Raw genomic sequence first — 144,179 nt, 5'->3', positions numbered from 1 at the left:
ACTTGGTATATCCTTTCATTATTTTGAGTTTACATCTATTTCCAATCCTGCCTCTGGTGTTTCCTAATTTGCAAATTGATGAGATTTATGGGGGGGGGGGCAAATTTTAAATTGATTCATAAAGTAATTTTTTTTAAATAGCTTGAAAACGTTTTGTTATTTCATTTACTGATGTGTTGTCCATCATTTTCAGACTTACTGATAATATTCTCTTGCTTTACTGCAAACTATTTACTACTAAAAGTGGCATAACCCATTGGGTAACAGTAACAGGGCTATCATTGGTCAGCATTGTTTTCACATCACTCACCAACAGACAAGTAAATGATATGGTTAGCCTGATGATTCCATAACTAACTTCGGCAACATAAATTTATGGGTATCTATGAACAAATACAGTAAGACAGTTCTCCACCTAATTTGGTTTAGGTCCCTCCTTTGAGCCATGATTCAGTCCCACACACAGCCAAATGCTATCATGTGAAGACTTTGATATTGATATTTCCGTTCCTACACAAAACAATTTCTCAGATAGGCAGGCTTGTAACAGCAGTGTTGGTTAACCATTAATTAACTGGAGAGCAAACCAGTAAGACAAAGTCCAGACTACAAACTGAAGAATGGGATTCAAACCTGTTAACATTTGAATGCCAGAATCTGTGTTTTTTTATGTATTGTACTGGATTATAATGCAATCATAACGGTTGATATTATCTGCAGAACAAATTCCTCTCTAGACTAATAAAGATTGTTTCTTTTACAAACATGCAACAGACATATTTCAATAAAGTTCAATGGGGACTTAGAGTTTCTCTGCTATTGTTAGAATTCAGTATTTCTATAATATTTATATTGGTACTTACAGGGTATCTGTGAATCTATAAGTGAACACTAACCTCATCATTATAACTAAATAACCTATAACATTTCGTCTTTTGTGATACCTGTAAATCCAGTCCAAAAGCTGTAACTCCTGAGTACTCTTTCAGTAAAAGCACATGTTGATCCCTGGAAAAAATAAAGTAGCATTTTATCAGTCATAGTGGTCTTTCATCGTTAAATTTGAGTACAACGAAATACTGTTTTTGCTGTTTCATACCTTTCCTTTGGACCCAGTAACATGGATGATGTTGAGTTTGTTCAGTTCACCCATCTGAAGAAAATTCCAAATGACATTTGGGGAAATTATCAAGGTAGTAGTAGATACAGTAGTGAACACAGGTCCTGACGGTTCAAATAATATGGCTTCTGTTATTTAGACATAAAACTGCATTACAAATGTGAGTTTTAATGTTGTTTTCTGTATGGGACCAGATATTATAGACTTGCTGATGGACACCTGGGGATAATAGATTACATTTCTTAAAGGCAGAGCTGCTCTGGAGAAATAATCTCATTTGCTAAGCCCAGTGAAAAATGCAAAAGAAAAATGTATATGAAATTATTATTAATATGAAATTAATATGAATATGAGTGGTGAAAAGTAACTCTGTACATTTACTCACTGTGCATGCTGTAAGTACAATTTTGAGGTGCTTCCTGTTATGTTACTTCACTACATTTCATCGGGTGATATTGTACTTTTTACTCCATTACATTACATTATTTGACAGCTACAGTTACTAGTTACTTTGCATAATACAATATGACACAAAAAACACAAGATTAACTGATAAAATATGATGCATTATTATAGATTAAACTACCAAGCAGTATAAAAAGTAGTTAAAATTAGCCTCACCTCAACCAGCTACGTTTAAATACAATTTACATGTTAATGAATTAATAATAATAATAATCAAGTAATATAGAATAGCACTTTAGAAGGTACCATTCTGTACGGTATAATGAGCACTTTTTATACTAAAAGTACATTTTGCTGTTAATACTTATTTATGCACTTTTACTTAAGTAAAAGTTTGAACACAGGACTTTTACTTGTAATGGAATATTTTTACATGTGGTATTAGTACTTTTGATTAAAGGATCCAAATACTATTTCCACCACTTTTATAAAGCATAGCACTTATGTGACTACTTGAAAAGATGCAATCTGGCCATACTACTTAGAAGGTCAGGCAAGATTCAAGCTATGGCCATTACCTGGCCATAGTGACATAGTGAATAAACAGCTTATCACTACTCCATGAAAACTACAGAAATGTGAATTTACAGGCAGTTGAAGCCAATAAAATGAACATTGTATCTTATATAACCAGTAATAAACTCTCTTGATGGCACTGAGATGGGCTGAACGTGAGAGATATCAACCTGGTGTGATCACATTCCTGTTTTGTTTTTTTCAGCACGAGGCGGCTGTTTGCACAAGATTTCTGCCAGTTTACAGCGTCATAAAAGCATGCTGCCAGAGGAAAGACACAGAGACAGTGGATCAGTACTGTCAAAACATTTATCTTAACAAGTTAATTAGTTTCAACATTCAGGCATGATTTTAATTAACTAGCGACTAAAAACTTAAGAAGATGATTACACTTTTCAGTACAGTTTTGTTATTAAACAAAGTACAATGAAGCAGTTTAAAGCAATGATACTGAATGCAAGATGGTTCCTGAAATGAGCTGAGTGGCTTCATAAACTGATGGTAAGTATTCTAACTTTCTCATAATCATAAAAAACAAAAACAAAGCAGCATTATCAAATCCTCAGTGGCCACCTCAGGATTTTCAAAAATTACATTGTCACATTTTTTTGAACAAACATTAGTTTGTGCAAAAAATGTATGCAATTACCTTATATCTCTGGATTCCATTTATTGCCTGCTCCTTGTCTTATTTGTGTGCCTGTCTTGGACTGCCTTCCAGATTTGGACCTCTGCCTGCCTGCCTATACTTGTAAGCCTTTCCCTGTAATAAATTAATAAACTGTATCTGCTCTGCCTCTAAGTCTGCATTTGGGTCCTACTCCTTGTGTTCCCTGCTCCCTCGCGTGACATCCATACGACAGACCCCGGCACCAAGATGTGTCAAACAGATCCTTAAAGCTCTCTACTTTACATTTGGCATTAAATTAGCCATTGTGGGTTCACATTCCATTTAACATTAATCAATTCACACATTTCTATCTGCCCACAGACATGTGAACCACAAAAATGAGACTTTCTGCTTGGCTGATTAACAGAATGTGTGTGTATTTTTGAAAATCTCAAATTTGAGTTTCAGACCTTTGTAGTGAAGAGTACACTTTGGACAGTCATGTGGCAGTAAAGGCTAAAGTTAAGGTTAGATGACAGATACAAACATTATGTTCTGTCAAATTACACACAGTCACAGCGGTATTGTGCAATGCCACTAACACAGCTATCATCACATCAGAGAAGTGACAACTCTCAGCTCCCTCAAGGCCTCTGAGTTTAGAGCTGCCTTCTGTCAAATGTCAGAGACAATACAGATTTGAGTACAGACTGTGAAGTATCCTTGTAATGTGTTTACACATGTAGACATACAGGTTTTCACCAATAGTGTTTTCTTGTAAGCATGTAAAGTGAAACGTGTTTGTTTGCTCATAATTTAAGTACTAAAGTGTGTATGTTTTGGGTTGTATGCCTTCGAATCTTTTGTAATTTTTTTAGAGAGTGAGTGTTTTTTTGTGAGTAATTTACTTGTTTTTATTTAAGACTGTTTGCACGTGTTCGTATTTAATGTGTATTTATTGTGTTTTTATTGTGATGTTTGGTTTCGATGCAGCAATTCCCTGAATCCAGGACAATTTTCTCCTTTTGGGAGACAAAGTATCCTTAACCTTAATCCTGGTTTCAGAAATTAAATGATTAAAGCATACTGATTATTCTACTGATGATTCTTAAACTGAATTTATAGTTGTGCATTAAGGAGTTATGATATAGCTCAGAACTTATGCACATTGACACCATAGCTGACGTGTGAGCTGGGACTGCTCGTGTTTTCTCTTACAAGTTTCTGATGCCAGTAGGGATTGTTGATAGTGAAGACAACAATATGGACATTGAACAAAGACTCAGTAATCTGCTGCTTTTCAGTAACACACATCTAGCAAAAGATTACAGGACAGGCTGGCTTTAAAAGTTCCAACAACTCTGAACTGGAACAGACTGGTTTCTGGCACTATGCACCTTATTACTGGAATAAACTGCAAAACTAAGACATTAATTCCTCTGAGGGCCGTTAAAGTTCTACTTGCTGATATTTTAATATTTGTCAATTTTAGTGTGTTTGTGTATGTGGTGACTGCTTTTTGTGGCTGAATTATCTTGTGATATATAAATGCAATGGTGGAAAGTAATTTATTACATATAGTCAAGTACTGTACCATTTTATGCTACTTATGCTATTCAAAATCTCTAAATTCTGTATTTTTTACTCCACTACATTTATTTAACAGCTATTGTTTCATCATTGTTTTGCAAAGATTTTATATGCGAAACAATTATTTTTAATATATGTACTTTACATATGTGTGTTATTGATTAGACTGTCCAATACATAAAAAGTAGTTAAAATTCACTCCACCATTAAAATGTTGCCCACATGTTAATGCATCAACAATCATAACAATCCAATAATATAATATATATATAAATATAACACTCTGAAAGAGGCAACTCTGTATAATGAGTACTTATACTTTGGATACTTTAAGTACATTTTGATAATAATACTTGTGTACTTTACTATCATTTTTAAAGTGGGACTTGTTATGGAGTATTTTTATACAGAGATATATTTTTACTTAAGTAAAGGATTTGAGGACCTCTTCCACCACTGTGTGTAATTTTTCATAATTTGTTCACCAGATCTTGATCTGAATGAGACTTCCTGAATAAATAAGGCTTAACTAACTAACCAAAACATTTTTTGGATACCTCTTCTTCAGGATGGCCACTGTGCCAGTCCAGTGGTCTCAATGAAAAGAAGATGTTAAGGTTTGTGATGCAGTTACCCCAAACACAGCCTTAGGTTCTTCTACGGAAGGGCAAACTTCCTCACTTGGTGTTCACCTGCAGCACAAAACCACAAGTACATAACATCTTTACTTCTTATGAGCTGAAGATGGTTGAGAAACACAGTCCACAGTAAAGCTTTAGGGCGAGCAACTCGTATCACTATGATTAGGACAACATTTGCTGGATTTGTGGTAAACATAAGGATGCAGTAAGGGCCTAGGAATATAGTGTTTTATAGTGAGCTAATGAGATCCATGTGCTTTTGAAGTCTTATGTTTGTCTGTTTAATTCAGGCTTCAACTCGTTAAAACCACTGGCAGCTGTAGACAGTCACTGTTGGATGGCAGGAAAGAATCTGTTCTTTACTGGAGCGACCTGTTCAACAGCACCTCAACATGCCTTCACTCATCTGCTCTCTGTTTACGTGTTTTCTTTGGCAAAAAGTATGGCTGCTGCTCTTTAATTGCTGTATAAATCGCTTGTAGTTAAAAGAGACTTACCTCCTACGTATGAATGAGGAGGGAGCGGTCCGGCTCATGTATATAAATACCGACTTCAAGACAGCAAAAGGAACTGTATCTTTACAGGACATTCCTCCAGACCTTAGGAAAGCACCCTGAACCAGGTAAGTGTTGGCGTTTACTGCAGTCACAGGAGGGTATTGGTGTTTACTGCTGCTAGATAAGCCCTCAACTGTATGAAATTACTCCTTTCATCAGTACCACACTATGCCTGAGCACTTGGCTAATGCTTTTTTAGAATATTTGTGAAATTGTAATCATTTATTAGATTTTTTCCAATTTGTTTGAGTATATTTTTGTTGATTATTTTCAATTCTGTTCTTATTTCTTTTCAGCCTTCATAACCACAGACACTATGGCAGGTTAGTGCATTGTTTGCTCAGGGATTATTTTCCACAACAAGTGTCCTCCCTCTGGGCCAGATGGAGTTAGGTCCCCCACCACAACGTTAAAGTTCTTCTTCAAGTTCTTCGAGTTCAATATGATATAGGTTTAATGTAACTTCAAACATGTTAAAACCAAGTTGGGTCCCGGGAGCAACTGAATGGGCTCCAAAATGCACCTTCCTTATATTATCCCTTTACTCCACCCTTGTCCCTCCTGTTGTGGGCCTTCAATTAGGCCCACCTCTCTTATGCTTCACCTGTCCACCTCAGACACCATTATTTCTTGTCTCCATAGCAGCTGGTTTTTTAAAAACAGTTGCAGATAGCTGTGATTTCCTTTAGATGAAATCCTATGCACATGAATTCTCTTTCAATTTTTTTCAGCTGTAGTTGCTTCACAAAATAGCTATTTCATTATTCCATTGTGTGGTTTTAATTACAGAGCACATTTCTTGCAGTCAGAAAAGTGGACCATTCAGTCAGAAAGTCGCATACTACAATTATAGCAAAAGGGGAAGCCATCTTGCCATTGTGTGCATCCATACGCATTGGTAACTCAGGCAACTGCCCAGGTCAGGAAGGGCAGAGTGCCCTCTGTACAATGGATACATCAATCACAGGTATGCAGGAGTAGCAGATGTCTTTACCCTGTACACAACATAATATATTGCTACACTTAATTGCTTAGCTGATCCAACAGTAGAATGTTTCAACAGTAGAGTATTTTCCTCCCACAGTGTCCCCTCTGTGGGACTGAAGAAGTCCCATCCTTTCATTGTTTAAAGTTCATGTATATAGTGTCTATGATTCAGAGTACATCGTATTAAAGAATCAAAATCAATAAATGTCATTGTCGGCAAATGCCATAATGATAAACATGTCTTCTCTAGCCTGTAATGACAGAGTCCGTCTATGGCCAAGTAACGTGACTCAGCAGTACCCTATGGATGACCATGAATCATGGCTTCTCATCCTAAAGGGGTCTGTGATCACCAGCGTACAATCTGATAAACCTCTCCTCCCTGTTTGGTGGGGAGCGAGTAAAAATCAAATTGTACCTAGCTCCCTAGGCCAATACTGTGGAAAAAAACCCTCCAATGGACATAAGAGGAAGAAATCCTCCATTATTCATTCACACTCTATTTTCTTCTTCACATATTACTAACACTTGTTGCCAACTGCTGTTTTTGGGCTAACATAGTTGTGAGCAAGCATATAAAACTATCTGGTGCACTCGTCAACACTCAGGTCCAATGCACGTGCAAACTCCCTGTTCTTCAGCTAATATTTGGTCTAAAACAAATCTCTTCTGCATGATCATGGTGGAGGTAGCATGTAATTGTGGCTTGATGCCATCTAAGGCTGATAGTGTACTATTCATACATTTTTGCTGGTTGTACCATAGGTAATTGATCCAATGAGAATTCTTATGTGTCTGGGTCCATGGAAAAATGGCACCATAATCTGTATCAGTTATAATCATGATCTGGTGTTCCTCTGATATTTCTACAGGCCAGCCAGTGGTCATGACCCAAACGTCAGGGTTGTCTATTACTGCTCTTTTAGACCTGGTTGATTGGTGATCGAGTCTAATTACTGCCTTACTGTCTTACGATGCACTAGTTAGCCAGTTCTGCTTCACTATCAAGGGCACAAAAGAGCTCTCATCCTCTGTTATCTGGAGAACTCCTTCGCAATTCTGGTAGGTCAGGCATTGTGCAACGTCTTTTGCCGTGGCCCACTGTGCACAAGCAATGTAGCTCACTTGAGGTGTTCTCCCCATATTATAACATATGTTATGTATGTTTCCTTAATTGTCTGTTTGGCAGAGAATTCCATCCACTCATAAAACAGATTATTTTTCCCTTGCACTATTAGTTGCTTACTTAGTGCCATCAGCATACTCAAACGGGCCTCACTCTGAGCTGAAATGATATCTTGTTTAACTCTTTCTGCACAGATTTTTGCTATTTTGGCCTTTAGGCTGCCATTGGCTCTCTCGACCATTCCTTGACTCTGCGGATGATACACACAACCTAGCCTGCGCTTAGTCCCTAGTGCTTTTGAAAATGTCGCCACTAAGCGGTGATGGAAAGCTGGACTATTATCGGAACTGATCTTATCTTGGATTCCGAATCTAGTAAACACTTCTCTGCACAAGAACTTGGCTGTTGAGGCAGCATCTGGACCTGCCACTTGTACTGCCTCCACCCATCTGCTATACGTGTCAATCACTACCAGCATATAGCGCTTACCTCGTACTCTTTCTAACATGTCTACGTGGTTCAAAAGCAGATGTTGGAACGGACCATCTGGTGCGGGAATGTGTCCAATTGGTGCTGAAAATGCCTTCCTGGTGTTGTAGGCTGCACATACTGTACAATCATGTAACGCACGATCTACCATTGTTGCCAAATATGGTGACCACCATGTGTTTTGAATCTTCTGAATCACCTCCCCCCTGGCACAATGGTCATGACCATGCGCATCTTTAATGTGTGTACATTCTTTCAGGGAGGGAGCAGGGAGAAAGGAGACCATTCTTTCTGTGTGTGGTTTCCCTTCTTTACTTTCACTTTCACTTTCATCCTCAGTGTACTTCCTCCTTTTCCTTAAAGTATGGTGTTGGGTGCTTTGAGGAGGTTGCTTTGTCTCCCCTTGATCAGGGGATTGCATCATGTTCTGCTCTTCCCTCCTCTCTGTTGCTCTCTCCATCAACTCCATCAGTTTTCTTACGTGCAGAGGCCGTTTCACGTTGTGCATACACAGGAATGAAGACAATGGTAGCGTGGATGAGCCCAGTAGATAAACTGGTGTAGTAGAGGATGATGGAAATCAGGTGTGCCGGTAATCAACCGCAGCCGGGAGATCGGGTAGCCAGCCAGAACACAGACACACACTTACACAGACAACAACAGACAGGGGACAACCAAGAAACACAAGGGAGGGCAGATACATAAGAGTACAAGAGGATCCGGGGGCATAGTGGCTAACTATGACAACTTCAGAATTTGTTTACAATTTACACCAGAATTATTATAGGGAAACATTTCAGACAGAAATAGATCATGTATTTGCATTTTCCAATGTCTGATGTTCATTTATATGAATGTGTGGTGTTATACAGTTGACAGGGCCTAGGGGCCCCATAGTTAGACTAGGCCCTTTTCCGATAGGCCGTGATCTTGCTGTGGTCTGAGAGGGGTGTGAGGGGGCTGACTGTGAAAGAGTGACATTGGGTATAGATCTGTAACGAAATAGTCTACCGTACTAATGCCAAGAGCTGAACTATAAGTGTAGCGACCCAGAGAGTCTCCTCTTAGCCTGCCGTTGACTATGTACAGCCCCAGTGCACGGTAGGTAGGTCCCTCCAAGTAAACTGTTTGTCTCCCTTGGTGTTTATAGTGTCAGCTCTTTCCCCTGTTCGAGCGTTCAAGTCCCCACAGATCAAAACAGTTCCAGGTATCCAGCTTGTAGTAGGGGGATTCTGATGGTGGTATGTAGATTGTTGATAAATTGACCACAAAACAAGTACTTAATATTTCTGGCATATAATGCTCATTAATGCTTCAGTTAGTCCTCAAAGCAAATTATCATTTTACTCTCAAATCAATTTATCATGTTAATGTTGCAGTTGTATGAAATTGGTCCAATGCGTCAAACTCACTTTAGTGCATAATCACCTCTTACAGAATGTCTCAGATGAAACAGCCTGACATGATCTGACATGCACATCTGGACTGGTGAGACCTCTGTTGGTCTTGCTTACCCTAACCCCAAGCATTTCCTCCAAATATAATGAGCCAAGAAATGCATCTTTAATAATAGCGGAACAAAAGTTATACCATGTTACTTTCATCCCTCCCCGGTCTCCGTCAACTTTACCCTGGCTGGCACCAAAGATAGATAAGCCTACGGATAGCTCTAACAGATCATATACATTCACAATCTTCAACAAATAAACATTACCATAAAAACAGAAACTTCCATTTTGTATTTTTTACTTTCCAAGTGAAAAATCAGTTTTTCTACTGTAACTCTGATAAAACTAATCAGTTCGGTCTGATTTTCGGCTTCAGACTCAATGACGGGGTGCACCTCCTGTGGACTTCACGGCATTTTCCTGACTTCTTTTACAAGAGAAAAGGTCCATGCTGCAACCATCCCTGTGTTACTTTCGTCCCGGCTCTCCCTTAATTGTTGAATTTGATGGCTCTTTTTTTCATTTTAATTTGGAGGTGGTATTGGGCCAATTCTGCTTGGCAGGCATTATATGTAGTTTTTCTGTGAAGGTGTAATATACTTTTATAGAAATCCACATGAAGTGTTTCCATTGGATGTTTGTCCCAATTTGTGAAAATTCTCTCTCTCTCCCCCTCTTTCTCTCTCAACCCAACTGGTCAAAGCAGATGGCCGCCCACCCAGAGCCTGGTTCTGCGCAAGGTTTTTGCCTGTTAAAAGATAGTTTTTCCTTGCCATTGACACCAAGTGCTTGCTCATGGTGGGATTTGTTGGGTCTCTGTAAATAATATTATAAAGAGTACGGTCTAGACCTGCTGTATATGAAAAGTGCCCTGAGATAACTTCGGTTAAGATTTGGTGCTATATAAATAAAACTGAATTGAAATGAATTGAAAGGGAGGGCGTTGTGGGTAGACATGATTGTAGTCCTTATTTTACAAAACTTCACTGCAGTCAGCACTGAAGAAATTACACTTTGCTAAAAGTTACTTTGAGCATCTTAATGCAAAATATCTAAGGCCTAGTTTTTACCAAGAATTTTTTTGACTCATAATTTAAGGTTTATGACCATTCTTAAGACCATTTCTTTTGTTCGTTTTATTCATACCAGCCAAAGGCCTGTTGTTTTCAAAATGCTGTAGTTTTTGTTTTGTTTTTTTGTCTTCAAGAAAGAGTAGTTATTTGGGCTCTTGGATGGCTGCAGTACAGAAAGAGAGGCGAGCACACACCTTAGAGACATTTTTTGGAATGGCTGTACAAAATATTACTCATGATGAACAATACGTAATCTGAAACAAAATGTGAAATTCAGATTAGAGCAGTTTTACAAAAAGTTAATGTTATTAAAATTATTTGATTATAGATTTAAAAAGTGTTTTCAACAAAGTGTAAAAAATTATGTCCATTTGAAAATAATTCCAAAAGGTACCACTATGTGGCAGTATAACACAACAAAACGTGCTTCCTTGCTCTGCATGTTTCACATTGAAAAGCAGGACCTGCACAAAAACCTAATCTAATGCTTTTGGAAAAACTCTGCAAATTACACAAAGGTTCACTGAAAAACCAACAACCTAAATAAAGCATGTGTGACACTCATAAAATAAGTTTTGTTGAGATTGTTATTTTTTTGTTTCCTTTCCTTTTATTGCAACAGTATTTTATTTTATTCGGATTTATATAATTGAATACTAATGAGAGATCACAGAGAAGCGCGTAATGACATGTATTTCATAAAATGGACACAGGGGGGCAGTAACCGCGAGCAGCGTCACACTGGAATATTTAGCGATACGCAGAGCAAGATTAGCTCATAATCCGAGTGAATGGAGAATGAGCAATTGTTGTCCTGCGTCACTGATTTCTCTGTAATATTTGTAATATTTCCAGGTTAGTTACACACCTTTTATGTGACTACAGATGTTTATAAGTTAATATGAATCCCCGGTGATGTGTGCTCTATAAGCTAAAAGTATGTCAAATGTGTAAACAGTTAGGGTTGACGATACGCAATTGAGAAAATGGCGGCCAACGTCCGCAGATTGTTTATTTTATTTGTTCCCTATGGCTCCGGGGCATTTGTGGATTATTTCAGTGTGTGAAAAACAGCTATTTGTGTAGTACAATGTTAAAAGGGTAAAAAGTTAATGTGAATGTACAGCGTAACCCCAGTTACGGCTGCGGCCTTGTTCAAGGGCGCGCGCACGTTAATACAATGATACAGATTCAGTTCATTGAACTGAGCGCCAAGTTATGAGGCAGATATGTTTATTATTGAAGTTTGTGTTCTTATAGTGTAAATGTAATACAGCTTAACTGCAAATGAGAATTATTCTGTTGTATAAAGTGAACACTTATAAAATGTACAGTGATTACAAAAATACTCTTTTGATAAGAGGACAAAGATGATAGATGTTTAAAGGAAGAAGTGCAGACATGATTGAGGATAGACCAAAATGGGATTTAAAGGAAACATGTTGTTTTTGGTTTCATACAAACTTTAATAAGTTAATGTTTGGAAATATGTGAGGATACATATATGTGAAAACAGACCTTTGAAGAATATATGGCTTCATGTGATCCAAATGTGGATATAACCTGTGCTTCAATGCAAAACAGACAAAAATAACAGAAAATAATTCATGATTGCAGATACAAAGTTAAAATGAAGTTAAAAATAAAATAATCCGAGTGAATGGAGAATGAGCAATTGTTGTCCTGCGTCACTGATTTCTCTGTAATATTTGTAATATTTCCAGAGCACTCCTATCAGAGGATTATCTATATATGTGTCAGCGGAGACCTAGCTGGGACCCGCTACACATGTTTTATTGTGTTTATTTACCTTTGTTATCTATGATTAAAAGAGATTTGAAACCATTTAATAAAGATAAAAATCCTTAATTGACTTTTATAGTACAGTGTATAACTAGTGACTTCATTTCCCATAAGTCATTTTTTCAAACAAGGTTACATGAAGATGATACTCAGAGGTGCACAATATGGAGTGACCTAGAATTCATTTCATTAGCATCAATTTAGCATTCAAAGCAAGGGAAAGGTAACCAGCCACACAATAAACTTTTCAGGATTAGTGTTTGATTTCTATTAGAATACAAATCAATTACGTGTTTCATGCTAGATATTAAATACTGTACTCATATCTAGAATGTTGTCACAACTCAAAATCTGAAACAGAGATCTGGTGTGCAAGCACTGACTTATTAACAACTTTCAGTAGTGCATACTGTGGAACTGCTACCCATCATCATCACTACCTCTCCGGTCTGTTTATTATAAGGAATGTTTGGAAAGCCGTTCTGCATTGTATGCTGGTAACCACACCAGGAAGTGTAGTGAAGTAGCAGTAATACAAAGATGCAGTGTATCAGGCGGAAGTTGTACAGATAAGAATGAATGCATTACGTGTCTGCCTTATTTTCCTAATGGCACTAGGTATGAGGAACAGGATGGTATGCAGGGAAAACCTGTCCATCATCAAAGGGTCACTGGTTTGATCACAGACATGTGTCCTGCTGGGATTAAACTCATGATCATATCCAGGTATGCATGTGTTGAGATGATTGCAGAATGACACTGAACATGCAACCTTGTTTAGTGCATGATCATATCTGGATGTGATCATCACCTTAATCCTAAATATTTAAAGGTGACCATGAAATATCCTATAAGAATTCATAAAATATTTGCCTGATCTCCCATCAACCATGTCTTTGACTGACATAAAGCGCCCCCCTGTGGCTTTATGTAAATATGGCTTTCATTTAGCAGTTAGCTCCACCTCACTGACAACATTGTTGTGACTGCAGACATGAAGAAAAACTGATTGATTAATTCTTTCTTTGAGATTTATCCAACCACACTGCAATTATTTGTTGCTGAATAGAGCACTAAGAGAGAATGAACACATTACATGCAATATACAGGTAGTTCCTCTGTGTTTTGGTTTTGACTTTTGTATCAGCACCTGCTCAGGATTTTGGAGGCATACATTCCTTCCTCCATGTGTTCAGTAAATCTTAATGATGTAGAGTTCATTTTATCTGCACACAGCAAAGAACATAACAAACTTAAAAGTTTAAATGTAACATTAATTACAAATATAAGTACCATAATAGTGATAATTTTCTGTAATTTCTGTAAACAAATTACAAACAGAATTTGCTTTACATTAAAATGCATACAGTAACAAGTAACATGTACATACGAATATAAGTTAAAGAAGAAAGAGACAAAATATTATAAAACGAGTGGGGAAAAAAAGAGCTAACTTCAGCCTGCTAACACTTCTTACAATGTTAATGCTAACATGCTGATATTCAGCAGGTATACTGTTAACCATGTTCACCATATTAGCTTAGCATGTTAGCATGATAATTAGCACTAAACACATAGCACAGTACAGCTGAGGGAATGTCATTAATTTTGCAAGTATTTGGTCTTCAACCAAAGTATTGGACAAATTGAAATTTTGACCAGATGAGGTGAACATGAATGTTTGAACCAAATTTCATGACACTGCCATCCTTGGAGCTATGCCACTAGCATGGCTAACTTCAACCAAAAGACATTGGCAAATGTGTCAGACTGGCTTGTTGTCTGTGAGTAGGTCTCAGATGTACTGGGGAGCCAAACCATTAAATGCTATATAAACTGTGAGTAGAATTTTGGATTTGATTCTGTTTTGCACTGGGAGCCAATTAAGTGATTTAAATACTGGAGTAGTATGTTCAGCGTTGCATGTGCGTGGGACGTTTTGAATGAACTGCAGTCTTTGTATGGTTTGTTTGGGTAAAAGCAAAGAGAGCAGTAAAATAGTTTAAGGTGGCTGAGATGAATGCGTGAATCGCTTTTTCATAATCAGCTTGAGATATGAAACTTCAAATTTTTTATATGTTTTCCAAGTGATAAAAAACTGCTCTAGTTATGTTGTAGATGTGACTTTAAAAGTTAAGTTCAAACTTCAAAGTAACTGAGTGTCCTAACACTGTATTGCAGAGACAGTGACTCAAAGTGTGACTACATTTCCTGTCTCTGAATTTTCTGTCTCTTATTAAAACCACATTTCCCATAAACCCTGTTGCTTCCTGATCCCTCTCCTTTGCTGGCACCGTAACATGATGGAAGTGATTTTCTGTCTGCCTCCAGCTGCCAGGAACTCTACAATTCAGTCCTAAGGCCATTAGAGGCAGCCAGTATTTTTGCTGATAACATTTTGGTGATGAATATAATATGAGTTATAAATGCTATCATGCTTATCAAATTTAAGCTTATCACTAAAACAGATGATGCCAATACACTCAGTGAGTACACTGAAGTACACAGAATCCTGAACACACACACACACAATCAAGTCCCAGAGATGTAGACACGACAGTAGATGGTACAGTAGAATTAGACCCTCCCCTCGGTGCAGCCAGCTGGGCCTGCAGCAACGTCTGACCCACCATTATGGCACTGTTGTATTTTTGTAACATGATATCCTTTGTTAGCAGGGTGGGCGGATGCATCTTGAACTTCCCCTGGACCGCGCTGGCCATCATGCTCAGTACACTGTGGGGCTGGGGCTGTGCATAGCCTGCTGGTGACTGTCTGGCTGAGTTAGCATCAAATGGACTTCCTGACTCAACTCTCTGGAGAGCAGCCAAACAGACACAGCACTCTTAAAGACACATAACGCATAATAAATTACAGAGAAAAACAATGGAGGGATGCATTTCTCCCTCCCTCTCCCTGTATTGTTCACAAGTAGCACCAATAGGCAGTTATTCAAATATGTATATGTCTGGCTAATGTGACCTTACTTATAGAAATATGGTATATGCCTACTGTTTTGCTCTACCTCTGTGATGCAGTTTGACTACAGGTTTATCATATTCATCTACTTATTTTAGGCTGATAATTTCACCCCCAAATCCCACATAATATTAATGCAGATACTCTGCCTTTGGATTATCTTTAGGGAATGCAGTATCTACAATCTGTTCTTTCTGCTTTCTTGCCCATTTTAATTAGTTTAAGAAAAGTACATTTTTATTGATTATTTTCAGTCCATAAGAATTAAGTAACCATTTTGCTGCCTGTCTGTTAGTATACTATTAATATTTATATAGAAATCAATATGATAGATGAAGCTACAATTTAATACATTTAAATGTGATTTAATCTTGGCTTAATCACCAAACTGCATGCTCTCCATCATGACTGAAATTAGCTACCACCTAATTTAGTTATATGAAATAACAAATGAATATATATATATATACATATATAGTATATAACATATCGATATCGATATTTTCAATTACAGATAATAACTAGGGGGAAAAATCTGTTTGTATATCATTATATATACAATTTAAAATTTTAAACTCCCCAGTTAGCTTATATAGCTGGTAGCCTCTGTACCAGAGAGTGCAGTAAGTGCAATATGGCAGCTTTTTTGTTATTGCAAATGCTGTGAAACATTTTTTATATATAATTTTTAAATTATACATTTCTATGGCATACACATTTTTTTGTGTGGTAAAACAGACGACGATTCCGGTCTTAACTCAAACTTGACCAAATATATTGATGTGTTTTGGCTTTGTAGGGCAGTATAATGGAATGCTTAAGTATTTCATGTATGTCTGTTTAACAAAATCATCTATCAGTGGCCTAAATCCAAATATCAGTATCAAGTCTCAATCATACATCTTTCTAAAAAGTCATTCATTCTGCTTCTTTTCCAGTTGAGCCATTGTATTTCGCTGCATCTTTTACAAAGCCAGCTCAGGGTGTAACCTGCAGTCAAACAAACCCAGTTTGTCCTGACACACTTTGATCTTGTCTAATGTGTGTCTATGGCCTGAAAGCGTTGTGGTTTGCAGCAGAATGTGCGACTGGCTGAATGCTGCTGCAGTGGGGAGTCAGTAACTTGATATGAGAGTGAATCAGTGGTTCTCTCAGCAGACATACTGTACATGAGCCCAGCTGCTCCTGTCTAACACCTGTCCAACCCAATAACCCATTCCCCACAATATCTATATAACAGGACCAGTTGCACACTGGAAGACCATTCTCCCAGCTGGTGCATTATTGCTCTCAAAATGCATTTAAGTGTTTGTCTGTGATTTTCTGTGCCTGCATAATTTTTCTATATTATTATGCAGTTTCTAGAGTACATACATAGTACTGTATATTGTTCATTATGTACATCTCATGATAACACTCATTCACCTCTGCTATTTCTAATTTCTTGCTGAATTGCATTTCATTGAGCTTGTACTTACTCTATGCAATGACAGAGTAAGAGGGTAATAATTGAATCTAATCTAATAATCTGAAGTGGTGTGCTGGTAGCTTTAGCTAAATAACCAGGAAATGTGAGCTTTTTTTTTTTTTACATTCAAAACAGTGCACATTAATGAAAATCCAACATTAGTGGAAATATGTCAACTGGGATTCAGCAACTATCAGATGTTTTATTTATTTTGTCCAGGTTTTAAAGTATATGTCTCTGATCATTTGTTGTGCTCACAGCATTGTAAAATTACATTAAAAAAATGTCTTTGCAGAAACAATGTCAAACGATGTACTGGAGAATCTACAAACACACTATCAACAGTTTCCTTTGGAACTACTTTGCATTTATGAAATAGTCCTTATGAAATTATGAAATATTAAATATTTTAGGATTGAAGGTAATGTTCAACATTATTACATTCAATTAATTCCAAAGACTATGTTCTCTCCCAGATTTCCTCCTTGTTAGACAGACAGTGTCTGTTATGGTTTTCCTAAGTGGACATATTCTATGATCAAATTACATCAATGACATCACAGGTAATCTTGTTAAAGCATTATAAACTCTGAGCAGGATTGATGTGGGTGTGTCTATGCCAGCAGCAACTGTTCCCTTTTTGTAATATTGATCTGGCTGCTAGAGGCTGAGTGCTGAATGCTGCAGTGTCCTGAGAGATGCTGAGTCATGGGAAGCAGCACTGGTTTAACAGGGCTTCACAGAGACACACTGTGTGGTACTGTACTGTAAGCACACTGTGGGAAGTGCTTCATCACAAAGAACTGTACTCATAAAAAGCATCAAACAGCAAAATCTCCACCCAGTGCACTGAAAGGTTTTTCATGCATTAAGCTCCAGCTGACCTACTCAAGCAGTCACCACAAACCACTCAATGAACATACTCCATCCTCCCATAGAAAGAGATCAATGAATAATTGATCAGTTCTAGCACAAAGGCAACGGATTAAAGAGGAACAAAACTGACTGAGATCAAATCCACAAATATCCACAAAGGCTGTATGTAACAAACACAGAATTATCACTGGACTATGCTTACATGTAACACAGTACAGTCAAGTTATCTAGTCGATCTTTGCAGTAACCAGGACTTTAAAAATACTGAATTAATGGGTCCATATTTCCCCAGAAGAACCCTACCCACCCAAAACAATTTTGCAACCAACAAAATTCTGTAAAATCAAACTAAATCACTACATTTTCCATTTTGTTTAGACATTTAACATTTAATTTGTATCTCTGATCTGGTGCCAGGTATGTATTTCTAAGAATGCCTTTCCTTGTATTTTAATGTATTTAGTTATTTACCTAAAACTGTCAAATTTAGTCTAAACAAAACTAAGAGTCTACAGCCATGCTAGCAGCTCTATGAGGCTGTATGGCACAGCAGTGCTTTGGGTTAAATGCTATCAACAGCATGCTAACATGCACACAATGACAATGCTAATGTTTAGCAGGTATAATGTTTACCATGTTCACCATCTTACTGTTGCTTTTTAGCATGCAAACATTTGCTTAAATTAGCAGTAAACACACAGTACAGCTGATACCATTAGTTTTGCAGGTATTTGGTCAAAAACCAAACTGGACAAATCATTTTTTGATTTGATTATGCAGCGCTAAGAGATCCCCAAAGTGATTACAATTCATCCTGAGGGGAACATGAATGTGCATACCAAATGCCTGAAAACAAGGCCCAATGTAGAGAACGGAATAGCGCCACAGTACAAGCTAGCTGATCATATTTGCTTGTATCCTGACTCATCCTCTCTGTGACATAGCTCTGTCATGGAGCAAACAGAGGAGGCCTTTATGTGTCAGATTACAATGCACACACAGTAGAGACTATGAGTGTGACCTACATACTGTATGATATGATAAGCATAGCACTGGTGTTCCTGTAAAAACACCCTGGCCTGGCCCCCACCCTGGAGTGAATATGAACTCATAATAACACTTTTTAGATTTAATGGGACACACTCAATGAATTACTATTCATACACCCTCAGAAAGCCTTTAGTAGTCTGCACAAGTACTAATCTACATAAAAAATGTATGGTATGCATAGATAATGTGCTAAAGGCTGGGTAGGTCCATGGAAAGCTTATATAAAGCCCTGTACTAATTCACAGACGTCCACAACGCCCAGTGAGATAGCCTAATCGTCATGGCGACAACCACCTGGGAGTGATTCCCCCCAGTCATTAGGGACATGGCGTAGCAACTGCAGGAGCAGCCACATTCTTGCCTGGCATTCAGATTAACTATTAATAAGCCCATCTGCATTAATTCCACAACTCTGCTTTACAGCATACAATACAGTAAAAATGTGTACAGACTTTTCTTTTCTCCAAACATCCTCTGTCTGAGCCAGCTTCTGTACATTATGTTTAAACCTTACGTTAAAGCTGAATATTTTTATTCATACATTATCTTCAGAATCAACCATGAATCTGCAAGTTGCTCTGTCTGAGATGGACTCAAAACCTAACACGGCAGTGGCAGATGGCCGCCCACCATTGAGTCTGGTTCTGTCCAAGGTTTCTGCCTCTTAAAGGAAGTTTTTTCTTGCCACTGTCGCCAAATGCTTGCTCATGGTGGGATTTGTTGGGTCTCTGTAAATAATATTATAAAGACTACGGTCTAGACCTACGCTATAGGAAAAGCGCAATGAGATAACTTCTGTTATGAATTGGCGCTATATAAATAAAATTGAATTGAATTGAAATAAAAGCTGAGTCCGAAAGGTTAAAAGCCTACATTCTGACTGGAGGAAAGCACTTTACAAGACATGGACTATGGAGGTTTTGTTTGGTGTAATGCACATCCTGTGTGAGAGAATTAGTTAATCAAATCTGTCTTTACTGCGTTGGCACTTCACCATCACACATGATCATTAACATTAGCTGTGTTACATCTATCAGGTCACTTCAGGGATCTTTTTGGTTCTCTGCCTTGTTGATAATCTTACAGGCCAGTATGACTATTATTTTCTTTATGTTGACATAACTACACACAGATTTTTATTCATTAGGACAGTTTCTGTAAATGTGATGTCATTGCCTAGTTGTTTCAATCATGCACAATCAAGGCCGCAAATGCAGCTTTTCATTATCAAAAAAACTGTAGCTCATTAGCACAATCTAAACCAAAGGGGAACTAATATGTGAAATTAGCTGCTGTTGTGCTTAACGTTAGCTGGAATGAAAAGCTGTAGACTCCTTGACCTGAGAGGCTCATGACTGAAAATCACTGTGAGTCTTGTCCAGTTCTGTTGCGACAGTTTCCGCTAGTGAAACTTCTGCTACACTGTACCTTTGTGTTAGTCAGCCACGTGGACTGTAGCTAACTAACAGCACTCAACTAGGATTGCTGGCTTCTAACTGATCAAATCCAAATATTTTACTTTGATCGGCGACATAAAACATTTTACTGTTTTTACAAGACGCTAACGTTCGGCTGTGAAATGCAGAACATAATCTGTTGTCAGTGTCGCATTTCTATTCCGCCATCATGAGGGAAGTAGGCCAACGTCTACAGATTACACGTTTGTCACACGTTTAAGATGAATGTGATTGGCAGACGGATTAGACCAATGGCGGATAAGCATTTGAACATTTGATTGGTCTAAATTTGTGCCTGTAAAGGATGCTTGCGTGAATCAGCCAATAGACATTCGAGCTGTGGCGTAGAGGGCGGTTCTAATTGTAGTATAAAGTAGAGCGCTGATCCTTTGAGCACGCACATAAAGAAAAGCGAAGTCATTCATCGTAAGGTCTAGGCCACATCCAGGAAAAAAATAAAAATGAGGGAAATTGTGCATCTTCAAGCCGGCCAGTGCGGAAACCAGATTGGTGCCAAGGTTAGTAAAACTATTTACCTTTTGAGTAATAAATTGAATCATTTCATTCAGAAACTCCGTGTTCTTTGCTCTAGGAGCCGGTGCTTTGTGTCTGTGTGAGTCCTAGAAACCACACCCTGGGAATAGCAATGTGTCTGGTCTATTAAAAATTGCCCTTTAACGTGTAATTAAACTTTTTAGGACGTCTTTTAGGGTCGTAATACGTCGAAGTTTAAGCGAAAAAACACTTTTTTTTTTTTTTGCATGTTGTAAAATCTGTCGAAATCATACAGTCCGTCTGTTGTAGCGAACATTTAAAAACCGTTAAATGTCAGTTTAAACGTTACTGACGGGATTTACGTTGACAAACTAGCTTAACATCCGCATTGTTTGTTCGGTAAACGTTACTGCAATGCGAAAAAAGGAGGTGAGGGATGTTAATAGAAAAAAGCACCATACTCCTAACGTCATATGACCAGTAAAATACTGGAAGTGTAGATTCAGCATAACTTTGTATTTTTTTCCTTCGCAACATTAATGTAAATTGGGTTTTTTTGTAACAGTTCCCGGCTCATAGAGGCCTACTTGGCAATGCTTTTTGAACTGCGCCCGGCTTTTGCCTGAAGTAGGCGGTGTTGGCGGTTAGTGACGTAACTAGGAATTTTCAAATTCATATGCATTGAGTCGCAGCCAATAGGGGGTTAGGCCGCGCGCGCGCCTAAGTCAGCACGGCGGGAAATGATGATGATGACGATGATAATAATGATGATCATCATCATCACCACAATAACTGACTCGGATGATTGATAAATACATGTTGCCTAATCATTTTTCAATCCAGTTTGTTTTATTTTTGTCACTTGTATTTCTTTTCTTAAGAGCTAACAAAAGGCTGCATGCTTATAATTTCTTTCAGTTTTGGGAGGTGATCAGTGACGAGCATGGTATTGACCCAACTGGTACATACCATGGTGACAGTGACCTGCAGCTGGACAGGATCAATGTCTACTATAATGAAGCTTCAGGTAAGTTGTTAAAGCAACCCTGATTTTATTTTTTATTTTTTTGCACAAACCACTGAGCCTGTTCCATTTTCCCTCACCTTATCTGCTTTTATTTTGTAGGTGGTAAATACGTGCCCCGTGCTGTGCTAGTTGATCTGGAGCCAGGCACCATGGACTCTGTGAGGTCCGGACCTTTCGGCCAGATCTTCAGACCAGACAACTTTGTTTTTGGTAACAAATGCTCCATTCTTCAGTAATTTTCAGCTGATACTCATTATGCACCTTGAGTGCTGTGACTCTTAATCTTGTTTCTTGTCTTACAGGCCAAAGTGGTGCTGGCAACAACTGGGCCAAGGGTCACTACACAGAGGGTGCAGAGCTGGTGGACTCTGTCCTGGATGTGGTGAGGAAGGAGGCAGAGAGCTGTGACTGCCTGCAGGGCTTCCAGCTCACACACTCTTTGGGTGGTGGTACAGGTTCTGGTATGGGCACCCTGCTCATCAGCAAGATCCGTGAAGAGTACCCCGACCGCATCATGAACACGTTCAGCGTGGTGCCTTCCCCAAAAGTATCTGACACAGTTGTTGAGCCCTACAACGCCACACTATCAGTCCACCAGCTTGTAGAAAACACAGACGAGACATACTGCATCGACAATGAAGCCCTGTATGACATCTGTTTCCGTACCCTCAAACTCACAACCCCCTCATATGGTGACCTCAACCACTTGGTCTCTGCCACCATGAGCGGTGTCACCACCTGCCTCAGGTTCCCCGGACAGCTCAACGCTGACCTGCGGAAGCTGGCTGTAAACATGGTGCCATTCCCCCGTCTGCACTTCTTCATGCCAGGCTTTGCTCCCCTGACAAGCAGAGGTAGCCAGCAGTACAGATCGCTCACTGTGCCAGAGCTCACCCAGCAGATGTTTGATGCCAAGAACATGATGGCTGCCTGTGACCCACGTCACGGCCGCTACCTGACAGTGGCTGCCATCTTCCGTGGCCGCATGTCCATGAAGGAGGTGGACGAGCAGATGCTGAACGTACAGAACAAGAACAGCAGCTACTTTGTTGAATGGATCCCCAACAACGTCAAGACCGCTGTCTGCGACATTCCTCCCCGTGGCCTCAAGATGGCTGCCACCTTCATTGGCAACAGCACAGCCATCCAGGAGCTGTTCAAACGCATCTCTGAGCAGTTCACAGCTATGTTCAGGCGCAAAGCTTTCCTCCACTGGTACACTGGCGAGGGTATGGATGAGATGGAGTTCACAGAGGCAGAGAGCAACATGAATGACCTGGTGTCTGAGTACCAGCAGTACCAGGACGCCACTGCTGAGGAGGAGGGAGAGTTTGAGGAAGAGGGTGAGGAGGAGCTGGCCTAATGTACCATTTTTACAAAGCTCTGCTGTCAAATCTTTGCCGTGAAATGTAACGTTCAAAGTCTTTCCCAGTTTTCAGTGTTCTGTCTGCTGTTCATGTTAATAAAAGTTCTTGTGCATATTTGAAATTTGCCTCACTGGTTTCAATGACTTAAGATAAAATTATTATAATGAACTTGCTTGAAAATGTATGTGGTGATTTTTATATATTGCAGATGCACTGTACAGAAAGTGTAACTATGACTGGTATTTTGCCAGAAATGAGACTGTACAATGAATATTACAAATACAGATTAGTTACCGCTTAAATTATCGCAAGTTAAGTTTTAAAGCTTGCTGTTTATTGTACTGTGAATGGTCTGACACAATTGCTCTCCAGGGCTTGTCATAAAAGCATAAATAAAGCAGATACAGACTCAACATATTTCAGCCTGGTCAATCTCTATAATCCCAAATGACCACATGCAGACTTAATGCACAGTTGACAGGATGTCACAGCAGAGTAGTTTACAATACCAGATCAAAGGCCATATACTTGTGCACAAACATTAGCTCAATTTTTGCCAGCATGTGATTAGAATGGCTTAAATGCTCCTTATACCAGAAGTTTGTACATCTCTTATCACCAGAACATAACATGCCGAGTTATTTACTGACTGACAAGTTCCTACAGAATAAAAGATACACCGTAAAATACCTCTGGCGACATATTAATATGGTAGCTCACTCTTGGCGACTTTCTGGTTGTGGGTCACCAGGTGGCAGTGTTGTCTAAACCATTCTTTTCCACAAGAAGTAAGTGAGGATGCTTATGGCCAATGCCAGCAGGGTCCAACAGCACACTTTCTTCACCTGGCCCTCCAAGCCCTGCTTCTCCCCAAAGCGTGACACAAAACCGTGCTGTCAGAAACAAATAAGTAGATCAAATTTCAAATGAAATTATACATTTCAGTACAATATACTGTGATAATAGGATATTCTGTACAAAAGGTACATTACACCATTAAACAGTATTTGGGGAGCATTTTCCTTCCTCAGTGCAATAAGAGCATTCACATATAATTTAGGAAAGAAAGGCAGTATTTGATGGAGCGGGTAGAGGGCAGGACTGCCCAAAAGTGACGTGTGTTTATTTGGTTTGAAATGTTTTTTTTATTTCTAAATTGTTTTTTCCAAACTAGGGTTTTTTAGTATCTTGTGAAAATATAGGTACATTTTGATAAAACTTGGGTTTCAAAAGTCACTAGAAACCAGCAGTTTTAATGGCATCTTGTTTGAAAAAGGATGTTGATGTAGTGATCTAATCACAGGAAGTACTACACAGCCTGTAATTGTAAGCAGTTGTATCATGTCCGCTGAGACTCTGGTTGAGCTTTGTCAATTCTGAGAAAATCACTAAAGTGACATTACTTTAGTATTCTCTGCTTGGGCATGCAGACAGCAATTCTTTAACAGTCTGTCTTAAAACTAGGGCCATGGAGTTTGAAAGAATTGGGCTTTTACCAGGCTCTGATGAAAGACGTTATCAAGTTGCATCATGGTAAGTGTAGGATCCATTTCTTGAACCATAAGGTCTAAAAGTCAGGGTATCTCGGCCTCTGCTGCTTCGATTTAAACTATTCTTTTTTAAATCGGTCTCTTACATGTCCCTAATGTTTATGGAAGAGCAATACTACATCACTGCAGTGCCCCCAGGGAATTGGGTTTTCACTGTTGTTTGACATGAACGAGCAGGGTTAGAGTTAGTTACTTAAAAATCTATAATGTATTGTTGTTTCATAGGTTTAAAGTAGGTGGATGCTTTATAAAGGAGAATCTGCTTGTTTTATCTTCTCTGTAGATGTAGATATTCACTTGTGAACACTTACCCATCCTCCCTTGTCTCGTATCTCAGGGCAGATGACCCTCTCCACGTAGGCCCCCACACACTCCTTCAGCTGTCGCAGGACCACCACCATACCCCTCTCATGGCAATGCAGAGCCATCTGGCCAGCCAGCACATACACTGACAGCACCGCACTCCAGGCTAGGTCCCTGCGCTGCCCCCCAGGGACAGGGGGAAAGAAGTGCTCATCCAGGATGCTCATGAGCATGGGGCAGGCTGTGTTCTCTGTCACATCCTGGAAGACGCGAGGCCAGCGCCTGAAGAAGATGGGGAAGCGGGTGAGGAGTTCGTCTCCGGCATGGCGCAGGGCTGCAGTGCAGGCTGTAGGGGCAGGACCCATGGTGCCATCTGCCCCCCCTGTGGTTACATAGTCTATGTAGTCATGGGCCATCAGAAAAGCCTCTCTCACCAGTGGGTCAGGACTGTTCAGGCCCAGTCTGGCCTCTGGCACCTCCAACTGGCACATGGTAGCCTCTAATTGCCACTTCACTAATCACCAAGTTGTATTGTCAGTTGGCCACAGATGACAGCTCCCTTGCGAAGCAGCATAGCCATTATCTAAGTCACATCAGTCTGTCATGGTGGTGTGGGGATGTTGTTAATGTGAAATTTGAAAAAATGACAGTATAAACATGCATATTGCAGGAAAAAAATATTTATAACTCACCTCTTCAATGAGAAACACAAGTGGTACCAAGACACACCATACACCGATAAAAAAGAAACAACCAGAAGGTGAAAGAGCGTTGGGGTCCAGAGGAGTGTGTACAGTATGTGTTGCAGTCAGACTGGGTCACCCAGTACCCTTGCCAGCTAAATATAGAGCCCTTGCTGGAAATTGACACTGATCTCCAACCTCACATGCACAATCATGGCCATCCTGACACATCCCCATTCCAACACAAGAGGCAGGGCTAGATAAATGGCACAGAGGACCTGCAGACTGAGGAGAAACAGGTTAGCTTACAAGAGCAAATACTCAAAGGCAATATATGATGTTGGATGGGTTATAGCTTTCAGTGAGGTATTAACATCATGCACATAATAAGAATTGTTTTGTTCATGAAGTACAAGAAATGCACAGGAATAGGAATTGGTGACTTTTCCCACATTAAAAGCTTCTTAAGTTTAATTGAATTCATTGTGTTTGTGTTTTGAGTATTTAGCTGATACCATATTTCTAATCTTATCTTGCATTTCTGAACTTTAAACAAAATGATAATTTTGCAGTCATAATTCTGAGATTATCATTAGCACTGGGAGTATTTCAAACAACATGGAATACAAATGAGGTTTTAAAGGATCAGTTCACCTAAATTAATTCTGAGATTTCCACCTCCACCACAATACAATGGAGGTGATTGGAATTTAATTTGTGGTGTTCGCAGTATAAATGTAAAAAATTCAACAACAACTTGTCTTTCCAAAACATGTTGCTCATTACTCTGCATAATTCACAGCCCTTGCTGAGAACAGTTTTTGTTAGAACTACTTTCTAACAAAGAAATAGTCTCTATGAAATCTGTTTACAATGTGTTAATTCAATTCAATTAAATTTTATTTATATAGCGCCAATTCATAACAGAAGTTATCTCATTGCACCTTTCCTAAAGAGCAGGTCTAGACCGTACTCTTTAAAATATTATTTACAGAGACCCAACAAATCCCACCATGAGCAAGCACTTCCTTTTAAGAGGCAGAAACCTCGGGCAGAACCAGACTCAGGGTGGGCGGCCATCTGCCGCTGTCGGTTGACTTGACAGAGAGAGGGGGAGAGAGAAGCACAATGCAAATTTCACATAGAATTTTAAAATAATAACAATGTAATGGTAGTGGTAATATTAATATTAATAATAATAGGAATGACAGTGATAGGAATAAAAATTATAATAATAGTAATAAGACTAATAACAATTCTAGCAGTAGTCGTCGAGCAGGGGCCAGCAGGTGGCCCTCAATCACAGATCCAGTCTCTGCAGCTCCGAAGGCAGAAATACCTGCTGAAAGCGACAGAAGGAGAGAGGAGAGAGACAAGAAAGTGCAAAACTACGGGAGAGAGATGTTGCATTAGTAACGTGTATTAATGGGATAAAAATGCATACAGATGGAGAGGGAGAGGAGGAGAGAGGAGCTTAGTGCATCATGGGAAGTCTCCAGGCAGTCTAGGCCTATAGCAGCATAACTAAGGGATGGTTCAGGACACAACTGAGCCAGCCCTAACTGTAAACTATATCAAAGAGGAATGTCTTAAGCCTACTCTTAAATGTGGAGATGGTGTCTGCTGCCCGAATCCAAAGTAGGACCTGATTCCACAGGAGAGGAGTTTGATAGCTGAAGGCTCTAGCTCCCATTCTACTTTTGGAGGGTATTATGAGCTCTTTAAGATATGATGGTGCCTGACCATTAAGAGCTTCATTGGTGAGTAGAAGGATTTTAAATTCTTTTCTGGATTTTACAGGGAGCCAGTGCAGAGAAGCTAATATTGGAGAAATATGATCTCTTTTCCTAGTTCTTGTCAGTACACATGCTGCAGGATTCTGGATCAACGATCTGATAATGTATCTCGGTTTTTGAGGTCAAGTACAATAACTTCAGTTCTTTCAGAGCTTAACATCAGAAAATTGAAGGTCATCCAGGTTTTTATGTCCTTAAGGCATGCCTGAAGTTTAGCTAACTGATTAGTTTCATCTGGCTTGATCGATAGATATAATTGGGTATCATCCGCATAACAATGAAAGTTTATGGAGTGTTTCCTAATAATATTGCCTAAAAGAAGCATATATAAGGTGACGATGGCTAGGTAATGTTATTTGAGTTAGTATGGTCGTTAGCTACATATAAAAGCAAAAGCATTTTTACCAAAATTGTGTAACATAACTTTTTTTCTCCCTTCCTCTCCTCAGCCCCTTATCTCTGTACTACCGATTAATTTGGAGCCAGAATTAATGTGCAAATCACAAAATGTGTACCAGTGTCCTCTTTGCTGGAAGCAGGGAGACTACTTCATCCTTGTTACTCATTTACACGGCTAAAAAAACAACGTAGTTAAACAAGCAGGTAATTGTGCTAATAAAACATATGACTGTGCTGCATGTAAAACCTACAATTTAATCTAAAAAATCGCGTTTTGGTCTCAAATAACCAATGGACTGAAAGAGTGTGAAACATGTATTTGATATGGCCTCATGACTTTGGTGTATTGTATCACAAAGCAAAACATTTCTATTCGCAAAACATGGTGACGATCAATTATAAATTATTTACGTAGGTTAGCTGTTGTATGTTGCACAAGGCCTTTTTAAAAAGTGTTAAAAGTATATTTAATTAAACAATTTCTATTGTTTTACATCATAAGTTTAGAAACAGTACTGGCTAATAATGTTGTGCATGTACAACTTTACATCTCTGTTTCTCAGAGTTTGGCTGAATAATTGTTCTAAATCAGCAAAATGAAACATTATCAAAAAAGTAAAAAACCAATAGTTTGTTTGTAAGTTTTACTTTTGAGATGACATTTTTTTATGCTTCAGTTCTCTCTCAAATTCTTATTGTTGTTTGATATTTAAGATGTTTTATTTGATTATATTGACATAAATCTGATTCCATACTATGGAATGTCACACTGTCATGGCTCACTGGGACACTTAATAGAACAGAGCCATCGTTAATGTTATTAGTAACACCTGTGCTTTTCCTTCTATGACAAGTCAAAATGTCTGCTGTAAGAAAGGCCTATTCTAGAATATAATCTTTCACCACATGGGAGCAGTAATGTATTACTACAGAAACACTATCTTTCATTTACCATTGTGTGTGCTTGATTATATATATACAAATATGTGTGTGTGTGTGTGTGTGTGTGTGTGTGTGTGTGTGTGTGTGTGTGTGTGTGTGTGTGAAGCTGTGGCAGGCTTACATGGAATTTGATAGCTCTCCCTTGGATTTGAACTCATAACCACTTGTTTACAATGAACTTCAAAATAAAAGCTGTTTCAGCATTGAGTCATACAGACAGGCCAATTAACTTATCCCACATGTTCATCAGTAATCTCACCTATGTACTAAAAATATATTTAAATGCAAACATGAAGAGCCATTCTAATTAGATTCAAGTAAATGTATTTAAATTGCGGATAATGCCTGTGAGATCGCTACCATGGACTAACACTTGCACGCATGGCTAAATCTACATCGTCCTTTCTCCTTTTGTGAAATGGCTTTATGCGTCACATGGGGATCAATCAAATGCTCTGTGTTTGGCATTTATGTATGTTGTTAATATACTGATTTATAGTGGAGCAAAGACATGATCAAGTGGTACCATTAGCAGCCCTGTGTTCTCTGGCCATCTGGCGCAGCATACATTGTGAATGTGCATGGGAGGGAAGATAAGGCTAACCATCCAGAAAGAACCCTAAACCATCCCCTGCACACACACACACCTTCAGATGTACTATGAGAGGGACTGTGTAAAATGGCTACCTAGTTGTTCCTCATTGCTGAAGCAGGGGAAAGGGGAAGTGATATGGTTGATAGAGGATCCTCTCAGGGCTCATATGTTCATGTTGCAACATCTGCAAACAGGGAAACTTCCTCTCTCCTGTAGAGAGATTTTTGATGTGTAGATGTTTGCACTGGAAAGGAAGGTGCAAGATTACCAGGAAACATGCTGTAACTCACTGTTGCCACTTGACTCCTTGGAGCATTTTTCCTACAAGACTAAGAGTCTACGGCTAAGTTAGCAGCTCTGGCTGTAGCTAAATGTTGTAATGTTTACCATGTTCACCATCTTAATTTAGTGTGTTAGCATGCTAACATTTGCTAATGAGTACTAAACACAAAGCTGAGGCTGATGGGAATGTTATTAGTTTTATATTGTGTTGAACCAATTAAAATTTTGAGCTGATGATTATATAAATGTTTAAATGTGTGTACCAAAGTTCGTGGGAACCCATCCAATAGTTGTTCAGACATTTCACTCAAAACCACAAATATCAACCTCATGGTGGCGCTAGAGGAACATTCAGGAGATCACCAAAGTAATTAAGATTAATCGTCTGGGAGCCATGAATAGAGAGCCACGCTACTAGCATGGCTAAAAACTTGCTTAGGAATCCCTGGCTTGACATCATGGCTGGATTAACCTGCTGGAGGACCCAGTTAACCCCCCTGTTAAGAAAATTACCGGCAGATCAATAATGAATATAATCATTACTTGCAGCCCTACAGTACTCCTGTGCTGGAATAATACTGGCTTGCCCCAGGAAATTCCTAAACTAATTTACAATGTATCATATTACAACTAGTCAATAACTCAATTGAGTGAACCTGGGGCTTTTGGGATCCCAGAGCAGTTGTCTGGTTGGTCATCCAGCCTTGCCTGACATGCGTTCTAAGTTGATTTATATATTTGCTTGCTTTGTTTTATTTTCAGCTTTTAATCCTCTCCTCTTGTTGAATTTTACTATTTTTTCTCCTTATGGTTAATTTAAATTTACCAGAGGGGGGTAAGGGGATAAGAGTTTCTCCAAACAAAGAATGAGTTCATAAGGGCCAAACAGGCCTGTATGGGTGGATGCTATTATCATGGTTTACACCCCCTCCTTCTAATGAACACAATGTTTCCATTTCTGTCATTTTCATCCCTGCTGAGGTGTTTTTGTCTGTACATATCTGCTCCAAGACACCACACACACAAAGTGTCTCCTATAATTTAATCCAAAGCATGACAAACCTATCCTCTCTGTTAATAGAGGAACACAATGCAAATGGCAGAGTTGCAGAGGAGTTTTTAACTGAAGGCGACAGTGATCAGTGAGGTTAGACGTGCATTGCCACAGAGCAAATTTAACCACTTTGCAAAGCAGAAACAGCGCTGTCTTGTTCTGCTGAATGGAACAATGCAGTGTGTGTGTGCGTTTGTGTTTGCCTGTTATGCATGAGAGTATCTTGCGCTCTCAGGAAGTGGCTTATCACCATCTACACAGAAGTTGAAATGCACTTTGAAGTTCCTACCCATTGCAAAAAAAAAAAGGTTCAAATAAAAGCTGCAAGGTGACAGAGAAAGGTTGAACAAGGCAGACGGATGAAAACTGACCTCCTCCTACTCCTCCCCACCAACCCACAGTCAAACAATTGCGATCTCCACGCCTCTTTGTTCAGGACTCCCATCAGCCTCGCAGTGGGAGGTGTGGTCAGAAAAAGGAGGAAATTGCTCTGGATCTGTGGGTAGTTGAAAAGACCTATATCCCACTGTGTCTCCAACTCTGCCTGCTTTAAAAACCTCCACATACCCCTTCTTCCTCCCCAGTGCCCACCTTCTATACCAATACACTACTAATGGCACCCCTTCCCCATCCTGTCCTCAATCTCCCACTGGACTGAATTGATGCAAATGATTGTGCACCTATTTGCTGTCTGGAGGAGAGGTGACCCACTTGTGTGGTTTGCTTTCTGTCTCCTGCCCCACCTTCTCCCAATTGCAGGTATTGATGCCACGCCATTGTTTCCCCCCTGCCCAGGGGGTGGAGTGGTTTGTGGGAAAATTGGGGGACCCCTCAGGTGTTTGATGGCTTTTATCGATTTGCACCAGACTCTCCAGCTTCCATTTACCCTCTGCTATGCTGTACAAGCTTTTTAGATAGTGGCTGTATCTGCTGCTATTATTAAGTGGTATTATTCTGTTCTACTAATAAATAAGCACACATTTTTTTCTCATGTATCGCTGATCAATGCAGACAGGAGGAAATGTTGTGGTGTTTCTGCATATCAAATTAAAGCTGCTCTACTTTGAAATTCTCTCATTAATTGCAATTGCAAATAAACAACTGCTATCTTTCTCTATAACACTTGTTTTTTTCCCCCATGATCTTCAAACTTACATAACCATCCAACCTTAAAGGACACCAAAACCTTTACATTTTACTTCCTTAATTTTGGTTGTGTGCAATGTAATCTAAAAAATAACACTGAAGCTGCAGTTACATGCATTGTAATTCTGTCTGGAAAAGTCAGCTACAAAATGTAAAATGAAGATTTTATTTTATTCATTTTTTTATTTTTGTAGATCAAAGCCACAGCATGCTACTAAATTGTGTAGTTTGAGTCTTTAAAAAAATAAATAAAAAAGCTTTCAATGATACTTAAATGCTAATTTCAGGGTACCCAAAGACAAGGTGGCCACTAAAAATTAAAGGTGCAATAAATAATATTTCACTTGTTTTTTACTCACATTGATCATAATATATATATCAGCAGGGTTGTATGACATAAAGTTTGAGGCATGTCAGATGGCTGGTGAATCGTAGTGCTCTGATGTAAATGCAAGCAGAGACACATCATCAACTTGCATCTTCCATCGCACCGTTGTTGTGGGTAATATTTTGAAAATGCAACACTTTTTTGCTTTTTTAAAATGGTGTTTACTGTGTCATGTCAGCCATCATTCTGTGCCATATTCTGATTAGTTGTTTTGTGGATGTGGGTGGTAGTCCTTGTCTGACACTGTCAGAAGTTTGATGCAGGTCATTGGTCTGTACAATACAGTAAAATGTAGAACCATTTTTTGGAATAACAACCAAAGATTTAACCGTGTTTCTCTCATGACTGTCCACTTATGTTTGGCCCAAAATCGTACAGTGTAGAAGGGTTTTACCAGCCAGACCCTAGCTCTGTTTTTGGAACACTCCCTGGTCTCTAGAACTAGCCATTGTGCACTATGTGCTTGGTTCAGTTGGAACTACAGCCAAGTTCTCATTGGTGGCCCTCTCAATGAAACTTCAATGAATAGGGGTTGATAAGAATGATAGAAATACTGCTGTGTAGCCTTTATAGTGTATTTTGTTATGTTAATGTTATATCAGAAATTCCTATTGAGTCGTCAATGAAAATGAGACTATTGGATTGGTTTATGGTGTCCAGTATGGTTCAAAGTCACATTTGCCGTGTTCACATTACAGAGGAAAAAACAAGGCCCTTGCACTGCACATTCCATGTTGCTCCGCCCAGGATTCTTTGGGGAAGTTGCGAAGTCTGTGCAGCTAGCTTACTGGCAAAAAGCAATTTGTAACTAATTTACATACTTTACTTTCTATTTTCTGTTCTGATTACCGGGCGAAATGACCTGCAATGTAATTTCTGCAGGTTTTTTCAGTCAAGACTGCAAAGACCTGCGGGCTACAATGTGAATGTTGTTTACAGTAGTTACATCATTGCTGAGACTCAAACAGCACTTTTGTAACAAACCTGGTAGTTGAATCTGAAGGTATTTTGCCTAGCAAATGTTTTCAGTTTGGCCTCATTATGATGATGATTTACTGCACAGTTTAATTCAACAAATTTGAACTTTCCCACAGCGCATCTGCGCAGTACTGTCACAACACACCACATCATACATTCAACCGTGCAAAACATCAAATTTTTTGTGTAACAAAATAATCTCAACAAGGTCCACTTACCAGTGAGAGTGTAGACCCCACGGTCTACATCACTGAATTGAACTGGCCATGTGCCATCACGTTACCTAAGATGTGGTTGAAAGCTCTGAAAAAGCTAGTAGGTGGACCTTTGAGTTGAGTTTATCATGCCACATAAACTGTTGCTAAGGTCTAGAATTAACCATGCTCCATCCCCAATCTCATTTTGTGGTATGTTTATTTCTTATTTCCGTAAAAGCCTGACAGACAACTCATACCTACAGGATCTTATCAACTTATCATCTTATCATCTTATCTTTACAATATCTATTAAATTACATTTTGCTGCGTTTATCTGTATTGAGGAAATATTGCCCATCCTCACTACTTGGATTTCTGACTTGCTGCTCCTTTACACTTTTCCTCACAGGAAGTCAGACGTTCCAACTTTCTGCCATGTCTGAAACACAAATTAGCATGAGCAGCAATAGCCACACAGCTGAAGACACAAAAGCATGCCACTAACAGAAACACAGACTTCAAAAATCCAAGGAAAAAGACGTCGGCGTACCAGACACGCTGATTGATCTCTGGGACGTGCAGAGCAAAACTGCAGTAATGAATGCTTAGCACAAACATGGAGACAAAGGAAAAAAGACAAATAACAAGGAACTTGCAGATTACCACTTTAAAAGCCCAGTGAGATAAAGAACAATCATCAGCAGCATGATCCAATTGGAGCGTACAGAAATAGAGCTTTAGATGCTTATGTGTTCATTGTTGTGAAGGAGAGGCGAGGTGAGAATTGACTCTCCAGTGCAGAGAGCAGGATCTCCATGCCAATAACCACCTCTTCATCGGCACCCCTTTGACACCAGTGTTCACCCACTGGAATATGTATCACTTTCAAAACCATGCCGCCTTCTCTCCAAATATTTAATTTTCAACTTGAGGAGTACCTCATGTTTATACAACAAAAGCCTCCTCTCAATTAGAGCACCTGGGGGTGGGAGGAAGTGAGGGTGCATATCTGTACACCCATACCCCCTCGCACTCTCTCTTCTCTCCTCTCAAACACACTCACTTCTGAATAGTCACACACACACACACACAGTGCACATGCACAGACACACTCTCATCAGCTCTGTTTCTCACACACACTTTCTTTCACTCTTGCTGCATAGCTGTTTTGGAGATAATGAGATTAAAAATCTATTTTTGTCAGTCAGTTACCTGCAAGTGATGCATTAGTGGAAACATTCTGCAAAACTTTGGCTATTACTAAAATGAATGGGAATGAAATTGCTTTCCCCATTTTCCCACTTTAACGCCTGTCACACTCACAGAGTTGTTAGCAGAGGCTTATCTCACTCACCTGGCCTTATTTGTTTTACATTATTCCTGCATGAGCCTCGACCTCTGGGACTCGGAGGGTAATGGTGTGTCACTCATGGTTGAGATTACATAAATTAGAAGCGTTGTAACACTACAATATTGCTACATTCATGTATTTAGACATAGAGTGGGTGGAGTGGGTGAGAAAAACACACTGGTGCTCATGGTGGGATTTGTTGGGTCTCTGTAAATAATATTATAAAGAGTACGGTTTAGACATGCTCTATTGGAAAAGTGCAATGAGATAACTTCTGTTATGAATTGGCGCTATATAAATAAATAAATAGAATAAATTACTGTGGTAAACTCTCATCCGATGCTTGTAGAAATGCATCCAAATTATTTACTAGATTGTTACTGAACCAAATCTGGCCATCTTTTTTGTTCAAACACAACATTAGCTGGACTGAAAAGCTGAAAATCTGTGTTTTAATAACAATAATAGTATGTTGCTGTTAAGAACAGAATATTATATATATATATATATATATATATATATATATATATATATATATATTACAAAAGCATCCAGCCCACATTGACTTGTAAGACACCAACAAAACTTTTTACATATAACATTACCGTACAAAGTATAGCTCTCAAATCATCATATGCTGAAATGATTAAACATAAAATGGTCTTCATCTTCAGTCTCAACAAAATCACTACAGTAAAAACAAAGCCTTTTGTCTTTAGGAAGATGATTAAACCTGCCTGTTTCTATGGCTGATGGCAGTGCACTTGAATGTAACTGCACACAAGTTATATTGCACTTCACATAAGGCTTTACACACTGTAGTTTTGTGTGTGTGTGTGTGTGTGTGTGTGTTTTGTTCATAATTTAGGTTTGTAACAAACATCAACTGACCAAGGAACAATTAGTGCTGAGCATAATGAATATTACACTGACATCTGGTCACAGTAGAGATAAGGACAAGAAAGGTTTAAATTTTGGTTTTGAGGATTTATTCATTTATATTTTGTTTCTCTGACGTTTTACTGAAGTTGTTGCCCCACCATCTGCCTTTTTTCACTTTTATCACTTTTATTTTTGTGATTTTATTGTGGGATAGCGTCCATCAGCACCAACCCTCTTCTGGCAGTGTACTGGTATACAAGCTTTCTTCATATTGTCACTTTTCAAATGTGAACATACTGCTCTCCCAATACATGGTGAGAGTTAGTGTATAGTATGTGAATGGGACACACATTATGTATTAGTAACCATGCTAAAATAAAAGTGATCCAGCAGACAGCTTTATAGAATCTTTTTAGCTCATCTTTTTGTCTTGGGACTGAACAACTAACAAAAAGACCTATTGTAGCTGCTGGTTGTTACTAAAATCAGGGATCAGTGATTCAGTGTAATCTACCTCTGATATGATGAAGATTAGCACAACTGCAACAATATGTTTTATTCACATTAAGCTCACATTTCATTCTAGTATGGTGTAGGAGGATTTACTTGAGAGTTTGAAAGTCTCTCATTTAATTGCTCATTAAGGGGGTTTATTATATATTATATTATAATTCATGTAGTTATTAATTTAAAGTATCCTGCAGTTCCATAACTGAACACCAGTGATGGTCAAGTTACTTGAAAAATGAGGGTGTAATGACCATCAACAGCTAGCTTAGCACTGGTGACTGCATGCAGCTCTCCAGAAGTCCCATCCTCACAGTAAAGCAGCAGGGTTCACACCCTCCAACTTTGAACAAAACAAAGCTGATTCCTGAATATACACTTACGTGTGGTTAGCTAGCCAGGTAAAAAGACACAACATGTAAATAAGACAACTTTGGAATTACCTGAAGGTGTATTTCTCGCCCCCTAAAAAAAGTCTAAGTTATGAAGTATTACTGGGATTAGTAACTGTACTTATTTTTGAATTTCAAATTGTAATCCCTTATACATCACTGAAAAAAAGCAACATTACTGTAATGCATAACTTTTTTAACGCCCCAAAACTATTAAACACACATTTTATACCTCCTCCTATTTATTGAAATATCTTGCTATGGACCATGGTTGGTTTATAACCAGGAAAGGCGGGCAACTGCCCTGGAGTCCAAAGGTGAATGGACCCTGAGAGCTCCGGGCTTACTGTGTCTGTGCGTTTATACTAATTTAATTGAAAATTTGTCTGGGAATATGCACCACTAAAGTACAACTGGCTTGATAACCAACTTAAGGTGGGCTCTGTTTTATTACCCGATCTTGAGACCTTGTCTTAAAGAGGGCCACTGTGTCTAAATCTAGTTTCAGGACCTTCATTGTTTCAATTTTGGGCTTAAATTTAGCATATTCCTAAATTTCTTTGTTTTCAATAAATTTATCACACAGCAAACAGTGGGCCGGATAGTCTTCCAACATAAAAAAACTGTACACGTTGCACAGAGACTTGGAGGAACAGGGGGTCAATAGGGGCCAAATAGCTCATTTTTGCCCCAGTGGCAAGTCAATCCTGCCATACTCAACAGGCTGATATCAGCAGAATCAAAATAAATCTTTGGAGTGCAGATAATGTAATGATATCAGAAACACTACTATACTGTAAGTGTCCAGTGTTGGCCACCCAGACAGTTAACATTACTAACATTAGTTAACTAACTGATCCAGACTTTAAAGTTGCTTTAAATCCAGTCCTGAGCATCACAGAGCCAGCAGGTTCACCTTATTTGATGATCCAGCTGTACCCACTTCACATTATGATAGTTTGTTTTGCTTTTAGGTAATGCATTGTATTAGTATTAGCGTTGGGCAAGCTGTGCAAACAGAGCTGGTAGGATGTGCTGGGATTGATCTGAGGCTAAAGGTGGGGAAGTGGTGCCAACAGGTCTGGGCCCCACAGAGTGGAACCAGTCAAATTTGCCATTATTTGAGTTTAAACTAAGCAAAGGTTAATGGAGTTTGTGACTTTGGGAATGTAACTTCATTGTTGTTATGTTTGATGGTAAAGGGAGAATTTATTGGTGGAATATTGGTGGTTTTTAACCCATGACTATTGCATTCTCCCTTTCCAGTGTTATAATCCCATTTGACACATGGAAGTTTGTTGGTTGGCAAATACCATCATTGTGTATCCTTTTCCACATATCTTAACCAACAATTAAGTTATTCTACTTTAGGATCTGCAAATATTATCTGTCAGTATATCACAGTATGTATACCAAACAATTAGTAACAATGCTATTTTTCAGACGAGAGCTGTCAAAGAAACCTATTTATCTGGGAGTACCTGGCTCAAGAAAACTTTACAACTACATGTACTGTATATGCCCAGGTGCATGAAATAGGTTTAATTTTATTATTAGTCCTAAGCGGTGTCCAAAATCACTCCCTCAGTTTCACACAACTGCCATTTTTGCAACTATTAAATTGTGTGAGCATTGTGGGATTGTTACCGAAAACTAATGTACATGCCATGGATATACATTTTTTGTTCCATAGGTTTTTTCACAGCAGAGATTTAGACTTTTAATTGGAGGACATGCACAGGTGTAACTAATAACATCAATGATGGCTCTGTTCAAGTGTCCCAGCAAGTGATGAAAGTGTGACAGTGAGCCAGCATGAACAATACCAGGACCCTGAAACTGAAGCAGTCATCATTCACTTTTATATTTACACCTGTGCTTTTCCTTCTGTGACATCTCAAAATGTTTTCAGTGAAAATGGCCTATTGTGGGAATTTTTGACTATACACTATAGTGTATATATTTCACACAGAATTTGGACACACATAAAATGATGAGGTAGCACTACGTAGCAAATTGGAAGTGATGCATTAGCCTGGGAACCAGACGAATCTGCCGAGCTCATGTTTCATTTGCTCTGGCAGATAGGCCCCCCTCCCGTTCAGACAGATTTCCACTGAATGGGAGGGGGGCCAGACCTGGAGCTGGTTGGGCTAATCACAACCGTTTATCTAATATAGGGCGGGTTTGAAGCAATGACTGACAGAGGAGTGTTACCGGTCCAGATTTGAAAAGTCACATGTCACACATTTTCCTGCTCTGATTGGACCTGCGTCCAGTCTGCAGGTCCGTCGGCAAAAATGCACCAGGCTCACAAAACTCAGATTAAATGGTCAAACTAGGCAGTGCTGGTCAAATATCAATGATTCTGTTACTGCATTGCCTATTTCTGTCCTATGTTTTCATAAACACATTTTAGTGTACTGTTTAGCTAGAATTTAGAATTTAGAAGTTTGTGACCAGGCCTCCATTTTTTTCCTGCTTGAAAATGGACCAAACACCGCCCCAACTTGTGTTGCTCAGTGCTACGTCACACGTTTCGTTGCTCTGATTGGTTGTAGGTCTATCCAATTGCGTCCAGAGGCAGTTTGGTCTGCGCCCGTTGATAACGCCACTTGGAAATCAAAAATGAACTGAAAGATTCCAAACTAATATGCCTTTCTGAAATTAGTCTGGTGATGCCAGGCTAGTGATGTGTTGAAGTGTTGCAACCATTAAAGGGGACTTATCTGTGACTGTGTAACCTTAAAGCTGCTGTAATCATTATTTCTATAGTCACAATGGGTCAAATAACTATGTGCAATGTGAATGGTGTCAGTCGTAGTGACAAACTCATAATTATCATTTGACTCTGCAGTTCCCCTCAGCTCAACGGGGCATTTTAGTGTCTTTTAACTCATTGTTTTGGTTTTACAGCCTGTTTTAAAGCACTCTCATCCACCTCATTTCCAGCAGCAGCAGGCAGCTGTTTTCAGTGAAAAAGCTCAGATAAGCAAAATAGCAGAAAGACTAGGTTATCAGCTAGCTGGTGAACATAGTGGAGAATTTAGCAGCTAAAGAACCAGATATTTGGGAGTTTAGTGGAGATCAAACCAGAGGTAAAAGGAGAGTGAATATTTATATTAATGTGCAGTGAGTCTGGTGGATGTGTAAATAGGCAGGTTTGCAAACATGTTAACCATATCAATTTTATAAGGTGATAATATTACAATGTTATGTTTACAGATTGTTAGCTCCAAGTGGCCAAAAAAATCAATTAATCCAGGTTTAAATGTTAAAATGATTAAAAGTTCAATGCTGTGAGCACCACAAACAAAATTCCACTCACCTCCATTTTTGGAGACAGAAATCTCAAAGACAGATATCCCAAAACCTGGACAATTAAAATCAAAACTATCTGCATGGCTGATACCACAATATATATATTTTTTTTTTTACTGAGTCTTTCATATTGATCAACAACACTGTCATCCCAGTTCCATCAAGTTGCACTGTGGGAAAGTAAAACCTTCCTGACCACATCTTCAATTTCTTCAGGCTCTGTCTGAAGTTTCACTTCTGTATTTCCTTTTCCTAATCTCAGGCATCAATGTTGCATACAACTTCTCAAATGAAGGCCTTAGCAAAGGGTTTATTTATAATGCAGCCATTAAGGGAAGGCTTAGGAATAAGCCGTACCTACAGTTTTTTTATGTGTTTGTGTAGAGAGGTGTAGTTTAGGTTTCATGTTATGAGTTCAGCTTAGGTGGTCTCGGGGGTTCATAGGGATGTGGGTTGAGCAGGCAGCTAGGGGAGCTTAGCTGGGAGGGAGCTGCTATCCTGCTGCCTCACCGAACAGCAAATCAAACCAGATGTGCTCATTTATGGACAATTAGCAGGGTGCTGTGAATGGAGCGCCACTGACTCACCTACCGTTGTTATTATTACAGCTTTTATCTGAGCTCAAGAGAAACCTGGCGGCTACTAAGTTGGGGTTTTGATGCATGTTTGACCCCAGATGCGTGAGGAAATTGAAGACCTGGTCCTGAGAATTGGAACAGAGGCGGAGCGTGATGAATATCTCTGGGAATGTTGACGATTATCTGTGCTGTGTATGACTGAATCATAGCTCAGATGTTGAAACTACACACACTTGTAGCAGATGGGAAAACTCTGCACTTCCAGCTTTACCACCGAACTGGAATACACAAAATCAAAGGTAGCAGGGCTGCTTCTAAATTGCTCTGGGCTTTTCCTCATGTGACGCCCTCACTGCAGAGACAAGAGTGTCCTGTTACTGAAAGGAGGGATTGAGTCTTATGCAGGAATGTTGCTCTTGCCACCTCCCTTTTCCATCCCCCCTCTCACTCTCCTGTAATCGTTCCCTCCATCACTTACTTGGCCTTTGCTTGACTCCCTCTGTGATGGTCCACTTCACATAGCTCATAAACAATGCCCCCAGCCCCATCCACACCTTCATATTTCTGCCTGCCTACGAGCTCCAGCCTCTTACTGCCTGCCTACCTTCAAGTCATATCAGACCTTTTAACAGTAATTAGTTGAGGGACTGCAGCACAGCGAGATATTTCCCTAATTCATCCCCATCTCTAGTAGAAGGAGAAAGGTAAGGTGTGTTCTTAGGAGCCTGCTGAGATAATGACTGGCTCATCATACACACCCAAACAAAGCCAAGACTTGGTGGAAATCACAAGAGAACTACATGAAAAGGAACAAAAAGATATAAAGCCAGCTGCTGTACACATCTATTGTCTGAGTACACACTGAGGGTGAACGCTATTCAGATCAATGTAATTACAGCTATGAAAAGACTGTGGTTCTTTGGGAAGGTTGTTGCTGCACCCAAACACTGGACTTTACCTCTGAGCAGGGGTGTTTTCTCACTGAGGAGGGAGTCACGTTCGGCGCAATGGTATGTCCCGAGGGGTATCAGCCACCAATGACAGCTCAGCGTCGTTTGAAAGCCTCTCAATGAAAACTCCTGCCTCTAATTGTCCCTGCAATGCTTATCAACGCTGCCAATCCCAACTAGAGCGGAAAGATAGAGCAATTTTCCCATTACAGTGGGAGCAGAAAATGGAGGAGAGACAAGGAGACGAGGGAGCCCGGTGTCTCCAGAGAGCAGTGCAGATGGCTTCATTTCTAAGTTCAAAAACACAGACAAGCAGGATGGGGGCGAGGGACGCAGCGCACGCATAGGCACTTGTAATGTCCTTGTGCATAGATACGCACGGTCACGCACGCAGGTGAAGACACGATTTGTGCACTCTGACAATATGCAATCAATTAGCTTTTAACCTCCTTTCTGCAGCCAGTTTCTTTCAAGGCCACAGTCGCACAGAGCGCGGCCATGGAGGATTCATTTCAATGAGCACTGAGATCATGACTGTTTTAAGCTTGCTGGCTTCCTGCCACAGTGGTTAGATAAGCCCGCTTCAACACTGTCTGTCTCATGCTTTGATCTCCCACAACCAGAGCAGAGACATTCACATACTTAGATTTCCTCTCCCAATATGGAGATTTACATTAAGCTCAAGGTAGAACTAAATTGATTCTGCGGACATCGGAGCTCAAGAATACATCGCCACTGTGCTCAGATGGTTATGACAACAAATGGCGTTCTGATAACATCCCACAGAGCAGGATTCAACCTGAGCTTTACCCGCCATCCAAGCAGTGATGAGATTAATCTGTTTACCTGCTCACTTAAAGGAATGTTTATTCAGACACATGCAACTGTGTATACAGTTCATCATAGGAGCCCAAGTTAAAAATGATACACCGAGCGTTTCGTGTATGAGTGTTTGGATTAGAGGTTGCCTATACTAAACTCTCCCTTTATTATCAATGCAGACATCTTTAAGTGTCTGCCGTCTGGCTCCACTAGGCTTATCAGTTCCTTATTGGCTTACGCAATTACAGAAAACACACACTAAAGTGCACTGTGCATGCAAGCCATGCACTCATACACACACATGCAAAGAGGCATTTAGCAGCCCACTTAAATTCAAAATAGATCAACTTAACGTCCTCGAGGCAGCAGAGTGGTTGCACAGACCATTACAGCGTAAGTCTTACAGGCAGTGACAACTACATGCTTGTTTTATTACAAAAATCTAAGATGGCATTCACCAGGCTAGAAATGGTGCTTTGTTTCAGCTCCCTCCTTTTTCTTAGGTCCTGACCAGCAGAATAAGCAAACAGAGCAAAAGATGGGGCCAGAGATTGGTGGAGGCTGTTGGCCTGATCTCTTATCTAGCAGCACTTTCGCTAACCTCCACTGAGAATAGAAAGTTCAGTTCAACAGCAGATACAGTCAGATGCACACTGACTCGACAAACCTCAAACTGTCAGACTCGTTTTGTTTTTGTTTTTTGTGAAAAGGATGTGCTCTTTCACACATCTAACAAACCAGTAAGGGGCCACCTTGGCTACCAGGCTTTCCTCAGACTGTCCGTCTGTTTGCCTTCCCCCCAACTACCACCACACAGACACACGTCCATGGCCTTCTATTGTAGTGGCTATGCAGGTGTATGGGTGCTGATAAGAAGCATAGGTGCCCCGTGGTTCATCGAGGTGAGGCCGTGTTGGGCGAGCTCTGCCCTCAGCCCTTCGCTGGCATTTCTAACCAGGGGAAGTTCTACTGAAGAGGGCAGAAGTGATGCCGCTTATCAAGCCGGGGACAGAGGACCAGGCGCGGGGACTTGAACTCCTAGCCTCCATTCCAGCATCTCACCCAACGTTGTCTGGCAGCAGGGAAACCACAGTCCACCAGTGAGACTGAACACCCCCCTCCCTCTCTGAATCAGCACTGTACACCTCTCACCCTGCTCTGCAATGATATCTCTGTCTGAAATGCCAAACCTCATACACACACATATACATACAAACCACACACTGACATTTCAGCTGCTCTTCTTCTGATAAACATACTCGCCTGCTTTCACTTGGCTCTTCAGAATTGTATAGATGGTTGAGTGGTTGTAGATTGTAGGTGGAGTGTTAAGTCATCCTTGCATCAAATATGTAATCAAAAGAATGGAGTTGTACTTGTCAAAAAAGTACATTTTTAAGTGATATTTATTTTATAAAGGGCAAAATGCCTGTGGCACTCCAGCCTTTATCAGTGTTTGTGGATAAGTGATCCACTTCTGTCTTATATAAGGAATATGTTGATTGTAGATGAAATGAAATAAACTGAAATGAAATCGTTGTTTTCATATCATATCGTATTGCGCTCATATAACAGAAGCATGCTAAAGTCAGACTGAAGCAGCAGCTCAGACTACTACTACTTGCAGGGAACTCCAGTGCAGTCAGAGACACGTCAAAGAATGAACCATTTATAGCACATGGTCATACAATTTGATTTAATGGAAAAGACTCTACTCTTTCAGGGAACTCTCAAAGATTCTGAGCAGCAATGAGAATTCTGCTGGGAGAACTAACCCCCCTATTAAACACATGCATGAACATTATATCTATTCTTAATGAAATCAACAGTATCAAAAAAACTTAAGCACATAAACACATAGGGAGTATGTTGGGTGGTGGAGAGAGCTGCAGTGGCAAACAACGTTGGTACGAGTGCATCAGCAGAGTATTGATGAGAAGTGGCAAGTTATAATGGCCGCCCTGTACACCTGTATGAATATGATTGGACATTACTAGTCAGCTGGTAGCCACACAGTTGTAAATGAGCCAGTGATTGTGATGCATGAATAAGCAGTTGACGCCAATCAGCTAATACAAGTGTGATTTCAGTGCTCTGCATGAACTAACACTCTCTTTCTCTTTTTACTGTCCCTCTCTGTTTATGAAGTGAATTCATACAGCATAGATATAAGTGCAATACTTTCACTGAAGTTGAAACATTTTCAACTTCCATTCACACAGTTTTGGTAGTATATTGTAACTGTGAATGCTCAGTTGTTACCCCCCAGTCTTGTTTTCGTTCACTGTACCTACATTTAAGTACCAGCAGGAACCAATAAGTATTTTATTGGTAATTCATACAGTGAAATTACATGTTATAATAACCCAAATTGGCATGAATAAAGCAAGGCGAAAATTTGCTTTGTGTTTAATCTGAATTCAACCTGACAGTAGGTCCCTCGGTGGGCCTTCAAGATGGATCATGGTGCTGTTGTTGAAGAGTTCCTGAAGAAACACTTCTGCAGATTACTGACTTCCTTCAGTTTTTCCTATCAAAACAAATGGTGAATTTGACGCTGTTGCAACTCAGACAAACAGAAAGATTAAATTGCATAAGTGCTCATACAGTATATATTTTCAGTTGACCTCAAGCATCCAAATAATGTTTTCAGGTTGACGAGGATGTCGGGAAAATATCAAAGTCCATTCTATGTGCAGCAGAAGGTGACTTTATTTTAAATGACTTATCCTCGAACATATTTGCTTAAACAATAATATTGACTGGTCAAGCCTAAACCTCTGACACAAATTATTTCTGTTGATGTCACTCCTGAGTCTGTTAACATCTGTTCTGCGTGTATTAAAGTTTCTAATTCATGCATCTCATATTTTATTTGTCCTACTACATTTTGCTGATGCTTCAGCCCCATGCTGAGTCTAAACCCAACGTGGCAATCCCACCTGCTCCCCCAGTTCAGAGGCCTCAATTAGGGAACAAGGCTGGGATGTTGTGAGTTAACTTTAATGGGCAATAAGGGGGTAGTACTTTAAAGGCTGGCCCTCTGGTAGAAAGCAGTCAGGGTTGGAAAACTCACGTGGCGGGGAATTCTAGACAAAACAACCAACTAGTTTAGAAAACAGATGTGTTTAGATTAGTGTTTAGTTTATGTCTGTAACAGTGTGGTTACTGCGTTTGTCTTATATTAGTACTGATTTCCATGTTCCAGATGCAAGCTGGTCTATAGGCTGAGATAACTGTCTGACATGAAACTCTTTCAAATGTTGGTCTGATGGATAACCTCTAATAATTAAATAAAATAATTAAATTAATAATTATTTTGTTAGCCTCTGAAAAGTTAGCATTTGGAGATTGAAGGTTTTCACTGATCAGATTTCATCACTGTAGTGGAAAGGAAAGATTTTGCCATTGGACATCAAATCTACAATTCAAGACAAGTGTTACCTTTAAAAAAATATTTCAACATTTTGGGAAATGTGATTATTTGCTTTCTTTCCAAGCGTGAAATGAGAAGATCAATATCAATCTCATGTCCGTGTGTGTTAAGTACAGAGCTGGAGTCAGGATGTGGTTAGCCTAGCTTAGCATAGACTGGAAACAGTTAGCATGGCTCTCTCTAAAACCCCAAAAGCTCACTAATTAACATGCATCTCATTTGTTTAACACAACCAGAAAAGTAAAAATGAAAATTTGTCATTGAGTGCCAGAAGTACGTATTAGCGGCACAGCTCTATAAATGGCAATTTGTCCACTCTGAAAGGTCTCAACAACTATTGGATGGATTGCCATGAAATTTGGTACACACAGGATGAATTGTAATAACTTTGGTGATCCTCTGACTTTTCTTCCAGCGCCATCATCAGATCAAAATTTGAATCTGTCCAGTACTTTGGTTTATGACCAAATACCTGCAAAACTAATGACATTCCCATCCACCTCAGCTGGACTGTTTTTATTGTGTCATCACTTTGCTAATTAGCAAATGTTAACATGCTAACACACTAAACTAAGATAGTGAACATAGTAATCATTATAGCCTACTTTCTAAACATTAGCATGTTAGCATTGCCATTGGCACATGTTAGCATGCTGATGTTTGATTATGTGACCTTTAGCTTAAAGTACCCCTCACAGAGACATGTAGGTTCTTAGTCTTGTTGAACTTTGGGTGGCTATGTTAGCTGTTTCCCTCTTCTACCAGTCTTAAAGCTAAGCTCCAGCTCCATACTTTACACACTGACATGAGATTGATAAGAACATTCTCGTCTCACTCTCAGAAAGAGATTAAATAAGTGTAAATCTGAAACAAAAACAGTTTCTTTAAGCTGAGCTAAGTTCGGTGAACTATGTCTAACTAAAAGGGAACTCGGAGAGCGCTGACCTCTTCTAAGGCCAATAGTCCAGTCTTCTATGATATGCAAATCTTTAAGCGCAACCATTATATATGTTTGGATATATTTCCAAAACTACTAGAATTACAGTATGTCAAAATATGGTTGTGCCTAGCTGAGGCCTCTTCATCTCACATCCCTGATTGCTTATTTCTTACATACCATTTGTTTCTACAGTGATGTTTGAGGTGGCTGTTATATTTTGTTATAAGTTTAGTCGCGGCACACCATTCACTTTAATTACGACAGGTATGGCCAACGAATTCAGTTAATTTCGCCAAACATAATCTCCTTGGTGGACGTAATAATTGATCATGTAATATGTACTGCTACTGCTTTGCTTTTGCATCTAAATAGATTTGATTTATTGGCTTTGGCAAATATTCAAAGCATGGACTTTTCCAGAATTTAGGGATTACTTGAATTTACCCCCAAGCTTAAAGAGGCTTCTGTAACATAAAGTGGTAACAAGATCAGCCAATATGTCCACCAGCAGTTTGTGCATATTTCCTTTAACAAGACACATCTGCTTTTGTTTTCAGTGATAAGAAGTTCTGCCTCAACCTGAATCCGCAGATGGGGCGTTTTTCTGGCTCCTGCAGCCCGTTTGCATCGACTTCCTCCAAGATAAAAATAGTCTGACACAAGGGGCATGATATATGATCTCAGTCATTCATCTAAATTGGACAAATGAGGCCCACACGTCTGAGCTGTGAAAGACCCCCCCGATAGGACTGAATGAATGGGCCAGTGTGTGCGTGTGTGTGTGTATGTATTTTCTTGTGTGAGGATCTATTTATTTTAACGTGAGAAAGTCTGTCTGTATGAATGCCTGCCAGTGTAAGTATGTGTGTGCATGAATAAAAATACACATTATCACTGATTCCATGACCTTCCATAGAATTAGCAGGAGTATCTGTATTTTCAGAATGTGTGTGTGTGTGTGTGTGTGTGTGTGTGTGTGTCTCTCTCTTTATGCACAGCTCTTTGTGTGTGAGAGCGAGAGAGTGAGAGGCAGCATTGTTGCATCTGCTCCTCATTAAAGGGCGCTAATGAACGCACGTGTGTTCCACCTGGTTTGGAGGAGTGGGGGGTTGATTAGAGCCTGGCCTTTCCCAGCTCTCCTATCGTAAAAACTGTCTCAAGACAAACAGGGGAGCTCGATCCCCAGACGCTCATCTGACAACAGTTTGGCGGTTACTCCTCTAATGATGAAGGTGATGCTCGCCATGCTGGGCTAGACTATGACTCTACCTGGAAAAAAATACGATTCCCATTACAGAGGAGGACCTGAGAAGAGCCGATATACTGGTATATGAGCTTTTGAACACTGACACAGTTTTGGACAGAATGTGCCAGTATGCATTCAGTGTGCCTTTAGTATAGTGTCCTCAATAAAACTGATTCCACCAAGGCTCAATAGGCATTTGTTAAAGATGAACATCATTTCAAGTGATTGACAGTTCCGTCCTTCACTCAGACAGCAACATTAATGCTTGCTAGACCTTACTGGATGAACAAGCTTCTGATTTTTAAAGGGTCGGTTCACGGAAATTAAAAAGAAATCATATCGTCTCTCTTACCTCTAGTGGTATCTAGCCATGTAGATAGTTTTGGTTTTATTTGTCCAGGTTTTGAGAGACCTGTTGTTGAGATTTCTGCCTCCATCCCCAAAACAATGGAGGTAAATTTAGTTTGTTGTTCTCACATTGTCAAAAGATTTCTTAGGCACTATTTCTTTGGCAGAAAGTAGTTCTTAGTTCTGTGGAATATCTGCAACTGTAACTGGGACACTGTTTCTGGAAAGACATTTTACTGATGAAATGTTTTAGTCTATTAAAATCAGAATTCTGATTCTGATTATTTATTTTAATGCTTTGAACAACACGAAAAACCATTCTACACTTCTATACTTTAAAGAGACCCTTTAAACCAGGAAAACAAGCTATTGTGAAATCTTTCCTAAACTATCCAGCAAAATGAATTCCTTTTTCACAACAAGTCATCCAAACTAACAACACAATTGTTATTGCCCTTATAAGCATTTTGTGATATGGCACCCCCAGGACCACATCGTTTGTCAGTACCATCCAATACTGTTACAAATCAAAGTTACAGAAATGATTCAAATGATGTTTTTGAGCTGCCACTGCTATGGTTGACCTTTGGTTAGGTTAAGGCACAAAAACTATTTGGTTAACGTTAAGGAACAATCGTGGTCATGGTTAAAAGAAACTAATGTTGACTGTGGACAGGAAATGGGAAACAAACTTGTGTGAGTCTTGTGTGTCAAAGTCTTCAAAGACTTCTTGTGTGTTAGAGTCACACTTTTTGTTGACCCATCTATTCACCCCTACAACCTTCCTACGAAGGTTTCGGGGTGTATAATGACGTTACTCTGCCTCTACCTTTGCTCCTTACAGACAAGAGTCATAATTTACATAGCTGCTAGAAGTCATTGTCAGGGAAACAACGTGTAACTAACTGCAGATGTTATAGGGTTTTTTTTGGTGAGAGGTAGCGACCCAAAACACTATGCTAAGTTCTCTGATAAGTCCAACATCTGCCTGCCTTGATTGTAAATGGATGCTCCTCAGACTTTAATCTCATAGCATGTTTACAAGATGTATTCTGGATTTGCTAAAGCTAAGTCTAAAATACTGTCAGTCTGACGATGAATGAATGAACGAGAATTTTAAGTCCTGCAATTAATTTCTGCCCTTTTCCTTGACTGTTTACAACTCTAAATAAAGGTTAGGTTTCTCTATTGCATCAGGTTGGGTCACTAGATGGACATGTGTTTTCTTTAAGAGAGATACTGTATATGAAAACAAATAGCTTTTATTTCAGCAACAAATACAGTTGAAACCATTACAATACAGCGATATACAATACATTACAGTGGAAATATGTTCTGTAGGTTCAGATAATTCCATTTGTTTTCCACCACATTATAGGCTACTGAAAAATAACTTTATTTATAAAGCACTTTTTTTGAGACAAAGTTACAAAGTGCCACACAAGTAAAAGCAATAAAATGAAAAAGTGATAAAACTGCAGTGACAAAATGAATAGATTACAAATCACTGAGAACAGTAATAAAATGAACACATAATAAAATGACAATCAGAAAGATGATAGCAATCAATCAAAGACAAAAAGAAAGTAGAGGCAAGTTTGGAGTGATTTGCAGGAAGTGACTGAAGAAGTTTGGCAGCTTCTCGCACAGAACTGCTGCCCTGCTGAGGAGGCCCGCTCTATTAAGCACTTGTTTCCATTGTAAATCAACTTGTTGCAGAACTTCTTTTCTAATTAAATGATGATGGTCTGCTTTATTTCAATATTTATTTGCTTCATTTTGAGAAAATTCTCAAAACAGATGACATTGCAATGAAAATCATAACCATTTTTCAGATAGATAAACTAAACTCCTGTCCAACTGTTTGTCCACAGAAGTGGACAAAGTGGAACATTGTGGAGAAAAGGAGTGAAAACTGGTGCTTCAATCACTTTGCAAACAGCCTTATGCTGTCTGTGAGTCTCCACGGTAAGAAGGCCTCCCTCAGGTTTCTCCCACAGCCTGCTAAAGTGGGTATTGATACAACACCACTGTGTGCTCACCTAAAACATGGCACTGCTGGGAACATCATCATCACAATCACACAGAGTGGAGGTGCAACCTTTTGAATGTGCCAGGATTAAAGATTGACAGACAGACTGTAGCTTTTAATGCTATTGATAGCTGATAAGTGGAGCTAATATTCAATATGTTTAAAGTGGTAATTCTTGAGGTTGCTGCTATGTGGTCATTACTATCATCCAGTCATTCCATTGGAAGACCTACCACACCCATGTTGATCAACACTGCCTGAAAGGCAAAACGTAGTCTCCAAAAAGTATTTTTTGTTTAATTTCAGCATCTTTGTCTTTTTAATTTTGGAGTCTGGATTGAGTGAGTTTCTTACAGGCCTTTACAGGAAGTTTTAGTTCCTTAACTACAAGTCTGCCATACTATATCATTTTAGATTTTCATATGTATATATCCTATTGTTTCAGGCATCAACCATTGGTTTTTCCATTCACTTCAAATCAATTCAGTTAGGCTCTTGAAGCTTGCTTGAGTTGCATATCCCATCAGAGTGAACATCACGTCTGCATTGAGGTTGTCACTGATACATTATTAAGATGTGATATTGCAGTTTAAACATGCATTGATTTGAAAGGTCTGCACTGCGTTATCATGCAATGATTAAGTAATATTGATAAATATTAATGTAGATCTGTTGTTCACTGATTCCACAACTCAAACAAGTTTTATGAGTCTGCTAATTAATTTTCATACCAAACAGAAATGAATGGAAATCAATGGCTGCCTGGAACAGATGAAAACATGCATTCAACTTTTTAAAATACATTAACAAGATTTGCAAAATGGTGAGCTGTGATGTGCGGTATGTGTGATTGAAGTAAATGGGCTAAAACATTCAAGTGTATGCCTTTAAATCTGCACTAACAGTTGATCAAATGACTATGTGTAATGTGAAAGGGGTTGCTCATAGTCTTGAACCTACAGTATAGCTGAGGGGAACTGCAGCTCTACAGAGCCTTTTAGCCTTTTGTTTTCTTGCAGACAGCTCCACTCTCATCAATCTAATTTCACAGACAGACTAAAGTTAAAAAGTAAACTAGCTAGTGAAAAAAGTGGAGCATTTAGCAGCTAAACAGCCAGATATTTTTCTCTGGAGTTGGTGGAAACCAAATAGAAACAAGAGATAGAAGGAGAGTGAATCTTGGAGTTAAGTCTATCAGATTATTAGAAACACAAATGAGTGCTAATGTTGCTCTGTGTCTGCTGGATGTGTAATAAGCAACTGTTTACCATAACAACTTTATAATGTCAGTGTTGTGTTTACAGCTTGTTGTGCTTCCCTCAAGTTTAACAAAATCAATTAATGCATCTTTAAAGGGAAAGTTAGTGGCCATAAGTGGTTAATCAGGGTTGTTTCTTTAAATGAAACATGCTGTGTTGGATTGTAGTGTGTGGCACTATATTTATCAAGGCAGATTACTTGCCACTGTGCGTGAAGCTATGATCTTATCTAATTCAAAATTTCTTGGACATGAACATTCAAAATTGTATTTGTAGATCAGGGCTCAAGTGTTTAGAATGGCAACATCAAAGCTTTTGTGACCTAGTTATATATTGAAACACAGAGAGGATTGTTTATTTACTTTAAGATGTTACTACTAGTTCCATATGTGTCTGGAGTTTGATCTAAATGGCTCATTATTATCTTTTTCAAAGATTAACAGTGTAGCACTGATCAATTCTATAATAACCATCATATGGATGACACTGACTGATTGTAATGAAAAACCTATCGTCAGCCTTATTATCACCAAACTGATGCATCATTCTAACCATAGCTGAGACAGTGGAGGTGGAAGAGGCGATACATTTGTTGACTTTGTCACATTTATCTGTCTCTGTGTGTCTCTCTATCTCTGAACACACCATTCCTCAACCGTGTCCAACGGTGACAGCCGTGGGTAATGACAGTCGAACGCTCGCTCGCTCCTCATTTATTCGGAGCTGCCAGTGTTCGCCACAGTTCACAGGTCGCTCAGAACTCTTAAGTGCTTGTTAATTTAATATGCAAATAAGTCTCTTGTCAATTTGAATGAATTTTAATGAAATAGCTCCTGCTTCCAGGGGGCGGGGGCTTCTGCAGGTTGACTGTATGTGCAGTGAAGAAACAAAAAGACCAGGGGCAGGTTAAACAGGGAGCACAGGAGAGGTTTGGCTAAAGGATAGGGACAGAGAATGGAAGCCCAGATGGCATGCATTGAACATGCATGGTGGCTGGTTGCAGCCTGAACATAAGTAACACATGGAGGTGATGCAGCTGTCACCTCCGCTTTGGTGTCCTGTGATCTGTGTCAGCCAGTGTTCCCAGCAGATAGAGCTTCAAAACAGAATTTGGGGTTATGAAAGGGAGCAAACACAAGCATCAGCTTGCTCAAACATGATAGAGTGAAACACACACACGCAATCCTCTACCCACATCCCTTTGTTAATGACAGACCTTAGCTCAACCTTTGCCTACATATGGGTGGAGCAGTTTGCTGAAAGTAAGGTTAGCGTGTTATTGGGAAGGTGGGGGGTGGATTGCTGGTGGTGTTAAGTCAAGCAGGAACCCTCAATGTTGCTAATTTATTTACAGATTTAATTAGATGGATAGAGCCCTCACAGATATAAGAAAGAGAGGAGAGATGTTGCCAGCGTTACAGCACTTTAATTATGGTAGCAGGCTCCTGATCCCTGCGCTCCGCTGTCTGGGGAGCCAGTTAATTAAAATCCTCATTATTTTACTTTTAATTAGTTCCCCCCTCTTTTGTTTCCTTTCACCATATGGCCGTGTTCCGTGGTCAAATTAACGTAATTGAGCTAATTAAGCCGATCACTTTAATTATTCAAAGCGTTCCGATTGGCCAGGAGAACTTTTCTCCCTCTCCCCTCCCTGACATTCCTGTATGAGGCTTGGAGTTGTAAAGTCGCTCTCTTTGTCATTATGCTCCTCTACTCCTATGCTGAAGGCAGTGAGTTATGGCTGTAACATGCCTCACTTCCTATGTGTTCTAGCTGTGTCTCATGTTTCATTCCCAATACAATGTGGGGTATGGAGTGCAGCACTGGAGAGCTCAGCGAGTTTAAAGATTCAGAAATCATCAGAACATTTAACACACTATGGTTAAGACAAGTTAGGTGCGTGTTGGTAGTTATTTCAGCTACTTCTCAACAATCATCTGGTGCTCGGGGATTGGAGCTACCATAAATAGCTTTGGCAGCCTGAGCAGCTTTCACAAGGATTGTCAGCACAGCTAAATGCCATAGACATCTTTCATCAACCCACTACCATTGAATTTACATGCTTGGATTTTGAAAATGGTGACAACCAGATGGCGGTTTTACAGCAAACATACTTACGTTGATCTCAATGCCTAAGGGTAGACAAGACCTGTCTATCAGCATTCATCCACAGCACAAACTTCTCACACACTGTACCTCTCTGGCATCCTTCATTCTCAGCTTATTGGCCTATTTTTTCAGTAATGTAGAATCATTTATATCCACAATGGTAAATGGTAAATGGACTATACTTGTACGGCACTTGTATAGCTCTTCCAACAACTCTAAGCATGTCAAGTCTTCTGACATGTCACATTCACCCCATTCACACACATTCATACACTGATGGCAGAGGCTACCATGCAAGGTGCCAACTGCTCAAAGAAACTAATCATGCACACACACTCACAGCAAACTCATATGACACAGAACAATTTGGGGTTCAGTAATTTGCCCAAGGACATTTCGACATGCACCCAGTCCAAAATGCAGATAGTTTTGGTTTTATTTGCCTAGGTTTTGAGATATTTCTGTCTGGATTTATGCCTCCACCCTCATGTATTGTGGGTGGATGGAATTTTGATTATGGTGCTTACAGATAAAAATATTAAAATCAATGACACCAACTGGTTACTCTGGATATTCCACAGACCTCACTGTAAACAGTTTTCACTGGAACAACTTTCTACCAAAGAAATAGTTTGGTAATGTGGCTAAACTGACCCTTCAATATACGTGGATGTGGTTACTTTTCCTTGTTTTCCAGTGTTGGATTCACCATACCACTTCTAGCTGAGTTATTTATTTGTTTGTTTTTTTAGTTGTTTTTTTTTTAGATTTTTAAGGTTTCAACTCTCCAAATTGTACACTGTAGCCACAATCTGCCACACACTAAGAGGGCATCACATACTGTTTGCCACTTGCCTCTCATCAAGTCATTTCCGAGAGAAATTTCACTGCTTTTACCCCTCCAAAATACTTCCTTATGTGTTCTAATTTATTCGTACCACAAAAACATGATGAAAAAAAAATGGAACAAAGGATTTGTAAGAGCTAGAAGCACTGACATTTCTCTCAACTGTGTTGAGGCCAAGCGACAAATGCTTGCTAATTCTGTGGTGGTTTCTGGTGGCAGTGAATGGTTTAGAGAGTTCAAACATAAAAAATGTGAGCTATGATTGGTTTTGTGAATCCCACATTATGTAGAAAAGGAGAATAACCACTCTAATACAGTTTAATATGACTATTGATGTCCCATTAGTGTAGGTCTGTACAAGCTAAGAAGTAGCATCGCTAACAGCAGTTGACCAGTAATCTCATGGAAATGCAGCTCAAAAACGCAGCATAATGAGCCTTTAGCATTAAAGACGGAGTTAAAGACGGAATTAAATTGAAAATAAAGTGAGATTGAGATTCCATTTTGAAAATATTCAAATAACAACTGTACATAAGTGGGAACTCAACCCCTGTGTTCTCCTGCTGTTCAGACTTTAGTTAACATCTGGTGACACAAAGTAGACTGGACCCTCACAGAGATGTGTAAGCTAACACCAGCACATTGTCCGATTCCAAACACTCGGCCTGGCCTCTCCACACAGAGAGGCACAGTCGTTCGAAAGAGCTTCTGGCTGACAGACCAGCAGATCGGCATCAGAAGGGAACTGGGCTAAAGGAAGGCAGACATCTTGGATCTATATCACAGGAATGTCTGGGCAAGAAGGAGGCTTCACTGGTCCTCTGCCTCTTCATCGTGAGCATGTAAAAATATCCTGGGCGCATCTTGTGTCTTCACACAGTGTGAGGTTGAAGAACTCAGGCAATTACACTCATCTGCATGTGTTAATATGATTAATTAGCAGGAATAAACACTTTCCTATGACACAGGCTACATGGTGAGCCGCACACCTGAAGAAGCTCTGATAAAAGACAGTGCCTCATGGCAAAGAGCCTTTTCATGAGACCTGCTAATTGGCATCTGAAAACGTTCTGGCTAATTAGGAAAAGGCAGATGAGGCTGGATTAGTTTGAATGCAAAGTGTAACTTGTGGTGCGATGGGACTCGGGAATGTGCCGAGGTTTTATTTCTTCACCATCACGATACAAAGATAATTGTAATTGTGATAATTTGCATACGTTAATGAATTTGTGTGACGCTTCTTGATCAGACATGGAATAAATAATTGATGCAGTATCAGCACCTACCATGACAAGTGGGACATTTTGAAAAAGCTAAGCGCATTAAGGTGTGAGTTTGATGGCTGCCATGCTCCCAGGCAAGGTGTGAAAGTACAGCAGATCCTATCTTCAACTCCCAACCTCCAGTGGTATGCTGAGACTTTAAGTTTTTACATAGCATTAAGTTAGAGTGACTTAGCTCAGGAAAATGATTTTCAGAAGCTATGTAGAGTGGCAGAGAACAAAAAGCTGTGATGGAAAACAAACCAGGCTGAGTTTTAATTGGAACATGGTAAACAGTAAATACATCAGATTGTTTAAAATGCCCTGGATGTAGAGGGGGGCACTCCCCTTTAATTAGCCTGCTTTCAGATTAGGCTTTATTAGAGGCAGGCAGCCACGGGATATGCCCCAAGTTCAGTCTCCCAGGAGCTCCAGCAGCACAGATACAGGGCTCATGTTTAATTGCTTCTGTAAATGGTCAGAACTCAAGCCCCCTAATTCCATTCCTCTGGGTAATCAGGCATGTTTTCACCATACAGGGCTAAAGATAGTGAGAGAGACAGTCACATCCACCATGCTAGGTACCATGCAATACAATGCCACTCTAATGCCGGTAAGGGGCTTCAAAATGACCTCATCTCGCTTTGTGACATGTAACAGGAAAATCATTTTAATAGGATCTTTGCTTTCAACTCCACAACTTTTTTTTTTCCACACATTGAACAGGCATCTGGTAAAGAAATAAAACTCTACAGAAGAAAAAAAATACAAAACCTTCACTCGATCATTTCAGTTATTTGTGGGTGTGAAAAATCAGTTATCATAGGTAGTAGCAACATTAGATTTTTATTTATCTTAAGTGTTTAAAAAAGGTTTCTGATGCGGGTTAGAATCTCACTTCTGACAAGCAGTTTTTAAACTCATTTAAAAGGTTTTCCTATGACTGAACATTTTCAGATACTTGCCTGACATCAATATTATATTCAATCCTCAGTGTGTAAGATCTCAGATTTACATATACAAGACAGAGATCAAGAGTTCATTAAAACACTGATGCTAAGGGGAAACAATGCCACATGGCATAAGCAAAGCTTTGACAGTCATTTTACAGCAGTCCATCAAACGTTCATTCAAGCATCTTTCATCTTCCAGTTGGCACAGGCTTTCGTCGTCATTGTTTCCTCCAGCTTTCTCTTAGTCCCAAAGGAGCCTTTTGCCATTGCAGTCTTTGCATGATGCACAGACCATTTTAACATTGAACACAACATAAATGTGACTTTGTATGCAGTATATTGAGTCTCTGATAGGGTGACGGACGGGATATTTTGGTGAGAAACTACGTCGTCTCCAGGCAAGAGAGGTGGGGCGGTGATGAGAATCCACAACAGCGGCGACAGTAGCAGGAGAAGAATAGTGCACCAAAGAGAAGTGAAGCTCGGGAGGAAGGGCAGGGCCAACATGCAGCACTCAGCATACCTGCAGACAAGATGAGAGAGGATAAATGGTTAGGATAACTGCCACAACAGGCACTTCAGGTTCATTTTTATGGTCTTCTGGTTGTGAATACAAGGCCCCACAGCTGGTCTTTTTTTTCATATTTCTGTTTCCTTCATGTTAAATTCAAGTTAATTTTAGCTTATAGATGCACAACATAAACAAATAAAATGAAATATTGTATAATACCTATTTGAGGATTAATTAATCTAAAAACAAAATACAATATGACATAAAAGCATTTGTTAGATGAATAATGCACTAATTGTAAAGAGCACTGTAACACCAGTAGCTTATGAAAGCACATTTTCAAGATTTTTCCAGTTCAGTTAGCAAGTAGCATTTCAGTTCTTCAAAAATCTTGGTTTTTCTATTTCTTAAGTAAAAAAGTAGCAATACCACAGTATATAAAACTCATTAAACCCATTACAAGTAAACAAGTATTAACAGCAAAATGTACTTAAAGCATCAAAAGTAAAAGTGTTATGCAGCAGAATAGTGCCTGTCAGTTATGTTATTATAGATAATAATATTGGATTATTATTACTGATGCATTATCGTGTAAGCAGCATTTTAATGTTGTAGCTGGTCAAGGTGGAGCGAATTTCAAGCAATCTCTCACATCCTGTGGAGTAGTTTTATAAGCTGATGATATGGTTTACACATATTAATGTGTAAAGTAACTAGTGACTCGTGAAGCAAAAAGCACGATCTTTCCCTCTGAGAGGTAGTGGAGTAGAAGTATAAAAGTAGCATAAAATGAAAATTAGTATTCCACCACTGCCATTTGTATGTACATTACAGTATCTCTTCTGTCTTGATCTATCTGTATTCACATTTCTACCCAATTTGATGAATACTTTTCTTCATATAAATAACATGTCCTGCTGTGGCAGCCATTTTCCCCATGGGGAAATCAACATATTCTATTATTCACATTACAACCCCTTTATTCACCTTCTGGTCTGTCAGCACAGAGTTGCTCTGAAGTGGAGGCAGGTGACTGTTGAGCAAGGCAGCGTCAGGTCTGTCATGCTCACAGAAGATTGTACCGTTGATGTAATGGAAGCGATCGCCAGGCATCAGTCTGTTTCTACAGGTGGCACAGCTGAAACACTGCAGAAAAGCAGAAAAACAAAGGGTCAGAAATGGAAATGAATTAAATTCAGGCCACTAAATCATTTTCATATACTATGGGCATGATATCAAAAATTGAAGCAAAATTTGGTTAGCAAAATACGGTCACAGCGTGTTTTTTGTTTTGTTTTTTAGGACTACTTTTGCTTCCCCTCACAATATGTTTTGCGTTACCTCACAATATTTTGTGTTCTCTCGCAATAAATCTTGCGTTACCTCGCAATACTTTTCTTCTTCCATTACTTCTGAGCCATATGTCTATTTGGAATGGACGGTAGTGTGGAGATTCTCAAGTTAATGCATTTAGCATTGTTTATGGACACCTCACCTTATATGATGTCCATTGCAAAGAAGTTTCAGATAGAACAAACTTCTGGGTTGGAACTGTAATGTATAACGAACATCAGTTATTGCTCCACACTTATAGCAACAGGCTTTCTACCAAAATCTGTTTCAGCACTGAAGGTTACTTTAATTTGTTTTGTGCAAAGAACAGAGGACACCGTGCAAAAACGCAAAAAGCTTTCCAAATGTCGTCCTGTTGGTCTGCATTCCTGATGTATCTCTGCAAGTGGTTCAATGCTGTCTGCTCGTTCTGTGACAGAACCACAGACTCTGTTTGCAGCATTTCAGTCACCTTCTTGTTTGTTGCTTTTTTTTTTACTCATACAAATACAGCACATTAGCTTTATGAGGTAGATTCATCTGCATCTGGAGACGTCTCCTTTTCCTCAGTGAAACCCCTCTGGGGTACAATACAGAGTACAGTAACTGTTCACGAATGAAACCGACAGCATCCTGCAGATTACTGTACTGCTTTCTTCTAGAGAGACCTCTTAATCTAAGTTTACTTTTACTAATTACATAACCATGCCTGCCTATTGAGCAGTACTATATCAGCATACTTAATGCCTACTTCAAAGTAAAGTTCAATGAGCTGATATACTGGGGCGTTGCGCTAGGAGCAGCTGAGCGGAAATAGACATATGGCTCAGAAGGAATGGAAGAAGAAAAGTATTGCGAGGTAATGTAAAAGTATTGCAAGAGAATGCAAAATTTACTGCGAGAGAACGCAAAACATATTGCGAGGGAATACAAAAGTTTTTCGCTTTGACCGTTCTTCCTTCTAAGCAAAGTCACCTGATGTGAGAAACTGAAAATGGATGGATACATATGAATTAAAATATAAAAAAACTGCAGTCTAATCTGTTGGTAAAACACTTAACACTCTGAAAATGTCTCAAACAAAATTTAAAAGTGAGTACATGAGGCAAAAAAGATGGGGGCACAATTCCTTTCTCTCCTGATGGGGACATATCTTCCCATCTCATTGTCTCTCCCCACCAAATCCCAGATGTTTCTGTCATACAAGCAGCAGGAGACAAAGTGTGCTGATACGAGAGCTGGGATTCACCTTGAGGTGGTAAACATTTCCCTGTGCCCTCATCACCATTTCGTTGGCTGGGATCGACTGGCCGCAGGCGCTGCATGCCCCGCTGTGCCCGAACAGTCTGCAAACACAAAAACACAGATTGCTAAGTCTGTACGGCCTCCAAAATCCAGCAGCTTCCTCTCCTCCGCCTCCCTTCTCCTCTGCCACCCCTTCCTTCCACTCACCTGATGTAGTCACTCCGACACAGAATCATGCCCCCTTTGCTGTAGCAGGTGGTGCCAATGTCCCCCAGCTGGGCTTGGCAGCAAGAGCACTTGAGGCAGCGAGTGTGCCAGTAGCGTTCCATGGAGAAGAGCAGGAAGCGGTCGGCAATCTTCCCCCCGCATCCTGCACACAACCTGGGGGCCGGTGGTACGCCTGACACTTGGCTGTTCACCATGCTGATGTGGGCCCTCAGAGGATCCTGGACACAGAATAGAGGTTTGAGAACGGAGACAGGTGTAACAGCTAGACCCAGACAACATAAATACTCATATGCTGATTCCTTAAAAGAGTCATTTTTGTATAAAATATGTTTATGTTTCCATTGGGGGATATTTACTTTGCAATATTTGCAAGTAAGAGCTTATAGTAAACCCCTTTTTGTATTTACGACTACACAAACACACACACACACACACACACACACACACATATTTCCACTTGCCCTGACCTATACAGAGCTTCAGCATGACTGAAACTGCTTGATAACATGGTCAGAGCTGTAACAGGTTGACCTAAACACAAACATACTGATCAACACATAAGAGAATAATTGAAATATTTCCACTGACACTGCTCTGTACAGGATATGGCACACATTAAATGTAAAATCTATTAGAATTATGTTCTCTATAGCTCTAAAACTTCAATATATCAAAAGTAATATTCTTACTGTTTTTTTGGGGGGGTGGGGGGTGGATGGATTTACAGGCATTAACATTATGTCAGCCGTGTATTTTGATGTGGGGGGGGAAGGGGGCAAAGTCACCAAATGGGACTTTTGGAAGAGTGCCAGTAATGGGACTAAATGTAATGCTAGTAGCATTATAAAAGTATTTTATTCTGCATTTACTATATTTTACTTTACATAGTATGGAAATTATGTTAACTGACATGCTGTTTACAAACAGGAGATGCTAGCTTAAAGTAAAGTTTTATTCAGAAATCCAGGGGGGGAAAAAAACAGGAAAAAGAAGAGACATGTTACCTTGCCGAGCCAAAGGTTTTCCTCCTGCGTTCAAGTTTGAGAAGGTGGAAGAAATATTCACAAGAACCTCGACACGTTTAGAGTTGTAAAACCGCACTTAGATTTGACATGTTCTGGTCTCCATGGCTTTCCAGAAAAGGCAAAGCATAAAACCCGGGACTGCACGGTGACGGTAATAGTTGAGCAAAGTCTCCCCGACATCCAGCACCGAAGATAAATGACTAGCCTACATGTAACCGCGAGGATGAGACATGACGCAGCTTCTCTTCCTCTCCTCTCTGTTACAGCTGTTGGTCTATCAACATGCCTTCATCTGTTTCTAACGCTTTTGACAGCGACACAATTCATCAAATTGCGCAAGGGGCTATTTAAATTACCAAGAGGGGACACAGCCGACATGAAGCGCGCAACAGCCAATAGGAAAGCAGGGGGCGTGTCCCCAGTCAAAATGATTTATGAGTTTATAGTGGCTTATTAATATGCACATTCACATCTCTTAAGCTCCCCATAGGATGTCACTGAGTGCGTTTGTGGTATTGACATAGGAAACGGCAATGAAAACTAATTATGCTACGGGTTTTTTTATAGTTTACATCGATGCCGATCATACCTCCTCTGATACTTTATATAGCTATACAAGGAGGAAATGTGTTGAAAAAAACATTTTCATAAATGTCCAACATTGCTTTATTAATCAGAAATTAACATTTTATTGCAAATAATATTAATGACACAATTTACTCACTTATCTTATACCAAATTGTCATTTGTTTTAAGTATTATAAGATTTTGAGATTCAATAGATGGATCATTTTCAAAGTACATATATCAAAATGTGAATTCCTTTACCATATATGTATATACAACCTATTATTTAAAGTCAATATCTCACTGCCATATATCCATTTTTTTATACTGTCATTGAAATATTTGGTAGTATATAGCCAAATAAAACAATAAAGCCAACAATTATGTGTAAAAGATACAATGTTTGCAATATATAAAGCGGGCACATTTGATCTTTGATCTTTTTTTTCTTATCCCCTCCACCCACCTCAAAGGAAGGTCAAAGCACAGCTGAAGTTGATGGGATAGGGATTCATTGTTGCTCAAGGACATTTCAGCAGGGCAGGTTAGGTCTCAGTAGGTCCGAGGTCTTAGTCAGTACATCAACCTGCCACCCTGCTGTACTTCCAGTAGAGATCCAGTAGAGGACAGCATCCTATAATGTTGCAAGGAGCAGACATTGACAGGTTTGTACTGTACATCCTGATATATAAGGATAAATATGACGGAACGAGTGAAAAACAAAACAGAGCAGGAACTGCATGCAGCGACAGAAAATTGTTTTTCTCAAATGACCAGCAATCAGGTATATTTTCCTGATATAAATGAATATACCAGGCTTCAACTCTGTTTCATCTTTAAATTGACTTCTTATATTTGGTGTTGCAGAAATATCTAAAACATGTTTCTGCAATAATGTTGTCAATACATCAATATATGTATACTCTATTGAATTTGCCCATTTTTTTATTCTCTTATTAACATTAACTCTAACACATGTATTATTTATTATTATTACATTGATAATAATAATAATAGTCAGTATAAATTACTGTATGATTCCCTCTTAAGAATGTGGAGTTGTAGTTTCCTACTGTGATCACTGAAGGACAATGATGATTTCTGTTGGTCCATTTCTGATTTATTCAGTTTGGTTAATTTATGCCGCTTTGGTATGAACTGACAGTTTAGACTGGTCTGGAGACAGAAGACTTGTTATTGATACAGTTGAAACTGACAGGGAGCATATGAAGAGAAGCAAGAACCATTCTGATGTCACATTTTAGTCTTGTTTTTGCAAGGTACCTCAGGTTCTACACCAGTTGGAGCTGAACTAGCAAAGATTGGCTGAGGCAAGTGAGCAAGGTATTAGTTAGTCGAGCCATGATATTCTGTAAATAAAGAAACAAATAACTTTTGCCAAATTTTAAGGGTGAAAGTCTGTTTTCTGCCAAAGCAAATGGGGTCAAATTGGGGTCAAACTAGAAGTTAAGATTTCTTTTTATTTATTTACTTTTATTTTAGGGCAGTTGTGCCCTAGGGGTAGAGTGGGTCGTCCACCAGTCAGAAGGTCGACGGTTTGATCCCGGCTTCCCCAAGCCCACATGTCGAAGTGTCCTTGGGCAAGACACTGAAATCCCAATTGCTGATAAGCAGGTAGCATCTGCCATCAGTGTGTGAATTGGGTGAATGTGATATATATTGTGAAGTGCTTTGAATGGTTGGAAGACTAGACTATACAAGTACAGTCCATTTATGATGGATTTAACATTTGAAGCGAGTGGATCACTTTCACATAACAATGTCTAGGCCAACTTTACTGTTGACCTTGTCACATCCCGCTCTTCTCCTTAATTCATGTTCTTCTTTCCCGCTTTACTTCACTTCCTGCCTTTGTGTGTTCCCCCCCAATTTTGATTGTCTGCCCTGATTAGAGTTACCTGTGCCTCGTTATCCTCCCCTCACTAGAGTATTTAATGTGTGTGTTCCCTTGTCTCTGTGCCAGTTCGTCTTTGTCCATGTGCCAAGTGTTCCAGCTGTTTCCCAGTGTTCGCCCAGTGTTTTTGAACTTATACATTGTTTCCCTTGGACCTTGCCTGGATTTTGGATTTTGGACAGACTGCTACCTGTCGGATTTGTTTGCCTGTGTTGTACTGCTTTCCTGGTTTTAACCTCTGCCTGCCTCACCATGCTGTAAGCCTTTGTCCCTGTTTATTTCGTTATTAAATCATTGTACAGCACCTGCAGTACAATGATTTAGTCTGAGTCTGCGTTTGAGTCCTATTCTTGAGTTCCTTGGTTACCCTGCTTGCCAATTGTAAAAGTACAAACTGGCCAATCATGGACCCAGCAGACGCTTTATCTGATGATCTATACAAGTTAATTTCATACTTCATGTGCATCGAAGATATTTGGAGGAAGGCCTCTATTGATGAAATTAGACAGGCAGCTCTGTCTATGGCACGCAGGGAAGTGTCTTCTAAGCCTTGGCTGAGGAACTCGCTACCTGTCTGGACCACGGACTTCCTCAGCCCGCTTCCCAACCAGCTAGCCTCCAGTCTACGCCTCAGCCTGCTATAAATCAGCCTTCACTGTGGCCCGCTAGCCTCCTTTCTACTAGCCTCCAACCTGCTTCCCGACTTGCTAGCCTCCAGCCTTCAAGCCTCCAGTCTACTAGCCTTCAGCATGCTAGCCACCAACCCGCTAGTCTTCAGCCTGCTATCCTTCAACCTGCTTCTCAGCCTGCACTCCAGTTGAGCAAGCAGAGAGAGCAAGATCAAGCTGGATTCGTGGGCCAGCAGCCTGCCTTTTCTGAGCCAGCTAGCCCGTCTGCCGAATCTTTCAGGCCTTCAATGAACTGTTCGAGGAGCCACCCTGACGCCCAGCTGTCACCTTTTGAGGGTACTTGCCTGGCCATTTTCACACGGTCCCATGGAGGCCACAAAAGGAGACGTGGTCGTCATGGCTCTCGACACCATTGGCAGCTTCACCGCCCCAGTGCCCCAGAGACTCAGCCCCCCAGCGTGTCCTGCCGACACCTGTTCCAGGTTCCCCGTCGGTGGCTCAGCAAACACCTGCTTCAGCGGCTCCCTGTTCCTCCTAAGCAGCTGCAGTCTTCTGTTCCTGAGCTGTGGCAGTCTCCTGTTCCTGCGCTGCAACAACCCCCTGAGCTGCAGCTGTTACCAGTTCCCAAGCTCCAGTTCCGGTGCTGCAGCAATCCAGAGCCTATGCTGCAGCAGTCTCCTGTTCCAGAGCTGCGGCAGTTCCCTGCTCCTGGCCCGCAGCAGCCTCCTATTCCTGCTGGGCCACAGCAACCTCCAGTTCCTGCTGAGCGGCAGCTTCCTGGCCCTGCCTCCTGGTCACCCTCCAGACCTGCTCCACCCATTTGTCTTGACTGCAGGCCGTCTTCCTGAGTTCCCCAGCTCCGCTTCTGTCCAGGCCCCAGGCCATCCACCTGAGGTCTCCTGGACCGCCCCTGTCCAGTCCCAGGCCGTCCGCCTGAAATCCCTTGCTCCATTCTTGAGCTCCCAGGCCACTTGCCCCTGATTAAATCATTGTACTGCACCTGCTCTGCCTCTGAGTCTGCATTTGGGTCCTATTCCTCATGTTCCTTGGTTACTCTGCTTGCCAATTGTAGACCTGAGAATGACTGCAGACACATGTTCTACCTCCAGGACGCACTGTGTTGCCTGTCGCTTCTTATCACCTATCAGCGATGAACTGCAAAACGTTGAAACTGGCTTTTGTCACAATGCAATGAAACATCTGGCAAATCACTGCATTAGCTATACGTGCTAATTCCTATTACATTACTATGTACATGGACTGCATAATTCTACTATTTATCTGGCAATCATCAGATGCAATGTTTGTTGCCACAATTACTTTCCAAAACACTATGCAATGTTTTGGCATCTGATACACCTTCAAACTCTAGGATGTATTACTCTAATTGGACTTTCTGGGTCTGATTTCTTTTTCTCACCTGTACATCCAGCAACATGCTCACCCAATATAGCCCCTTACTTTTTCATCTTTTATGTAGTGCTATTTTCTGTCTAAACACCAAACACACAGGAGGTTTAGGCTGTTTATGCCCCCTGAGTTTCCAGCCCCTGCTGTGTCGATGTCTCGACTAACCTATGGAAGTCGCCAGTGCAATGACAAGGTCAAGAACACATACTGATCTCCCACCCACAAACACACTATATGTTGGAAAGCATGACCAAACTGCAGATACTGTTGCCATGAATCGCATCCCAGGTCTTAGATATCCCTTTTTAGCCATGATAACAGCGGGGGTCTATGGATGGCAATGTCAGTCCACAACTTTGGTCCAGACTGAAATATCTCAATAACTATTGAATGGATTGCTATGAAAATCTGTATAGACATTCATGGTCCACAGAGAATGAATGCTACTGACTTCGGTGATCTAATGACTTTTCCTTTAGTGCCACTTTGATGTTGGCATTTGTGGTTTTGAGTGAAATGTCTCCACAACTATTGGCTGGACTGCCATCAAATTTGGTACAGACATTCATGGTGCGCAGAGGATAATTCCTTTGCTGATCCCTTAACTTTTCAGCTAGCATCATCAAAATGGATCAAAATTTCAATTTGTCCAATACTAATGACATTCTCATCAGTGTCATCTGTACTTTGTGTTTAGTGTTAATTATCAAATGTTAGCAAGCTAACACACTAAATTAAAAAAGTGAACATGGCAAACATTATACCTGCTAAACATCAGCAAGACATATCTACAAAATGACAAATTAGGTGGCCCAGGGGAGCAAGAAGATCAAGAATTGATCCCAGGAACCAACACTGTTGTAGTAGCATTAGGAATATCATCAGCAGTAGTAGCAAGAGTAGACACAATGGTAGTTGTAGATTTGCAGTAGTCATGGTAGTCCTTTGAATCAGTGTTGAGGTCACAGTGTTTACTTGATTGTGAATCCTCAATCTAAACAGGATCTTATGTAGAAATGTTTACTTTAGTTCCATAAAATGTTAGATGTGACACTCTTAAAAGACAATGTCATGTTCCACACATTCATTCTCAGCACAACAAGCCAATAACAACTGTGTTAGTATCCCACATCCTATTGAAAAGGAGCCACTTCGACACATCCTTTTTCAGAGTGCATGGTGGGGGGTTTCCTCTGTTGTGGTTGGTGTGGCAGCCTGAGCCAACTTCCACCACTCTCTGAGGACCCATTTATTTCCGACATATTTCCTGCTCCTCTGTCAAGGCCGTGCTGAAAGTCACAGCTCTCTTTAAGGCTGGACAACACCTGTTACTGTGGAGCACCATTAATGACGTCCCCTTACTGTGATATGGAGAGATCCTTCCATCTGAGGCTCTATTGTCTCTGTTGTGGGTAAGCACCTCAATGTCATCTGAGTTTTGCGCTATTAGTTTAGAAATGAGTCATCCTTGAGTCCAGAGGTGTCATGTTTGGAGTACTGTGTTGCAGAAAGGAGCAGCCAATTGGTCATTTCTCAGAGGAAATCAGTGAATATCATCAGGATTCTTTACGATAATGCTAGAAGAATGTTTTTTCACTTGTTTCACTCTTTGACTGAAATCTATAGTATCAAATGATCAAGCCATGGACGAGGTAGTTATGGAAAGTCATGGACAATCAAATCATAGATCAGGGTCTACTGACTAGTTTGTCAGTGGGCTGTGGTAGGCCAGTCTAAAGCCGCGGCCACACCACAAAGGGATATTCGATCGTCCACGTGCAATAGGTGGGCCGGAAGCTTGGTGATGTAGGGCTAGTTGGTGAACTGCTGCAGCTTGTGAGCTAACCATTAAGTCGCTAGCATGTTAGGCCAGGCTAGCGCTAGTCAGTCACAATAGCTCCCGAAGCTTGTCTCTATTTTCTTTCTGCTGTTCTTACTTCTGGCATTTCATTCACCATTGTACACCATTTTGTGCTATAAAAAGGTTATTGAAAAGCTTAACTTGGTCATTAATAGGACAATAAATTCAGAGTTTATTCAAAAGACATGTTTGTACCATTGACTCATAACTCTTGTGGAAAGGTTTTTACTCTGACAGAGAAAGTTAAATGAAAGTGAATGGTGCAACACAACTAATACGCTACAACAGCTTCCTCCATTTTGGACAAATATCCTCCTAATTTTAAAGCTCAATACTTAAATTGTATCCCATTTGTTTAATCTGTACGAAAGTGTAACCAAAGTGTAAAAACAACAAATCGTTATTTTATGCGCCAGAATATTTAATTGTCAGGAACAATAACTTCCTAGAGACTCCGCTAGCAGGCAGATCCAGTCTAGCTGTTTCATCATCATTAGCTGCTGTAGTTAGCCAGCCCCAGTAGCCGGTGCGGACCGACCAGAGGTAGCTCCCGAGCAGCCGGGAAACCAGGGAGGCTGGGTGACTGGTCAAAGAAAGCATAGCCCTAAGCAGAATCCCACGGTTCACCACCAACCTGTTCACCCCACTCAGCAACACACCTGCTCCATTTTGAGAAACGTAAAGTTGGCGATGCAAGCAGCCATAGTCAAATGTTGTGTTTCGGTATAAAGAAAATTAACTGTTCACTTAACTCGAATTAATTTCTCGAGTAGTCTAGGGAGTCTTTTACTTGGTGCACAGGAGGTCTGAACATGGAAAAATCTAAAATGTGTCTTTCGGTGAGGTTGTAAATTACAGGCAAACATGCAATTCAACATATAAGGAGTATCTCTTTTCCAATAATAAATGTATATTTACATGATTTAGCAGAGCTCTTTTTTCTGTTGAGATTTTTGCAAACCTTTCTGGGAAATTCATCTCAGCAATTACATACAAACTGTTCCCAACTCTATATTGACTAAACTCAACCAACAATTATTTATTTATGTATTTATTTTATTTGGAAAGGGACCATGTACAATATTAAACATAAATGTTATCATTTGATGTATTGTGAGTTAGCTTAAAGGTCATTTTCATCTGCAGTCCCTTGGCAGTTCACAATTAAAACATCCATAGATAGAACAGCACTTAAACTAGACAAACAAAACAAGGCTGTTAATATTATAAAGAGTATGGTCTAGACCTGCTCTATAGGAAACGTGCAATGAGATATGTTATGATTTGGCACTATATAAATAAAATTGAATTGAAGGCACATAATACAAAGTTACACAGAGTAGTACATCACACACACACACACACACAGAGAGAGAGAGAGAGAGAGAGCGCGTTGCGTAGCTTTTAGCAGATATTTCAATTTGACTTTAAAGCTACTGATAGAACTTAACTTTTTTCTGGTAGGACATTCCACTGAGTTGTAGCTTTCACAGAGAAAGCTGACTGCCCAAAGGCAGTGTGACAAAAGGGTACCGTATAATCTCTTATAAAAGATATTCTTGTGGATTTTATAGAGTTCTCTGAATGAAAGTAAACAAAGTCATGTAGTGGAAGAGGGGCCAAGCCATTTAAGATTTTAAACACAAGACACAAATTTGAAAATAGTCTAAAATTGTCAAAGCTCAGAAGATGATGTTTCTCCAGTATCCTACAGTGATGATATTGAATTGGCTTTTTATCGAGAATTGTACAAGGACTCTAGTAGTTTAAAGACAGTTTCCCCAGCCTGCCCCCAACATGTAGTACAATAAGACGTGGGAAAGGATCATAGCATGCATTAATAGACGACAGTTTCTAATTTGTCTACAATTTGCCAAATTGTATTTAATGGTTTTTGTAATTCTTTTGACATGTTTCTTAAAATTAAGATTGGGATCCATTGTTACGCCGAGATATCTAAATTCAGTAACTACATTAATCTTTTCACCCCTAATGAGAATGTCAACAGTGGCTGCACATTGGTTTTGGAAAAGAATATACCTATAACATGATAGATGAAGCCACTGTGTGATCCTTTCCGTAGCAGATGTTAGCTTCTCCGCTGCTAGCTCAGCTGTTTTTGCATGTGTTTATACCACAGTGTCATTGGCATACATTTGCAATTCTATCCCATGACAATGTTGTGGAAGATCATTAATATATAGACTAAATAATAGGGGGCCTAACACTGATCCTTAAGGTACAACCATTGTACACTTAATGTTGCTAGACAGTGTATCATTAACTTTAACACACTGCGTCCTATTTGATAAATATGAAGACATCCATGACAGTACTCTAGTACTATTTTATTTAGAAAGTTTAGAAAAAAAGAACATCATGATTAATTGTTTCAAATGCTTTACGCAAATCTAAAAATACAGCACCAACTACTCCTTTAGTTCCACCAGGAAGTTGATATTTTTGATTGAGAGTTGAATGTTTCCACAACTATTGGATGGATTGCCATGAAATTTAGTACAGACATTCCTGACTCTTTCAAGATGACTTTGGTTATCAGCTGACCTATTCCTCTAGCACAAAAAGATGAATGCTCAATGGTTCCTCCCCTGGGTACATGCTGGCTTTTGCAGTCTGAAGAAATTATTCAAAGCGGCAGTAGCTGTTGAGTTAGAGAAGCTGGTTTGTGAAAAAAAAGTGGAAAGCTCATATTTTGGAATAGAGTGTAGGGTTGTTTCAGTAACCTCGGCTTGGGAATGTCTGCCTAATTCTATCCAGTGAGTTTCCCACAACACTAATAAAGATACTAAACATTACTTAATTCATACTTTGTTTTGTTCTATATGCATGCATTTGAATATAGACAGCTGACCCAGCCAAGTGCTGGAAGATTTGTAGTACACCTGCAAAGCCTCCTGACACATTTAATTCAAACATTAGCCAGAAAATAACAAGACACATTGCATGTTGATAAGTTTTTATTTGATGTACAGGAGTTTATAGACAAAAACATCCAATTAACACATTTAATATGTCTTACATATATTATATAATTCCATCCCTCACAATAAAAGACACAAAAATAACATAAAAATAAAAAATAAGATAAAATCACACCCCGAAAAATGAGGTGATTCTAGAATTTACCACTCCACAAGCAAGAGTGAAGTCTCTATACACATTCTCTGTAAACTCTCTCTTGTGAAAGTTTCTCATTCTTCAAACAGACCAATACACTTTCATCTACACACACTCATACAAACACACACACACCCCCACACACACACAGTTAAATCAATTCTAAAATCAATACATGTGTAGGAAACAATGAATCACAAAGGACAGGCAATAATGAACACACAGTCCCTATAGTCACTAATGAATATATCTTATGACATCTAGTTCTTCCTTATTAATTTAAAATGCATGCCCATAATTTCCATCACTTCTGATAAATCTGATCCAAACAACCTTCTTTCTGTATGACAAACCGTCATGTCGCCCTCTGTGGAGAGGACACAAAGTTACAAATAAATAAAATAAGTTTCAGTAAAAGCTCTCTGCCTACAGTCTAGCACAGCAGTACACTGCAGTGTTGTTGTGTCCTCAGTGCTGCTCTGATAACACACCTCTACTGTGGACAAACTGATGTCATCGTGGCAGGAGCTTAAAGTGCAAGCGAGCGTATTGCCAGGTTGGGAAGGGGGGTGGCAGGAGCTCACCCAACTAACAGACAGGGAGACGGTGGGTTTAGGGGCAGGGAGGTGCAGAGTCTTTGCCCAGTGAGCCAGGCCAGGGCTGGGCATGATGAGTTAGCCTCAGTGCCTGAAGCTGTGTATATCGTTGTGGAGACTAACTGAAGGCCTGGAGGGCTCGCTGTGCATGCGACAGACTGTATTGCAGCTGCAGCGCTGGATCCACATGACGTTTCTGTAGAAGCCCTCTCCATCAGGGCAGTGGAAGTGGAGCCACACAGTGCGGGAGAGAGAGGGTGTGCAGCAGTGGTCATCGGTGCAAGTCCCACAGGTGCGAGGGCGGTACCGCTGTGCAGTTGAGCATCCGGCAAAGGTGATTCTGACCAGTTCCTGGGTGCGGACAGTTTGCCGACACTTCTTCCCCTTCTGAATGTTATTAGTGAATAGTGTTTATTGATTTATTTATTAATTTTCCATACCGAAAATCACATTAACTCAGACGACTTTAACTGACAAATAATATCATCTCAAAGACAGTTAACTATTGGAATGTTCAAAGAAACGATGAGTTTGTAATGTAGTACCCTTTAAATAATAAATGGACTATACTTGTATACGCCTTTCTAGTCTTCCAACCACTCAAAGCACTTCATGCTGCTAATCTTATATGTTTAGCTCAAATATTCTTTCATTTCATAATGGGTATGTTTTTTAGCTTACCTTGCTAGCTACAGGAAGCTGCAGCTCACATTGCCGGATCTGGCACAGTCTGGTTTCTCTGACTAGCCGACAGTCTGGGTTGTTATTGGTCACTCGACTTGAAATGCCCATCCCACATGTGGTGGAACATTCGGTCCACTCTGTGGTTTGTGGGAAACAGCTGGATTGGAGTAACACTTCAGACATGGGGAAGGACACCATCTCTGTGGTAGAGCCAAAACACAAAGACAATGAGTTACAATCAAACAATGAATCCCAGCAAACATTCAGGCATTATGACGTATTTATAAAACAATTGTCATCCATACATTCATGACCTTTGGATTAAATTATGTTAATGTGATGCTATTTTTTTACCCTCGAAGAACCTGAGGATAGAGATGTCAGTTGGTTGTTTTGTTTTCCGCGAACAACTACAGGACACATTTTCATGAAATTAGCTGTGGACATTTATGGTCCCCAAAGGATGAATCATAAAGATTTTGGCGACCCCATGATTTTTATTCAAGCATTATTGCCTGGTCAAAATTTTCACTTGTACAAAAGAAATATCAAAATCTAACGTGAAGGTTGACATTACATTTACTGAGAACATTCATGCTCCCCTTTCCATTTTGTACTTTGAGCTTTCTTGTAGTGCCACCCTCAGAATAGAATATCAACAAGATGACAAATATATCTAATTGACAGAAAAACACTGCCATGAATGCTTTTTTAATTAAGATTTTTACATTCACTCTCAAAAAGAGTTGCCTAAAAAGTAGAAAATGTATCAGAACTGATATCTGAAATGTATACATTTACAATGAAATGTAAGAGTAATGGCCTGTGGAAAATTTTGTGTTCAATGATTTTCAATGAGTTTGGCCCATCTCATTTAATCAGTAAGAAGTTGTCTTTGAAGCAGAAGTCAATCTTTTGAAAAGAATTCAATCTTACTTAAGAGACTGATAAATGTAATGATTAGTTTGATTTGTTTCCCAGGTTTTCCAGGTGGTGCCCCATTAAATGAGTGTAATTAATAATTAGTTATTAATTAATTAATATTAAAGTAGTTGATCTCCTACATAATGTTGGTGGTGGGCATCAAGAAAAGCATCACTGGGATATGCTGTGATGTTTACCTCTGAACATGGCCCCTCCAGTGGCAGCTGGATGCTGAGGTTGTGGCTGGGCCTGCAGCAGGACACTGATGTGGTTGGGAAGGGTCTGATGTGGTTGGGAAGAGTCTAGCAGGGAGGTGTGTGTCACCTTGTCCGGTTCCTCACTGATGTGGTTGTCGTCGTCACACACCCATTCCTCGCAGCAGCCGCCCTCAGGCCTGGCCAGGCGGGGCCGCAAACAGTGCCAGTTCGGCAGGGGCACTTGTTGACGACAGAGGGGCATGCAGCCCACCACCCCGTCCATACAGGTGCACTGGTGCTGGCAGTTGGGCTGGAAGTCCTCACCATGTTGGTACACCTGCCCGCTGAACTCGCAGGGCAAACCCTGGGCCTCAGCTGTCAACGTGCATACACATAACAAGAAATAGAGCTGTGGAGACCTTGGAACTTAGAAGGACACAGTAGAAAACCGTGCAACAGAGGCAGAAATATCCTGTCTGTCAGTCCCTACCATAGGTCAATCTCCAAAAGCCCTGGATCCTACACTTCCCTGGTCCAACTTCATAGCACCTTTTTTTTAAACCCTCCCTGCCTGGAAAATGCACACATCTTTAAAACTTAACACACCTCCGGTTTGTACGCAGATTTTCTGGTTAAGTTTTGTATTCTCCAAAATAACCCTAATGACATCACCAGGGTTATTTTCTCAGACTTTTACGAGGTCTTGCAGAGCCACAAAATACCTTATGCAACTGTTGCCACATGCTGAGTAGTGCTTCCCAGTAGTATTCTGATCTAATATTCTGATATTCTGAGTAGATTCTAAGTTGCTCCTTTAATATGTCCCTTTTTGTTAACACTGGTTATTTGCCACGTGATTTATACTGGTGGCCATTGTTTTTCTTCCTTTTAAGAAGTGAGTGACATTATCTAGTCCAGTGGTACCTGGATCCGTTTGGCCAGTGGACCCTTAAAAGAAATTGATGCCAACTCCTCATGACATGAGATGTGAGCTGTTCAACCAAGGAGAGATTTTTTTCTTATCTGATTGTTTCATTTGAGGGATTTTGAGAGCTTTGAATTAATTATGCAGTATTTCACAAGAAAAAAAAAGAGAAAAGTCAGAAAAAGAAAAACTAAATTTTTTCATCTCCCACTTATGATTATCTGGTGACCCCAGAGATTTTTCTTAAGGCCTATTGGGGTCTCAACCCCCACTGATCTATTTCTTAGTACTTTAGCTGTGTTTCATATTTTTCACTTTTTATGTTTCATTACATGCAAGATTTACTTTCCATTAGATGCATAACATCCAAACAACTAATACTTTTTGTGATTTAAATGCAAAGGTGTTGTTTTACAACATCTACATATGAAAATAAAGTTGATAGCGTTTAGTTCAATTTAATAATAAGCCTTTGCTCAGCCTAGTTGCAGCCCTAACCTCGACACAGTCCTCTTTTAGGGTCTCCTCCAGCCCCCAGATGGCAGCGTAGCCCCTTGATGAGATCACAAGGTTCGGTGGCACTGCAGTCCTCATTGAACTGCCTAGCACAGACTTTACAGCAGCCACAGTGGTCAGTCACCCAGCTGACGCCTGTCGGGCATAGCGGGGGTGTGGGGGTGCAGGAGCACTCAGCTGGGCACTCACCCTCTGCCTGAGGAATAAGGTCAGAGGTCAGGTTAGGATGTGTGACAGTGGGCGGGTGTGATTTTAAAAGATAAAGATGACAGTTTGTCTAATATTATCTATAATGACTAAACAATATCAAATTTCACAATCAGAAATTAATACAGAGAAGGTTTAATAGCAAGTGGCCACAAGTCACAGCAACTCACCATCACTGCAGTACTCCCGAGCACAAACAGGGTGGAAATGATCTGCTGCAAAGTAACAGGGCTAAGCATCATGATTACAGCAGATAAACAAAAAGAGAGAACTTATAAAATCTTAAAAACGAATAAAGAATTGTAGAAGAAAAAAGTCATCCAGATAGACTGTCCAGAGTCCCAAGAGGAGAGAAGTCTTGTTTGTCAGCTCCAGGATAAAAATTTATCCACATTTCAGAATCTGTGCACCGAGAGGTACACCCGTCTGCTCTTGCTTGCTCTCCTACAGTATCTTGCTGTCCCCACAGTTTAGCACAGCTCAGCTTTACTTCAAAGAAAGGTTTCCCTGTGCTGGGCCTGTACTTATAGATACACATGCCCCCGCCCCCGCTGTGATATCATCGACTCTCCTCTCAAGACAGTTGGAGAGTGTCCAGAGGGACAGAGACATGTTTGTATCATTATGTAATTGTGGACATGTGACCTCAGGGAGAAATGTCAAGGTGTCAAAATGTATGCAAGAGACAAATCTTTAATAATTAATAGTAACTGGTATTTCCAAATAGTGATTTAAAGTATTCTACTTTGGGCTTTAAGGGTAACTCTAACCATCCCACACATATCCAGGGGTGTTTAGACAGGTCAGCTCATATTTGACAGACATCTGCAAGAAAAAAGAAAACAATGGTAGGACAGGTATAATGGAAAACCTAAGTAGGGAATCCCACTCCATCATGGTCAAGTCATTAACAGGGGAAGTGGTGATGTGGTGAAAATCCCTATGAACTCTTCCACCAGCTCTGGCCAACCAGCTGGGCTCTATCCTCTCCACTGCAGTGTGCTGTGGGACACTGTGCTCAGGACATCCTGTGTTCCCTTCATCTCTTTCCTAATGGGCTGCATTCCAGGAAATACAGGCTTATCCTCAGGTTCCCGTGATTGGTAGGAAAAACTCTGCATTCCCATTGTCATCCCAGGGGCACGTAAAAAGTGTTTTGTTGGAGAGCAGGAAGGTCCTCACATTAAGTGTTAGTTTGCACTGTCATGAAATATGGGAAATGTAATTTGGCACATTTGATAAGGCTGCTGAAGGTCTCCCCTTGTTCCCTAAAAAAACATGGTGTATACAATCTGCTGAGAACTATGGACACAACAAATGTTGTAATACATCTGTGTGTCAAAACAAATTTAACAAGAGAACTTGGAGCAGTCACCTCCTCTACATGGATGACATCAAGCTGTATGCCAGGAATGAGCGAGACATCGACTCACTAATCCACACTACCAGGATTTACAGCAACGACATTGGAATGTCATTTGGACTGGACGGTCCAATGGTCGGATGGTATCAGAAAGATTGAATATGATCAGAACCAAGGGGGTTGAACTACCAGAAGGCAACATTGCAGATGTTCAGGACAGCTACAAATACCTTGGGATCCCACAGGCAAACGGAAACCATGAGGAGGCAGCAAGGAAGTCAGCCACAGCCAAATACCTACACAGAGTAAGGCAGGTCCTGAAAAGTCAGCTGAATGGCAAGAACAAGATCTGAGCCATCAACACATACGCCCTGCCAGTCATCAGATACCCTGCTGGTATAATAACTTGGCCAAAGGAGGAGATAGAGGCCACTGATATCAAGACAAGGAAGCTCTTCATAATGCATGGAGGGTTTCACCCCAAATCCAGCACCCTGAGACTGTGCACTAAGCAGAACGAGGGAAGCCGAGGACTAGTGAGTGTCAGAACTTCTGTCCAGGATGAAACAACAAAGATCCAGGAGTACATCAGGAAGATTGCCCCCAAAGATGAACAGCTAAGTGAATACCTCAGGCAGCAGAAATCTGAGGATAATGATGAGGAGGAAGATAAAGCATCATGGAGAGTCAAGACCCTGCATGGCATGTACATCCTACCAGTGGCTGGAAAAGGCTGGACTACAGGACAGCACAGAAGCACTAATCATGGCAGCACAAGAATAGGCACTCAGTACAAGATCAATAGAGGCTGGGGTCTACCACACCAGACAGGATCCCAGGTGCAGACTGTGCAAAGATGCCCATTGAGACAGTTCAGCACATAACAGCAGGGTGTAAGATGCAGGTAGGAACAGCATACATACGCTATAACCAAGTGGCTGGCCCAGTGTACAGGAACATCTGCTATGAGTATGGGCTGGAAGTCCCAAGGTCAAAATGGAAGACAACTCCTAAGGTAGTGGAGAATGGCCGAGCTAGTCCTAGTCCTGTGGGATTTCCAGATCCAGACTGACAAACTGGTGATGACTAACCAACCAGACATTGTGCTGATCGACAAACAGCAGAAGAAGGCAGTGGTGATAGATGTAGTAATCCCAAGCAATAACAACATGAAAAAGAAGCAAAACGAGAAGCTCAAAAAATACCAAGAGCTGAAAGAGGAGCTAGAAAAGCAACAGTGGTGCCAGTGGTAATCGGAGCACTGGGGGCTGTGACCCCCAAACTGGAAGAGTGGCTCCACCAGATTCCAGATGCAACATCTGAAGTCTCTGTCCAGAAGAGTGAAGCCCTAGGAACAGCTAAGATACTGCACAGAACCCTCAAACTCCCAGGCCTCTGGTAGAGGACCTGAGCTTGAGGATGACACATACCACCCCAGGGCAGCAGATGATTTAAGGGGACCTATTACGCTTTTATTTTCTGTCATATATATAATGTAATATTTATTACAGTGTCGGATGTTCATATTAAAAGTGGCCAAATAATTTTTCAAATAATGAGGTCAATTTATGTAAAAGTAATCTCTGTGAGAGAAAAGCTCAGGCTTTTAGCAGGCTAGCAGGCTAGTGTTCAGACTGCTCTTAACACTAGGTTTCAAACGTTTTTTTTCTACTTTTGTGCCAAGCTGACGTCAGCCTAACTCGGATGTCATGGTGATCAGTCATCTGCGCTCTTCTGTATCAAGGATGCTCTATATTATATTTCTAAACCGTCTTTGTCTGTATTGACGAGTCATTAATTTTTACTGTTTGTATAATTCTTTAATAAAGAATTTTAAAAAACATGATCTGCTCCGGGTACAGCTCGCCCACAAAGTACATCCATCTGCTTGCTCGCTCAGTCTGTCGTTTCGACTGCTCTGATCATAAAGCTAAAGTGAAGTGTGGAGATGGGTCTGGCTATGCAACGCTATGCTTAGGACTACTCTTTAAGTTTTTGGAGGTTGATCAGTTTGTTTCTTGCAGAAAGTGCGTGTGGTTGTGAAGGAAAGTTAGGAAAGTTAATTAGTTTCTTGATGGAAAGCTAAGCTGAAAGGACCACTAGCTGCACGGCTAACAGCAGCTAACATTACAGTTAGCAGCAGTAAATTCATCCAATTCAGTGCCCCATATCGCTATTTCACAAGCTAAGTTACTGTAGCCGTCATATGGCGTCCAGCACACCCGCAAGACAATAATGCGGTAGTGTGAGCTCACAGCACAGAAATATGCAGATACAGAACCTGTATGTTACAATACAGACTGGCAGGGGACACCGAGATGGACCAGAATGTTCTTTATTGAATGACAGCCCGAGCTAGAGGGTGTGAAGAGAGGGAAGTCTGTAGGAGGGAGATCACTGGAGGCAGGTGGGGAGATCACTGGAGGCAGACAGGGAGATCACTGGAGGCAGGGAGATCATTGGAGGCAGACAGGAGAACGCTGGAGGCAGGAGAAACGCTGAAGACAGGGGAAAATGCTGGAGACAGGAGATATAGGTAATATGCCAAGTGACATATAGAGTCCTGGATTCAAACAAAGTCGGACCCATACTGAGGTGAGTGCAGGTCTTTTATGCTGGCTGTGATTGGAACTAATAGGGAGCAGGAGTGTAATTGGGAGCAGGTGTGGGTGATTGATGGCTGGTGAAGCCTGGCATATCTGAGACAGTAACCCCCCCCCTCCACGGCCAGCTCCCGAGGGCCGAAAAGACCCCCACCGATGTGGTGGTCGTCCTCCACCATGGGGAGCGGGCTGATCTGGGCGACCGGCCGGAGCCTGGGCAAGGGTGGGGCTGGGAGGCCTCGGATGGACGACCAGGAGCTTGGATCTGTGTGGATCGGGGAGTCTCGGGCTGACGTCATAAAGCCGAACCAGGGTGGAGCTGAGGACCTCCAGCGGATGACCCGGGGACTGGCCTGGCACGGGGCTGAGGACCTCCGGTGGACGACCCGGGGACTGGCCTGGCGTGGGGCTGAGGACATTGGGTGGACCGCTCGGGGACTGGACAGGCGAGGAGCTGGGGACCTTGGGCAGATGGCCCGAAGGCTGGCGGCAAAGATGAAGGCTGGGACCTTCTGGAGGCCGGCAGCGAAGACGAAGGCTGGGACCCTCTGGAGGTCTGCGGCGACAGCGGGAACCCTCTGGAGGTCTGCGCCCTAGACCAAGGTTGGGACCTCCTGAAGGCTTGCCAACCGGACAGGGGACCTCAGGACAGGGAGCCGGCGACGGGACGTCAGGACTGGAAACTGGGGGCTGGGCCTCAGGGCTGGAAACTGGCAGCTGAGCCTCAGGGATGGAAACCGGCGGCTGGACAGCAGGGCTGCCTTGTCTTGCACCCATAGGGATCCTGCCCAGCTCAGTGCTGGGCCGACTAGAACTACGAAGGCTACCTTGGAACGTTCAGTTGCAAACTGGGGTGAATACAGGTTGAAAATTAGGTAACACTTCACCAAAAATTCCTCGCACTCCCCCGCTAATAGCTGAAAATTACGCTATAAGAGCAGTGAGAGTGAACTAAAACAGAAAGGTGCAGCCCAGAAAATAAAACAAAAGAGCTGAAAGATGCTTAAATGCTCCGTAGAGCTATAGGGAACTGCAGAGTTCGGTAATAACTACCTCTTTGTTCGTCATGAGCGACTGCTTTCACATTATACAGTCATTTGGCCCATAAAAATATTGATCATAATTAGCCACAAATTGAAAAGTTTGGGAGCCACTGATTTATAAAAAAAAAGAAGAAGTCATATTTAAAGATGATTTAAAGATGAAAAAAGACTAACCTTGGGCTCCCACAGGTCAACCCTGAAAACCTCATCAAACTTGAGTATGTTGCTGGGACCAAACTTGTGGCCTTTAGGTTGAAAGTTGGTCCCAATACACACAGCTTGCTTCCTGAGAGCAGGTGTTGTTGCTCCAGACTGAAGCAGTGATGTTACTGTGTTCAGAGAGAGTACAACATCAAATCACACACAGCCACCTGGCCGGTTAGGCCATTGGGATGCTGGAGTGGAGGGGGGTTGCTGGGGTGAGATGGGGGATGAGGGGGAGGTGGGGTGAGAGCACCTTGTTGGGCAGCAGCGGGGAGGAGGGCAACAGTCTGGATTCTTGGCATTCCTGGCCCACAAAGGCAGGATGTGTGTACTGGCCACACTGCATCAGACACTGATGGAGGAGGAGGGAGAAAAGGGGGGGTGGAGGGGTTGCCAGTTTGGTAGCCTCCTGCCTGGCCATGTGCCAACCATTGTTTGTCAGCCAGGTAAACATTTCCAAAACTTATGGAGGTCAGGAGTTGTCAGCTATTCATCACACTGTTGCCCCCCTGTTTGTTTTCTCAGCTCAATATCTGACACCAACCACCAGCCTGAAGAGTTAGTCCTTTAATGTGTTTTTAACATTTTTCTTACAAACCTGTCAAGGTAACTTGTTTCTGTGAGAACACTTGTTTCAAATGCAAACCAACTAGTATCTAGAATTTTCTTCAATCTGCTGTCATTTTGTAACCACAAACGTAACAAGACTTCTGTGTGAGGTTTCCTTGAAATGTGGTAACGAAAAGGGTAAATCCTGCTCAACAACTCAAATCAAACTTTCATGGAAATCCAAAGGATAAACAGGAAGTGTGTGCAGCAGGCAGGAAGAGGTGCTGTAACGCCTGAGTCAACCACAGAGAACTAAAAAGACACAACAGGAACCCAGACAGGACCCATAGCAGTGACTGAATTAAACATAGATTATATTGGGCTCAAATAAGAGCTCATGAAAGGCAAAGTATGAGTTTGTACAAATTAAAAGACTCACCATTTTCCTACTGTTGCTAGTTCACATTAAAAGTGTTCAACTGTTATGAAGCAGCCACAGGAAATGCAATATATTTGTCACTGAGGTTAGCACTGACCACAATTGTTCATCTGAAATGCTTCTACAAAATAAAACAGTAATTTTCAACATTTTTCGTCAGTGGATCAGTTTTTAATTTTTGGAAGGGAGTAATGGAACAGTCAGGAGCTGCCACAGTGAGCAGTTAGATGAAGAGCTGCAGGTACACACCTCCAACTCCTCAGCAAGCTAACCAACTCCTTTTACTGTCCTGCTGTTGAAAACTACTTGTGGTGTGTGTAGCATGAAATCAGATCACAGTGGATCATGGCACGATAAAAAAGGTCAGTTGTTGACCAACTTCTTTATTAAAACAACATGAGTTTGTTTGGCTGCACTGTGAACAGACAAACCAGTTGCTCATTTGCTGTATTTCTAACAAAGTAGCTGCTTAAGGAGTGTTTGCTATAGTGTTAAACCACACTTTGTTTACTGTTACCACAGTAACCATGGGTGTCGCCAAATGAACCAGGAGTGAAATTTTACGTTTTATAACTTTGTATAAGGAATGTATATTTTTAAAGCCTGTTTTTTAAAGGCTCACACAGCACATCCAGTCCAGTGTGTTATGAGTTAGCAGCCAGTTAAACACCGGTTGGAAGGCCGGTTGGATTTTTCTTGTTAAGGAGTTTAAACGTTTTTGGAAGTTTAAAAGAACTACCAAAAATCTCCCTCACTAATTTTTCAAAATTCCTAGATGCCTTTTAAATTACATCACTGGCCTTTTTCTTGAGCTGACAGCATTAGGCTATGTATTAATACTTTACATAAAGCAATTGCAGTTTCAAGATAGTGACTTCTTTTTAACCAACATGCCATGTTTAGTAGCAGAGAACACTTTGATTACTGTATTGCTTTCCAGACAGGCGTCTCAAGTCTCAACAGCCTAGCATCAAGTCTTATTTAGAGGCAGTTCATTTAATTCTACTAAACACTGAACGGGCTCATTTATTTCCTTCAGTTTTAGTAAATGTGTCACTATAATGAAAAATTTGCACATTTGACACAGTGCAGTAAGCTTAGTAAAATGTTCTCATAGTCATAGTAATAGAGAGATTGCCATTAGATTTGCATAGAGTTGATGTGCATGCTCTCAAAGTGATGAACCATAACCTCTTGTTCCTCTAGCACTTTTCTAACATTATTAGCTCCACTACTGGTAAGAATAGGTCAGGTGACATGTTGTTGAGAAAGGATATTTCCAAGGCTGGATTTTTAGTTATTAGCGTAGTTACAAATGTCAATGGGATTTTGAATGAGGTTTTCTTATTTGTGAAACCAAACCCACTTCCACTTCTTGTCGTAAAGTACGATCTAAAAGTGGAACCCACAGTGCAGAACACTCGTGAGGTAGTGAAGTAAGTCACTCTTTATTGACAAGCAAGGTAGAGAGGAAAAGGGGAAGATCTTCAGAGCGGAGTCCTCCGCATTGTATCCGAAGACTTCAGGGAAGGTAATGGTAACCTTGGTGTGGAGACTGGTGAAACAGAGCAGGACGGATTCCCCAGGGGCCTGGCTCTGTGGAGAGGTTGATGGGGAGAGGCACAGCAGAGTACAGGGGAGGCAGGCAGGCAAACAGGAATCCAGACAGAGGCAGAGATGGCTGCAAGCCCACGGAGCCAGACCAGGTGACATACACACACACACACACACACACACACACACATCCAAGGACAAGTTGGGGACGCACAAGACACATCAGGGAGGGGAAAACAACAGGGAACACAGGGCTGGAGGAGATAAGGTAGCAAACTACAACACTTCTGCTCTAAATATACTTTTATTTTTATTTTTTTTAGTTTATTATTATTATTATTATTTTATTATTATTATTAAAAAATAGTAATTGAGAGCTAATGATTTATCATAATCAAGTCAATTTTATTTATATAGCCTCATGCCAAAAATCACAAATTTGCCACAAAGGGCTTTACAATCTGTATAACATACAACACCCTCTATCCTTAGACCCTCCATTCAGATAAGGAAAAACTCCCCAAATGGATTATATGGTGTATGTTTTATTATCTGGTTACTTTTAAGTGATTTCTTAAAATGTTTTACAGTTTTTTGCTATCTCAAATGTTTAATGTTTAACTGTTGCAGTTTTAGCTCCAAAGACAGCCTTTTTGAAGATGACAATACAACATACTGTACCATACTATACCATGTCAGGTTCATGCTTTTATTCAAATATTGCATTTCATAAAGGAGTAAGCAGAAGTTTAAAGTATTTATAATATTTGATCTGTCCTTTCAGTTTGATAGTAAAGCCATAACCTCACCAGATACAATGGAAGCATTAGTATGTACATCTTGTCATCCATGTAATCTATTATTAAAATAATAAAAATGTACATTACTAAATATATTGAGTGCAACTGTTTAACTGATTGTTATGGTAGAAAATGTTAATTACTTTGTAAGACAGTTGTATACATGTAAATATACATGCTCTAAAATCACTTTCACAAACAAAAGTTATGTTTACCTTCAGTGTCTCTCATGAAAACGCATTGTGTGTCTAACAAACGTGTCAAGCACATTTCCCTCCTAAAAAAAAATTTGCAAAACAGATTTTTAAGTTTCCAGCATTGTTTACATCTATGTCTACTTTCTAGCCGTCTTCTTCTTCCCTGCCTTTGTTGGCACATTGCAGCATATCTTGGCGTGTTACTGCCACCTGTCGATCAGTGAAATACAGTAGTGTGACACCAGTTGTAGGACTGTGTATTGCATCACCCAAGTGCGCGTGTACATGTGCAACCTCGTCCTTGTGCACAAGATAAACAAAACAGGGCCCCACTCATAGAAAAACAGCTCCATAGACAACTAAATGTCTAAAGCTCCAAAGGGAACCTTTAATTAATGCATTTTACTACTGCTGCTGTGACTGAGTAGCTTCTCAGCAAGCAATACTTGTAGTTTCTGAGTATTTTTTACGTCACTAACCTTGCCTTTATTTTAAGGCACATTAGATAAGCAAAAGTCAATGCTTTTTATATTAACAATGGCTCAAGTGATGTGAAAGTTGTCCCTGGTAGTGACAAACTAACAGAGAATTATTACCAGCTCTGCAGTTCTTCTCAGCTCTACTGAACGCATTATTCTCTTTCAGCTCATTATTTTGGTTTTCTAGCCTGCAAACTCTGCTCTTGTCAACTTTCTTTTTTTTTTTAAAAAAAGCTCTGATAAACCCTCTGTATGCCTCCTGCACAGCAACAAATGACAGACATGTAACAAAAGAGTTTCCCCTCGGGGATCAATAAAGTATTTCTGATTCTGATTCTAACAGACAGACTAATGTACACCAGACTAGCTGGTGTACATAGTGGTACATTTAGCAGCTAAAGAGCCAGATATTTCCCTCAGGAGTTGGTGGAGACCAAACCAGAGATAAAAGGAGAGTGAATATTGAACTAACATTCATCAGGCGGTAGAAAAGGTTTCAGTCATAGACCATGTGGTAATAGCACTTCTAGTTGAGTAGGTTAGTTTGTTAGTTAGCCTGTGTGGATTTTAGATTTGAAATGTTGGCATGGATATTTCAATCCATGTTGCAGAGAGCAAAGAACAATATATACAGTGAGTTTCTTTTTTTATTAAAGGTGATGCCAAAAGGCCTAAGAAGGAGGTAAACTGAGTTTTGCAAATAAAAATGTTGTTGTAGTCAGCCACCTATCCTCCCCATCCCTGTGTGTCTTTTTGGGTGCTCCTCTTTCCTTGTATTTCTTGTGTGTCCGAGGTTCGTCTTTGGATATGTGTGTGTATGTCTACAGGTCTGGCTCCATGAATCCTCGCCTGTTGCTGATCACCGGCACACCTGTCTCCTATCAATTCACAGACCAGCCTGCCTGTCCAGACCCACGCGGCGGCTAGACCCAGTCAGTGGGGTGACCGCTGCTCCAGGCTCCTAGTCGGAACCATTGCTACTCTCCCGGGGTTACCAAGTTCGACGCCGAAGGCTTCGCTCTGTACAAATACACCCCTTCCCACCATTCCTGTTAACGTGTAAATAAAGTGTGAATTGGGTTATAAAGACTATAGTTGTGTTCTGCATTTGTGGGTTCGAAGATCGTATAGACGACAAAGTTAGGCAATGATTGGAGCCATAACAACCCAGATTGAAAATGAAGATACAGAAAGCCAAATAAAGAGAAAGTAAAGCACAGTGTTAGGAAATACTGTACCGACAAGTAAGTTTGCATTAAAAAACAATAGTGTACAATTGAAGAAACAGCAGGATTTAGCTAAAAATGGCCAGAGCCATCAACACAGATGCTGCCTTTCCTTCTGGTTTCTTAAACTGCAGATGCATATTTAGTACACTAGAATAAACAAACTGGTATTTCAAAGGGACTTTAGTGTGGGAGCTGGCGGTGTAGGCAACTGACTGAGACTGTCCTGTTAGTGGGCAGGGGAAATGTGGCACAACAACACAGCGCTGCCTGTGATTCAGAGAGGAAAATGTTATCATAGTAAAGCCATAAACAGAAAATGTTCCAGGGCTCCCCTATGGGAACTGGGACACAAACACATCAAGCTCACTGTGCCTGAGGCTGCTGGAAAACCAATATACAGTAAATGGAAATTAAGTCACTTTTGATCAAGAAATCACAGCACAGAAGGTATTGTAGGTGTGAGTAAGAAGCAGGCCTGGCTACACTCAAGATTCACTCACTGCAGAATTTGTTTCCTTCTGCAAACTAGCATGATCATTTGTTTGCTAAGCAGCTAGCAGCATGCATTCATACCAAACGACAAATGATACTGATGATATTCAACTGGATTGAGGTAATATATTCAAAGGGCTGTTTGAAAACTCTTCGAGGTCTGGGGTGTGAAAGTTCTTGGAGGGTCTTGAATAATTTCAAAGTGAAAGAAATGGACCAGCCTGGACAGACAATATGCTTTAAAGCTGGAGTTGAAATCTAGACTTCTCCAGCATCAAAATACCACATACCAGTCATGTTTCTGAAAGCACATTTCTAAAGAAAGCAAAGCTAAAATCTATCTGGCTACATTAAATAAATGACTGAAGTCATAGGATATTTAAAGTACTGAATCAATGGCAACTGGACTGTTTTTAGTCTTAAAGGTGTTTTATCTACCAGGTTTCATCAGTTCTTCTGAGTAGCATTAAGTCCCAGGCATTTAAACCTGTGTGTGTGCTTCACATCTCATGAGTCGTTAAGATGGCATGGGTCATTAATGCAACCTTATTGCCAGACAAGACATTGATATTTCACAACAAAAAACCCAAATTACAATCAATGACAAAAAAAATTTTGTGTGCAATATCTGCATGACAACTATGATATGGTTAAGGTCAGGGAAAAATTGTGGTTATGGTAAATAAACTATGGTTAAGGTATGGTTAGCAGTAAGCAACTGAAACACTTGGTTAGACTTCAACCCCATAACTTTCTGTGTCACTGTAAGGACACACTACTTCCTGCATTGGCACCAGACATAAATTGTGCACTACAGAATCATCCCATATGAACGCAATTCCTCTTAACGGATGCTGGGCTGTTAATGTCACATGCCCATCATGTAAGAGTTGATATTGATATTTTTGGAATTAAACAACCAATGGCTGATATTTACTGGTAAATTCAACAATATTAAAATGCCTGAAAATCTAAATCAGTGGTTCAAAAGAAGTACATTTCCTGAGGTTAACCTTTTTTTTTAGCTTGTGTATATTTTTATATTTTAGCTGAAAAAAATCTAAATTGGTTTGATGGTGACATCATGCTACCAACCACTGCTGCCAGACAGCCAGTCTCAATATGAAAACCTCTTAACTCATTTTACAACACCGTTCATTCAGTCTCAGTCATTTTTCCCATGAAGTAGGACATTTTCCTAGTGCGTTTAAGCATTTCTGATTATGAAAACTGTTTATGTTGAGATAACTCAGCCTCATCTTTCTGTCTGTAGTTCAAACCAACATGCTGATAAATACAGGGTGATAAAGGGACAATCTAACTGTATAGTTTCTATTTTTATGTCTATTCTTATTTTTAATTTGATATACTTCTAATTTTATATATTTTTTTACTTTTCTCTATCACCTGTACTTATTTCTATCCTTGTGCTGCTGCAACACCTGAATTTCCCCTCTGGAGATCAATAAAGGCATATCTTATTTTATCTTAATATGCAAACATGTTTAGTCCAAATTCTATCAGAGAAGATGGCATGTTTTATCCATATTTACTTGCTGTTTTATTTTTAAAATGTTTGGCTGTTTTAATTTTTAATTTTATTCTCTTCCCAGTGTCTACAACATCTTCTCTGACCCTATAATGATCCTATTTGCCCACAGGGATCACTGACCTAATCTAACTAAGATTATGCTAAACTTCCAATGTTAAATACATCTAAAGTAACTGAATATAATGTAATTGCCTTCTGGATTAAAACAATGATGACTAAATCATTTTATTCCAACTGGTCTGATGTCATGGTCGCAAAAAAATATTACCCTACATTAGTCAGCCAACAATGTAATCGTATTTCTATTCAGAAAAGTTGTCTTTATTCCACAGTGGTCCAGTTTGTATGTTCAAGTGAGCCTCAGTGACTCTACAGTGACACCTACTGCTCTACAGAATCAAAACCCAACCATTTTATATAACACGAACCAAAGTTTGCTCATCAAGTACCATTTATTTAAAGCTATTGCACATTATTTGTGCACATATGTTCACTTTAATATTGAATTATGTTCATGGACTTGGACAAAACGCATTCCATTTTTAGGAGTGATTTAATCCTGCATTTAGGCTTAAAATTGTGTGTCTAATAAGTGGGAGATTTGCAAATGACCTGGTTAGTTTAACAGTACTTGATGCCTGGGAGCTTTGCTGAGAGCTTGGGGGATGAATGGTTCCTTTACAATGCAGCTCTATATCACTTTTGGTATCTGCATTTATGGCCTGGGGAAAACATTCAAATTGTTACTTTTGACAGTTTGTTGACTAGGGCTGGGAGAACTGATTTGGACACACTAGCAAAAGGAGCTATAAATAATATAAATATTGATAATAATGTATGACTTTGCACTAGGGTATAGACAATTATGTGTTGTCCAGGGTTTTGGCGAAAGCAGATTGGAAATCAAAACCCACTCACCCAAGTCATCACTTGTATGAGGGCCGTCCTTGGATGTAGATGCCAGGGACTGACAATAGTTTTGCCATATCCCATTTATATAGTCCATATTTTTACATTTAGCAGGACCTGTGAACACAAATACCAAGCATAAACTGTATTATGCTTGGCATAAATATGTCTTGCAAGTAAATTCAAACTGCATCTATAAAGCTTTTAAGATTAAAGGGGAAAAGAACTGATGTAGTTGCTCGCTGATAACCTTCTGTTGAAAATTTGATCAGCTCTTGTTGCACTGTTCAGTAGGTTCATACATGAACACAACTAGTGGATATGCTGTTATTTTCCCCAGGTGTGGAAAACCTGTACCTCAGACACCATAAAGCACTAGAGCCATTAAAGCTCCTGAAAAAAAGCAACAAGCAGCATCAAATTTCTCGTTTGGAAAATAATATTCTCAGTTATTATTTATTAAGTATAAGTATATAAGTTTAACACTCAAAAACTCAGCTAAACTACTTCACCTGGGCTTTGTGGGTGTGGTTTGATCAGATTTTGGCAACATAAGCAAACAACCATCAAATGTTGCTGAATCCTGATTGGTGCGCTGAGGTATATGACATCACCTTTTTTCCAACTGAGCCCTGCGCACTTCAAACCAGTACGAAGAGCACTGACGAAAACACAAAAAGGTGAAATAACCAAAACTGTTCAACTGTTGGCAGTTTTTGTCTATGTAGGACCCCATCACCCATAGTAAGAAGCTGACAAAGGGCCTTTAAAATTCACAGGTGGGAAATGTTCCCCATTACTCACATTACACTGATATAAGCCAGGGTGGCTTTATAACAAGTAGTTCTTTTTCCTTGATACCTTCGCTAAAGATAAATCTAATGCAGGCTCTTTTTTTCTGAAAACTTACACAGAGCATAATTTAACTTTCTAGACTATAGAAAAGCTGTGAAAATTTGACAAATCTTGCCACATAATTTTTAAACAGAAGATGGCAGAACACAAACATCAGATGCATTATTTTGGACCTGCAAGTGTGACTATAGAGCCACCATCAGGTCATCCTGGCAACAGCAAGTATATTTAAAATGTTCTGTTTATATGATCTGTCTGAACCCCGAAGACACAATAATCCACAGCCAGCACAACTCATCTCGTAGCCCTTCATAGCTAGAAATGGAGGTTTGGTGTTAATGCTGGGGTTAGGGTTGAGGAATGGGGTATGGACTCTCAGTTTGCCCCGTCATGCTACACTCCCTGATCTGCAGTTACCTGTGGTTGAAGAGTTCTTGGACTGGTAGTGTGAGCTTGGTATGGAGATTGGGTGGAGGCTGTATGGTACATGGTCTGCATTGTCCACTGAAGATGAAGGCCTCTCACACTCAGAATTAACAGGCTGAGTGTGCGTCCTCCACAGGTACGTTTGTCTCTTCAGGCTCTCCCAATCATTCCCATCGATTCCAGTCTGGGTTCACAATATAGAGAAAAAAAGATTCAGTGCATGTACAGTAGATATAAATCCAATACTATCTCATCCCACATTGACATTGAGCAATCCGAATTGTAGGTTGGAATATTTAGAAAACAATACATTAGCTACATTTGAATCAGTGACCGTTTTGTCACAAAAAATGACCATATTTAAAGAATTTTAGCTTTGCAGCAACATTTCAGAAACAGTACTTGTATGAGTTTTTAAAAGTGAGGGAGACTGAGATATATTAATTTTTCTCACTGACAGAACATTAGATTTACAACAACACAGTTTGCCCCTTTACAAGCTGTGCACAACCTTGGCATACATTTACATGTAACATGAAATCATACAAGTTTAAATTCTTTAATTCATTTGTTTATGAGCAGCTAAGAAGGAATTCATTTCAGCCTTTCTGTACTGAGACATGATTAATCAGGGAAGTACGTGACCAACACCCAGTCTCTACATGAGATGTTGAAAACACTAAATAAAGCCAGTAGAAAAGTGTTGTGTTTGTGATGGTTATCGGAGTTGGCATCTTTGGAAGCCGATGCCCACTCTCACTTTGCAGTTTCTCTTACGCACTTGCAGGGGGTGTTGATGGAAAAACGCACACATGTACTGTAGACTTGTGTAATCATGACCAACCGAGTGAGTGACAATCGTCAGATGTCAGCACTTTCAATTACAAGAGTTTCAAATCCCTGAGAGAGGACTGAGGTCGACTGGCTCAGAGAGATACTGAGGCCAAAGAGTGATAATTAAGTGATGCTAATGAAGATTAGCACTGAACATGAAACTACAGATACACCAGAATGAGCAAACCTGCACAACAATTCTCATTTCTCTTTTTTTCTCCTTTATAATTATTATTAAAAAATACAAAGTCAAATACGTTTTAAAGCAAATGTTTTCCATCTGAATCAACTTACATTTTCCATCATATTCCCCTTAAGGGGCTTTTTAAAAAAAATCATCTTCATCAATCATCCACACCATCTGACAGTATCACATGTAGTATACATAGACTGTATACAGCCACAGTGTATGATGTTTAGACTGAGTGAAATTTCCAGACTTAATGGCTGCACCATTCCATCGAATAGAAATGTTTAAGATGTCTAGTGCTTCATTTTAAACACATTTCCCCAAAATTCAGCCTGACATATTCAGTATCTTTATAAACCTTGGTATCTCCACTAGAATTTAAAATAATGTTTTGTGGGTGTGAACAATGTTTGGCTGCACAGCATGAGTTTGTAATGACTGACCTATGGCAGGTCAGTGACATTTATACAATTAAGATGCCAGTAGTTCATATTTTGTGACAACATTCATTATTTATCTTTAAATGTGGCCGTTTTCAGAGCCCTTAAAAACACCAAAACACACAAGTACAAAGTTTATATTAGTGATAAGTAGTAAGTATTTACTTTAGTCATTGTGGAAAATGTTCTAAAATTGTACTTACTGTAGACAATTCTGCAACTGCCTTCCAAATCTTTCTAACTATGCAGAGCTATCACAGCTCTATGTATTTATAGGGATATTACAATCTCCCAGGTCCCCTGAACTAGCCACCCTAAAGTCTGCAAGTTACTCCAAAACCTCAGGACCACCTTATTCTGTTTCTTTGAGTTGAAGACCTGCAGTTTGTGACATACAGGAAAACACAACCAAAATGGAGAAAAATAGGGTCTAACCTTCAGGTCCAGTTTATATTGGGAAGTATGGTGCTCCTCCTCTGTATCATCTCCTTGACTCACAGGCTCAAAAGACTTGTTCCGGAGGTGGAGGGTCTGGGCTGACCTGGGTGGCTGCTGGTCATCTTTGGCCTCAGGGGCAGCAGCCAGCGTTTGACCCACAGGAACAAGACGATGGACGTGAGGAGGGGCAGAGACCTTCTTCACATGGAGGTCACTGTCTGAGCCTGGCCAGGACAAACCACAATCTGATAGGTCACCAAGGACACTTCGACATGTGGGCCGGGGGGAAGGCGGGATCGAACCGCTGCCCCTCCGATTGGTGGACGACCCACTCTACCACTAAGGAGATTATGGGTATAATAGAATTTATAATACTTTAGTCTGACGTATTGTTTTACAAAGGAGGCCTTGATGCCATATGATTATGTTGTTTTGGGTAATGGGACACCAGCTGTTCCAACCTTAAGATTACATGTACCTCAGAAGGCTCTGAGCTACTGATACGGAGACAGTTCTCTTTGTTTCATGGTAGATATAGCTGTTCTGCTATAAGTAGTTTACCTTTTTGGATGTAAACTAAGTATTGTGTTGGCTGTTCTCGTGTGTACATGCTTCCCCAATGCTTCTCTGTAGACAAATCTTTGTTTGTAATAAATCCATGTATTCATGTAAGAACAACAGAGGCTCTTTGAGTTATTCTTTTATTGAGGACCATCTCTTCAGTACATCTTTTCTCCAACACACATCAAAGCTCTATTTTTTATTTTCTTTTTTTTTTTTCCCCCTAGCTGTTTAGAGTCAGCACACAGAGGAGTTGGACTCCATGAGCCAGGAGTTTGCAATAATGGTGCAGAGCAGCGAAGGATTTCAGGTGGCAGGATGAGCCTTTTTTTAAGGCCGTCAACAGGCTGAAGGGAAATGCCTCCATCTTGCAGTCAGCGATGCACGTTTGGCCGCTATGGTGCGAGCAGCCTGGCTTCGAAGCAAGCACGAACTCTACGGTGGGCCGCTAACCGTGCTGGGTCCTGCAAAAAAATGCAGGACCATGGAGCATCTGAATTCTGGGACTCTTGCTTTTACAAACCTATACACAGTTGTATGATGGTGTGGCCTAGTGACTTATTGCCTTTAAATAATTTTGACTAGTTTGTTATCTTATACAGTTCCTCAACCCTTTGTTTTTCTCAATCTCAACACATGGTTCAAGATTGAGTCTAATGTTCATTTAATAAAGTTATGGTTATGAATACATAAACAAGGGGTCAAATTGAGTTTCATCTTCTCTGTAGATATAAGGATTTAAAACATTTATGTTCATATTATTACATTATCTTCAACATTAGTAGCGTCTCTAATGTTGATACAATAGGGTGTGGCTTACCGTCACAGCTAGCATCCAATCACAAGGATGTGTGCAAGTAACGAGTTCTAGCCAATCACAGCACAGTAAGGCAGGACTTGGTGCAAAGCTGGTGGCTAAAAAAATTAATTCGTTGACCCCAGAGGCTAAATTGTCGTCAGAAATAGCTGATGGATTCCGAGATTGTCCTCAACATAAAAAGTACAGTATTTAAGATTTTATGCAAAAGCCCCAAGCATACCTTAACAAAAATGCTAAACTATTGCAGACAAAACTGATTCGACACGCACAACTCGCTAAGAGAAGAGACATAGGCCCCGTTTTTCAATGTCATTTATTTTCTGGAATTCATTTCTGGTTAGCAAAATTGTGTAAAAGTTCTATTCTTAAAGCAGCAAGCTAATAATTAACCTGTAATGGTACAGTCTGAAACCACTAACAACAGTATTACTGTTGATTCAACAAATCAACTGCTACAGTGCCATGTAAAAATTTGGAATTCAATTGCATCACCAACAGATATCACATAATTATTTAAAAGTATGGTTTGATTCTTCTGTGAATTACAGGCTTGTTATTTCAATCAAAATCAGAGCCTGAAATTGTAGCTTTGTCCTTCAGGATGCTGTGGCAGCAGCTGTCAGTCAGCATGACAACACACAGGTGAAGAGCCAGGCTGTCTGACTTCTCCATCCAATCAAGGTCATCAGCAAAGGCCTCTCTCGTCATCTTAACTGCTCCACCATGCAGCAGACACAGCTGGTAAAGCACATCGCGCCAGTTTTTGTGTTGAAAATTAAGATGCAGACTTGTATTATTCTGGTTCCATCTCAGTTCAGCCAGTCCAGATCATCATCATCCTCATCATCACCAAACAAAGGGGCAGGGGGGGGACGCCCCTTCAAGCTCTGGACACAAACAAGAGAAATGAAAACATGAATGCAGTCCATCAATGCTGTATTGATGGATTTAGCTAATACAGAACAGAATGCAATCTTTTTAAAGCAGTATATGTAATGTAGCAATAAAACATCACTGACTGACTTAACATGGAGACAAAACACAAGGGAAGGGCTGGGGTCCGGGGCAGAGTGATGAATGAAATCTGAGATCTTAGACTGAACTCTATAGATCCTTCCTTACCATCTCATCCTCCTCTTCCTCCTCGCCGGGTGCTTCGGGTGCTTCAGCAGGAGTTGTGATCTGGAAAAATGGCTCCTCTCCATTATCCTCACCCATTGCCCCCGTAAAACTGAGAGAATGGGGGAGAATATATCATCTCACATATTGCCCAATCCTAAACATACTAAATGGTGAGGATGAGACCTCCAAAGATGAAGCTGACAGATTTGTCAGATGGTGTGATATTAATTACCTGAACTTAATATTAGTAAGATAACGTAGCTTGTTATTGAACTGAAAAAAGGAAAGAGGGAGCATCACAAATTCTCATCATAAATCAGCAGGCTGAAAGGAAATTGTTTCCTCAAACAAATATCTGGGGGTTCATATTGATATGAAATTAAACTGGAGAACAGAAATGTTGTGTTCTCTCAGGAAACTTAAGTCCTTTGAGTTCAGTAGGAAGCTTTAAATGTTTTCTCTCAGTTTTGTGGCCAATGCCCTTTTTATGCTGTTTTATGTTGGGGTGATAGCAATAGTGCCAATGATGGAAACAGGATTAAAAAGATTATTAAAAAGTCTGGCACTATAATTGGTTTAAGTCATGATTTCATTAGAAAAGATGTGGGAGGAAAGAGTTCAAACCAGACTTCAGTTTGATGGTCATCATCTGTTGGTGCAGTTAAGTGTTTTTGTCACTGTAGATGGGTGGCAAAAGTAGTTTCCCTCTGGGGATTAATACATTTATCTAATCTAATCTAATCTAGTTGTGATGCTGACTTTACCATCCTGTTGGCGAGTGTGACCACCTGATATTTGGAACAATGCAAGTGATGCGCATCGCCTCCATCCCACCAGTTGTTTTACTGGAATCACTGGAATCACTTACTGACAGCCACAATGGTTCGCTAAGAATAATATATAGTAACCGTTGATGCAAGGACTCACCTTTTGTCCTCTCCTGAGCTGTTCTGAAGTGCATTCGGTAGTGGAGGTGGGTCAGTTGGGGGTCCAAAGGCTTTTTGAGAAGCAGCATTAATTTCTCCTACATGCTCTCCTTCGTCCACGGTCCCTTTGTCCACCTCACTGCTCACTGCAGCATTTCTTTTTGACACCGTTTCCTGTCCATCCTCAGGTGGTGAACCCTCACCAGGTTCACCATCTCGATCTGCATACTTGTTGGTGTCTTTTTCTTCTGTAGATGTTTCAGCAACAGAGTGTTCTGGCTGTTCCTGCTGTACTTCAGACTCTGCTGCTGCTGTCTCTTGTGGTGTTTGTGGATGGAGACCAGTGGTCTCTAATGTCTCTGCCTCACTTTGTATCTTTAACGCTGTCTCTGTCTCCTTCTCTGCTGCTACTTCCTGATCCATCTGGATCTCACTGTCTTGGTGAGAATACGATTCAGCTACATGCTCTTTTTCTTCCTTTTCATCCTCTTTGATTTCTTTCTCTCCATTCACATGTACATTCTGATGAGTTACCTCCTCTCTTTGTTTCATATCATCACTTTCTTCTTCCTCCTCTTCCTCCACTTCCTCTTTCTTCTTACTCGGATTCAGTGAAGATCTGTCTGTGACACTGAGCAGCTGCAGGGTTACATTCTGGAAAAAAATATCCATATGATTTAAGAAAGATCACACAATCATACACACACACACACACACACACCTGAATAAATGAGTGGAGAAACATAACAAATGCAGATACTTCCACACAGGTGCACTGCATGGTACAATTAAGCAATTAACATCCAATCATGCTCTGTGGCATGGATAAAAATGCTGAGCAGACCCAGTTGATTCTAATTTTGTATCAAGAGGAAAAGCTCTAAGTGACTTTGAAAGAGGGTTCATTGTTGTCAATGCAGGATGTGATCAAACAGTCAGCAAGAACAGTCTGTCGTCAATACATAGAGAGGGATATTACAGTAGGCCCTCATGAGTGGCGTACACCAAGAGAACGGTACAGGCCTGAATGCTTGACCCCTACAGTGGGGGGAGAGAGAGAGAGAGATGGATGGATGGATGGATGGATGGATGGATGGATAGATGGATAGATAGAAGCTGGGACATAAGACTGCCACCTAGGCAAAGAACATTTATAGCTGACCACACTGGGTTCACGAGAGACTACTTACTGTAATATATACACCAAGTTATATGTGAATTGGATACAAGACACCTTTTTCCATCCATACATTTCCATCATTCTGTCCATTTACAAAACATGTCATTAATCAGATGTATTTTCTTTTCCGACATTCCAGACTGCCACAGAAAGGCTGCTTTGGCATTTCTGTGTAAAAAAGCACTTACCTTAATGGTAGTGACAATCACCCCCAGCACAGCCTGCCCACTGTAAGATTCACTGAGGTCAAACTCCCCTCGCAAAGAATGAAACACTCCGTTCATCACACGCTTAACCTGCAAGTACACACAGCTGGCCTCACTTTCATTGCTAAAAAATGATGAGTAATGACACATTCGTGCATTGGCCTTAAACTTTTGCCATCAAATTAAACATGTACATACGTAAATCCGCGATCAAACTTAAGCAAAGGTTGTACTTCACAACTGTGAGCTATGATATTCAGCATTAATCATTTAATAACATGAATATTCTATGCTTATGCGTCTGTCGCTATAAAAACATGAACAAATAAATGAATATCCTGCCTATAGTACTTAAGTACCGCTCATGACATAAATAATCTTAAAACACTAACTGAAAAAATAACTGATTTATTTTTAAAATGTAATTTAAATAACATGGTTCTGTTTACAAGGTTGTCAAACAATTAACATTACAAAGAATAATTCATAGATTTATAGATATTTTTGTTACAATACAGTGCTTAAAATATATCCTGAAATACCATAAAAATAGGAACATCTGTAGTATTCTAATGGAGTACAATACAACAGAACCTAAATAAAGCCTATATTAATGCAGATTAATCATATTTATTACATTATCATGCCACTAATATAATCATATTCAGATTGTGTTCAGAAAGGTGTTGATTCAACTCTATGGTCATTTTTGAGGCTGTTGGTTGTGATGTTGTATTGGATTACAATAAACTGAAAGGTTTCTAATGAAAAGGCAGAAATGATGTATCGTAAATACATGAAGACCTTTGGCTGTATGATTTTAATAAGCAGGGCCTAAAAGGAGAAGCAGTTTGTTGGTAAAATGGTTTATTACCTTGCCTTGTAATTATTTTTGTCTCATGGTGTGTCTTGAATCTTGTTCATAGTCAAAATGTGATTGAATACTTAGTAGCTGGGGAAACACTTTCACTGCAGTCTAATGAAAACTTGTAGATGAGCTTATATTCATATATTAGTACTACAATAGCTGCACAGCCTATATGGGTTTACAATATGCAACACATTAGATACTGAAAAACATGAAATATTCCCAAGCAAAAATCAAAGCCCTTTTGACTTCCTGTTTGTGGATGGTGAAAAGTAAGCTAGGAACTAAGAATGGGAGGGACTGAAGGCTCAGCCATCCTTCACTAACATCTGCAGGTAGTAATGTGCTAAAGCTGACCATTTTTGATATTCATTCTATAACTTCCACAGTGACAAAGTTACACTCTTCTCATGAATGATGGAAAACTGGAGAGAATGATTGTGCTGCACCCTAATTTCATTGTTTCATTGGTGTGTCAGTGTGTGTTCATGTATGACTCCTCACCTCTGTTGCAGTGTCTCTTAAACTCTCCTGCTCTGTCAGTTTCTGCTCCAGTTCAGCCACTCTTCTTTCCAGTTTCTCCTTAACAGCTACTCCTTGCCGCTCCAAGGCTGTGTACTTAAAGAGAATAACATATAATCACTGTGTGTGTGTGTAAAAGAGTGTTTCTTTGTATTTGTGTGGAGGGAGGGGGTGGTAGGGAACCAGGAACATAAAAGGCAGCAAACAATAATTTTCCTGAGGAATGAATAGCAGTTGTGTATGGAAATGTAATGTCCTGCAAAATTCCTTAAAAGTCTGGTCCTGACAAATCCATTACCTGCCAATGATGACTATTTAATCTACTTTAAGTACAGGCTGACTGACAACTAGTCATCCATCTTACTTTTTCGTGAAGGGCTTGCGGCTCTTCAGTCTGTCCGCAGTGCTGTAGCAAACTTTCTGAATCTCTTGACTGCTTCAGAATCGTTAACTGTTGAGAGTGAGAGGCCAAAAAAAAAAAAGGCAATCACACATCATATATTCACACTTCACACTATGTAACTCTAATGTGTTTCCAATTATGGTGACTCCTAGTTTAAAAAAAAAAAAATCAAACTGAAGTCTTTTTAAAACCCTCTGGTTGTTGCTGACCAAATAGAAAAAAGAAATAGATACATAAAGCAGTTTTTTCTTCTACTTTGAGAATTGAAATATCTAATGCTTTCTCTACAACTAGTGGTTTAATTTTATAAACAATAACAGTAGTTACAACAAAAAGATTTAAATAATGACTTAGCTAATGAGCTAAAAAAAAAAGCTGGCTAGTTAGCAGTTTTAGCTTTTTTAGCTAACTAGCTAGCCTATAAAAATGTCAAGGTACTTTGTATGTTTGTTTTCTTTGGCATCAGCTAGTTTTGAGCCTTTGAGTTTTTGGTACATGTATTAAAAGTTGTGTTGTGACAAGTTGTGTTCAAGGGTTTTAATGTCACCAAGCAATGGTCATTAAATATGTTAAATTAAATATTAGGGACATAATACATTTTTTAAAGCTGATGTAATTTGTACTCAGCCTGCTCTGTTTTATGACCTTGAACTATAACCTTGCCCTGCATGAAAAGATAAAACAAAATGTAATACTATACTTATAAAGAAATCACATTATTATTAAAAGAGGTACTCCAACTTCATTAAGTTAATGGACTCACAAGAGACAGATATAAAAAAGAATGATCAAAATCAATGCCCTGATGACATCATCAGGGTTACTATTAAAGTGACCATAATGCACAACATTTGAGTTCATCTTTAAGTCAACAACCAATGAGACAAACTGCATGGACTTTTGTGTGTGTTTTATCATGGCTACCTTTTCCTGTAGGTGGGTAAGCTTGTCTTGCAGAGCATCTCTCTGCTCTGTTAGATTAGCCAGCTCTCTACTGTGCTGCTCTTTAGCAGAGGCCATCATCTGATCACATTTCCCCTTCCACTCCTCCTCCAGCTCCGCCTGCAGCTTAGACAACTGCAACACATGCATAGTACATGCCATTAGTGGTTCTAAGTTAAGCAATGTTAACAATGTAGCCACTTGAGATAAACGCTTCCATAAATCGTCTTTTGTTAACTGATCCAAAAGACATTTAACAGAGTTCAGAGAGAAGACTGATTGATAATGAGTTTATAATAATTGTAATAATTTGCTTTCATATTCCTACAGTATATTCTTTGCTGAACAGCCCTTTCATTGGATGCAACCTGTTCAGATGCAGTGTTATCAGTGCTGGTCCTGGCCTTGCGAAGTTGAGCTCGGAGGTTGTCGAGCTCCTGCTGGCTGCTCTTGCGGAGCTCCTCCACCTCCTCATCCCGACGCTGACGGTCAGTCAGCCACTTCTTCTTCCTTTCCGAAAGCATCTTAAAGGGAGGGGAACCAACTGTTTGTCAGCATTTACTAACTATCCTGCCTGAATACTTTCTAAATCTGGCCAGTCCTTTAACATATTATCCTTGTTTTTATGGTGACTTCTGTATACTGTGATATTAAGTGCATACTCTCTGTAGAGAACCAAAGTCCTGTCCCCTTTCACTGACAGAAGGACAAAAACATTATAAAAACAAGTATACTTACACGTTCTAGGCTCTCTTTATCAGTCTTTAGGTCCTGCAGTTCCTCCTCCATGTTGTTGACTTTCAGCTCCATCTCTTTGCGTCTTTGCTTCTCTGAGCGGTACTGAGCCTGGGCCCTCTCTACTGCCTCCATCAGCTCTGATACACATAAACACAGCATTGTTAGACCAGTGCTTCTGCTATCACAGCCTGGGTCGGTTATTTTCAGCATTACTTTTACCTTGTACGCTCCAGGGCCATGTTCTTTGTACATTGAGTTACCTTGATTTGACTGTTGATGATTTGACACAAGCACAGATTTGTTTCGTTTATCTGGAGCTGCTATCAAAGCAACACATTCTTAAGCCCAAACCTGTTAAAATGCAGAGTTATTCACACATCTGAATCATACTCTGTTATCTAGATTATGATCAAGACATTTCACACAGTCCACAGTCCTCCAGTAATTCACACCTGTGTATGAATTGTGACCTGTGACCCATGATGTCACAAGGCCAATAAAAGGAACAGCTGGCCATTGTTCTTCCTCTTTTCTCCTGGCCTTTTCACTGCAGCTGGATTGCAGCAGCTGTCTTCCAGCGTGTCCTGCTCGGAGCAGACGGAGCAGCACGCCAAAGCTCTTTTTCCCTCCCACAGACGGGTAACATAACAACTGGGCATAGCACAAGTAACAGTGTACATAGCTAAGCTTACATGTAACATTACTGATGTGTTTTCATTGAGGTTTTATTGTTGTGATCTTGTCCATGGTTAAGGTTATTATTGTAACTGTAGTTCTCAGCCACCGCTAAGTTGTTGTTAGTTTATGTTATGCTCCACACAGACAGAGTCTTTGCATGCTAACTAACTCCTTTTAACTGTTATCCTAAACAGATCATACACATACATCTTTAGTTTGGCCTTAACCACACACGCGGAGAGAAAACTTAAAGCTCTCGCTTTACTGTGCTTTCTTTTGTCTGCACCACGTGTCCATGCTAGTGCACGATGAACATATGATGCAGATCAAACTAACACACACACACACACACACCTTTTGTTCTTTAGTCGTTAGTGCATTTTTGTTAGATTTCAGTTACCAGCTGTTTTAGGAAATTACTGATCCTTTTGTAAAAATGAAACTATATATTTGAGACCCTTTCTTAAAGATTTATATTTTCAGTTTGAAAATAAGAAAAACTCCACTCTTATCCTTCCACTCTGTGTTTAAGAAACACGTTAACTAAATGAGAATCAACAGGATTGTTTTAGCTGGCTATTAAGTCAGGATTAGTCTGAAGAACAGGACAAAGGACTGGTTAAATGAGTATAACCACATACACTCCAGTTTCCAGTTTAGTATGTTAGTATGTATGAGAGGTGTTAATTCAACTTTCATTCAATTCATTTTGGAGGCTGTAATTTGTGCTGCTGTTGATTTGTATTGCGTTTTATTGAGAGGTGTTGCAAATATTTTGTCCACCCCATTTATATCATTGAGGGTAGGCTTATCAACACCTCTCTAAAGACGTTTCAACAAAAACTGAACATTAGAAATTTGAACCATGAAGTTAGGATGTATTGCAGGACTGATGTATTAGACTGCATTAGTTTTAGCTAGGTGTACCTAATCTGTCAACTAAGCAGACACAAGCTATTTGAAATGAGAGGCAAAATACTTTCTTAAATTTTTGACTTTAAGATCAAATGAAATGTTTTGCAATTTCCCAAATCAATAAAAAAACGACAACACAAACTTTCCAGCTGTGCTTCCAGGGCAGCGATGCGTTGGCTGTGGCTCTCACTGTCCTGCAGCGCTGAGTTCAGTTTACTCTGCAGCTCCGCGGCCTTCTGCTGGTGAGCTGAAGCTTCCAGCTGCACCTGAGACAGCCGGGCCGTGGACGAAGCCAGATCCTCTGTCAGACGAACCTGATGGAGACGCAGGCAGACAAGGGGAGGGGTGAGGAGGAGGGGATGTACCAGTGGCTGTCTACAGTAAAGTAAAACCCAAGCCACACAGAGACAGTGTAACAACATAGTGACCGCCGGGATGACTGGTGCTTGTGGTGTGAGCAGCATGACCCTGTCGGAGAAAAATGGTGATGACTGATGGAAAAGGAGACAGAAGGGAAAAAGACAAAAACGTTAGTTAAAATGTTAATGAAGTATGATATAAAGAGGATGATTCCAGTGGCAGCGGTCAGATCCGGGTCAAATAGTAGTTCCACATGACTTTTGGTGCAGCAAGTTTGGAAATGGGGGGTGATCAGGACAAACCAGATAGTCAGATCAGCTATTAAGTCCCAAAATTGCATTCAAAATGAAATTTAAATCTTTTGTCTAAACTTACTTCCATCCTGTAACTTGTTTAGTGGAATTGACCATTTACTGTCTCAGGGACTTATCAGTTGTGCTTCCTCTAAATGGACATCATTGCAAATTTCTTTAAGTTTTTCTCTTAAGTTTTTCTTCCTGAGTTTAAATTATCAATGACAAATGTATCAAAATCACTGAGGAGCTGTCTTTGCTATGTTTGCTCATAACAGCTGCTGATTTGAAAATAAACTTAGTAGTTTTTAAAAAAAACTTATTTTGCATATACTATTTGACCCCAGTCTGGCAGCGGTACACAGAGAAAGCAGGCTCACCTGGCCGGAGCCCAGGTCCTGAGGCAGTGCATGCTGAGAAGAGAGAGCAGTAAATGCTAGATTTTCTTCAGAACAGCACAGCAGTGCAATGACCAGGCAGCCAGCAGCGAAGCATTTAACATTAGCATCAAATTTATAAACAGGAAACAGACAGTAAATGATATAATAAATAATTCAAATTGCCTAGAAGATAAGAATGCATGTACTCCTTACTTACTTTTCCAAATTTACCACTTATCTCTAACGACAGAACAAAGTGCATCAGTGTTCATTTAGTTATGCAAAGTCATTTTACCAATCATCACTGTCCTGTGAAAACCAAGTAACTCTGAAGCATCAACTTTTTAATGAGCTAAGGAAACCAGCCCTGTTTCCATTTATTTAGGTAAAGAAGTAGGAGATCTCAATCCACAAAGCCTTGATCCTTAAGTTTATCTGAAAAATTCATTATCACCAACTTTGGAGATTCATGGTTTTCACCAGAAAAAGAAGTTTAAAACCTGTTATGGAAACATGTAAAATCACCCATATACATCAAATGTAAAAATGGTGAAATAGTGAATAAATGTAGTTTCTTAGAGAAAATAGACCTTGAAAATGGTAGACATTCTAACAGCTGTAGGAACAGACAGCTGCATACTCACACTAGATTTCCTTTTGTTGACTTTAAAGTATAGGAGAAAGTAAAAAAAAAAAAAAAAAAAAAAGAAATAGACCTGCAAGCAGGTATTATGGCGTCCAAGACTCCGGTGCAAGTCGCAACATGGCCCACGGAGACAATGCAAGTCGGACCTGCAGTACCACGAGCGCAATGGAAGTCGCAAGTGAAGATCAACACAGAGATTGGAAAATATTCAGTTCAGAAACAGTAGTTTGGAATTTTTTATTTTTTTTCCATATTTCATTGTTTTGCAACAATAGCGCCACCTAGTGGCCAAATTTTGCACTGAGCCTCGGTGAGGCATGGGAAAGTACTGGCCCGAGTTTTGTGTTTGGACAATCCTATGTGGAGATATGACATCTCTTCCTGTTTTACTGCAACCTATAGGAAGTTGTTCCTTTTTAACTTGCGCATTTTTTGGAGTATCAAAATTCTTTTAATAACTTTTGATCATGAGGGTCCAAAGATTCAATGTGCAAAGTTGCGTGCAGATCAGACTTAACGTCTAGGAGGAGTTCGAAAAGGAGGTTTTGCATATTTCACAATTTTGCGGGGGAAAAATTACAGGCAGAAATGGGCGTGGCCTATATCGCAAGATGCATCTCAATTCAGGGAACACGTGCATGTCAGGTTTTCTAATGTGCGACATACTATGTGGGAGTTACTGGCCAAAACGCGTTTACCTTGATTATAGCGCCACCTGCTGGTTGACATGTCATTTTTGGTGTCAAAGGTGTGTGCACGGGTCTAAACCACTCCTGGGAATTTCACTTGCATAACTCTTACAGTGTAGGCTGCAGTACCACTTTTACGAATGAGAAAATAAATAAATAAAATAATAATAATAATAATAATAATAATAAAATAAATAAATAAAAATAACAATCTGAGCGATTTCAATAGGGTTCCCAGCACCATTGGTACTGGGCACCACAATGGCTTGCATTCGTGGTTCCCAACTCGGGCTAGGGCCCTTAATAAAACCATTGAGTCTTTAATTATAAAGACCCCCACCTACCATTGTGCTTTGGCCCAACAGATACTGGGTTTTTGAGATCGATACAAATACCGATATTTAAAAGTAAAAAAATCGAATATATTGGCCAATAGTCATTTTTCCCTAAATGCATAACAAACATGTTTGATAAAGATCCCTTAAATGTGGTTATTAAAGGCCAAGATATATACTGAGCATGACATTTTACAGTTAAAAAATAAACATGTCAGTGCTCTGGTGGACAAATTATGCAATGTAGACACTTTGTCTAAACTACCTCAAACATATCTTTGGCATTTCTGTACTGGCATTTCTTGCCTCTTATCATCTCACAGAAACGCCAGTATGGATATATATATAATCGGCCTTTAATCCTGGTCCCACCAACGTATCTGTTGGGCTCTAATACAGCATGCTCTAGATGCTGGATGACAGGGTGAGATGCATATTCCCCCATATTTTGTGAAACCAACTCCACAGTCTGAAGGAACATTCACACACTGCAAGCTATTTGGTTGACGTGACACTGGCTATGCAGGTTAGAGGCTCTGACCACATGCACAAGCAGTGATCTGCAGCCACAAACATATGATCAGGCAAATTTTATGACATTACTCTGGAGTATGTGATGTTTTGGTTCCATCACAAACTACTATCTTCTGACAGTCAGCATTGCAAGAGAGTAACATCATCTTTGTTACAGTGTGAATGCACAATCGATCTACAGTCTCAATTGTTCGCCTTTTCACCACTAAAGACAAATCCTTACCTTGTCCTGCTCAGCCTGCAGTAATCTGGCCTGGTTCTGCTCACTGGATGACTTGAGGGAGTCATTCCTCTGTTCCAGTAGCAGGTTACTCTGCTCCATGTACCTAGACAACCAAAGCACAACCACATTACATCCACCTCAAACACATTCAGACTGAAAACGTTCCTGATACTTTCTTTAAGCTACATGAGTCAGTTTGGTCTGCTGTCACTGTTAGTCCAGCCAGATCAATCACAGTGTGACAGTGTGGAGGAGATATTGACAACTGAAAACTTTTCAGTTTTGTCAAACTATTTGCAATATATCCTCCACACTTGCCTATCATTTTTGAAATAGTAATGTGCAAGATCACATACTGGCCCATACAAAACATTTTTAAAACTTTCAAAATTTTGGCCATTCATTTCTTACGTTCTACCCCAACTGGGTTTGAACCCTAATAAGTCTCATAATGGTGGTTTTAAACAGAAGACCTCCGCATTATCATGAGTGAGAGATTATATACATTTCTATTGCAAGTGACACAAGTGGAAACATGATGTTTGATGTTTCTGTCAACCATCATTGTGACTGACATTTTCTGACTCACCTCTGGTTCTGGTTGATGAGCTCCCCGATCTTGCGGTTTTGCTCATCAATGCGAGAGCTTTTCTCAAAAACTTCCTTTTTTAAACATTCATTTTCCTAAAAACAAAAAAGGAATTTTCAGAACACAGTTTGATTACTGATGACAAGTCCCAATACACAGAAAGATGTAATAAGAGAATCAATACTTATAAAAAACAGCTGAGGTAAAAACAAGTAACAGAGCCTCCAAAAACACAAGGCACTTTACTATTCAGGTGTGTACCTGGACAATTCTTTGGATGTTGTGCATGATCATGGAGGTTTCCATCGACATACTAGACACACCCATGGAAAGACTTCCCTGCCTTTGAAGGTCATCTATCTGTTAAAGTAAAAAAAGACAAGAACTAGATGAATCTCAGTTATGTTAATCTCTATAAACAGATATCTGGATATGAATGCAGAATCTGTAGGCAGATTTTGGCATCGGAAGCGTTCTGGTTTGGTAGTCCGAGTAGTGTGTAGTTTGTAGTCTGAGTAGTATTGACCAGCTACGTTTGAGCAGGCTTTGGTTGCATGCAGGTAAACAGTCCGTGTGGAGAGCAAAAGAGGCTGAACGCATTGGCCAAAATGCAATCTGAAATCAAACCCATCGGTTATCGTTTGACGACGATTTCGCTTTTTGTCTATCTCAGAACCCTGGGTTCCGAGATTGCTAATCAGACTGCTAATGACCGACACACGGAAGAGGCAGTCTCTGTTATCCGGATATCTGCTGGCTACACCCGAAGCCCTGAAACATTGGTCACTGGTTCTGAGATTGCCTTTATGTTAAAGCCACTTAATAAAAAATATTCTTGTACATAGAGTTTATACCTTTGAGGCCAGATGATCCACTTTATCTGCTACTTTTCCAACAGCTAATCGGATCTCTGTGTTGTGTTGTCGGGCCTCAGTCATCAAGAAGGAAGTCACATCACTGGAGCCTGGAGAAAACAACACAATCTCAGGGTTTGTAATTCGTAACAGCTTCATCAATTGAATCAAACGCAAAACTATCTTGCAGAAGTGCATTATTAAATGGTGAAATGGACCCTAAAGTTCAAGGTACAGCAGTTTGATACAAGTGTCAAGAGCTTAGGGTACAGGTTTACTAACAAACTGCATTACATTTTTCATTTCACTCTATACAACCCTCTACATAAACCTGGACTGATCATAATGGCTTCCTTGTAATTGAACTGAACGCTCTTACCCATGTATGGGACAGTTTGTGCAGGGTAGACGTGGCCAACAGGCTGGAGATGAGATGCAGTCACAGAGGTCTGAGTGTAGGTGTAAGGATATTAAACAACATTTGGCACCGATATTGAGACATAATTAGACAAAATTAGTACAAAATGTGGTGAAATCTTACCTGAAAGGCATGGCTGTTGCCTGTCAGCCCAGGCTGTGGGGCAACAGTGGTCATAACAGGAAGTAAGGCAGAAGGTGGAGCAGTGTGAGGATGAGGATGTACTGCAGGAAAACCTAAATAAGTTAACAGTTTAAAATTAGGGCATTTACCAAGAATTTGTAAAACATACTGTACACCATCATAAGAGTTTGTGTTCTTTATAATCCTGTGCTGCAGGAAGAATGCATATATGAACAGGTCGAAGAAGCTTACCGTGTGCTGAAACTGGAGCAGCAGTGGAGATCTGCACTGGAGATGGAGCCGCAGACCGATCCTTCACTCTGCTGTTACTGGTGTCCTGGGGATCAACGCACAGTGACAGAAACTCAGTAATGACACCAGATGTGGCAGATGGTCATTTTATAGGAGCACTCCAGCAATTTTGAATTGCTTTTCTATTACGTTGGGGGATTTGCAAGAGACAGATTAAAAAAAGAATGGTCAAAAATCAGTACAGTAGAGGCCGAGATATCCTGACTTTAAGCCACCAAAGTATGGGTCAGGCTCCAAAACCGCACGATGCTACATTTCCCATAATGCAACTCAAAAGCATCTTTCATCAGACGCTTCCTGTCTTGTAAATTCCCACATTTTTCTAACTGCAAACACCCAGTTTGTAACGCAAGCATCCTGTCTCCAACCCCAAGCACAGATTGCTCAAGTGATGTCCCTTTTGTCAATTTTCTCAGACTTGATGAAACTCCTTCAGAGCCACAGAAGAGATTATACAACTGTATTCACTGTATTATACTACTGTATTGTAATACTCCCGTGACTTTGACATGTAAAGTTGGAGTGCTCCTTTAAGAAAATTCAGTTGATACCGGATTTCTACAAAAACTTTAAAATATATACTTTGCCGTCAAGAAAAAATTACGGAATTAAAAAAAAAGGTTCTAGAAATGGTATTCAAATTGTGTCCTGCACCCTTAAACAGGTCTTTTTCACAAAAGATATTTTGACATGTCACAGTAGGAAGAGCACAGGTATAAATAATAAAATTAATTATGGCTGAATTCCATTTAGCTGCTTTAGTTTTAGGGTCCTGGTATTTCATGTTGGCTCACTGTTACATGACGTACTGGGACACCTGAATAGAGCAGAGCCATCTTTATTATTAGTAACACCTGTGCTTTTCCTACTGTGACAAGCCAAAATGTCTGCTGTGAAAAAGGGATTAATAATCAATTTATCATTAAAGTTAATTATCAAGTACAATATCAAACATTCACTAGTTAAGGTTTCTTAAACATGTCAAGTTGCTGGATTTCTCTCTTTCTTATCATTGTAATGTTGTTGAACACCTTCTGGGTCTTTTCTCTTTGGGTTCCTGTAATTTGTGAAGGGCATTTACCATTTATCATATTTTTGAAATTTTGTTAACAACATAGTTACCTGATTCACTGAAAAATAATCAACAGATTAATCAATCATTTAAAATTTTCCTTAGTCGCCCTATTAGAAGCATGTTTTGCGCTGATAAAGGGAGTACAGTAAATCGGTTTAAGTGCCGTTCTAACACATTAAAACATTTTGCAGGTTTTTTTCACAAGATTTAAAACTCAAACTCAAACAGTCCTTTTTTGGCTATATTCAGGCATTCTGTTGGTTGAGGGCAAAATCTGATTGGGCGATTCAAGGATATTGATTTTCCCTTTTCTGAGCAATTCCTCAAGTGATCCAGATGACAGGTTCAGCTGATTTTTTCTATACTGAAACCAACCTAGTACTATCTGACTTCCCAACCCCGTCTCTGGCTCTTAGCCCAAAGTCCACAGCTCACAAATATATAGTTTCATTTTTTAAAAAGGTTCAATCATTTCTTAAAACAGCTGGTCACTGTAGTTTTGTAGCCAGCGTTACTCAGACAGGAGGAAATAGTGCATTTATTATTATTGGGGACTATTTTCAGCAGCAGATTATTCCACATTTGGTGTTGTGGTGAATATTTGAAGCAGCAGTATGAGTTTGTAGTAATGAAGGAATATATCCCCCAGTACAACAGTGTGGCTCATTGATGTGTTTCTAAGTTTTGGACAACAATGGAGCTCTGTGGCAAAGAGGAATGAGATATATCAGGCTTTGATAAACACATAATACTTGTTGGTCGGATACATTCATTGTTGGTTTTGGCTTTTTCGAGGAATTTGTTGACAAAAAGAAAAAAATAATATCGTCAGACTTATTCTTCAAATCTACAAAAACAACTTTCTTCCCAGGATTCTGCCATCCCACCTCAAGCTCAGAGTCACTGGATTCGGGCTGGCTGGCCACTCCTGTCAGAAAGGGCAACATGGGCTGGCCCATCTTTGCCATGCGAGAGATCAGCTTGGCTTTTGTGGCATCTGGATTCTGAAGTTTGAAAAACAAAGCTTCCATCAATACAGCTGCAAAATAACGGAATACAGTTAATTTCAAAATAGATCATTAATAATTTAAAAAAGCAGTGAGGGCGCTTACTGCCAGTTGTTCACTGAGCGAGTTTGACTTTGCACGAAGTGGTGGCTCCCTGGAAAAACAGAGAAAAGGTCAGAGACAAATCGGCTTAAGTGACAAAACAGTTAAAGATAATGCTGTTAACTATTTCCGGAGGCTTAAATCTCACCCTGGTCTGCCTGGACCTGAGGCGGTGGTCTGTACTGCGGGCTCTGGGACCAGATTCTCCACACTGGGGGCTGGGGAAGGAGCAGGGGAGGGAGCAGCAGAGTCTCTGGAGCTGGCACTGGCCCTGTCAGACCCACTGTCCTTGGAAAACTTAACCTATAGCACAAAACAAGCAGAATAAGCTTCAATTCACATTTCATTACAAGCAACTAGGAATAAAGAGGTCATGTCAGAAGTTGCAGCTCCATAAACACAGACATAACTTAAGTATTAATGTGACATTAAAATGATCAGGTATGTTAGAACAGGTCAAATACAAGAGCAGATGAGGGAAGGATGTATTGATTCTCAAAAACTCTATCGATTTTTACCTCTTAAACCCGAGCGTCCCAGGTACCGCCCCTGGGCAGTGAGCGCATCTCACAACAAACACCATATAAGGACATGCTAACCATGTAACAACATATTCATGCTGCACACCCACTTAACGGTACAAAGCTCAGCTAAAAGCTCATGTTAACCATTGTTACCTGAACGAAACAAGTCAAACACCAAGCAACTGACTAAGTGTGTAGCAAAAAGCATTCTGTCTGAACACGGTGCATGCCCGCAGTCACAGCGCTCCTGATATCTTCCATATCACGCTATCCACACAAACGACACCTCAAATGAATACTGAGACTCCACAGATTCCAGCAGTAACTTATACAGTAACTCTTATCAGGGTACGACCAAACCTTGCCGAACAAACTTCAACAACGAATTGTGTCTTACCTTTGTTGTTTTTGTAATCAAAAGTTGTGTACTACTACTCCAATGTCTCGAGGCCATTCTGAAGCCATTACTGTCAGGATATATGCATGTGCATTGCATAGGGAAGGAATAACAGTTGACATTACCGATTATTATTATTGATCAATATTCATTGTGTTTTTTAATATTTTAATGTTTTTGGGAGATACATGTTATATATAATATGGCTATATGGAAATAAATAGTGTTTAGAAGTAGAAGTCCCAGTAAACAGTCAACATGTAAACAGCAAACATGGCCAAAACACGGAGACCTGAGATGTATCATAAATGTTGTATTTTAGTGTCTTTTCATCAAATTTACAGTGTCAGGTGTAATAAAGGAGTAAGACATTCAGCTGGATTATTATTCATGGAATCTTGGTTATAATAGTGATATTGCCTTTGAAATTTAGATTTTATACTAGGTGAGGATGAAAATCTTTTTTTTTTTTATTTATTGCACTTCCATTTTTTCCTAAGATTAGATTTTTTTAAAATCGCAATATATCGCCTTGCTTACAGTATCGCAATACATCGCAATATATTGAATCGTAACCCCTGTATCGTGATATGTATCGTATTGTTAGATTATTGGCAATACACAGCCTTAGAAGGATGTAAAAAATTGTTCAGTGGGTGTTACCCGTCGGAGCTCTGCTTCAAAAATAAGAGTGCTGTTAGCCGGGACACGGTTGGGGACTCCCTTGGATCCGTAAGATAGGCTGGGTGGGATGACAATGAGACGACGGCCTGCCTTCTTCATCCCCAGCATTCCTTCCTCCCAGCCCTGTGCACACAGAGAAGGACAGGAAGAGGGATAATGAGGTAATAACATAGTAATATGATGATGATGAACATGATGCAGTCACAGTTTAGGCTGGTCATTTAAAGCTAGGCTAGTTTATTTCAAAACACAATGTTACCCCCATTAGGTCGATTAGTAGAAGAGCAAATGCACTAGAGACTCAATAAGAAAGCCAACGGTGGGAAGCTTAGACAGAAACGTACTTCTCAAAAATGGACTGTCACAATACTTGTACATGGGAATTAATTTTTTTGGGGGGGCATTTTTTTCTTTCAATTTAGTAATTTAGACAGACTAGACTAGTTTGCTTATGTACCAGCCAGACCTACTTTACAAGTAACATCAGTTATAACTTGAGTATAACTTGATAAGCACTAAAACATGGTGCCAAAATGTTCAAGGGAACTACTCCTGTAGTGAATTGTCTCATGTTTGAGAAAAAAAGGGTTTCTTATTCATTTATATTATTTTTTCCTCCTTTTCTCCTCCTCACTGATGTCACATAAGCTCTGATAAAAGATTCACACCAAAACATGTCAGCAAATTTGTACTGAATTACAAGCCAATCACATGTAACATCATCAGAACCATAAGTGGAAAGGCAGTAAAAAATTGATAAGCAAGGTCAAATATATACACTATGAACACACAACAATAATAGAATAAGAAGCTGCAGAGACAATAGGAATAATGTCCCAACAATTTAAGTAAGGCCTTTCCTGTTGTGAAACCAGGAGTAAAAGAACAGATAAAGGCCTGAAGAATAGAAATAAATGCCCAATAAGAAACACTGTATAAACCAAGAGTGGACATGTAGTAGTGCAAAAAAAAAATAATTATTTACACCATCTCTGACACAATTATCATGGTAGGCAAAGTGACTCTACTGATCTATAAAAATGTCTTTATTGCTCTTTATTACTTGTCACTTTGTTGTAAACTCTGTACTTCTGTCCATAACGGGATCATGTAAGAATAGGCTGGTGACAGGTTTTGATCTGATCCTGCTCCATAGCAGGTTAGCCATGAAGCATGGGTCACAATGGTGATCTACCTGGTTAAAAGGGAGCCATCTTTGTGATACAGGCCCCAGCATGATAGATCAGTTTAATGTTGATACCCTAATATGAGAGTGCAGTGTGGGAATTTGGATGTCATGACACTGCCATTTACTGTAGGCGAAATGTCTTTACATGATGTGTAAGTCTGAACTGCAATTTTCTTAACAATCTAAAATGTTGCTGAGTAAAATGACCAATAATCATATTTACATTATCTTCTGATGTGATATCCAACATGTGATATCCAAACATCTTGACATTATAATACCACAGTATTTGGAAATAAGAAATATGTTTGGTTTCAGTATCACCAAGTCCTAATGAAACATGTAGGATACAGTACCACCTGAGAGATCATGTTTGGATAGTGAACTTTTTTGGTGGTAAAATACAATCTTTGAAAATATTTTTATATACAAATATCATGCATCACTCGTAAAAAAAAAAATATATATATCAAAACAAACAACGAAACAAAAATTAGAGGATACTAGATACAAATTGATTGAAATAAAATATAGTAATGAAAAGTAGCAGAACAGAAGAAATTAAATTAGATAAATAAAATAAGAACATTTTCAAAAATGATCGTGTTTGTATTAAAAAGGTGTTTTTGTGGGGACTTAACTTAAGCAGCTATTCTTATTTAGTATAGTATAATTTGACTCACTTTGATCAGTTTTCCAGTTCCAACTTTCACTCGTTGCAACTTGTCCTTGTTCTGGTTGGAGTCAAACATCTGAAATTATATTTAAGGTTCAATGATTTGTGTGCCAGCAGGTCTAGAAATCAACAGGAACTGGAGATACAATTATGAAATTGATTAAATAATGGTGGAAGTGTGTGACCTGTCCGATGGCGTGGTCCTGCAGGAGCCAGCCTGTATACACCACCTCCAAAGAGTCTCCATTCTCTACCGCCTGGCCCTCACCAAGACTCAGATCCTGAATCACCACAGCATCTAAAGAGGCTGCGCTGTTTGCCTTCGCCAAACATACCTGATGCACATAAAAGGAAAGAAGTCTTCATCTAATAATCAATGTAACTAGTGCAATTTTGTGAAAGCTTGTATGTAGTATGGGTCAATAATTAAGGGGTTTTGAAGCTCAATCTCAACTTGTGGATTGTGGACAACTTCTTAGTCACTCACTCTGTCAAACAATAATCACAATCTTAGTTGTAGTCCTCTTGTGTCACTCACCTCTTTGCAGAAGTCTGATGAAGCTTTCTCTGATTCAAACATTAGGGACCAGTTTTGCCTCTGGTCATCATAAAAAGTGCAGTAATTGTTTGGCTGTACCTGCAGGAGAGAAAGAACATGACACCCTCCATTCCAAAGCCCTCCAAACCCAAGAGTCATGTCAGTTGGTGGTGAGACCAACTGCCCCCTCCCCCCCAGACACACTCTGACCAGTCTCACAACAGCACTGCTTTCCAAACACCAATCAGAGTAAACCAAATTATAAAGCAATCTAAAGGAACCTATTTGGAACACTGGAAAGAAGAAACCAAAGTAGATTAGAAGGTTATCTGGCCCTAAAAAGAGATTATGAATTGGCAGAATATCTCTCTACTGTCAGAGACAGAAAGCATGCTCATGGTGCATCATTTTTCATCAGTAATCTGCTAATGTGCGCAGAAACTTGCTCAAAAGTCTATAAGTTATATACTCTGGGGGAATCTGTAGAGTCATGAACTTTAATATATTGTTGCTATGTTTAGAATTATTAATCTACACAGTGACCGACTGATATGAAGTCTGGAGTGTGCTGCCGAACTTTGTAAATGTTTGTAATCAACAGATGTCTTAAAAAGGCATTTATAAATCTGAAGGGAAAAAAACATTTAATGAAGGTTTTATTTCATATTTCAAATATTTAATAGCTTGCAGTGCTGTAATGGACATAATATTGACAAATTTATGAAGCAAATGGAAGAGGACCGCCATAATGATTATGATGAACATGTTTAGGAAGAATGTATTCGGGCCTCCCATCCCCTTTATCTTTACAATATATTTTTTACAACATACAAAATAGGATATTACATAGACAATACAGAACACTTAATATTATGAACACAAATGATCCCAACTGACAGCTGGAACTTACACGCATTGCTTTTTGAGTTGTTCAAAAACACTGGTCATGTATAGCGAAGAGATTGGTACAATTTTAAAGCACATTATTTGTGAAGATGCAGACCACTTTTTACTGGAGCTGACATCTAAAGAAGAAACCTTGGACTCACATTGATCTAAGCTGCTCTACAAACTTCTTTTCTTAACAAGAAAGTGCATAGTGTTTAATTGAAGCCATGAAAAACATCCTATTGTAATATTGAGTTTTTCCAATGTAAAGACTCAGTGCCAAATAAAAGGAAACGACAACAGCTTTATGGATCTATGGCACTTGCCCGGTGATCTAAGGCCTTGTTCGCACTGCCATCCCAAATCCATTTTTTGGCATATCCAGATTGATTTTAGAAAGTCTGGACAGCAAAAAACCACATGAAATACGATTTTTGCTAATCGGATTCAAGCCACATTTGGAGGTGGTTTGAAATGCAATTCCAATCAGATTTCTACAGATGGCCGTTCAAATAGGATTTCAAAGTGTCTTTTGCCTCACTGGCAACGCGACTCACAACATCAACAACATCAAATCCAGAGTGACAGAAGTGCATCAGAGGAGGCATCATGCATCATTCCAGCCTCCTCTGATGCACCAGAGAAATTCAGCGATGGAGGAGGCTGGTATGATGCATGATGCCTCCTCCAATGCACTTCTGTTTTGCACTGGGACTTAACGCGCGCGATTGTTTGAAGGGCGAGATGGTGGATCTCCATTTCTCATGCTTCCACGTTGGAAAGCCGCATCACCAGCGTACGTAGTTACTGACGCCTACGTCATTAACACAGCAACCCATGCCGATAGGTTGGTGATGTCTGGACACACATTCTGTCTTAAAGATCTGATTTGAGAAACAAATCTGATTTGCCTGCAGTCTGAACAAAGTGACCCAATCACATTTTTCACTGATACCAATTGCCGATTGTCGTTATACACGATACACGGCAGATACCGAACGTGTTTTGTTTTGTTATAGCAGCCGGTATAGCAGTATTAAAAATCAAGTATTGAAATACCTTGTGGTTCCACACCATGAGAACTGAATCAGTAGCTGCTGTAGCCCCCAGTAGCCGGTGCGGACCTTACTGGAACCTGGCTGTGTCATGAAGAATATGTAGCCTAAATGAGTCCACTCCGCCTAGTCATATTAATACTCATGGCACTGCCGGAGGAGGTGGAGTTGCAGCCATCTTCGACTCAAGCCTATTAATAAACCCTAAAACTAAACTAAATTATAACTCATTCGAAAGCCTTGTTCTTAGTCTTTCACACCCAACCTGGATAACATGACACCCAATTCTATTTATTATAATGTACCACTCCTGGTCCTTATTCTGAATATTTATCTGAATTCTCAGAGTTTTTATCAAGTTTAGTCCTTAAAACAGAGAAATTATTGTAGGTGATTTCAATATTCATGTGGACGTTGAAAATTATAGCCTTAGTACTGCTTTTATCTCTAGGCAAGTAGAACACTGCGATCCCAGGATGCAGGGTTACTTGTGGTTCTTAGAGTCTCCAAAAGTAGAATGGGTGCCAGAGCCTTCAGTTATCAAGCTCCTCTTGTGTGGAATCAGATCCCAGTTTAGGTTCAGGAGGCAGACACCATCTCCACATTTAAGAGTTTAAGATTTTCCTCTTTGATAAAGTTTATAGTTAGGGCTGGCTCAGGTCCTGAACCGTCACACCCAACCTGAGCACTGAGCTCCTCCTCTCCATCGGTATGCATTTTTATCCCATTACTGCATGTTACTAACTCGACATCTCTCTCCCGTAGTTTTGTGCTTTCTCGTTTCTCTCCTCTCTCCTTCTGTCGCTTTCAGCAGGTATTTCTCCCTCCGGAGCTGCAGAGACTAGATCTTTGGTTGTGGCCGACCTGCTGCTCCTGTGTTCCTGCTTGACAACTGCTACTACAGTTGTCGCTATTGGCTTTGTTACTGTTATTGTCATTATTATTCCTATGACTATCATTCCTATTATTATTACTTTATTAATACTGATGTTACACTACATTATTGCTATTTTAAAATTCTCGGTGAAATTTGCTCTCTCTCTCAAAACCCAACACAGCAGTGGCGGATGGCTGCCCACCTATTGAGTTTGGTTCTGCCTGAGGTTTTTGCCTGTTTAAAGGAAGTTTTTTCATGCTACTGTCGCCAAGTGCTTGCTCATGTTGGGATTGGTTGGCTCTCTGTAAATAATATAAAGAGTACGGTCTAGACCTGCTCTATAGGAAAACTGCATTGAGATAACTTCTGTTATGAATTGGCGCTATATAAATAAAATAAAATTTTATTGCACTGAATTAATAACCTGCTTGAACAAACAACATATATGGACATTTTTCTGGTGAGGACAATCTGGTTATGATCCACTAGTTAGACACGACACGAGATGAATAAATCGCCATCTTGACTGGAAAGGAGCCTGCGCTGCGGACGAGAAGTCCCTCATGTCTTTTCCTAAACACTTTTCCTTTTCCTCGATGGAAAACATAATTAGGTCAAGGAAATATGTGAAGGAGAATTCATAAGGACTTTGGAAACGCCAACTGCTAACAGAATCCAACTGCACTTACACTAGGCAACGTAATTATGCTATGGATGTTTTTGATGTGGGTCTGCCATGGTGAAACTATAATGTTCCGAAGGACTACAAAAAGCATCTTACTTCGCCCTGTGCATTCTCACTGTGTTGTTTCATGCAGGCAATATGAACGTGGACAACGCAAGGAAAAATATTACTTCATTAACAAGGTTGGAATGGAAATTAAAAAAGGAATACAGGCAGGGATGCTGGAAGTTGTGCGGGTGCAGAGAGAAGGTCAGTCTATATAATGACTTCATACTAATTGGTGCGCAATATTCATGTTTTTTGTTTTTTTTATTCATTTGAATGGCCAGGATAACTTTAACTCATAGTTTTTAACAACAATTTGAGAACTTTTTACACTACAGCAGACAACAAACTTGAAGGAATTGTGGGACGGCATTATCTCCTTCCTTTCGTAAAGGATGGTCCAGTGTATCCTATGCTAAAAGGAGATATGAAAGAAGTATTGAAGCACCTTTCCTTAGCATTAAGAGAATTTGAAGAGCTCTTATGGCTGCCACTTAAATACTCCCAGGTAATTTCACTCAGTTAAGATCCGCTAGTAAACAAATACAATGTGCATCGGTTTTTGCGATCGGCGACTAGAAAGCATTAATCCCGATCTCCCGATCGCATATTTTTACTGAATATCTGCCGATAACTATCGTCAGCCGACTGATCTCAGCATCCCTAGCAGCGACACACTGGACTGAAGAGCTCCTTATGTTTCTATGTAATACGTGTCACAAGTGGAATTGCTTGCACACAATAATAACTGAGGGATGGTGTATTTGTTTGTAAAATGAGTCCCTTATAAGATCTTTACTACATAAAGGATAATCTATTCCCCCTTTTTCTGTCTCTTCACCCTCCTTCTTATAGCCCAGGCCTATGATGTTTAATATTCTGATATTGTTATGTTGAGAATTGATGTGATGCAATAAAAATAAAAATAACAATAACTCAAGGTCCACTTACTAGCTTTGTCCAAAGGTTTCAAAGGCATCTCCATCAGTGGATGGAGTTTGCTCAGTTTTCATAGAGATGGCTAAGTTATGACTAAAGTATGGAGCTTCGGCCAACAGAATACAGGTCTTCTGCTGGTGAAGACTGTGAGACACAGTTGCTCCAGCATAAGCAGGTGAGTGGACAATTATATATTGATTCAATTTGCATTTAAATTATGCATTAAAAACTAAATAAATTTGCAAAATTTGTCTGCTTATCATATTCCATCTCACAGTTCATTTGTCGCTTGCTTTAATTTTTACAGTTTCCATTTTGTGAATTCACTTTAATTCAAAAGACATATAAGCAGTGTGGCACCCAAAATTTCAATGACGTCCAACCCACACCCAGGAAACAGGAGCTCTGATCGGCCAGCTGCTGTGTCTTGGCAGGAGTCAAGGCATGGTCACATTACATTTCCGGTATACAAATATTTGCTCCTTCTCCCATTCACTCCTATTGAATCCCAAATTATGGACAAATTGAAAGCATGCAGTTCCTGTTTCGCTGTGATCCCCAGCTGCTCTGCTGGCGTTGCAGGTCAGAGTTCACCTATGTTCAACTCTGACCAAGTGGATGTGCTCAGTCGGCCAATAGAAACAGCGCACCACGGTGTTTGGAAAGTGGAAGTTATTATTCTGTCTTGTTTCTCCACCATTTTTAGTACAGTATCACACTACTAGACTATGTAACTGTAGCTTCGCTCTCATACACTGTTTATAGTTTATAATCGCTCTGATCAATATCTATTTATTACCCGCATCAGAAACGTGACATCACGTCACCAGACTCAGGGCGGGCGGCCATCTGCCGCTGCAGTGTTGGGTTTTGAGAGAGAGAGAGAGAGAGAGAGAGAGAGAGAGAGAGAGAGAGAGAGAGAGAGAGAGAGAGAGAGAGAGAGAGAGAGAGAAGGGGGGTGGGGGAGAGGGAAGCACAATGCAAATTCCACCTAGAATTTTACAATAGCAATAATGTAATGGTAGTGGTAATATTAATAAAGTTATAATAATAGGAATGATAGTCATAGGAATAATAATGACAATAATATCGTAGAAAAGGTTTCAGTCGAAGTCATCTGGACACAGTTTTCAATGACAATAATAGTAACAAAGCCAATAACAACAACTGTAGTAGCAGTTATCGAGCAGGAACAATTCATTATCTTAATTGAATTAAATAATAAATTTGTCTATAAATATTCCAGTGACAGACTCCATAGACTAATGCAACCTTGACAATATATGCCCCATATACTTCTCATTGTATCCAGATTTTTAATTATTTGACTTTTATCAATTCATGTTTTTACAGTACAGTGTACTTTATATAAGAGTAGAGTTATTCCAAAAAGGACAGAGGCATTGGAGTGTGATAAAGCTTTGGACTTTCTTCAGTTAGAAAACATTTTCAGACCTAGAAATAATCCAAATGTATTTCTATAAATTGTTAGACTTCCCAGCCATATGCAAAGTCCCCTCAGTGTGAAGTGTGATATTCCTTTAATGCATTAGATTTTCTGTTTGTCCATTTGTAATCAACATCCTTTACGTCTCTACTCACCGTGAAAACAAAGCCCATATGAATCTTGGCAATTGTCACTTGTTTCTGTTGGCTCAGGTACAGAAGAAGCTTGTACTGCAGAAAAAGAGAAGTGCATTTTTTATAAAAAATCAAGAGTCACACCAATAATCTCAAACAGGTGACCAATTAGCAAAGCTCCAACCTCTTTTGATGTGTGGTTGCCCAGTACGGCTGCTCCCAACTTGCCCTGCTTCACATACTGTCCGTTAATACTGCACACGGGACAAAAATGGCAGAAAAGATTTTCACTTGACTTAGTATAGGATGATTTGGGGAGTTGTGACTTGATTTATGCAGTGTATTATGGAATTCATTTTTATGTTCAATTAAAAATTATTTATTTATATAGCACCAATTCATAACAGATGTTATCTCATTGCGCTTGTGTTATGTTTTTAAGCTTTGCAAACAATGTTTCTCGTGGGGGACTGAATACTTGCAGCCCTCAGACTTTTTACATTTAGAAAATGCATGAAAAAAGCTGAAAAAATAAAATATGGTTTTAATAAAAATTAAAACCAGCATTAAAGTGATTTTAAAATATTAAAAACAGGGTCCTCACCATCTGAAGGCTTGGACTGGTGTGGCGAATAAAACTGCAGGAGCTCCAGGTGGTGGAGCTGATTTCTGTGCGGCTGGTGCTGTAAATGGACAAAAGACATATTCAGTTCAGACATCATGGCTGAATGGGAAGTCACTGATGTCTCCGTTCTGATGGTCTTACCTGAATTGGAGCTCTTTCTGGGCTGTTTTGGCGCTGTGTACTGGAATGACTCATTTCCCTGACTGGCTTCCTGGTCTAGTCCAAACAGGGAGGCCAACTTGGCCCTGCAAGGAAAAGAAGTGTAAAGATCATCTAGATATGCTTATGTTTGCCATGAAATGTATGATCCACTCTATGGTTACACTCAGAATAAAAATATCTTGGCATCAGATATAAGATATGGGCTCTGACGCAGCACTGACTGTGTAGTCAGGCTAGTTCCTACTCACATCGGTAAATATGGTCATATAAGCCTTTCATCTTCATTTCAGGGATCTCAGGAGTTACTGTAACTGCCTGCCACACTTCAAAAACTCCTAATAACATTTCAATTTTAATGAAGGTGTTCAAGTACATAATGGGCTACACTATATGCATTCTATCTGCACAAACTTGATAAAAAAAAAATGTCAGAACAAACAACTATAGGGCTGCATCAAAGTTATTTTCGTTATCAATTAATCTTTTTTTTTTTATTAACCGATGACTCACTTAGTCTATAAAATATCAGAAAGGGATTTAAAAAGGCCATCACAATTTCCCCAGCCCAAGGTAATGTGTTCAAATAGCTTTTTTTGCCTGACCAAAAGTCCAAAACCCAAAGACATTTGACATTTAAAAAAAAAAGCTTAACTCAAGGTCCACTTACTAGCTTTATCTGGATATTTCTACCTCATCTCACGGTCTTCTTCAGAGGATTAAGTTAGCTCCGTTATCAAGGAGCTACATGACAACCTCCGTGACAACTGAGCAAACGTTGAAACAATGAGCGTGAAAGTTCATTCTTGACCTTGGAAACAGTTATTTACCAAAAACGTTTTTAACTCAACTCACACGTTTTACAGGACCTTTCAACTGCATCTCACGGTCTTCCTCAGTGGATGAAGTCTGCTCAGTCTGACAAACTCCATCTGCTGAAGAAAACTGTGAGATGCAGTGTGTGAAGCTCCATAAAAACTAGTAAGTGGACCTTGAGTTAAGATTTTTCTACTGATTCCCAGGTCAATGGAATTGAAAGGAATGAACTTTCATGTCATTTGCATTTCTATAAAACAGAGAGAAGCAGAAAATCCTTATGTTTGAGGAACTGGAACCAGCAAATGTTTGACATTTTTGCTTGACAAATGACTTAAACAATTAATCAAATATTAAAATTCTTGGTGATTAATTTTCTGATGATCGACTAATCAACAATTGTAGCCCAGAAACAACTAGACCATTACAACATCATTACATACTGCAACATCATTATAACTACTACCTAAATCATAGGCACCAATCTCATTATATTCAAGAGACGGGACCAAACCTGCGAGACTAGACCAACATTTCTGCCAGGTTTTTGTAGTTTCAAAACAAGACAAGGCATGGAAAACTGCCCAGCTGACTGTACTGACCCCTGGAACTCCTTCCACTGGTAATCATTGGCATCTCCCAGAACTGACATGTTGAAAGCCTTTAAGCTCTCATGTCCGATGGTAAAGAACTGGGATGAGGAGGGGCAGTCCATTTGCATGTGTGAGTCAAAATCTTTCTAGCATACGTTCCAACACTTCCGTCCTGGGTTATCCCTGATCTCTTGTTCCCCGGTGCAGTCACACCACTGTGGTAGATTCAACAGCATAGCAGAGAAAGAAACTGAGTGCCGACTTAGTGCTGGGTCTCCACTGAGCAGAGATGGCCTATGGCAGAAGCCTTCACCTTACCCCTCTAACAGGCAGCATGTGAGAGGAATTAGTTGCCATAACACTCCTCCCACAGGCCCTACACTGGCTGCTTATTCCACTTGCTCATACACACTGTGCTGCTATAACACAATGAGCATGCAGTCTGAAAATGTAGCAAAGCTGTAACTGAATGCCTCATAATTGAGAGGCAAGGTATATTAATAGAAACTGAGTCTGTCTCATAACAAAAGGGTCACAGTTTGGATTCCTGAAACGTATAATTTGTTTGTCAACATCACAACAACCTCCATTTTAAGTGGCTTTCCATAACAAAATGCACGTAAACATAGAAAATACATAACCTACACGTGTAAAAACTTCCTTTCAACAAAGTAATGTTATTCTTTATTGTATATTCTGACAATCTTTAAGTACTTCGAGCTAGCTAAAACACTGCACTGTTTTGTTAATTAGAGTTTGGTTTATCAGACTCAGTCATGTAAAATCCATAATCTAAATCTAATAAAAGACATTGTTTTGAAGTTATAAAAAGACCTTTTGTGAGTCACAACATTAAGCAATTGTCTTCATAACAGGAATCAGTCAGTTAGTTAAGTGACTTAAATATAAATGTTAAATTAAATTTCGTAAGATCGGAACATACCAGACAGTCTGAGACGCTTCATTCACAACAACCAAAAAAACACTTGGACGCAACAGCCGACAGTCAGTGAGATAGCAGTGCATGTGATAACTCATCAGATCAGCAGTGGGACCAGGCCAGAGATGCAGCCGATATGAAATCAGTTGAATTGTATCTGATATAACTTGCTATAACGCTCCATGAACTAGCCACTAATTAGTTTGATACCTTTGTAATTCTCTGTAGGATGAAAATACTTTGTTGTAAAGCTGCTAACTTTTCAATGGTAAAAATAGTCATGAATTTAGGCAACTCTCAGCTTTTCTATAAGCTTTCCTGCGAGATATAAAGTCTCATCAAGTATCTAGCAAAGTAATGAGGGTTAAATTACATAGCAGGCAGAACTTTTATGAATATCAAAGGTCATTTTCTAATTCGGCACATATATGTTCTTTTTTTTCTTCTCTTTTTTTTTATAAAATCGCATCTTTTTGGAGGTGATTCACAGTGCTTCCCTTGGTATTTTAGGGTGAAAACATTTGTGGACACGGTAAAAAGAAATATTTGAAAACATTTGCTGAAATATGTGCTTCAGGGTGAAAAATGTAAGCCGGATAAGATACCAATTTAGGAAGAATCGCCTAGGCTGTAAGTTATTTTCTAAAGGGTATTACCTAGAAACAAGGTCGCAATAAATTGCCAGATTTTAAATGAAATTTGGCCCATACACGAGAACAGCTAGCTAACCCTTGCTAAATGGTGCTAAGTTAAGCTAGTTAGCTCGTAGGCTAAGAGCATTAGCTTGGTGGAAACAAACAAACTCACCCTCCTGTGGGAGACAAGAAGTCCCCGTCTTCATCGTCTCCGCCGAACATCTTTTGAGTTTGAAGCCTTTTCTTATTAAATAAAACACATGCACAAGTGAGTTAGCTATTTTACATGACTAGTTTATTGAACTGTGGCTTTCCCTTCCTGTTTGTAGTGGAATCAGCTGACTTTCCACCTGATCCGAATTCAATTAGCTTCCACTGGAGGGCGCCAAAGACTACCACAGGATTTCAAATGAGATTTTATGGCATACACAAAAAATGAATTAAGAAATAAAAACTAAATTCCTCCCAGAAGTTAATTTCATTGCAACTCACAATTGGAAGAAGGAAATCGGAAAAGATCCTGGATTTTGCCTCATAAGTTTTGTATTCCTAATAAAGTCAGGTATGTGTGGATGTAGATAACTCCACTCCAATAAGTTTTTTTATTTATTTTTTTGTTGTGGAAATACTAATAAAACATCATTTCTTTTTTTCAGACTAGAATAATTCTCATGTTTTTAATACCACTATATGTTACTCACCACTTTAGACTTAATGATATGTTACTATGACATTATATGCAACAAGTCTCTAGAGTTTGTTATTCATTTCCTATTTTATTAGGGAAATGAACCTATATTCCAGTCATAATGAAAAGTCACCCTGTACATTTATCATTGTGTTAACTGTAAACAAAGTACTGACTAAAGTAGCAGGTAAAAGGAGCTACCCCTCATACTGCAAGAGAAACCCCCAAACTCCCCAGAAAATGCCCGGATATATAAGGAAATGATAAAAGATACAGCATCAGTGTCAAATAATGTGACATGCAGCAGGTCAGACCTTAGTTCCTATCTAATGAGAAGAGGGCTTTGTTGAACAAGTGGAACAAAACCATCATAAAGCATGCAGGAAAAAGGGAGTTTTGAATCTTGTGACTAGTGGATAAAACCTGCAGCTGTACTCTGCCTTGTTGATTATACAATCAGCATATGTGTAATTGTAATTATTATTATGATTTTTCAATCCATCGTAATTGCTCCAGGTATTTTCTTTTGAGAATTATTGATCACTGCTCTGAACAACACTGCCAAAACTAATCACCTCTAAGAGTCACTTTAATTTTTCACTCAACTATAATTGAGTCTTGAAAGTAGCAGGAAAACTTTTTTTTTTCTCCTTTGGGGTTATTTCATTTTATGTTCCGTGAGAAATGGAACAATACAGTTTGCTGCTGTATGCACCCACTCACCTGCAGCAGTTTGTTCATCCTGCAGAATAGCTCTATGCTTTCTAAAGGTCAGCCAAAATGTTCTCCAAGTGTCGTGCGAGTGTTACCATAGGGGGTTACACCAGAGAGGGACTAACCCCGCGTGCAGACACTTGCGGCTAAAGGGAATTGCAGGCCGGATGTAAAAACATCAATCTCAGTTTGGCATTTTTTTACTATGCAAAGTTTGATCCTTGTCCTATTTTTTGTCCTTTTAGTCAAGGTTATTTTTAAAAACATGCAGTGGAGCCCATCTAAAAGAAAAAAACAAGTGACAATTTTCACCAAATGACAATATGTGATTCTGTAGCATTAAATACTTTGTATGTCACATGAACAGAAAGTGCTGGCCTGCTCCCACCAACCTGTTATCAAATGTTTTCCTATCATCACATCAAAAATGGATCTCATTACATTCACATATTCTCTACAGTCCAGAACTCCAAATAGCATTTTGATCAGTCATAACATTGTGTCAGTCCTGGCCACACATATATACAATCTAATCTGATTTGTGACACGAGCATTGTGTTTGAATGAACTCCACAATCGCTGTTGATTGCCATCATCTGTTTTATTCTAATATTTTCTTGTCCTTGGCTCTGAGAACAGTTGGCATGCAGCACATTCAGCATCATTACAGCTGTTGGTGCTGGCTGTGCCACTACTACTGACTCCACTGTAATTTGTTAACTTGTTAGTAGTTGTAATTATATTCTGTACAACTGGCAACACTAACAGTTCATTCTTTTGTTCTTTTCTGACAGCATCATAGTTTATACCTTATGTACCACTCATTAATTTTTAGCCATGCTAGTGGCATGGCAATGTAGGTCTGTCTGTCAGTCCAGACTTTGGTCCAGACTGAATTATTGGATGGATTTCCATGAAATTTGGTTGTGATCACCTGGCCTTTCCTCTAGTGCCACCATGTGGTTCACTAGAGTCCCAAAATCCAAAACTTTCCTTCTAGCTCAGGGGTGATATTTTGAAACTCAACCAGCAACAGGCGTAGCTGACCTTCGTTGACATGGTAACAATAAACATGTGGTTAACGTTGTGAAATGGTCATAGTTTGGTTAGGTTTAGGCATATAGGTTACGTCCCAGGTGAAAGTCCTGTGTTTGACCCATCCATCCACCCTGTCCACCTCCCTACATGGACTTTGACGCTCTTTATACTTCCTCATCTGACTTCCTCCTTTGATCCTGTCATAATTATTGAGGCCACTAGAAGTTGCATCCTAATGATAAATGTAACTGCCTTGTGGCTCCTTATTACATGGGTTTTTTATACGAATTATAGTGCATTACTTTTCGTAGGTATAACTACAAAAAGTACATTTCAGGTCAGATTAAAATATATTTTTTTACCTTTTGCAACTTCCTACAGGTTCCTTTTAGCTTAAAAATAATTTGTGCCTTTGTAACATTGCGCAGATGTCATATTTCATTCTTAAAATATAAGGTGAACACTTTAATTGATGCTCATATGGTATTTTAAGTCATTATAAACATATTAGAGCACATAAAGTCGATCACTGTAATCAGTGCATGATGCACTGTACAGGGGATAGACAAATTAACATAAACACTTGATAATGGAACAAAGGTGTGCTTTTGTCCTCGTTGCAAGTTGTATGTATTTGACATAATATGATTTTCCAAACTGTTCCCTTTCACAAATTCACTATGGTGGATTTTTTTTTTTTTTTTTTGACTGATGCTCCTGCAGTTGAGCTCAGAAGATTTGGCCTCTTTGGAGCTCTTTCAGTTGTTCCATGTTGCTTTGATTTGATCACATATTAAAGTGCCAATTGACAGATTTCAAGTGGAGCTGACCAGCCATTACACGCAAACATTGCAATGGCTAGAGACCATAAGGTTTTAGCATTAATTTGTTCACCCCTGCATTAAACAATGTGAAATACTTAATGGGAAACTTGTATAGCATATGACAGGATATGTGCAACATCCACCTCTAATAATCTGCTACATTTAACTTGACAGTACTCATTATTGCACTATACTTATTACTTATATTATTACATTGTATTATACCGTTTGTACTTAATTTATCTTAGCTGTATTATAGTGTATTATATTTTGATTTGCTTAGTACTTCTATTCCTGCGTGCATTGACGTGATAGTGAGCAGCTGTAACAAAAGAGTTTCCCCTTGGGGATCAATAAAGTATTTCTGATTCTGATTCTGATGATGCTGAATGTAATTTTATGGTCGATTTGAACTTTGAAATTGCTTCTTAATTGTGTTATCAGTGTATTTTGGCTCACTGTGGATCAGAATCAGAATCAGAAATACTTTATTGATCCCCAAGGGGAAACTCTTTTGTTACAGCTGCTCACTATCACGTCAGTGCACGCAGGAATAGAAGTACTAAGCAAATCAAAATATAATACACTATAATACAGGCAGATAAAGTCTGTTAAATCCTCTGAGCAGTTTTTTGAACTAGGAAATGTATTTGGCCTGTATCACAGAAACAGCCATATGATTTAAAGGTAATAAAGTGTTGTCTATGTCCTGCTGCAGTTTGTTACTAACCACCCTAGTCATAATGTCCCTTCATCCGTTGTAGCTCCCCACCAGTCAACACATACACACAGGACGATTAAATATAATCCATCTTCTTTACTCTCTTTCAGTATTTACACATGATAACCTAACACGGCAGCGGCGGATGGCCGCCCACCATTGAGTCTGGTTCTGTCCAAGGTTTCCGCCTCTTAAAAGTTTTTTTCTTGCCACTGTCGCCAAATGCTTGTTCATCGTGGGATGTGTTGGGTTTCTGTAAATAATATTATAAAGAGTACGGTCTAGACCTGCTCTATAGGAAAAGTGCAATGAGATAACTTCTGAGATAAATAAAATTGAATTGAATTGAACTGATAATTTTACAGCAATATTACTTTAGATTTATGGCATTTTAACTATATTTTACCTATCAAAAATATACAAAAATAAAATCGCATCTGTTTCTTCCTGTATCACAACTGTCATCTGTCCATTTTTTTTTTTGCTGTGTGTTAGGAAGAGGTACGGGATTTCCTGTTCCGCTTCACTCGACGTGTGGCCGGAAATCGGATGAACTCAAAGTGTTTGCTTTGGTCCGTGTTGGGGAAGGGAGGCGGGCCCGTGTGTAGCCTCTTGATGAAATGGACCTCTCTCTGGTTCTTCCTCGTCCTGGAAGCTTTGATGGGCCTCCCTTTCCTGGTGAAAGCCACGTACCAGCCCTCATACTTGGCATTCTGGAAGGCTGTGTAATTGTTCTCCAGTACTACCTCTGTGAAGATACAATCCCTGCTCCGGCCATTGGGCTGCGTGAGGACACAGAAAAGGTTTCTTATGTTAAATCTGGACAGACACAGACTTCATGACATACGGATAGAAGCATGCATTCTGATTCATTCATATACTCATAAAAGAATCCTGCAGCATCAAACAGTTATATTACCAATATGTAAGTCATATTATCTCAAATAAGCTAATTGACACTGTTTTTTTATCAGTCTTCTTAAAGTGAGACTATGTAACTTTTGAAAGAAGGAATAACACATTCTTCCTTTTACAAATGAGAAGATGAAGTTCTAAGCAATAAAACACACACTTGCTTGGTTCAATACACACAGGGGTGGTGCTAGTCTTACTTGGTCTGGTATGACCAGTAACTTATGGTGGCTAATGTTAGCAAACTTTAGATAGATATTGCAGAGTAATGGACATTACTGAGTCAGTTAGCATCAGTGTTGTGCAAGTTACTGAATTATAGTAATTAGTTACAGTTACTAGTTACTTCTCTCAAAAGTAATTGAATTACTTTACCAATTACTGCATATAAAAGTTATTAGTTACTTGGGAAAGTAACTTTTGCGTTACTTTTAAATGTCTGCTTCAGTTTTCATATTAATGCACACAGCTATAATATTTTAGTGAAAGTTTTTCACTGTACCCATTATGACTGATAGTAGTTATTAATTCTCCCAACCACCAGAGGACAGCAACAACTAGCGTTCCTACCTGTAAGCTACACTTAGACAGTAAGATTTGGTAGAAGAAGACTCACACAAAGATGGATGTTTGTTAACCAAGCATTGCTACAGTAGCTGATGAACCCATGTTTTGTCAGTTTATATTAGAAACATTACAATCACTGTGATGAAAAGCAAGCTCACATTGCCTGAACTGTCTTGCGCCACCGTAAAGGTCGGGTGAAGTTAGGTCATAAAATGGAAAAACCAGGGAATAGGCCGTGTTTGTCTGCTATCCTCTGTAGTTGTCCACTATTTTCAGGTAAGACAAAAGTAACGAGTAATTAGTCTTTAAATTTCAGTAATTGTAATTGCGTTTTTTAATTTGAAACGGTAATTAGTTACATGTCTCGTTACCGTTACTTTGTAACTTACTTTGTAACCCGTTACTCCCAATACGCGTTACACAAAGTTGCACAGTCTACCCTTTGGCTCTTTTGAGTTAAGTTTTGAACTAGTATATATACCTGGACTTTTTTAATGCAACGTGAACTATAAAAATGTTTCTTCAGTTTACTTAACAAAAATATGAATCCAAAGGCATTACAGCAGCCAGAGTTTCAACACTTCTGAACCATGTCATGTCAGCCAGATATGTGAATCCATCTTCCATTTCCATGAATGAAGTGGAGAGTTGACTTATGACCAAACACACAAGCAGTGCATTATGGGAGGGTACTTTCCACTCATCTCTGTCAGCTGTGGCCAATAAGACTGAGCGACTATCACTCAGTCCTCTGAGGATTCCCTTCTTCCGGCACATCATGTCCTGGGTTGACTGACAAGCCTACAAATCTACAAGTCTATCTAGACTAAACTGGACTAAAGCTTTAATGTAGGAGCTACAGTGTGTATTATGGATGTGAGATCTGATAAGGTGAAGCCAGGCACAGATTGTAAGCCCTCTGAAAAAGACCAAGCTCATAAATAGATTTAGATTTTTTTCCATAAGTGTTTAATTTTCTTTTTTTTTCCAGTGACATGTTGACTGGAGAGCTTTTTAGTCCAGTCATAGAGCTGATATGGTTATAAATATCTACTTTACATGTTAAATTAATTCTGATTGTTTGGGGCTAAAATAAACAGTGGTAGGATTGATTTTTACACCCTCAGAGTACATTTTATCTGTATGTTTGGCAAATTTTAAAATAAATGCCACCTTGTGAAATTTCGCCTTTCTGTACAAAGATTACTTGGTAGAATTCCTACTTGCATCAATGTAATTTGGCTGCTTAATATTACCATAATATCACTTCATTTCAGTTCTATTCAATTCCATTTTGTTTATATAGCACCAATTCATAAAATAAGTTATCTCATTGTACTTTTCATATGTAAGTCATATGATCTCAAAAAGCTTACAATTAGCTCAAATGACTTACAATTAATTTTTGAATTAATTTTGTCACAGCAGGGATTCAAAACATTCCCATACAAACTAAAATCAGTATATGGTTTCAATATCTGCAGCCAATCTCCTCCTCTGCTCTCAAATAAAAGAAATCCAGAAATGTATATTGTACCTTTCCAACAAGTTTCCCCTTCCGGTTCATGCAGAGGTAGCGCTCACTCTCCGCACCTCTTATCCTCACTCGACTGCCAAAGGTATCCGTCTCAACAAAAAGACGAGCTGCCAGAAAAAGAGAGGAGAAAGTCAAGGAGCTGAGGGAAAAAAGACAGTGAAGACAAACAAGACAAAAACACAGTTACACCACCAACTGCAATTTTTTGTCTATATTTTTTTTATGTTTTTGTACGAGTTCCATGTCAACAAAAAATGTACAGCCAAACATGCAGTTCCCTTGATGAATAGCAAAAATTATTCGGACTAGGCTCAAATCTTTTTCCATTGATGTTGATGCTCAAATATGAAGAACTACAATTTCTACTTTACTGCACAATGTCACATAAAAAGCTATGTGTTCATTAAGGCTTGTGGTCTGCATCCAATATATCTAAAATATAGACAAAGCAGTCTATAAAGATGTTACATATTTGTCAGTTGGCTCATTATGTTACTTTAAGAATTAGCTTTTATTTTCTAGTGGTTGTAATATTGTATATGTATTGTCATGTCTTCAGTGGACGATATCTCTGTTGAGCTGAAAGAACAGACTTACAGTATAAACAGAGCCTTGAGACACTCACTAGCCCTGGTAAGCCTCCTGAACTTATACCTCTAACACCAAATGATTAAACAAATGTTATCACTGATCATTAAAGAGCTGCACTGGAAGCCAAATATACATTCTCAATTGAATTTGTCCTGCAATCAATTATGGTGCATTGGGCATTACAACAGCCTTGTGTATTGGGGCTATAGAGACAAAGGACTTGTCCTAATCAGCCACTAATTCGCCAGACGTTGGCTTCATGGATACAGCTGGGAGGCTGAATTAACATATAGGCCTAACACCTCACAGAGACAAGCAGGCTATAGGTGAAACTGCTGGTTGTGCCTGAGGGCATCAGTCCCCAGCAGCTTGTAGCTATACTGTCAAGGACCAGAAACTGTATTCCATTGAAGATTTTCACTTAATTCCTCTGAAGAATCTCTTAACATACTGTATTTTTGCATTTTGTTGCAGGCCAATCTTTGTTTACCAAGAACTAGTATTTGTGCAAAAATCACAATCAATATCTAGAGCCAAAAAATTAAAACAGGTTTCACTGCAGATTTTACATGCTGACAGTTTGAGGCTGAAGTATTGTCAGTTCTGTCCATATCCGATATCCACTTTCTTTAGAAATATATGCATACAGAAAAATATGGACTGATGTCTAGTAAATATCAGTACCTCTACCTTTACATACAGGTCACAGAGCTAAGCATCTGATTTCCTGAAAAATAATTACCCAGTGATATTTGAAAAACTCAGAAGGTCAATAAACAACACTTATCTTCACTTATTTGAAGCTAGATTTCCAGAATACTCAAAGACTCGTCTCTCTATCATGATGAAAAAATATTTCATCTGCTGCATGATAAAAAGATTTTCGACCATTTTTGACTGTATTTTCAAATCCACACAAAGGTTGGCATATATTGATGTCATGTTTAATATTTTCATAAATGATAATATGTAAATGTCATTGTGTTGTGCAAAAAGAGAAAGGACATGTCATTTCCTGGATTAGTTGCAACTTGAGAAACAGGTTAAAAGTGTTTTTAAACAACCTCAAAGATCAAGCAAGAGGTCCATTTATTTTTCAGAAAATAGGATGCTTAGATCTGTGACTGCACTGTAACTGTAATAGCCTACATGAGAGGCACAAACCTGGTTCAAACCTGCTTTTGCCCAAAATTAAAGAAAATATCTGACTGTATCTTTTCTTGTCCTATAGGTACAAATGTGCAGACCTGCAGTGGTGATTATAAAAATAGCTGAAGGATCCTTGTCTCCACAAGGATCCTTCAGCTATTTTTATAATGTTGGATGTACAACTCCGGAGCAAAATAAATAAATAAATGCCAAATGTCCTACAAGATCAATAGCAGGCTTCAGCTCTTACCGTACATATTTCCATCCTCAGCTGTGGCGGTGACCCTTTTGCCCTGAATCTGGACGTGTTTCCCGCTGGTGCGGCTGTAGAGCTGGTACACCCTGACCTGTCTGCGGCTGAGCTGGTCCGTCACTGCGCCCTGCGTCCTCACATACTGGTTAAAATTAGGAGACGGGTGATTCTCCCCCTTTTTTATGCAAAGGGAAAAATAAATACGTAATTTTTTCTTTCTAATCTGGGATAAAGAAATATAGGCTATAGTCAATTGTAGCTATAACTAAAACAGGTTGTACAAAACGAATTTCCCTATAACTAGGCTGCTGGATAAATAATATCCGTTATAGTTATAGACATATTCAATACATATTCAGAAGTGAGTTATTACAACGTTTGTTTTTAACTTTTTTGGAAAATAAACTGTTTATTTTTTAAGTTTTTAGTGGCTTACCTGAGCATGGCACCACAGCACGAAAAAATGAAATGATCTGCAGAAGTAACAATGAGTGAAGAGCTGTTATTATAAAGAAGCATTTTGTGGCAATCATACAAGCAGAGTCTCACAATTAGGTCTACAACCTCATCAGTCGTCTTACATGTAAATACAGCGCTGGTTTATTCCATACATTCTCCTTTTTATTTAGTCCGATCAAGAAACGGAATCTTGAGGCAGATAAATCCCAGAAGGATGCGGTAAATAAATCCAAAGGAGCTCCCACAGTGTTGAATTTGCACTCCTGACCTGTCCATCCACACCAACAAAGTCTCTGATATAACCACCTTGGAGCTATTTCCCCTCACATTTATCAAAAATCTGATCCAGCTGGCTGAGCGGTGAAGAGCTCTTCAAAAGATCCGTAGCGCGTCAAAAGCATACATACATCCATCCATTATATAAAAAAAAAGCTCGTTAGATTTTACTTTACATCACTGGGGTAAAATGTAAGGGGTTCCCTGCTTGGTGCAGGTCTGCTTGGCTTAATTCCAGGTTTTGAAAAGCCCTCTGTCTCACCGGGATCAGGCTGCTTACTGGTTAAATGTTGAAAGGCAAAGTCCCTCCCTGAAATCTTTAAATTGTGGGTGGGCACAGAAACAGGACCCCTAATGATGATTTAATAGGGAGACGCACATGTGCAGCAAAAAAAAGAAATAATTCAAGATTAGAAAAAGAAAACAAGCTGAATTCCACATCCAAATCCTAAAGTTAAATTAAAAAAGAAAATGAAACTGGTCTGAGATTTTAAACTCAAATTATATTCAAGACTATCCCTGTCTGCCTTTAATGTAGATCATTACTGTAGCATTGTATTTAAAAGTGAGTAGCCTGATGGCACCTTATGGGTGTGGCAATTAGGTGTTAAAGAGACTGTTGCCCCCTTCACCCCCACCACACTTCCCTTTTATCCTATGTTAACTGGTCACACTTCCAGCTCATATAAAATGAGGCCAAAACAAATCATATAGACAAAAGGTCTGTTTCATCTTTACATAATAAGCAATCAACATCCCAAGATAAGAAGGATACTGTCTTTTCTTCCTAAGAAAATGATTAATTTAGAGAGAAGAGGAGAGAAATAGTTGATATTATTACAAAAATCTGTCTATATTTTGTTAGCTGCTGAGTCCAGATGAGACATAGTTTGTGTCCATGAACAGTGTAACACGAAGCTTCAAGTGCCTTCAAATCTTACCCTTCTCATGTTCTCTTGACCCCACCACCACCATCACCCCTGTCTATGGTAATAAAGTGGTAAAATGCAGCAGTTAGGCATCTCTGACATGTTGACCTGCTTTTGACTGGCTGGCAGGAGTCATCAGCAACTGATGTCACTTCTTACTGTAAGACACCTTTAGCCTCAATCTATCAATCCATCAATCGGTTCACCTCCTCAAAAATCAATAAAATTTAAGTAGAAACAGACATTTAGTGATGTGAGTGATGTGATGTGTACTGAGAAAGCCAGGTCAGTATGTGTATATATATATATATATATATATATATATATATATATATATATATATATATATATATATATATGACTAATGTATCTTACTGAGTTGCAACATCAGAACGCTACCACCAATAGGCCTTTTTCACTGCGGACATTTTAACATGTCATAGCAGGAATAGTAATAATACCATTAACAAAAGCCCAGTTCCACTTAAGTGTTCCAGTAAGTCATTACAGTGAACCAGCATGCATAATAGGATAGTCCTGATGAGCAGCTTGAGCCTATAGATTCTGTTCATGCTATCTTCCTGTTAAAGGGAAGTTTTACCTTGCCTCCATCGCCAAGTGCTTGCTAATGCTGGGAATTCTCTGCCTCTGTAAATAATATTATAAAGAGTACGGTCTAGACCTGCTCTATATGAAAAGTGCAATGAGATAACTTCTGTTATGAATTAGTGCACTATAAATACAACTGAAATGAATTAAATACAAAATAAATATTACTTCTTTTTTCTTTTATTTACAAAAGGGCAGTTATTCAGGGCATTGAAGGACAGCTAACTAGCTTACTTTGTATGCTAGCTTGAAATTAAAACTAACCTAGATAACTTAGTACATTACATTTAGTTTTTCATTTAGCAGCAGAAATGCTGGACTTCATGCTATTGCCTACATCCTCTGTTGCATTAAGTCTTTTCACTGGGTTTCATTCCAACATTGTGCTGCAGCCCATACATGTTGGAAAGCAATGTACCATTCTGGAAGCAATGTATGGAAACATCAATTTGGGAAACTTGGCCATGCCTTTTCAAGCTAATAAGCAGTGATTGGATGTCGCTGTAAGCATGGTGACAACATTGTAAAAGTATTACGGTGGATTTGTAGTTGACACAAGGGGTTAAAAGGCAATCCAGCCGTAAGGTTTAATTTATAGTTTAGTGTCTGATTTCACCCGCTGATAACACCTCTGCACCGCAAGATGCGTGTGTTGTATATGATAGGGCTATATGGTGCTTTGTACTGTATTCCTTACAGTAACTCTGTTTACATTCTTTCATTTAGCCTACTTTATGATACAGAGTGACGACGAGCTACACACATAGATTTATAGAACTGATGTTATATCCAAGTAACTCTTATAAACTCTATTATTATATGTCTTGTTAATGAATATGAGACTACCACGATGTATTTGCTGTGTTTATATAAATTTATTCATAGACCAGACCGGCACATACAGGTACTTCATAAAACGTCATAGCCGCGCCCCTTTTGGATAGAAAACCGAAGATCCAATAGATGTCAATTTGACTTGTGTGAAAAATGGTGATGATTCTGCCCCGGCGCACGCTCATGGAAGATTTCATCACCGATGCATGTTGTCATTCTCTGGTTACTTTTCTCCTGCACCGGGGAGGTAGCGGCTTTAGGCGAGTCGTTTTCCCCCCTCTATTTCCAATTTTAGCTTCTACCATCAGTTGACGTTTCCCGCTAGCACTTCGGTTGTTGAGGTGAAAACAAAATGAGAACGGTGTGAGCTTATTCCCCAGGGGGGAGGTCTACCACACATTTTGCTGTTTTCTCCCACAATGGATAGCGATTTTAAAACATGGATACTGGGAATAGAGTGAAGACCCATTTCCCAGCGGAAATTACTCTTCACATACTATCGATGAGTGTTTCACATAGTATGGATATGCTGCTGATTGAGGTAATCGAGCTATACCTATCTCCATTCTTTTCCACTCATTCATGTGGCCCCTCCACTGAGAGAGAGCAATGGAAAGTGTTGCCCTGAGGGCGGCTTCCTCTCTGTCTGTGTCTATCCCAGCAGCCTCCTTGCAGGATGGTAATGATGGGTGGCCCTGCTCACCTATCTCCCTGTGCACAACTTGCGCATCACTATTAAACATAGATACAAATCAGTGGTTCACCCTCTCCCTGGCTGCTGCCAACTTACTCCATTCTGGGGTGTATGCTTGCTTGACGGACTGGGGCGGGATGGTCTTTCAGCTCAGCATAGGGGTCATGGCCAGCTGTCCCCTCACATCAACCTTCTGGAGTCACTACAGTACAGAAAGTTCTGCTCCATTTCCACATCAGTTACCAGAAACCTTATCATGCTGAGGTTGGACAACATCACTATGGTGGCTTACCCGAACAGGCAGGGGGGCACACGGTTCCCCACTTTCCCCAGGGAGGCTGACAGTCACTTCTTGTTGAAACAGGGTTCTCTGCAATGTGCAGCTGAATCAGGTGCTTCTCAGTTTGAGGACAGCAAACTTCCAAAGGAAAAACAGAGACTGGAGCACACTGATTGATTTGCAACCTTTAATTGTGCGTACAACATTTCAACACTACTGTGTCTTCATAAGAGTCAAAATGGACAAAGACATGAGGCAAAGCTAGAACAATTGGATAATTGGTTGAATTGGTTGGAAGTCAATTCTTGTTCTCAGAGAGCTTGGCACATTGCCGAATCTCCCAACGAGTGGACTCTTGGACAGAGTTGCATCTATGTGGCAGCGTTTTTGGTCAGTTAGTGGCCAACCTATACCTATTCGCAAGCAAGGAAACTTAACCAACAGGCCCAGCTGGCCCCTGTTCAATTCCCATCGCTGAGATCAAAAGGGAATTAAACAGCGGGTGCACTGGTGTTTTATATTATGTGGTTGCTACCTCCTTATTGGGTGGTGAGTGCAAAGATCTGTCTCAGGGTGCCAAGGTGGAGCTTGATGGGGTTAGCCAATAGTGAATCCTGTTAGAGGGCCACGCACGTACTCATAGAGCTGGAATTACATCCAGTAACTACCATTTATCATATGGTCAGATTTTTTTTCTCCTGTTAAGCTGTCCATCATATTAGAATTTACATAAACAACCCTTTACAATAAGTACAACAAACATTATTGAACTCAACTTCAACATAATTCACATCTGGCCTTTTACATTGTTTTTACAGCACATACACATTAGCTTTAACCACAATGCAAATACACACAAAGAGGCTTCAATAAATATGTCTGTTTATTAAATTAAATTACATGAGGGATATAAATACATTTTTTCAGTCTTGTTAATACAGGGAGGAAAAACTGCTTTACAGACTTTTGAGCAGCGCCAAGTTTTCCAAGACTTGAAAACAGTGAAACCCATTTCCCATATAGCTCAGGCCTTCCTCTGTGCTACTGTAGCTCCAGTGACAAGTGAAAGGAGAACTGGTGGTCTCCAAACAGCTCTGACCACATCGTAAAAATCTCAGCCATAAAGAGCAACTGGCTACTCTTTCTGACCCTGCAAAAATAGAGGCAAGGGTTCAGAAAGTGGGTGGTCCCCTTTATGAATGTTCAAAAGAAAAGTAAAAAAGAAAAAAAAAAAGACTGGAGGATTCACTTGGACGAGCAGCCTGCCCCTCCTCAGCAGCAGTGGGGCTGCTAAAATGTACAACTCTGTGCTTATTACAAAGGCTGCTGACCCTTAGGTATCGCCCTGCCATTTGCAAGCTGACCATTTGAGCTCGCCAAATTTGACACAGCTGACGCAGGCAATAAATTTGAACTAGTTTCCCCACCCCCTTTATCTATAATGAGTGCTGCCCTGCAAAGCCTTTGAACACACACACACACAAACACACATACCAGCAATCCTAATGTAATAATCATGTGATAAAGTTGTATTATATGATGAAAGACACAACCAATCTTCAAAATCATAAATCTGCAGAAGTGTGAAAATGTGTAATGATGTCTAAAAACGTGACTTCGCTGGTCGGACTGATGTGTGTAAATAACTAAAGAAGATATGTAAGAGCAAATGGGTGACAGACAACATTGTCAGGGTGACCAGACTGTGCAAATCCCCCTGAGTCCCTGAGCGCTGCAATGTCCGACAGGTGAAACCCAAGTTTCTGATCCATGATTAACACTCGCCAGTTGCTGACAGGCTCTGACTGCTTCATCTACAGGCCAAGACTTCAAAACTAATAAAGTGACTCACACAACTGCCCTTCTCAGATCCACGGATACTAAGAGAGAGGGAGGGTCTGGTGTGGGAGAGTTACGAGGGGTGTTGGTAATGAAAATAGACGGCCGTCCAGCTACGCCGAGGCTACAGATTCAGACAGGGCCCAGCATCTGTGTTATTTTTAAGGAGCAAAATGTCACTGAGCAATGAAGGCGCATATCTAACAGGGTTAGATGCAAGGTCACACCAAAGCCAGATCACTTTCTGAAGACAGACATTGTTGTAAATGGTAGTGACACAGATGCTACGTCTTTGAAGTCGTAACCAAAGCTCCTGAGAAATTCATTGTTAACTGTTAATTGATTGTACTGGTATGTGCACATGTACTCTCTTAGTTGTTTGCAGAATACAATAAACTATTTCTCTTATCATACATTATCAGATATTTAAAGGCCCTATACCTAAAGAAAAGCCTTCCTTTAGTTCACTTTATTCACTGCTTTTAATGTCAGTAACTATTTAGCTTATGTATTGGAGCCATTTCTTGACCATCAGAAGCCGGGCGCAGTGACTGCAAAAAGCACCGAAGAAGAACTCATCGTGAAGTTATAGCTTTGCACAACCCCTGACCAAATCTAGGTGATTTGAGGATGTACTGGTAGCTAGCTTCTTTAGATAAACTACAACATGTGAGTTATACAATTATGAAACTCTTAGATGTATTTTTCCTCTTTTGTAGGAGGCTAGCTGTTAGGTTAAACACTTCCTGGACCAATCTCTCTACTGAATGCACATGAGTGAAATTGATATAGATCCTCTCATTTAAGTCTGAGGAAGAATGTAAACAAGCATATTTCCCAAAATAATCCAATACATGAAGGAAAGAATTTCTTAAACTGTTTTTCCCGGTAAAACAGCTTTCCTACAATAAACTTTGAATGAAGTTCATTTTGAACATATTTCATAATGTAATAACTTGGGAATGCAATATTATAAAAAGGTGTTTGTACATTTGGATGCCTTACCCTGTCATTAAATTCATAATATGTCCTAATTTATTATGGCACTCATTATTTGCTGCATAACACGGAAGCATTAAGACAAACAGTCTAAAGTACAAATATTTAAACACCTGATTTGGCCAAACAGTGCTTTTGAGAATCTGTGGCAAGAGAAAAAAAAAAAAGCATGCAAACAATTTGACCTCTGAACACTAGTGTTAGGAAACTGGCCATTCATTAGAAATTAGTTATGGATGGAAAAACATGTGACCTCTTGCTCCCAGAGGACACATCAGGCCATTATATTTGACTAGTTTTGGATTTCAAGGACTCATTGATGGCAATTTTCAAGATTTATTCTGTCATCAGTTGACAGCAAGACTATAGACATATGTCACTGGGCCTTGCAGTCAAAACATGTCTCAGACCCCAAAGGAATTAAATCCTTTGGAAATAAGAAGGGCAGTATGTACAACTGAAGCCAGGAGGAAAGTTCTCTTTACCCTATAGGAGTAGACAACAGCAACAACAGTAATGATAATCCTATGTAGAGTGAGACATAAAAGTGTTGTATGTAGTGCTGTGTAGTGGTATGTGGACCCAAAAGCAGATGACCAGGAAGCGGTATCAGGGTGAAGTAGCCGGATGGCTACAGTATTTATTGAGGTGAACTGGTATGCAGGCAGGTACGGGCAGACAGACCGGTAGGAGACAGTTCAATAAATCAAGGTGTCCAAGGTGGCAAACTGTTTGCTAGGGAGTCAGAATCAAATACTTTGATCCCCGAAGGGAAACTATTACAGCAGCTCGCCTTTACGTCAGTGCACACAGGAGAAAGTACTAGCAAAAAATAATAATAATATAAAAACACTTAAAAAAGTCAGAAAATAAATTACCAGGTGGGTATAAGTATAAGATAAAATAAGTGAAGTACCAAGTGGGTTTACCGGTTGATGATTATTATGATAAGTCTAATAATACAATGTAATAATAAAAGTAATAAGTAGTGGTGCATGTACTGTCGAGTTAAGTGTAGCTTATTGAGATTATTAAGATATTGTACAGCAGTAATGGAGGTATATAATATCAATAAATAGGAAAAACATGGGAAAACTAAATATTGCACAGGAGTAGTACACAGAATATTGTACAATTATTCAAGTATGGCAGTGTGGCGCCCTGTGGTGCTTTTTGGTGGGATGAGTCTTCTGCTGAAGGTGCTCCTTTGCTTGACCTGCACGTCATGGAGCGGGTGGGAGACACTGTCCAAGATGGCATGTAGTTTGGCCAGCATCCTCCTCTCTGACACCACCGCCAGAGAGTCAAGCCCCCCCCACACAGACTCAAAACATCTTCAGCATTGTCCGGCAGATGTTGAAGGACCTCAGCCTCCTCAGAAAATAGAGGCGGCAGCTCTGGCCCTTCCTGTAAACAGCTTGAGTGTTCTTTGTCCAGTCCAGTTTGTTATCTAAGTGTACTCCCAGGTACTTGTAGTCCTCCACAATGTCCACACTGACCCCCTGGATGGAAACCGGGGTCACTGGTGCCTTGGCCCTTTGTAGATCCACAATCGGCTCCTTAGACTTTGTTGCATTGAGCTGCAGATGGTTCTGCTCACACCATGAAACAAAGTTACCCACCACAGCCCTGTACTCAGTCTCATCACCACCGCTGATACATCCCACCACAGCAGAGTCATCAGAAAACTTCTGAAGGTGGCAGGACTCTGTGTGCTAGTTGAAGTCCGTGGTGTAGATGGTGAAGAGGACGGAAGAGAGGACAGTACCCTGAGGGGCCCCAGTGTTGCTGACCACGCTGTCCGACACAGTGCTGCAGGTGCACGTGCTGTGGTCTGCCAGTCAGGTGGTCCATAATCCAGGACACAAGGGGGGCATCCACCTGCATTGCTGCCAGCTTCTCACCCAGCAGGGCAGGCCGGATGGTGTTGACAGCAGGTGTGGATGCGATTAAGCAGAAAGATGATGGCGTCCTCAACTCCCAGTCGGGGCTGGTAGGCAAACTGAACGGGGTCCAGGAGGGGTCTGACCATGGGCCACAGCTGTTCCAGTGCCACCGGTCTGTAGTCCTTGGAGCCACTGGGACGCGGCGTCTTCGGCACAGGAACGAGGCAAGATGTCTTCCACAAAACAGGGACAGGGAACTGGGCACAGAAACCAGGTACAACACCAAAGCCAGGAATAAAACCACAAGACACACAAGCGAAGGAGAATACTACAAAATAAAAGAGGAAATGAAAAACCTTAAACTATCACAAAAAGGGCACCAAACATACATTTTAAATGTTATAAAAGATTACAAATGGTAATGGATGTATTTATATAGTGCTTTTATCCAAAGTGCTGTACAATTTGCCTCTCATTAACCCATTCACACACACACTCTCACACTAAGGACAGAGCTATCATGCAAGGTGCTAGCTTGACCAACGGGAGCAATTTGGGGTTCAGTGTTTTTCCCAAGGACACTTCAACGTGTGGACAGGAGGAGCTGGGGATCAAAATTGCCAATCCTGTCATCAGTGGAAGTCCTGCTTTTATTCTTCGTCTCACTAATAATAATACTAATACAAATTGCAAAAATAATAGAAATAATCTGATAAAAATGTATCAATACATTCAATTTAGGTTGAGGTCTTTTCAAAGTTTAATTTTGCTCAATTATACAACAAATATATAAATGATGACTGGACCATATCTCATTTAAAATCAGCCACTAATGTCAGCCCCATGCTTACATTGTTCAACCCTAATAGAAATTGATTTCCAAAATAAATGCATAACAATCATTGTCAGCAGAGTGAGAAATAGAGACACCAACCTGAAGCCAACACTTAACATTGTTGTTATGAAGTGTGCATCTGATTAAAAATAAAATGTATTCCTCTTGTTTTTTTCAATGATTGTTTGTGATTTTGCAGATTTATTCTAGCCTGGCATGGGGTGAAGTGCCAAATATTCCGCCGCGGTGTGCAGATTTACATACTGTCAGTCATCTTTTCTGGCTGCTTCTGCAAGGTTATATCAAACTTTATACCAGCGTTAGACATCCTACATCCGTTGACAGAAATGCATGAATTTGTTTTGTGCCAGGGTTCATTTCATATACCACATTACTGGATGAATTTGTATAAGTCTAAATTTGGTGAAGGTGTTTTTTGGTTCTACACTCTCTGAATACAAAAGCCTCCTAAGTTTCAAAGCTTCTTTGACATTAGTATTTCTTGTCTCCATCAATGGTTTTAAAGGAAAGATATCCCATATTGTTTATGATGCTCACAATTGCCTTTATGAATATTCCTCTCTGCACATGTGTGTAACTTAGTGTTTGCCTACACAGAAGCACAAATATTGTATTTATTCATGTGAAGAATTTTTGCACCTTTTCCATAGTTATAAGTAATAATCTCTGTGCAACAGCACTGTTGCAGCAATAAATAGAAATAGAACATAAAAAATGGAATATAAATGTAATTATTTAAGAAAAAAATTACTGAATGTATGCATATGTAATCCTCAAAAGTACTTCATGAAAATGTGTGATTTACAGTATATATTTTCTATTAGCATACAGTATGTACATTGTGTGTGCATTAGCTGGTCTTTAGAATATATACTGGAGGTGTACACTTTAAGAAAATATTTATTTATTGCACTCATTAAAAACAAATTTGGTCAGTGTCCGGTAAGGGCTGGGGCCCACAGTTGTGAGCGCTGGGCCCCAGTCCCAGCTGGTGTGCTGTAGTGGAAGGGCTTGATGTGGGGCTGCAGCAGCTGTCTGCTCCCTCCACCCTCTGCTCTGCAGTTCACACCTGATCAACAACGACTGCACTTAACACAGGAATTTTTTATTTTCTATTTTCTGTCACCCTCCATGGCTCACCCCCACCACACAATGGCCCACAGACGGCAAGACAAGTGTTGTCCCACAACTTGGTGGCTGGCAACAGCGACACCCACACTAGCCATTGATTTCAGGTCCGCTTCCTTGACTCAGTTGCTGTGGAGGGAACGGAGAGTTACTGGTCCTCTGTTGTTAACTAAAGCCACCAATGTGGTGGCTGATGAAAGACAGTGAAAATGCTAACTACATCGTCAGCGAGGAGACAGTATGGGGAGCTAAAGGATATCATTAAAGGTGCTATGATTAGCCTATATGCATCAGTACATCATTATCACATTCAAATATTTTTGAGAATTCACAAGTCACTTTGGGCCTATATCCAGCATTTGACACTATTTACTTCTAGGACAGAGTTGACATGAAATTTACTGGAAACTACAAAGATTAAATTTCACGTTAACTTAAATGGTCAGAATGATTATTACCTGTTAGCAAGGACTGTTATCAGCCCTTATCCTGCTTATTTGCTAAAACAAACACCAAACACTTTTACTGTCTTTATAAATATGAGGCTAACGTTTCAAGAAAATGATTTTTGCCTCCATAATCTACAGTTTCGAGTCTGTCCTCACCAGAAAACATCAGCATTGGTAATTTTTTTGAATGCTTAAAATGACCTATGTTTATGTTTTCCTGACAAGCAACCTTGTGTGGTTATACAAATAAAGACTGTCCTTTCTCAGAAATAAAGATGGATGTAGCGTGATGTTGGATGGTTGGGCATACGAAGCATCTCTCTTAGACACTGGAGATTGCTGTTTGCATTCCATTTTCTTCCAAAAGTTAGTTTCTTTTAACAATGACCACAATCTTTCCTTAACCTAAGCCAAGTAATTTTAGTTGCCTTAACTTAACCAAACCTCAACCGCAGAAATGGGAGATTTTAAAAATGAATCATTTTATAATGTTCATTTGAGTTGTTTTGAAAGGCAAAAACGGCTATTTTGTCATTTAGGTATGACAACAGTTACAGAATGTTAGTGGGACATGATGCAGAAGAAACTGTTTAATGAGATGAGATGAGATAACTTCTGTTATGAATTGGCGCTATATAAATAAAATTGAATTGAATTGAATAATGTGAAAATCTTTGTACGATAAGCTACTTTAGAATTTTACAATGTGACTTAAGTCCAGCCTCTGAGATTCAGTCATAGCATCTTGGTGGGGGGTGTACCGGTGAGATGATGAAATACAATCCAAGAAGGACCATTTGAGTAACAGATCCATGAGTTTGAAGGCTATTCAGATACCAAAACACTGCACAGTGCTTTCTAGTACAAGAGGACTGATTTTACAACTCTGGAAAGTTATCACAGTGACAATCATTTTATCTTTTGTCTTGATGATCACAAAGCGATAGATTTCAGCATTCACATCACAAAGTAATCTACTAGGAATGTGCGCTTGAATGTATTAGTGCATTGCAAGATGATGTTTCATTGTGTTTCACACATATTTTTTACAATATGGTATGAAGAACTATCTTACAAAGTAA

The 144,179-nt window shown here is 39.8% G+C and overlaps 7 protein-coding genes and 2 long non-coding RNA genes across 24 annotated transcripts in view; 2 read left to right on the top strand and 7 right to left on the bottom strand.

Annotated features, from left to right (window-relative positions):
* The window catches only part of LOC122876082, a 6,034-nt gene extending 3,185 nt beyond the window's left edge, over window positions 1-2,849 (bottom strand). Inside the window, exons 1-4 of one of the 2 annotated variants that reach the window (XR_006377998.1) lie at window positions 2,751-2,834; window positions 2,272-2,362; window positions 1,100-1,153; window positions 945-1,008 (exon numbers count right to left, since the gene is read on the bottom strand). This is a non-coding gene — a long non-coding RNA (uncharacterized LOC122876082). Of the gene's footprint in view, window positions 1-944; window positions 1,009-1,099; window positions 1,154-2,271; window positions 2,363-2,750 lie in introns of both variants that reach the window. The other variant, XR_006377999.1, reaches the window with a different exon arrangement.
* Window positions 2,850-5,299: 2,450 nt separating this feature from the next.
* LOC122876083 lies at window positions 5,300-10,205 on the top strand. Its single transcript, XR_006378000.1, has 3 exons — window positions 5,300-5,564; window positions 5,796-5,822; window positions 9,926-10,205. It is a non-coding gene; the product is annotated as an uncharacterized LOC122876083 (long non-coding RNA).
* A 10,414-nt stretch (window positions 10,206-20,619) lies between these two features.
* Window positions 20,620-23,265, top strand: tubb2b (tubulin, beta 2b). Its single transcript, XM_044195984.1, has 4 exons — window positions 20,620-20,773; window positions 21,669-21,777; window positions 21,877-21,987; window positions 22,080-23,265. Exons 1-4 carry the CDS (start codon window positions 20,717-20,719, stop codon window positions 23,138-23,140), a joined length of 1,338 nt encoding a protein of 445 aa, XP_044051919.1. The 5' UTR covers window positions 20,620-20,716; the 3' UTR covers window positions 23,141-23,265.
* A 191-nt stretch (window positions 23,266-23,456) lies between these two features.
* Window positions 23,457-26,136, bottom strand: bcl2l16 (BCL2 like 16). 3 transcript variants are annotated; one of them, XM_044195987.1, is made up of 3 exons: window positions 25,690-26,136; window positions 25,006-25,556; window positions 23,457-24,037 (listed from the first exon to the last, which is right to left on the bottom strand). In XM_044195987.1, exons 2-3 carry the CDS (start codon window positions 25,486-25,488, stop codon window positions 23,909-23,911), a joined length of 612 nt encoding a protein of 203 aa, XP_044051922.1. In that variant the 5' UTR covers window positions 25,489-25,556; window positions 25,690-26,136; the 3' UTR covers window positions 23,457-23,908. The 3 variants fall into 3 exon arrangements, with proteins under 3 accessions (XP_044051922.1, XP_044051920.1, XP_044051921.1); XM_044195985.1 differs by having other exon boundaries at window positions 25,006-25,595; window positions 25,690-26,135; XM_044195986.1 differs by having other exon boundaries at window positions 25,006-25,580; window positions 25,690-26,135.
* Window positions 26,137-56,386: 30,250 nt separating this feature from the next.
* si:dkey-90l8.3 (LIM domain transcription factor LMO4-B) lies at window positions 56,387-61,391 on the bottom strand. The gene is made up of 5 exons (XM_044195983.1): window positions 61,013-61,391; window positions 59,988-60,226; window positions 59,785-59,881; window positions 58,191-58,349; window positions 56,387-57,215 (listed from the first exon to the last, which is right to left on the bottom strand). The coding sequence occupies exons 2-5, from the start codon at window positions 60,200-60,202 to the stop codon at window positions 57,207-57,209; spliced, it is 480 nt and encodes a 159-aa protein (XP_044051918.1). The 5' UTR covers window positions 60,203-60,226; window positions 61,013-61,391; the 3' UTR covers window positions 56,387-57,206.
* An 8,984-nt stretch (window positions 61,392-70,375) lies between these two features.
* ccn1l2 (cellular communication network factor 1, like 2) lies at window positions 70,376-75,109 on the bottom strand. Its single transcript, XM_044195982.1, has 5 exons — window positions 74,773-75,109; window positions 74,378-74,591; window positions 72,955-73,329; window positions 71,831-72,033; window positions 70,376-71,536 (listed from the first exon to the last, which is right to left on the bottom strand). Exons 1-5 carry the CDS (start codon window positions 74,842-74,844, stop codon window positions 71,234-71,236), a joined length of 1,167 nt encoding a protein of 388 aa, XP_044051917.1. The 5' UTR covers window positions 74,845-75,109; the 3' UTR covers window positions 70,376-71,233.
* A 12,542-nt stretch (window positions 75,110-87,651) lies between these two features.
* On the bottom strand, window positions 87,652-92,594 carry LOC122876167. The gene is made up of 4 exons (XM_044196147.1): window positions 92,580-92,594; window positions 91,196-91,531; window positions 89,288-89,480; window positions 87,652-88,132 (listed from the first exon to the last, which is right to left on the bottom strand). Exons 1-4 carry the CDS (start codon window positions 92,592-92,594, stop codon window positions 87,900-87,902), a joined length of 777 nt encoding a protein of 258 aa, XP_044052082.1. The 3' UTR covers window positions 87,652-87,899.
* Window positions 92,595-92,874: 280 nt separating this feature from the next.
* Window positions 92,875-123,229, bottom strand: fkbp15b (FKBP prolyl isomerase family member 15b). Of its 10 annotated transcripts, none has more exons than XM_044195966.1 (31): window positions 123,038-123,175; window positions 121,300-121,505; window positions 119,864-119,967; window positions 119,702-119,780; window positions 119,282-119,351; window positions 119,119-119,193; window positions 113,028-113,126; window positions 112,675-112,824; window positions 112,497-112,565; window positions 110,604-110,747; window positions 109,168-109,322; window positions 109,023-109,071; window positions 108,798-108,914; window positions 106,776-106,860; window positions 106,524-106,636; window positions 106,362-106,431; window positions 105,983-106,092; window positions 105,390-105,488; window positions 105,129-105,223; window positions 104,540-104,642; window positions 102,113-102,145; window positions 101,222-101,393; window positions 99,487-99,623; window positions 99,117-99,272; window positions 98,731-98,883; window positions 97,768-97,854; window positions 97,386-97,499; window positions 95,996-96,103; window positions 94,629-95,281; window positions 93,702-93,810; window positions 92,875-93,466 (listed from the first exon to the last, which is right to left on the bottom strand). In XM_044195966.1, the coding sequence occupies exons 2-31, from the start codon at window positions 121,416-121,418 to the stop codon at window positions 93,389-93,391; spliced, it is 3,705 nt and encodes a 1,234-aa protein (XP_044051901.1). In that variant the 5' UTR covers window positions 121,419-121,505; window positions 123,038-123,175; the 3' UTR covers window positions 92,875-93,388. The 10 variants fall into 10 exon arrangements, with proteins under 10 accessions (XP_044051901.1, XP_044051903.1, XP_044051902.1 ...); XM_044195968.1 differs by having other exon boundaries at window positions 106,362-106,404; XM_044195967.1 differs by having other exon boundaries at window positions 106,524-106,624.
* Window positions 123,230-126,931: 3,702 nt separating this feature from the next.
* On the bottom strand, window positions 126,932-133,139 carry fgf17 (fibroblast growth factor 17). 4 transcript variants are annotated; one of them, XM_044195981.1, is made up of 5 exons: window positions 132,424-133,139; window positions 132,296-132,332; window positions 131,857-132,001; window positions 129,867-129,973; window positions 126,932-127,632 (listed from the first exon to the last, which is right to left on the bottom strand). In XM_044195981.1, exons 1-5 carry the CDS (start codon window positions 132,426-132,428, stop codon window positions 127,342-127,344), a joined length of 585 nt encoding a protein of 194 aa, XP_044051916.1. In that variant the 5' UTR covers window positions 132,429-133,139; the 3' UTR covers window positions 126,932-127,341. The 4 variants fall into 4 exon arrangements, with proteins under 4 accessions (XP_044051916.1, XP_044051912.1, XP_044051915.1 ...); XM_044195977.1 differs by having other exon boundaries at window positions 131,857-132,034; window positions 132,441-133,137; XM_044195980.1 differs by having other exon boundaries at window positions 132,441-133,136.
* Between the last annotated feature and the right edge of the window lie 11,040 nt (window positions 133,140-144,179).

This window comes from Siniperca chuatsi, linkage group LG5 (assembly GCF_020085105.1).
Source record: "Siniperca chuatsi isolate FFG_IHB_CAS linkage group LG5, ASM2008510v1, whole genome shotgun sequence".
Lineage (NCBI taxonomy): Eukaryota > Metazoa > Chordata > Actinopteri > Centrarchiformes > Sinipercidae > Siniperca > Siniperca chuatsi.
This window is presented reverse-complemented; position numbering and strand designations above follow the sequence as displayed.

Excerpts from the sequence above, each read along its gene's own strand:
- tubb2b (XM_044195984.1), top strand. The coding sequence starts at position 20,717 with ATGAGGGAAATTGTGCATCTTCAAGCCGGCCAGTGCGGAAACCAGATT. Across the intron at positions 20,774-21,668 it reads GAAACCAGATTGGTGCCAAG|TTTTGGGAGGTGATCAGTGA; the intron begins GTTAGTAAAACT and ends AATTTCTTTCAG. Across the intron at positions 21,988-22,079 it reads ACCAGACAACTTTGTTTTTG|GCCAAAGTGGTGCTGGCAAC; the intron begins GTAACAAATGCT and ends CTTGTCTTACAG.
- bcl2l16 (XM_044195987.1), bottom strand. The coding sequence starts at position 25,488 with ATGTGCCAGTTGGAGGTGCCAGAGGCCAGACTGGGCCTGAACAGTCCT. Across the intron at positions 24,038-25,005 it reads TACGAGACAAGGGAGGATGG|CACGGTTTTGTGTCACGCTT; the intron begins GTAAGTGTTCAC and ends TGTTTCTGACAG.
- si:dkey-90l8.3 (XM_044195983.1), bottom strand. The coding sequence starts at position 60,202 with ATGGTGAACAGCCAAGTGTCAGGCGTACCACCGGCCCCCAGGTTGTGT. Across the intron at positions 59,882-59,987 it reads TGTCGGAGTGACTACATCAG|ACTGTTCGGGCACAGCGGGG; the intron begins GTGAGTGGAAGG and ends TTGTGTTTGCAG. Across the intron at positions 58,350-59,784 it reads GAAATGTTTACCACCTCAAG|TGTTTCAGCTGTGCCACCTG; the intron begins GTGAATCCCAGC and ends GCTTTTCTGCAG.
- ccn1l2 (XM_044195982.1), bottom strand. The coding sequence starts at position 74,844 with ATGATGCTTAGCCCTGTTACTTTGCAGCAGATCATTTCCACCCTGTTT. Across the intron at positions 74,592-74,772 it reads TCGGGAGTACTGCAGTGATG|GCAGAGGGTGAGTGCCCAGC; the intron begins GTGAGTTGCTGT and ends CTTATTCCTCAG. Across the intron at positions 71,537-71,830 it reads AGCTTCCTGTAGCTAGCAAG|AAGGGGAAGAAGTGTCGGCA; the intron begins GTAAGCTAAAAA and ends AATAACATTCAG.
- LOC122876167 (XM_044196147.1), bottom strand. Across the intron at positions 89,481-91,195 it reads AATATAAACTGGACCTGAAG|ACTGGAATCGATGGGAATGA; the intron begins GTTAGACCCTAT and ends TTGTGAACCCAG. Across the intron at positions 88,133-89,287 it reads CAAGAACTCTTCAACCACAG|GTCCTGCTAAATGTAAAAAT; the intron begins GTAACTGCAGAT and ends TTGTGTTCACAG.
- fkbp15b (XM_044195966.1), bottom strand. The coding sequence starts at position 121,418 with ATGCAAATGGACTGCCCCTCCTCATCCCAGTTCTTTACCATCGGACAT. Across the intron at positions 108,915-109,022 it reads CGCTCAGTGAACAACTGGCA|AATCCAGATGCCACAAAAGC; the intron begins GTAAGCGCCCTC and ends TTCAAACTTCAG. Across the intron at positions 104,643-105,128 it reads CTCATCAACCAGAACCAGAG|GTACATGGAGCAGAGTAACC; the intron begins GTGAGTCAGAAA and ends TTGGTTGTCTAG.
- fgf17 (XM_044195977.1), bottom strand. The coding sequence starts at position 132,472 with ATGTATGGAATAAACCAGCGCTGTATTTACAT. Across the intron at positions 129,974-131,856 it reads TGAGGATGGAAATATGTACG|CTCGTCTTTTTGTTGAGACG; the intron begins GTAAGAGCTGAA and ends TTTTTCTGGCAG. Across the intron at positions 127,633-129,866 it reads AGGGGAAACTTGTTGGAAAG|CCCAATGGCCGGAGCAGGGA; the intron begins GTACAATATACA and ends GTCCTCACGCAG.